This window comes from Balaenoptera musculus, chromosome 11 (assembly GCF_009873245.2).
Source record: "Balaenoptera musculus isolate JJ_BM4_2016_0621 chromosome 11, mBalMus1.pri.v3, whole genome shotgun sequence".
In the NCBI taxonomy this organism is placed as follows: domain Eukaryota; kingdom Metazoa; phylum Chordata; class Mammalia; order Artiodactyla; family Balaenopteridae; genus Balaenoptera; species Balaenoptera musculus.
This window is the reverse complement of record NC_045795.1, coordinates 56,733,532-56,862,130: the sequence shown is the minus strand read 5'-3', so window position 1 is coordinate 56,862,130 and position 128,599 is coordinate 56,733,532. Positions and strand designations below refer to the sequence as shown.

General features: G+C 41.0%; 4 protein-coding genes and 1 pseudogene across 7 annotated transcripts; 3 read left to right on the top strand and 2 right to left on the bottom strand.

Annotated features, from left to right (window-relative positions):
- The first annotated feature begins 10,429 nt into the window (after positions 1–10,429).
- ZNF502 (zinc finger protein 502) lies at positions 10,430–46,187 on the top strand. 4 transcript variants are annotated; one of them, XM_036870739.1, is made up of 4 exons: positions 10,461–10,504; positions 15,736–15,822; positions 16,068–16,425; positions 17,272–20,589. In XM_036870739.1, the coding sequence occupies exons 3-4, from the start codon at positions 16,371–16,373 to the stop codon at positions 18,834–18,836; spliced, it is 1,620 nt and encodes a 539-aa protein (XP_036726634.1). In that variant the 5' UTR covers positions 10,461–10,504; positions 15,736–15,822; positions 16,068–16,370; the 3' UTR covers positions 18,837–20,589. The 4 variants fall into 4 exon arrangements, 3 of the variants coding, with proteins under 3 accessions (XP_036726633.1, XP_036726634.1, XP_036726635.1); XM_036870738.1 differs by lacking the exon at positions 15,736–15,822 and having other exon boundaries at positions 10,430–10,504; positions 16,312–16,425; XR_005022008.1 differs by lacking the exons at positions 15,736–15,822; positions 16,068–16,425; positions 17,272–20,589 and adding exons at positions 29,938–30,165; positions 46,099–46,187 and having other exon boundaries at positions 10,435–10,504.
- Positions 30,202–31,348, top strand: ZNF501 (zinc finger protein 501). The gene has a single exon (XM_036870742.1). The coding sequence runs from the start codon at positions 30,244–30,246 to the stop codon at positions 31,099–31,101; it is 858 nt and encodes a 285-aa protein (XP_036726637.1). The 5' UTR covers positions 30,202–30,243; the 3' UTR covers positions 31,102–31,348.
- KIAA1143 (KIAA1143 ortholog) lies at positions 45,947–50,079 on the bottom strand. The gene is made up of 3 exons (XM_036870743.1): positions 49,916–50,079; positions 46,867–47,011; positions 45,947–46,189 (listed from the first exon to the last, which is right to left on the bottom strand). The coding sequence occupies exons 1-3, from the start codon at positions 50,021–50,023 to the stop codon at positions 45,972–45,974; spliced, it is 471 nt and encodes a 156-aa protein (XP_036726638.1). The 5' UTR covers positions 50,024–50,079; the 3' UTR covers positions 45,947–45,971.
- Positions 50,080–50,203: 124 nt separating this feature from the next.
- On the top strand, positions 50,204–127,550 carry KIF15 (kinesin family member 15). Its single transcript, XM_036870728.1, has 35 exons — positions 50,204–50,303; positions 56,251–56,293; positions 56,784–56,967; positions 59,816–59,892; positions 63,849–63,886; positions 74,803–74,900; positions 76,232–76,411; positions 86,940–87,149; positions 88,900–89,025; positions 89,514–89,636; positions 91,605–91,728; positions 92,266–92,342; positions 92,569–92,778; positions 93,685–93,862; positions 95,861–96,002; positions 96,820–96,961; positions 103,398–103,595; positions 104,344–104,451; positions 104,723–104,828; positions 105,727–105,892; positions 108,322–108,472; positions 108,634–108,719; positions 109,701–109,770; positions 110,159–110,245; positions 111,163–111,267; positions 112,550–112,672; positions 114,518–114,664; positions 115,519–115,620; positions 116,265–116,429; positions 117,957–118,066; positions 120,826–120,895; positions 121,940–121,977; positions 126,101–126,266; positions 126,505–126,636; positions 126,969–127,550. Exons 1-35 carry the CDS (start codon positions 50,285–50,287, stop codon positions 127,017–127,019), a joined length of 4,152 nt encoding a protein of 1,383 aa, XP_036726623.1. The 5' UTR covers positions 50,204–50,284; the 3' UTR covers positions 127,020–127,550.
- LOC118904522 lies at positions 101,732–102,145 on the bottom strand (annotated as a pseudogene).
- Positions 127,551–128,599: the final 1,049 nt, after the last annotated feature.

Sequence of the window (128,599 nt, the reverse complement as noted above, 5' to 3'; positions counted from 1 at the left end):
CTTCGTTTACACACTCATTTCACTGCAGCACGTCAAGTCACTTGCAAGAAAGAGTATGTGGAAGGCAAAATTGTTGGGTGCTTATATATCTAAAACAACTGTCTCTGCCCTCACAGTTGATTGGTAGTTTGGCTCTGGAATTCTAGATTGAAAAATTTCCCCCAAAGTTTGTAGGCATTGCTTCCCTGACATAACATCCAATGTTGCTAATGAGATGCCTGATTCCAGTCTGATTCTTATTTCTTTGACAATAAATAGAATTTACATTTTTGTGATCTGTTTCCCCACCCCTTTCAAGCTTTTAAAGTCTCCTGTTTATCCTTGATGTACTCAATTCCCTAATGTACTCTGAGATTTTTCAATCTAGCGACTCAGGTACTTCTACCTTTGTAAATTTTCTCATGTTATTTATGTGACAGTTCTCCGTTTCCATATATTTTTTTCTATTTTCACTCTTTCTGGAATTCCTGTCAATCAAATGTTGGACCTTCTGGATTGATCGTCAACTACTTTCTCTAGTATTTCCATTTCCTTGTGCCATTTTCTGGGAGAGTACCTTGATTATTTTTCAACCTTTCTAGTGAATTTTTTATTTTTGGCAGTAGTTAATTTCTTTTTTCTTTTTTTTTTTTCAGTAGTTAATTTCTAAGAGCCTTTTCTTGTTTTCAGTTTGTTCCTTTTTTTGTGGCGTACTTTTCTCATTTTAGAGATACCTCTCAAATCTGAGTATTCTAATTAGAAGGATTTTCGTAAAAGTCTCTTCTGTCACATGAATTGTCTCACCATCTTCGTTCGCGTGCTCTGGGTCCTTTTTTCTCTTTATTTCGTTGACTCTCTTTGGAGACTTTCCTCAAATATGTTGTGATTCTTAGTGATACACACACACACAAATAGATGCATATATCTGTGTGGTGGGAAGGTGGGTAGTGGGATCGGCTCAGTAAAAGGCTTCCCTCTAGAGTGGTTGGTAATGAGCAAGCTGTTTCCCTGGAGACCTCTAAATGCCAGAATGCAGAGATCTTTTGTTTGGGGCTCTTACATTTTCTTAGCAAAAAACCCTCTCTGATGTTTTTGTGTGGGGTTTGGATGATGTAAGTGCTTCTCTAGAGTGGGAGAGAAGGGGATCAAATGTTATTACATACTTTCAGTTAATGCCCTTATTTTTAGCCCCACTTCTCTCTCTCACCCTTCATTGCACCTGGGGTTTCCAAGTCCCAAGTCAGCTGGGGTTGGCAGGTACTTCAGCTGCATCCTTCCACTATATTGCCCTCAACAAGTGTTTCAAGCCGTCACTCCCTCCACCCAACTTTCTCAGTTACCATTTCATCCATTTTCCATTTTCTAGAAATTTGTTCCCCTTGTCCCATCATTGTTATTTATATATTTTAAACCATTTTAGTACATTATTGTTTTAGGGGAAGCTGAACGATTTAAAAAAGAATGTTGATATCCTTTGATACAGTAGTACCACTTTTAGAAAGCTATCCTAAAAATGAATATTTTGACAATGGTATATATACTTATCAATGTTCATATTTTACAAAAATGGAAACAACCCAAGTGACTAACAACAGTGGAATGATTAAATTACAATGTGATGGAATATTATGCAACCACTAAAAATCATAATTTAAAGAATAGTGATATGATAAAACATTCACAATAATATTAAATAAAAAAGGCAAAGTATAAAATTCAGTGGTGTGTACACACAGTTCAGTTTCCTTAAATGTACATGTATAGAAAAGATTGGAAGGAAATAAGTGCATCAGGTATTAACAGTGGTTGAATTTTCCTGCATTGTCTACATTTTCTACAATGAGCCTGAATTACTTTTATGATCAGAAGGGAAAAATTAATAAAAAGATCATGGCTTGTTTGGAGTGGTAAGGCATCCTTGTGGGGTATGGAATGGGTAGTGGGGAACAGCAGAATAAGGGTCTGGGGAAATAAAGTGGCCAGTTACCAAGGACCTAATGCCAGGTGAAGGGATTCAGCTGGGGCATATATGTAACCCCAGTGTTTGTGACATGCAGCTGTGGCTGGAGTGTGGAGGCTGGGCTGGTGAGGGGAGAAAGGATCCGGGAGACCATATAGACAGCTTTTGTCAGAGTCCGAGAGAGACCCTGAGATTCTGACCCAAGCAGCGGCAGGTGCCAGAGGAGAAGGGACAGAGGGGATGAGCAGGCAGCCTTTGGGGCATGGAAGATCAGCAAACTCCCAAGTCAGAAATCCAGCCCTCCACACCCTGTAAGACATGACCTGTGACAGATGGGGCCTGACCCAGGCCCGAGAGGTCCTGGTTTCTTTGTGGGGCTGCCCTGTGTCGCCATGGGTAGAAGGAGGCAACCCAAGTCCTAGCAGGCTACTTGGCTACCCAGGTCCCCCTGCTGGGCCAATAGCAAGGTTGTAAATGCTCTGTTAGTTGAGGGGTTCCTGTGTGCTAGGCACTGTGCTAAATGCCAAATGTTTCTTATCTCATTCCAGCCTCACCTGAGGAGGGAAGTTCTCTTATCTCCATTTTCAAAGTCAGTAGTCACAGGATTAGAATAACTGAGGCCAAAGCCCATTCTCCCTTTTCCCAAGCTACTTTCTCAGTGCGCCTCCATGAACCCCTCTCCTCATCTAAAAGTGCTTTGTTAAATTGGGAGAACAGGGCTTGCCTGGGGTGAAAAGTTGAGTGGTACAAGAGCAGACAATGAAAAAGTCGTCTCCCTCCCAGTCCAGAGTACCCTAGGTAGGAGCACCCCAGAGATAACCGTTGTCAGTTTCTTGGGGATCCTTCCAGACATGCATTTACAGTCTTTTGTATTCTCCCTTAAACACACACACACACACACACACACACACACAGGAGCTTAGGATTCACTAAGCTTAGTGTGTCTGGAGATGGTTCAGTGTTACCCTGTAAGATCTACCTCATTCTTTTTTTCACTGCCGTGTGATAGTCTGTTGTATGGATGTACCATGATTCATGAGCAAGTGTCCTATTGGTGGCCATGTAGCTTCTTTTCTATCTTTTGCTTTTGCAAACAATGCCATGCTGAATATTCCAGCACACTGTCCTTGGTATGTGCACGACTTTGTCCGCAGGATATATTGATAAAGGGTAGGTACTTTTGATATTTTGATAGAAATTGCAAATGCAGTTCCCAGTACAGTATGTGTATGAAAATGCCCACTTCCCTGAATCCTCTATAGAACTATTGTCTTTTCTGATCTGATAAATGAAAAATGCTCTCATGTTTTCATTTGCGTTCAATTATGAGTGAAACTGAATATCATGTCTTGTGTTTAAAAGCCAGGTGTATTTCTTTTTTGTGTGAATTGCTTGCTCATGTTCTCAGCAAGTTTTTCTGTTGGGTTGTTGATCCTCTTAGGAATTTATTTCTCCCAATTCTGTAGTAAAGAAGTTACTCTTCTCATCTGCCAGATGTGTTGCAAACATTTTCCGCAGTTTACAGTTAGTCCTTTTACTTTAGTTTTTGCTGTTCGGATATTTAGGATTTAATGTCAAATCAAAGACTTGCCCTCTTCAAGATTATACATTCTCCCATGATGTCGCCTAGTCTTTGAGATAGGTCCGTTTGAAATCCATTTTGTAGCAAGGACCGAGCTGGGTCCTGGCCCCGCAGCCCTCCCCTTTTCCTCGGAGTCCAGCGGGAGGAACTGAGCAGAAGCTCCACGAAGATGGAGACACCTCCCTGCTTCCTGGAGCTGCGGGGCAGCAGCCGGCAGCCGGGTGCTCCGACCCCGGCCGTTTCACTGGGCCGCTCTCAGGTCGCCGAGGGTCCGCGGTCTGGGAGAGGCAGGCTCGCGCCCGGGTGAGCCGGGGGTGGCGGCCCAGGGGAGGGGCAGCTGCCGGAGAAAGAGGGGATAGCCGGAAGGGGCGGGGTGGGCCAGGCTTGCTGGGGATGGAGGAGAGGGCGGGGTCCGCAGTCCCGGGCGAGGGAGAGAGAGGACGCGGCCGCAGTCCGGCGCTGAGACGGGGTGTGTTGGGAAAGCGGAGGAGGGGCTGCAGCCTGAGGTCAGCTTAAGGGGAGGAGGAAGGCTGCCACGGGGGTGGGGAGTGGGGGCAGTGGGCCTGGGGCCGCGGCCCGCGCGGGGAGAATATGCGGTGGGGATGGGGAAGAGCAGAGACGTGGAGGAGAGCGTGCCGGGGCGGGGAAAGGGGTCGGACAGGGTGGGAGGGCGAGGGGCAGGGCGTTGGAAGAGGAGGGGCTCATACCAGCTCAAGGGCGGCTTCCTCCAAGACCCTGGGATCCCGGTCCTGTTGAGCTCATTTCGCCGGCCTCGGGCTGGTGGACACAAAGCAGACGTGCCGCTGCGGACGGGATTATTTTCCCAAAGCTCTTGTTGGGGAAGAGAGCATTCTAGACTGGCCCTGCCCCTCACTTACCTCCAACCCAGGACAAATCCCTAACCTCTCCGAACGTAAGTCCTCTCTTCCACTCCAGGTAGGAGGCTGGGATGAAATGAGTTTGAAATGGGTCTGTAACCGTTAAAAAGCTGCCTGGTTGCAGAGACCTGCCATATTCCTGCTGGAGGACAGGGTAGGCATGGATAAAATAAGCCAAGCCTTACCTGACTGGGAAAACATTTTTACTTTCGCAGTTCAACATGGGGTGCAGTTCCTGCTGATTGCCTCACCCATAGACGTCAGTGGCAGAAGCCGCCGAGAAGCTGTTCCTTTTTGTCCCCTGGTGGTGGTGGGCCCTCACCTGGGCAGGGACTGGGGACAGCAAAGGCCTTAGCCAAGCTCAGTCCTGCCCCTGGAGCTGGGCTGGATTCCCCCATCACTGGTGCTGGAAGTTACACCAAATCTACCTGAAGCTTGAGACTAAGGAGCAGAGGCCTTGGCTGTTGAGAGGACAGGAAACAGGTCAGGGAGGGGAGATGTAAAGTCATAACTCAGGTCCCAAAAGGTAGAATCTGTTTAGATGAGAGTCCAAGGAACCACTGTGCTGAGGAAGGAGCCAGGTGGTTCTGTGACCCCTGGGGCCAGAAGAAGCCATGAGGGGATGTCTCAGGAAGTAAGAGTCTCTGGCAGGGTCTGGACTGAGGCAAGAGCAGGATGGATGACCCCTGGTCCCAGACAGCTGTGGGTGCTGGAGTGGCTTCCAGTGCCCGGGGTGGCCTGGAGCACCTGTCCTTCCTTCCAGCCTGCTGGGCACCACTGGGCCTTTGGAACAATGGGTGCCCACTGTCGTGAGCTGTGTTCACAGGAGGCCTGGTCCCAAAGCTGGCCCTGCCTCCTTCAAGAGCCAGTGACCCTCCGAGGATGGGCAGCTCTGTGTTGAACAGTGTTTACTGCCCCTTCAGGTGACACTCCCTGAGCCCGAGGAAGTCACAGTCAGGAACACATCAGGGTTTCTTCTTTGCCATCAGGGAGTTGAGTGAGAATGCGATGCACGCGAGTGAGGACAAGCCCCGTGAGCCTGACAGAGGAGGAGCCCCGGCCGTGGCTCTAGCCTTGGGAACACCACCGGCAGGGCTGAGCGGAGCTCCCATTTGGAGCCTGGTGGACCACCGCTGGCCGTGAGAGGTGGGGAGACAGGCTGGCCCTAGAAGAGGGTGAGAAAAGGACCAGGGGTTGCCAGGGCAGGGTTGGGACTCACCTTCTGGCCTTCTCATAAGCCATTCTTGGTTCCCCCGTGGGTCCTGGACCTTTAGGTGTATTAGCGCAGATGCACTGGGCTCATTTCTTTCTTATTAACCCAGTGTCAGAGTGGCCAGCTCGTACTGAGTGCTGAGTGCCAGGCAGCCCTGAGGGTCATCTGAGGACCTGCTCTGCCTCTGGCTTGCTGGGTCATCTCTGGGAAGCCACAGACTCCTCACCAGCCCAGCCAGCTTCCCAGTCAATTTCCTCACCTGCCCAGCCAGTGTCACAGGGTGGTGAGCTTCAAGGAGACGGGGCCAGGACGAGGCTGTGAACTGTCAGTCATGTCGCATTGCTGTGATCATTAGTCAGGCTGAGCTCCCTGTCCAAGAAGAGAAGGTGTGCTTTGGGAGGGATGCTTTTGTGACTGTGTGGGGCCCATATCCCCTCCTGGAGATGACTCTTCAGCATATGCCTCTTTTTTTTTTGGCTGCATTGGGTCTTCGTTGCTGCGCGCGGGCTTTCTCTAGTTGTGGCAAGCGGGGTCTACTCTTCGTTACGGTGAGCGAGCTTCTCATTGCGGTGGCTTCTCTTGTTGTGGAGCACGGGCTCTAGGCATGTGGGCTTCAGTAGTTGTGGCACGCAAGCTCAGTAGTTGTGGCTCGCGGGCTCTAGAGCGCAGGCTCAGTAGCAGTAGTTGTGGCACACGGGCTTAGTTGCTCCGTGGCATGTGGGATCTTCCTGGACCAGGGCTCAAACCTGTGTCCCCTGCACTGGCAGGTGGATTCTTAACCACTGCGCCACCAGGGAAGTCCCTCCGCTTGGTAGATTTGAGGGCAGGGATTATGCCTAGCCAGCACTGTGTCCTCACAGAGACCTGCACCAATGCACCAGGTTAGGAAGGCTGTAGGCATCATAGGATTCAGCTGTGGCCCTGCAAAAACTCATAGCCTCGTTGGGAAGATAAAATGGACAGATGGGAAAGAGAAACCTAATTCACAAAAAAATATGAAGTCATTTTGTCAAAGCAGTGGGGCTGGATAGCCGAGGTGGTTGAGGAGACAGGAGGGGGCCAATCACTGGGAGCTTGGGGAGGGGCAGACTAAGACTCCCTGAGGGAGGTGCGACCTGAGCCGGTCCCAGATGATGGATGGGTGGGTGGCTGGGTGGCTGGGCAGTTGTGGTGAGTAGAAGGACGCAGATTGACCGCTCCAGGCCATGAGGAAGACGAGAGAAAAGAAACAGGCAAGAAATCTTTTTTAGGGAGCATGAATATGACCAGAAAGTTCAGGGAAGCCGAGAAAGGGGTTAGGGGATGGGAGATAAGACCACAGTGAGGGCTCAGGCTGGACTGAGGTAGACCCTGGCCACCTCTACCCTCCAAACTGTTCTTTGCTCTTCGAGAATGTGCTCAAAAACAGTTTGACCAGGTATCACTGTTTCCAAGTGTTGGGCTTGAGTCTTGCCTCCCTGGCTCTCCCAGTCCCAAAGGGAGGAAACTGAACTGCTCAGCTAAGGAGCTGCCTTGGCGTTTTGACGCTCCCCTGCTTCTGCAGCCCTCCTGGAAGCAAAGGCCGAGTTCCCTCTCCTGGACCTCCTTGAGCGGGTCTCCTTTCCTCTTCTATTTCCTGTAGATGTAGGGTGAAAAGGGGCAGAGTGTGTCCATCCCCACCGATTTGGAGGGTCGGCCACTCTGTTCTCTCTTCCCACCTAGACTAAGCTTGTAGGCTGTGAGGCTGGGGATCCACACCTCTGTGCACTGCCTCCCTGCCCCACTGCCAATCCCAGGGCCTGGCTTTGCCCACAGCAGGCCCTTGGCCCTGCCTACCTCGTAGCTCCCTGCTCCCCTGCCCTACCTGATTGCATGGACCCCTCAGTTCCCTCTCAGGAGTTTTCATCCTGCCTCTCTCTCGCTGGCAAGGGGGATGCGCTCAAGCTCCTTGACTCCTAGGGACCCACAGTCCGCATCCAAGCCCTTCTCTGACCTTCACTTGCTGCTTTGGCCAGTTCCCAAGACATCCCGTGTGTCCCCTCCTGTTTTGGCAGTCTTTACATCTGCAGGCATGGCCCTCCCTGGGCACATTTCTGGTGACAGAGCCATCTCTGCCTCTTCCTCAGAATGCAAGCTTTCCTTTACTGCCCTTTCTTTTTCTTTTTCTTTTTTTTCTTTCTCTGCCCATACTCTGAAACCATGGTGCATGTATAGAAAAATTATGAATTTAAATACTCTACTCCCTCACTCCTGATGTTTCAGGAAGCTCACTGGTGTAACACTTGTATCCTCTCTCTGACCCCACACTCACTCTTGCCCTAGGACAAAAAGGGATTGGATTTGATTGATGACTTTGGAAAAGTCTGTGTGAAAGCCAGCCCTCCTCCTTCCTCACCCTTGGGGTCCAGTTTTTCCACAGAGACCATGTGTCCGTCCTGTTCCTCTTTGCTGCAGGTGTTACAGGGGCAAACCCATGGTAGCCCAGCACTGTGTCCCTGGGTGGTTAATGCTATCTAATCCTGGGATTCGGTGTTAGTAACCTCACTTGACTGCAACTATAAGCCACATTCAACAATATCAGCTTTTCAGTAATAAAGATAATATATTGGTCTTTGCATATCTTATTTGTCAATTGAGCAGAGAATTTTACTAATAGCTAACACTTACCTAGCTAACACTTTATGGACATTAAATTTTTAAATTCTAAGAACATCATGAGATAGGTACTAGCATTAGGTAGTTCTAATGTATTAGAACTATTATAATGAATAATGAAATTATAGTGAAATCATAATTTCATGATGTTCTAAAAACATCATGAAATAGGTACTAGCATTAATCCATTCTACAGATAGGAAAACTGAGGCACAGAGAGGTCAAGTAACTGCTTGTGACAGAGGCAGGATTTCACCTCAGCAGTCTGGCCCCAGAGACCACACTCTTGGCCCCAGTGCTATGTTGATTCTTTACTTTTATTTATTTATTTATTTTGGCCATGCCCCATGGCTTGCAGGATCTTAGTTCCCCAAACCCAGGCCCTCAACAGTGAAAGCACGGACTCCTAACCACTGGACCACCAGGGAATTTCCCCATGTTGCTTATTTAAAGAGAGAAGTCATTTATTGGGTTTCCTTAAATCCCAGTATAGTCTCTTTCCTGTCTAGAATATAAAGCTGATTCTCCTTTTCTTTTTGCTATATATTATTTGTTTTTATCTTCTATGCCTTGCTCAGATAGTGAGACCAAAGTTGAAACGGAGGATTTGATTCTAGAGCAAACTGAAAGGAGAATTCTTTGGAAGACTCCAGGGAGAGATTCCAGAGGTCTGTGCATTGGGGAAGCCAGAAAAGAGGGGAGCAGGACAGCAGGGCATTCTGAACAGCCTGCAGACAAGTAAGTGAGGAGAGACTTGTTAATGAGCTTTTTTCAATGGCAATTTTTAATTCAAAGGGAATTCAATTCAGGAATATATTGATTTAATGTATATAGAATCTTTATATGACTGATGCTACAGATAGACTTGTGGATAGATGGGTGCCTTTACTCTGTTCTTTTCACCTCTTTTCAAGTACCTCTCTTGTGAATGAGTGTGTGTTTTCATTTTATTCTGAAAAAGTAGAAGGCCCATGAAAGACCAATGATTGATATATCTTTATTCCAGAGGGAGTGTTATTCTACTTCCTTGCATGGTGCATTTCCAATCTTGTTCCCTTTTTATCAGGGGGTATATGAAAGTTAAAAAAAAACCAAAACACTTCTTGCCCCCAGCAAAAATCTCTCTACATGTACTGAGTATGGCAAGGCCTTCAGCCAGAGCTCCACTCTCATGGTCCACCAGAGAATGCACACGGGAGAAGTCGTGTGGGTGCGGGGAGGGTGGGAAGGCCTTCACGCGCAGCTCCCACCTGATCCTGCACCAGAGGGTGCACACTGGGGTGAAGCCCTACGTGTGCCCTGAGTGCCGCAAGGCCTTCAGCTGAAGCCCTCGCCTCCTGGTGCACCCGCAGAGCCACACGGGCAAGAAGACCTATTGCTGCACCCAGTGCAGGAAGGCCTTCAGCCAGAGCTCCCATCTCGTCTGCCACCAGACCACTCACACCCGGAAGAAACACCAGGCTGGCCTCCCTGGTCAGAGCCCAGTGTTGAGGTCAAGGTTCATAATCAGGAGCTATTTTTAGCAGATGGAATGTACTACTCCCTTGCTGAGATGGCCCATTCTTTTTTTTTTTTTTTTAAATAAATTTATTTATTTATTTTTGGCTGCCTTGGGTCTTTGTTGCTACGCACGGGCTTTTCTCTAGTTGCGGCGAGCGGGCTTCTCATTGGGTGGCTTCTCTTGTTGCAGAGCACAGGCTCTAGGCCTGTGGGCTTCAGTAGTTGTGGCACGTGGTCTCAGGAGTTGTGGCTCGCGGGCTCTAGAGCACAGGCCAGTAGTTGTGGCGCATGGGCTTAGTTGCGCAGTGGCATGTGGGATCTTCCCCGACCAGGGCTCGAACCCATGTCTCCTGCATTGGCAGGCGGATTCTTAACCACTGCGCCACCAGGGAAGTCCGAGATGGCCCGTTCTGACTCCCACTTAGCAATCTTTCCAACCCTAACGCCCCCATCTACAGTTTTCCCCAGGCATGAGGTGGTCACTGTGTTCCGGCTGAAGGCAGTCTTTCATGGGACATCAGGCACGCCACTGGGCTTGGAGGGAAACCAGCCCGCGATCGGCTTCTATGAGGCCCCTATCGAGAGGCTCCTCCCGATTCCTAGAGAGGCAAGCGAGGGCTGCGCTTCGGGGGTCGCTGATGACGCACTACCGGTCGCGCTACTGTTCTTCCGGTCCGGGCGGGTGAGCCTGCGCCCTGGGTTTCCGTGTACCTCCGGGACCGTGGTCGCCGCCCCGCTGGGAGCCGCCGGACATCACGGTGAGCGGGCGGGGCCCAAGGGAGGGGAAGGCAGCGGCTCCGGGTGCGTCTCAGCTGTGGCGGCGGCCCAGGTTTATGTAGCAAGCCCGCCCGGGCCTCGTTCTCCCCGGATTGCTGCCTGCACGGCGGCTCCGAACTCCCGGCGGCCCGGCCCGGCTTGCAGCTTCAACACTGCACTCACCAGGGCCTGGCACAGAGGACACGCCTAAGAAGATGGTGAAGTGAATAAATGAATGAATGATGATTGAGTGATGGATAAATGATCAAGATCTAGGACCCGTGTTCGGAAATGAAATCCTGGGGCCAGAGTTCTCGGTCTGGATACCAGCTACTTCCCCCAACCAGTCCTGCAGCTCACACTTTTTTAAGGGACCGACTTAAGAGGAGAAGGCAAATAGTGTAAAGCGCACTAGCTAGGGAGTCTCGAGACCTGGGTTATAATTACCCATGATAGAGCCGGTTTCCTGATCTCTATAAAGTTGGACTGTCACTGCCTTCTTTTCTCTCTAAAGCTCAGTTGATAGCATGTACGTGATAGCACGTATGGAAATGTTAACGTCTAACAACAAAAATTTACTATCCATTACTTGCCAAATATTACACAGGGTTTAGAGGCGGGGCTACAGGGTGAGTGACCTCGGAGCCCGCCAAATGGGAAGACGCTTCCTCCGTAGTGCTGGAAGATATATATGTGAGCAGATTTCTGTGGTAATGTTTTAAAACACATTTATTTGGCACTTAACGTGTACCAGCCACTGTTTTAAGCAGTTGTGCTAATTTATTTAGCCTTCACAGCAACGTATTGTCTAGTTTTTAGTGAGGAGATTGAGGTACGAGAGAATAGGTAACTTATCCGAGGACACATTGCTACTGAATGACCCAAGGCTGCAGAAGAGATAGATCCAGTGTGCTGCTGCAGCCTGGAAGAATACGTTACTTGGGGCCAACAGGCACATCAAGAAGGGCTTCAGAGAAGAGTACATTTAAGTGTGGTCTTATTGAAGGAATTGTAGTTTCAAATTCTTGGAAAACCCCACCTGGCTTCCCCAGAATCCTTCTAGAGGGGTAGGGAAGTGGCAGCAGGGAGAAAGCTTACAAGGCATGAGGAGGAAGCCAGATCCCTCTTAGTTTAGCAAGATGAGGATGGAGATATATATGTCCGTTCACCATAATACCCGTTTCCCCCAAATCTGGATTCAGATAGATCCTTTCAGCATCTTAAAATCACCAACAGATTATTCCACATTATGTATTTGTGGAAGCACCTGTACATCCTATTCTGGGCAACTTAGAGGCCAGGGGGACAGCAGACTGTGGCTCATGGGCTAAATTTTGGTCTACCACCTGTTTTCGTAAAAAAAAATTTATTGAAACACAACCAAGATCACTTGTTTACCTATTGTCTGGTTCTGTTTTCAAACTACAAAGGCAAGGTTTGCTAACTTTTGGCGTAGACAAACAGCGCAGATGATCCACGACTGGAGGGCAGTGGTTGTCACCAACGTGTCCTTCTCAAACATAATAATGCCTAACCCCTGTTGAGTGCCTGATATGTGGCAGATATCTTTATAAATGCTTTACGTGAATTAATTAACTCATTTAGGGAATTCTCTGGTGGTCCAGTGGTTAGGACTCCGAGTTTTCACTGCTGAGGGCCTGGGTTCAATCCCTGGGGTCGGGAAACTAAGATCTCACAAGCTGTGTGGCGCAGCCAAAAAAAAAAAAAAAAAAAATTTAGTCAGGGGTTTCACAGAACGTTGGAGCTGGAAGGGCTCGTGGATATTATCTAATTTGTCACCTTTTTCAGATAAATAGCCTGCTCATGTGGGCTATGGCAGAGCAAAGTTTCCTGAGTCCCAGTCCAGTCCACTTTGCCACTTTGATCTTATTTTGAAAGGGAAACCAATACCATATCCGTTAGGTGTGGCAGTGAAAAGAAAGGTATTTTCTGGGGGGGGGGGTGTTTAAACCCCTGAGTGAGATCTCTCATTTTTAAATGGTTTACTGACTATAAAAGTAATTCATGTTTATTGCAGGAAAAATGAAATATGTAGAAGGATATAAAGGACAAAATAAAGTAACCCATTAAATGACCTAGAGATCAGTTGTTGACATTTTAGTGGGTTTTCCTCTGTTCTTTCTTATGTGTGTGTTTTGTATATATCTGTGTAGTAATAATAGTTTCTGTTTATTGAATGCTTACTTTAGTACTGGTATATATGTGCATATTTTTTGTTTTAGTGTTTTGTAGTCTCCAGTTTTAACATTGTATTTTCTCATGGATATTCTTTGCAAACATGACTCTTAATAGTTTCATAATCTATCATACTGATATGCCATCAATGTTTACTTGCCTGTATTTTTTACAGTTATAGTAACAATGTGATCTTTGTACATAAATCTCTGTGCTTATCGCTGATTATATTTTTTTCACTTGTTTTCTCTGACTACAGAGTTATTTACTTATTTCTACAGGAAAACTTTCAAACATTGCAAAAAGAAAGGCCTTAAAACAAAAGTTTACCATAATCTTATTCCTCAAGATGATCATGGCTAACAAATTGATAGATATTCTGAGAGATTTAAGTTTTTTAAAAATAAGGCAAAATATAGATGATTGAGGAAATTTGGAAAATAGAAGAGAAAATCATTCATAATTTATATCAACATGGTGGTGATTACTTTTCCTTCTTGATCTTATTCATATGTATATTTTAACATACATATATGACGTTAGATTGTATTTGAAATTTTAATATCCTGTGGTTTTTTTTCACATTTGCCTATAAGTATTTTTCCACATTGTCACATATTTTCATTTTCAATTATCTGATGTCTGTATAATTTCCACCAAGTGGAAGTACCATACTTTGCTAAATTGCTAAGCCTCAGTGTCCATCAACAGAAAAATTGTGTTTTCCAACATTTCAGGGGATTTTTTTTTTTTTTTTACAGGTAGCAAAAGAGTTCAGTTTGGGTTTTTTTCTCCCACTCTGGAAGGTTCCTTCTCTATGAAAAAGTTCTAACAGTAGAATTACTAGGTTAAATAATATAGGCATTTTTATGACATACTGATGACTGAGGATCTTCTGAGATCCATTGCAGGTGTTGTATATAGTACAGATTGAGAATTTTGTTCTGACTTTCTGTACCTACAAAATGGTGATCGTGGTGTCCCAACTGCCACTCAGCCTACAACTTTAAGACCTAATATATTGGGTTGGCCAAAAAGTTCATTTGTGTTTTTCTGTAACATCTTACGAACGAACTTTTTGGCCAACCCAGTATATTGCCAGTTAGCTCTAGAAAGATGGTACCAGTTTACATTCCCACCAGTGGTGTATGAGAAGCTCTCTTTCCCTGCACCTTTGCCAGTTTTGAGTTTTAGCATTAAAGAGAGAGTTTCCAACTTGATATAAAAATTGATTCTTCATTCTTTCAGTTCCCATTTCTTTGATTACCAGTGAGGTGAAACTTTGTTTTGGTATGTCTATTGGCCTTTTTAAATTCTTGGTGTATTTGTTGTACTTTGCATTTTTCTATCGGTTCATCTTTTTTCTTTACTCGTTAATAGGAAGTCTTTTATCTATCAGGTCTATCTACTTCTTGATGTATAAATCAAAAATACATTTTTAAACCCTTTACGGGGTTTCGGTTTATTTTGGTATGTGGTGTGAGGTAGGAATCTCACTAAGTGTTTTTTCCAGATACTTAAGCAACAGTCCCAACATAAATTGTGAGTAATCAATTTTTTTATGATTAGAAATGCCAATTTTTATCATATATTAAATTAGTTTACTTATTTCTCTTAGGGATTAGGAATCTAAAATCAAAAGCCAGAGTTAAACCTCCTTATAAATGTGTAAACTCACTGTTGAGGTTTCCTAGCTACACTCTTTTGATGATTTTATCTGTTACCCCCAGAATTTCAATTACCTTCTTTATGACAAAAACTCTAAATACAAGTTTTCAGCCCACACCTCTGTCCTCTGTTCCATATATGTATGCCTGGTATTTCAAACTGAATGTATCTTTTTCCTCCTCAAACCAGTGTTACCCCTCTCACTAAAGGTCACTGTCATCTCTCAAGCCCCAAACCAGCAAATTATCATCAACTTCTCCTTCTCCCTCACATCTCCCTCCAATAGTCATCCTGTCCTGTTGTTTCTGTCTCTTAGTCATCCCAGTCCCCTTATTGGACTGCTGAAACAACCTCCCAAGGGGTCCTTCAGCCTTCACCTTGCCTCCTACCTTCCACCCCTTGTACACACTTTGCTCTATGGGCAAAAGGATAAGTTGTGTGTGTGTGTGTGTGTGTGTGTGTGTGTTTAATAGAAGATCTAATCATGTCACATATTTTTCAAACCTTTTCCAGTACTTTTTATGGCTTTCTGCTCACTTTAGGGTAAATTCCTTAAAGTGCTTTGCAGGGTTGTATTTGCTTGCCTTGGGCTTCATGTCTTATTTCTAGTGCCTAATACTTTGGCCTTACTAGATCTCTTTCATTCTTCCAAAGTATGGGGCTTGATTCCTTTTGTATATTCTGTTTCATCTCTCTGGTATCTTCTTTTCCCTCTTCACCTGTCTAATTCTTATTTATCTCTTCTTCAGGGAGGCTTTCTTTCCCAGATTAGATTAGGTCCCCTCTGCTCTGCATTCTACAGGACCCAGTATTTCTCCTATTATAATTCCCTTATTTGTAACTACTGGTGTTAATGTCTTTGTTGAGCTGTGACGTAAGCTCTGGGTAGGCGGGGGCATGTCTGACTTTTTCTCCACTGTCTAGCTCTGATTATAGCCAAACCCCACACTACTTCATGAGTCTCTGTAGGATTCTGCAGTGGGTCCCTGCTATGGAAGAGGATGTTCCTGCTATGGAAGAGGATCAGGAAATCCCAGATAGGATCCTCTTAAACCTCTAAAACTCAACACTGAGGCACAGACCTTGATGAGAAGTCCACAGGGCCAGCCTTATTATATACTTCACCAGACATCCTATTCTTCCATGCCTTCTGAGCTCTTGATTATGGTAAACCATCTCTCTGCCTTCTGTTTTTCTTGAGATAATGCTTCCAATTCTACTTCTCACTTCAGGGTTATATGGAGAGACATTTTTGGATGAACAGTTATGATTTTGACTTTCCAAAAACCAGAAACTCTCTATACTATTTTTGCAACTCTTTGTAAGTCAAAAATTATTTCACAAAGTGTTTTTGTTTTTTCAACTGCAGCCTACACTCTTATATTGAGCTATGCCTGAAGAAAAGATTTTGAATTGATAAGACATCTTGAAGAAAGGACAATCAGCATATCTCTAGGTTGTATCAAATAGAAATCCCTAACTACTGTCCAGCTCCTTGACATATAGGGGAGGTGGGTGGATCAGACTTAATGCATTAGCCTTGCTCTGAGGCCATTTCCCAACACAACGTTTGACTATATTAATTGACTTTTCATATAGATTATTGTATAGTGGAAAGAGTGCACTAATTGACATGGATATGCCTATTCACTTCATAGTTATTTTTATCTTTATAAATAACATTCTGCTTTATTTCTCAAGTACCTGAGTGTTTGCTAATATGTCAGTCTGTCTGGCTGCCACTTCTTGGACAGCTGACAAATGGAGTTTGTTAACCTAGAAAGCTGGACACCAACCCTGACTCTTGGTGATGCAGGCACGTTGCTGTCCTGACAGGTTTTGTGTGAGTTACCAGATAATATCCTTAGGCAACAGCTCTATCTCATTTTTCTGTTTACTGGGACAGTGATATCCCCTCCCCCACCTTTTTTTCCTCTATGAGCAGGGCTCCCAGTTTTTCAACCTTGAAGTCTTTTACAATCAAAGCAAAGAGAAGATTTGTGGATGTTGAATATGCAAGGAGCTGAAGAGAGAGAGATTGAAAGAGAGATTTGTCCAGGTGAGTAAGCAAGGGATCACCAGTGGAAGAAACAGGAGGGCTTTGAAAATTTTACAAGAGAAACTGAATGAAGCTCAGGAGAGCAAATTACCCTCTCTTTTAGGAATGCTGGGGTGAATGTGAGTGAGCATCTATTGAGGGAGCATCTCTTGAGGCCAGCTTTTCCCTGGTACTCATTTGATCTCATTTCCACTATTTTGCACTTTTACATTCTCTCACTCTCCACTCTTTGAATACAAACCATCCATGTTTCTTGTCTTGCCCTAATCTTAATCTGTTATTGTTTGTTTTTTCCTCTTTATCTCCCTGGTCTCTGATTCTGTCACTTCCTTGGTGTCTGCAGCTACTCATTTTTCATTAATGGTGATCACCTTACCCTGATGCAGATCTTTTCCACCAGTTAGTTGTAACTCTGAATTACTTGCCCCACTTGCTCTTTTTTGTGTGTGTGGCTGAGTTGGGTCTTTGTTGCACGCAGGCTTTCTCTAGTTGCAGCGAGCGGGGGCTACTCTCCGTTGCAGTGCATGGGCTCTAAGCGTGCGGGCTTCAGTAGTTGTGGCACAGGGGCTCAGTAGTTGTGGCTTGCAGGCTCAGTAGTTGTGGCACACGGGCTTAGTTGCTATGCGGCATGTGGGATCTTCCCGGACCAGGGCTTGAGCCCGTGTCCCCTGCATTGGCAGGCAGATTCTTAACCACTGCGCCACCGGGGAAGTCCTACCCCCACTTGCTCTTATTGGCCATTACTCATAGGCCATTACTGAGACCTGTCAAAGTTAGGTCCCTATAAGTCCAGGGGCTTGCACTCTGCCTTGCACAAGAGATACTCACTGTGGTGGTTTTTTTCAGGTTGGGTGAACAAGCCTGCTCCAGAGCAGGATGGCTCTGAAATTGATTTGCCAGGGATAGCATCAAAGAGATCCCAAGAGGATGAATACCAGGATTCTACATTTGCAGAAAAATATGTATGTGAGAGCATGAAGGAAAACCCTCCCAGAGAGGTTCCTGGACCATGCCTTGTCCAAGAAGGTTTTGGGGGAATAACTTTCATCCACAAGGAAGCACCTCCAGAAATGATTAGACAAGAATATAATTTTGAGAGAAGCGTGCTTTTGACCTCAAGCCTTGTTACACATCTCAGGGTTTCTACAGAAGAGAGCCTACATCAGTGGGAGACAAGTAGCATATACACCAATGAGATTTCAGACCAAAGTAATTGTCCGATCTTCTCTACACAGAAAAAATCTTGGAAATGTAGTGAATGTGGAAAAACTTTTAATCAGAGCTCATCCTTTACCCAGCATCAAAGAACTCATACGAGACCCTACACATGTGAGGAATGTGGGAAAACTTTTAGTCGTAGCTCATTCCTTGTTCGACATCAAAGAATTCACACCGGGGTGAAACCATATGGATGTGAGCAGTGTGGGAAAACATTTCGATGTCGATCATTTCTTACTCAGCATCAGAGAATCCACACTGGAGAGAAACCATATAAATGTAATGACTGTGGGAATTCCTTCCGCAATCATTCACATCTCACTGAACACCAGAGAATTCACACTGGAGAGAAACCTTATAAATGTAATAGATGTGGGAAGGCGTTCAGTCAGAACACACACCTCATTCATCATCAGAGAATTCACACTGGCGAGAAACCTTATTTATGCAATGAATGTGGCTCTTCTTTTCGCAAACACTCAAATCTTACACAACATCAGAGAATTCACACTGGAGAAAAACCCTATAAATGTGATGAATGTGGGAAGACTTTCCATACAAAGGCAAACCTCTCTCAGCATCAGAGAATTCATACTGGAGAGAAACCCTATAAATGTAAGGAATGTGGGAAAGCGTTTTGTCAGAGCCCATCCCTTATTAAGCACCAGCGAATTCATACTGGAGAAAAACCCTATAAGTGTAAGGAATGTGGCAAAGCTTTTGCTCAGAGCACCCCACTCACTAAACATCAGAGAATTCATACAGGGGAAAAACCCTACAAATGCAGTGAGTGTGGTAAAGCTTTCATTCAGAGCATTTGCCTTATTCGGCATCAGAGAAGCCACACCGGAGAAAAACCCTATAAATGCAATGAATGTGGGAAGGGCTTTAACCAGAATACCTGCCTCACTCAGCATATGAGAATTCATACTGGAGAGAAGCCCTATAAATGTCAGGAATGTGGGAAAGCCTTTGCTCACAACACGTCTCTTACTGAACATCATAGAACTCACACTGGTGAGAAGCTCTATAAGTGTAGTGAGTGTGAGAAAACCTTCCGCAAGTATGCACACCTTAGTGAACATTACAGGATTCACACTGGTGAGAAGCCTTATGAGTGCATTGAATGTGGAAAATTCTTCAGACATAGTTCAGTCCTTTTCAGACATCAGAAACTTCACAGTGGTGAATAAACCTGGCATTCAGGTTATGACAGTTTCTCTAGAGACAGTGACTAGGAATCTGGCTGGGGAAGAGGGACAGGAAGAGTTCCTAGAGGGGAGGATAAAGGAGCCTTGGATACTGCACTCAGGAGGGTATTTTGAGAAATGGAGGTGGGAGCTTGGAGAATGCAGGGCCTACTCCAGGTGGGCATCTGAGAATACAGGGTAGGAAAGAAGTTTCTACTTTTCAGAGAAATCCTTGCTCTTTCTTTGCCATTCCTTTGTCTCCATGGCATTCTCATACCTGGAGGTGCCATTTAAGTTAGCACTGTGTTTCCCTTATTACACCCCTGCTTCACCTTCCCAACTTGTCACCTGTGTTCACTGGTCATAGGCTGAGGTGCTTTTCCAAATTGATTGTCGGTGTGAAAGTGGCAGCAGCTCTGAGGTAGTGCTGAGTAGCCTGCAGATGCCTGAGGCCGCTCTGACCATGCCACCGTGGGGAGGCTGCCCATCTGTGGAAGTGTTCCCGTGAAGGGGAGATAGAAACAAGTGAAAACAGAATCCTTAGTCATTCATCTATTCAGCAAATAAGGGGATATGTGGCAAGAGCTGGGCTGATTGCTACAGAAAAGTTGGAGAAGAAGGCTTTTATCAGGGTGAGGGAGAGCTTCCTGATCCTTTCAAGCTGGAGGGTGACTTGGGGCTAAGAAGGAAATAAGAGATCAAGAGAGACTTCTCTTGAATGATGTCAGTTTGTGGGAAGGAAGTCAGATCTGCTCAGAGGGTCACAGAGAGGAAGACCTAACCTCTTTCCCAGAGGAATATTATCTTACCCAGAAAGAAAATGGTTTGTGCTAGGCTGCTAGTGCTAAGAAGCCTCAGAGCAGGAAGCCTGCCTGTGACTGAGCAAGCTACCCACATATCCCTGTCCTAGACTAGGCTGTACACCTGTCTCTTGTAAGTTTGGCTGGGGCACTAGTGCACAGGGACCAGGGGAGAGGGGCCCACTAGGATTAACAAAGTGGAACTTGGTTTGTTAGCCTTTAGAGAGGAGAAAGCATTAGTGATGAAATGGTCACCGTAGTGGGGATGGCTAGGTTTTGTGTAATCATGGCATTGGTGGCTCTAACCATGGATTCATTAGATCTCAGATATTTCTGTTTTTATTGGGCCTCTTATTCCAGGATATTTATCATTCCCTGTGGATTAGGAGTATCTAGGGAAACACCTCTCGTGGGATGAATTTGGAAAGAATTCTAGAGAGAATTACCTCTTTTTCAAATCCCTGAAAATTGAGATAACACGGTTTGCCATGACTGTGATGGTATTTTATTCTTTTGAGAGAAAGGAAGGGTATGTTTCCCCTTTATTTCCCCATTCTCTTTCATGTTCTTAACTGCTACCCAGAGATTCAGCTCTGGAAGATTAAGTGAGGATAGCCTTTGACTAGTATTTGAAATAGTTTCTATGCTCTGAAGCTTATATAGTTTTAAAAATATGACTATTAAAAAACTAAAGTAAGTTAATTCTGGAATGGTTATTTGGAACTCAGCATCGATTTTTTTTTTCCAGAGCAAGTGTCTTACAAGCATTGGTTTGAGCAATTAATTACCAATAATGGGAATGTGGCAGAAATAACATACTTTTCCCTCTCCAGCTATAAAGATTATGTTCTCAAACCTGCCATAGGACAATTCATAATTGAGTAAATTAATATCTTATGGGCAAAAATAACCCTATGAAAACTTTATATTATATGCTCATGGAAAAAAAATATAGTCTACTGAAAGCAAATGCCAATGTATTTTTTTCTAAATGAAAAAAAACCACTAAACTCATTGCTAGCATGTAGTAAATGTTCAATAAATATTTATTTGTTGAATTAATATATTTTAGTCAAACTTTGCCCACCAAAAACTTTAGGAACTTCCTGATATTTAGAGTAATATTTATATGCTACCATCTTTGGAGTCTCGAGTGGAGATTAGAGAGGAAAGGGAGAATTTTCTTGAGGAAGAAATGGGAAAACCTTAGGGGTGAAAGATGCCTAAGTTGCTGTTAGAAAGATTTTCTAAAATGGAATGGAGAAAATGGATTAAATGGAGCTTTTAATCCTCAGGTTAAGAGAGTCCGGTACCATTTTTACTTCCTGGGGAAGCAGGAAGGAAAGGAACATATCATCTTTACTCTCATCCTATATTCTCACCCTTGCAAATATTTGCTCCTGATTTTCTCTCAGTTGCTGGCCCACCATATACCTAGCCACTCCAGCTTGGCCCCAAGTCTAGGAATTGTCCTCTTCCTCAGCTTTCCCTCGTCATATCCAATCAACCACTATATCCTGTTGACATTATCTCCTAAGTCTGGAAGCCATCTCCACTGCTGCTGCTTTATTCCAGCTCCCTGGTTTATTTCCTAGGCTATTTTTATGTTTTCCCAACCAGTCTTGCAGTTTCTTGCCCCACTAGGCCATCTTTCACATTTCTTCTGGGTGGTCTTTGCAAGACACAACTGTGGCAGCTCTGTTGTTCTCTCTCTGAATAAAGTGCTAGCCTCAACGGGCATCTGAGGCTCCTCATCTGGCCCAGGCCTCCTTTGCCATTCTCGGAGGACATTCCTTGCATGTTCTGTTCCATAGTGCAAGTTACTGTGACGACTCATCATCTCTGGACTCTACTTTGGCAGCTTTGCACATACTGTTTCTATGGCCTATTTGCCTTCCTTGCTCCTGCTTGCCTGGGAGGCTCCCATTTGTCACTTACGAATGTGCTCAGGCAACATCTCTTCAAAGCTGTCTCTGACCTCACATATTTTTGTATTATTTCTGTGTTTTGTAACATCATCATTTCATGTATCATGTTAGGTTGTAATGGCTAGTTTACAAATCTTTCTCTATCCACTGAACTGTCAGCTCCATCAGGGCAGGAGCCAGTGAAATTTATTCATCTTTGTATCCTCAGTCTCTGGCATTTCGTAGGTAGTCAATAAATATTTGTTGAGCTCAACTAAAATCAAGTCAGACATTTCTCCATGCCCACCTGCAGGTCGTGACTTAGGTCCACAGTTACCAGCAGAAAGGAGGTATACATGAGTATACCTGAGCAGAAAGGTGAATACATAAATATGTCATGAAGCGTTTGCCAGAAGCAAGAATTCTGCACCTTCCTCCAAGGTGCAGAGTGTATGGTCCACTCTGATACTTTTTCTTATGAGATCCTACAGAGAGGATCTCATAAGAAAAAGTAATATGTAGCAAAGAATTTTTTGGTTTTGTTACAAGTTAGGCATTTAAATGTCCCATCATAGTTTAACAAAGTGCTTTCAGATATACTGATGTCAGGGTCAACAGGAAGAGGAAAATCCATGCAGCTGTAGAAGCACAGCTATGTCAACTGGAATATCCATGAAATAAGAGAGACAGGAACTGAGCAGTGATGCTGGCCTGGCAGGAGAGCAGTTGAGCTGGAAACCGCAACATGGAAGCTTATGGCTTTCCTTGGGCTCTGGAATGATAAAGAATTAGAATGTGTTGCTTATGTTCAGTGTGCCAAAATGTAATTTGTGACTTCAGAAGGACACGGGATGAGGCCACATTAGATCCTCAAAACGACAGAAGGGAAAACAGAAAGATGGTTGGACTTGCCCAAGGTCACACACCTAGTCTCAGGTAAAACTGAAACTCCAGTGTCCTTGCTTTCTCCTCAGATTTCTCTTTATTGGTTGTAACTCTGCTCCATGACACCTCTTTACTTGTGTCTAGTAGGCTCTACTCCTGAGAAAGGAAGAAGCTCACTTTAGATCAAGAAGCTTTTTGGCCCGCAGAATAAGACCTTACTGCATGTAAGTGAGGGTGAGAAATAAGTTGATTTTACATTTTGACCCCATCTTTCTTTCCACATAATGCAGAAGTCTAGTCTTGACCCCAGGTAGCTCTAGTTTCACTCTCTTGCAGCTGCTGTCTAGAGCAGGGCTAGGATCATTTTAGTTTTGTGGAATATTTTTGGTGTCCATTCCTCCAATCCATTTTCCACCTCTCATTGAAAAATCTCAACCCAAGTTGCAGTTAAGCCCCAGATTCCTGTTTCTAGTAACCTGCTCTGCCTAGGGTACCCCACTCCAGGGTTAGTTTCCACCCAGCAGAGCCTGCTGATTTAGGATTCTTTGAAGCCTAAAAGTTAGGGGGGAAATGAGTAGGCCTAGGCTCTGTGGCATGTGGGATGTTAGGGCTATGGAGGAAGAACCTGCCATCTGATTCAAAAGAAGTGCTGAGACTGTGACATTGGGGAAAAAGAAAGGCAAGCCCAACATTGTTCCCTGGCACGTCAGCTAACAGTTCTACAAAGGGTCCCCTTGTAGCTGAAAATGGTTAGTGATGGTTTCAGTCTGGCATCTCCACTCCTGTTTTCAGCATCCTAAATGGATTCCAGTTTGGGAAAACAGTCCATCTGGAAATTTGAGCAGGTAACTGCTGCATCTCATTCATTTATTAATTGTTTACTGAGAGCCTTCTCACACTAGGGATATGATGGTAAGCAGACAGCCCTATTTTCCTGAGCTTGCAGATCAGTGGGAATGCCTGGAAGTAGGTCAGGTGCCGTATTGCCCATGCCTTCATCCCTGGGGTACCTTTGTCAGGATGAGCCCTTATGCACAAATATTCCTTAATGAGGATCAGCAGGATCTAAAATTTCCCAAAAAGGGGGCAGGGGTGCTACCTGGAAGGCTTGAAATGTCCTGGAAGCCAATTCAGTCAATGGGGGACTGGAGCTGGGATTTGGGGAACATCATAGGACAAACATTTATTGAGCATTTTTCAAGTACCAGAAATTCTTGGTAATTTACACGAATTAGCCTCATTTAATCCTCACAACCCTATGAAATTTGGTATCATTAAGGAATGCGCACAGAGGGGTAAAGTAAGGCCCAAGTTCACACACTGAGAATCTGAGCTCTTGTCTTTTGGCTGATTGTTGAACAAAGATCCAGAAGGGTGTTTGCGGTTCCTCTGAGGAAGCCAATTATCTGGCAGGTGAGAATGTGTATAAGAGTGTTCTATAAGCTTTGGGAAAACCTTTAGAAGACCTCCAAAGGACCGTGACCTGGAAAAGAGTTTTTAGGAAGATCAGTGTGGTCGAATTGCTGGGTGAATTAACCTGTAGTAAGAGCTCCCTGTGGCGTCCCCCAGTCTCACTTGCGGTCAGCCTCCTTATTCTGGGAAGAGGTATACTGATGGATTTGCCACTGTTTCTGAGCCGGGGAGGAAGCCCCCTGCCCTCCTAGGGAGGAGACAGCTGCGGTTGCTGGCGTGGCGCAGACTGGTGACGTCATGGCGGCCCAAAGCGCCCAGGAAGAGCTGCGCGGGCGGCCCAGGAGCGCGCAGACGACAGAGGGTGGAGAGGTGTGACCGGCGGCGCCGCGGGGAGCGTGTGGTGAGCGGAGTCGGCCGTACCCGGCTGCGGCTGGTTCCAGAAAGAACCCAGCCGGCCGCAGCGCCTCTTCCTTCCGGCCGAGCAGGGCCCTTTGGAGCGGAGGCCCGCGGACCGGGGCCGGCTCCCCTGAAGAGGGAGGGGCGAAGGCTGTTCCAGAGCCCTGGTCTGGGAGTCGGGAGGCCGGGGTTGCATTTGCATGTACTTGAGCCAGCGAACCCATAAGTTCCGTTTTCTGTGTTCCAGAAGCGACTACTGTTCCTCGCTTTGCCACTTCACAGAGTTGTACGGGTTGAATAAGTATATGTGCAAGTTATCTCTTTCCTTTCATTAAGTTTATATTCCTCTCTAATAGCAACAGGATAGGTGGTGTACGAAGACATCAATAATAATTTAACAGCAGGTACTATTTATTGAATGCTTATCAGTCAGTATTCTTCTAAATACGTTCCATGTGTTAACTCATTTATGCATCATCACCCTGTGAAGTAGTTATTATCAGCTCCATTTAACATTTGTTAAAAATGGAGTACAGAAAGGTAGAGTAACTTACCCAATATCACTTAGTTAATAAATGGTGGAACAGGGATTCAAACCCAGAGACCACTAGCCCCGAGCCCATGCTATATTTGTTTTCAAGTTTGGTAGAGGAAAACGGGATGTAATCAGAGTATTAAACACAGAGTGGAAGGAGCTATAGTAGAGACGTGTGAAATTTTCCCAGAATGTTGAGGAAGTGCCTTGGAAACGTGAAGAAAACTTTTCCTCAAGGAAGAAATGTGGTGGTTCATACTTGACCTGAATACTAAAATTGTTTAGAAGAGTAACTTAATCTAATTAGAAGTTTGAAGATAATTAGTTGTTCAGTGTCAAGAGGTGCTAGTGGATTGGGATGGATTAGACTGGAAACCGGGTCACTGCCTTTTGATATGGTGGTCTTTCCTTTGTATTCAGAGGGGTTCTTAAAACCTTTCCTTTTAGGAGGGGTTCTTAACATCTTCCAACCGACACCCCCTGTCTTTTGTTGGAGTTTTTGCTTCACACGGAGGCAGTCTTATTTGCCTGAAATTCATAGGCCTCTGATTTTGCAAGACTAAGCGCTGGGGTGTTGCCCTGCTATTGACTCAGCCTATTCTTAACAAGAGGGCGTCGCACTGCTGGACACATAGTCGCTGCTCAGTTAGTACTTTTCACAGAAATGAATAACCAGCTTCAATCAAAGAGGGACTGGAAGGGCTTGATTTGAGGTTCTTGCTCTTTTCCATCTGTTTTTAGAGTCAAAGAATCGCAAAATGTTGGTACTAGAGGAAGCTTTAGATATCATCTAGTTTTTCATTTCACAGATTTAAAAAAGAAGTCACAGTTGAAATTGAGTGACTTGCTTCAGGTCATTAAGCAAGTTAGGGGCAGAGCAGAGACTAGAACCCAGACCTCTTGACTGAGTCCACTGCTTGTCTCACTGCCTTCTACTGTAGCCCCATAGTCTTTGATTTCTGAAGTCAGTGACTTCTCCATTAGGTTTGGGCGGGGGAGGTGCCTTTGGGCTCCAGACTTATCTCTGATGGAGGAATTTTTACCGCAGGATGCTTGGTCCTTAAGAGCACCTGCCCTCTTTCTTTGTGCATTGTCACATCTCACTGACTTTTTGTCATTGGTGATACATGCCTACGAGAACAAGGAGATTCATTCAGACTTAAAATAGTCATTTGGTTAGGGATGGGCTATTCCTGGATTCCCTTGAATCCAGAGTATGAAGGAAGTAGGCTGACAATTTATGGGTGCTTTTTCTCCTCCCTCTGCACCTCAATTCCTGCTCTTCCTCATGAGAAGAGTCCCCAGGAGACAAATCATAGTCACTTGTATTCCTAACAGCTTGTCTCTGGGTAAGTGAAATCTAACTAGAGAGCCCAGGATGGGGCTGCTCAGTAGGCAGACCTAAGGCGGGACCCAGCAGTGACCACTATACCTAGACCCTACAGACTGAAAACACAGAACCACCCAGAAATGGGACCATCTTACTCAAATCAGATTTAGAGTGGCTTATTGTGAAAGAAGACTACGGAGTAATTGGTTATAGGATAGATCAGAGTGTGCAGTAATTTTTTTAAATATAAATTTATTTATTTATTTATTTTTGTCTGCGTTGGGTCTTCGTTGCTGCACGTGGGCCTCTAGTTGCAGTGACTTCTCTTGTTGCAGAGCACCGGCTCTAGGCATGTGGGCTTCAGTAGTTGTGGCATGGGGGCTCAGTAGTTGTGGCTCGTGGGCTCTAGAGCGCAGGCTCAGAAGTGGCACACGGGCTTAGTTGTGGCATGTGGGATCTTCCTGGACCAGGGCTCGACTCCGTGTCCTCTGCATTGGCAGGCGGATTCTTAACCACTGCGCACCAGGGAAGTCTCAGTAATTACTTATCACGTGAACTTAAACTTCAGTCATCTGGTGGAACACCCTGAAACCACTTGCTGAACTGCTAAGTATGATGCTCTAATGGTGTAGCGGTCAGAAACTGATAGTAAATTATTGGAAGACCCATTGCAAAGGTGATTAAGTGTTTCCTCAGAGGGTATGCAATGGGCTTCTGGCCTCGTTTGGAACAAGAGCTTAAGTAATCACAACTGCCATTGTTACTGGCCATCAGAAGGCAGTGTGGAGCCTGGGTATCTGTTAAACTAAGTAAGAATAGTACTGGGTGAACTGGATTTTTAGGTAATGGGAACTTTTTGAATAGATATAATAGACTATTTATGTCCTGCAGAATTCAGTCTAGTCTAATATGTACACATAATACATGTACACATATGTGCCCATATGTGCACTGAGAGATCCTAGAAGAAAATTCATCAAAATACCAACTATTTCTTTTGGGTGGTAGGATTTCAAGTAATTTCATTTTTGGACTAACTGACTATTTTACAGAATGAGCTTTTTTTTTTTCCCCCCTTGTATGATTAAGAAAAGAAAACCTTTTTTATTTTGGACAATAAAAATAAAGGAAATAAAGGTGTAGTTAGAGTTTTGGTTTTATGTTTAGCTATTTAAACCACTTAGAGTTTATTTTTTGTATATATATGTCCATACTGGAAGTTTATACAGCAGATGAAGATAGATTTACACAAAATAGTCAATATATTAACAACCAGTGTGGTACAAGACTGCCCAATCAAATCAGTCTCTTGACTGTAAACCATTTTAAAAAAATTTTTATTGGATTATAGTTGATTTACAATGTTGTGTTAGTTTCAGGTGTACAGCAAAGTGATTCAATTATACATATACATGTATTCATTCTTTTTCAGATTCTTTTCTCATACAGGTTATCACAGAATATTGAGTAGAGTTCCCTGTGTTATACAGTTGGTCCTTGTTGGTTATCTATCTTATATATATATAGTAGTGTGTGTATGTAAATCCCAACATCCTGATTTATCCCTCCTCCCCATGTTACCCCTTCAGTAACCATAAGTTTGTTTTCGATATCTGTAAGTCTGTTTCTGTTTTTTAAATAAGTTCATTTGTATCATTTTAAAAAATTATATCCACATATGAGTGATATTATAAGATATTTGTCTTTCTCTGTCTGACTTCACTTAGTATGATCATCTCTAGGTCCATTCATGTTGCTGCAAATGGCATTATTTTGTCCTCTTTTATGGCTGAGTAATATTCCATTATATATATGTACCATATCTTCTTTATCCATTCCTCTGTTGATGGACACTTAGGTTGCTTCTTGGCTATTGTAAATAGTGCTACAATGAACACTGGGGTGCATGTATCTTTTCAAATTATAGTTTTCTCCGGATATATGCTCAGGAGTGGGATTGCTGGATCATATAGTAGTTCTATTTTTAGTTTTTTAAGGAACCTCCATACTGTTCTCCATAGTGGTTTTACCAATTTACATTCCCACCAACAGTGTAGGACGGTTCCCTTTTCTCCACACTCTCTCCAGCATTTATTGTTTGCAGACTTTTTGATGATGACCATTCTGACCTGTGTGACGTTATATCTCATTGTAGTTTTGATTTGCATTTCTCTGATAATTAGTGATGTTGAGCATCTTTTCATGTTCTTTTTGGCCGTCTGTATTCCTTCTTTGGAGAAATGTCTATTTAGATCTTCTGCCCGTTTTTTGATTGGGTTGTTTGTTTCTTTTGACATAGAACTGCATGAGCTGTTTGTGTATTTTGGAGATTCCAACTGTAAACCATTTGTGCAGATACCCCAGTGTGTACCAGTTGACTCTCAGCCCCAGTAGATCTGTATGTACCAACATGAAATGATCTCAAAGACACATTCCTTGGTGAAAAAAAATCAAATTGCATAGCAGCATCTGTACAACGATTTTATTTATGTAAAAAGAATCAAATGCTATATGTGTGTTAAAAATATGGAGAAAAAAGACTGAAGGAATATACTCCAAATTATCTCTGGGAAGGGGGTGGTTTCGTTTGGGTAGAGTGGGGTGGTGATGGTTATAAAAATTAACTGTCTTATCCTGTATACTTTCATATTATCTAAATATTTTAAGGTGAGGATATATCCATGTGTAACTTGTATAATTAGAAAACTAAAATAGAAGGAGGCCTCAGGGAATAAGAATGTGTTTGTGTCTCCAGACCATCCAGAGAAGAGGTTGCTCTGATGTGTGGTTCCTGAATATCCATTCTCTGATTCTGTGCACCTTTATTGAGGGCATCAGATTCAAAGTTTGATGCCGTTAAGATTGTCTAAGTAGTCCACTCTTTCTCCAGTTCTGTGCTTCCTAAGGAGTGTCCTGATGACAACAGTTTGGTTCCCATACAGTTTTTCTATACTGGAGAGAATATGTTAACCAACTGGACATTAAGCATATAAAATTTTCATTGTAAACTAGTGAAGTGACTTTCTGTTTTCTACATCATTCTCCTTGTGAATTTGATTAGTACACATCAGATTTTGAAACATTTTTTGGCTTCAAGGGTGAGGGCCAGATCCTGGATCATGATGCTATAGTGAAGTTACTGTCCTATGGGGGCTTCTTCCCTAAGGACCACCTCTGTCTTATTTTTATGTAAACAAGACAGTGATATCTTATTTTCTTTCATTAAGCAGAACTCTAGTTTTCAAACCTTGATCCTTCCCAGTTGTACCTAGGGGCTGAATGTTTTGGAGAGAAAGAGAGGTCCAAAGAGACACCTATCAAGGTGAGTGAATAGGGAAGGCTAGGTGAGATGGACCTAGCAAAAGTTACAGCCTGGATCACCTTTGAAATCTTGAAAGAGGAACTCTTCAATTATCACTGGTCTGCCAACGTACTGATTATAGGCAACCTAAGGAAATATAGTTACTTTTCACCCATTTTTGAGGACTAGAAACTGTAGGTGAGTGGTAATTTTCCCCAACACTTAACTTACCCAAGATTAATATACTTATCCCTTTCACATTCTCCTACTATTTATCACTCTGGATGATCCTAAATTACCTGGGTCAGTTTTTAGTATTTGAGCGTTTCAGAATCAATCACAATAGGGGAGTTTATATATTTACCAAAACCTGTCACTACTTAATCTCTTTCTCCCAGTCACCTATTCTAATGTTTTCCCCAGGTCATTGTGATCTTCTTTCTCTATTATTGAGAAGAGGATAAAAATCAGGACTTCACAATGCAGGTCCTCTCTTCTGCACGGAGGACATTTTCCTTTGTGAATTTTTTTTTTCAGGCAAGAAAACCAAGCCTGATGGCACAGTGTTAAATGACTTGAAGAGACATGGAGGGTCAGAGAGCCTGGTCATCAGGGGTTCACATTAGGAGAAGGTGAAGATGCATGCTGAATAAGGACTAGAAGGGGAAATCCTGCAGGAATGACTGGGAGGACACCATTTGCACACAGACCTTTCACAGGAGAACAGTGTTACTCTAAGGATAATCATCTTTGAGAAAGTACCTTGTAAGTATTCTGAATCTGAGAGACAGTTTCTTTTAAACTGGAACCTATTAGGTGCCCCTTCATCGTGTTACAAAAAGCATGAGTTCCAGCCAGATTTCACTGCAAGTGAAACATCAGAGACTTAAAAGACAGAAGAAACCTTCTAAGTGTAGTGAATGTGGAAAGATTTTTACTCAGAGATCATCTCTTACCCAGCATCAGAAGATTCACACGGGAGAGAAACCCTATGTATGTACTGAATGTGGAACTTGTTTCCGTAAACAGTCAAATCTTACTCAACATCTGAGGATTCATACGGGAGAGAAACCTTATAAATGTGATGAATGTGAGAAAGCCTTTCAAACAAAAGCAGTCCTTGTCCAGCATCTGAGAATTCATACTGGGGAGAAACCCTATAAATGCGATGAATGTGGCAAAGCCTTTTGTCAGAGTCCATCCCTTGTTAAACACCTGAGAATTCATACTGGAGAGAAGCCCTATAAATGCAGTGAGTGTGGCAAAGCCTTCAGTCAGAGCATATGCCTTACTCGTCATCAGAGAAGTCATTCTGGAGATAGACCTTATAAGTGTAATGACTGTGGGAAAGCCTTTAATCAGAGTGCATGCCTCAGGCAGCATCAGAGAATCCACTCAGGAGAGAAGCCCTACACATGTACCAGATGTGGTAAAGCCTTCACTCAGAACTCTTCCCTTGTTGAACATGAGAGAACTCACACTGGAGAGAAACTTTTTAAGTGTAGTGAGTGTGAAAAAACCTTCCGCAAGCAAGCACACCTTAGTGAACATTACAGAATTCACACTGGAGAGAAAGCTTATGAATGTGCTAACTGTGGGAAATCCTTCAGGCACAGCTCAGCGCTTGCTCGACATCAGAGGCTTCATGCTGGGGATAAAACTCGGGATATAACTAGGGTGGAAAGACTTGTATCAATATGAAAACACTTCTTTTTTTTTTCTAAATTCTTAGGAGATTAGGACTCAGATCTTCGCCTGGGATGAATGTTTTGTATGTTGAGCACAAGGCAATGTGTCCTAAAAATTAGAAAATAGACTCAGAACTACATAGTCTTAAATTTGATGGCTTCTCTGCCACCTAATGGGTGTCTGACCTTACCGCTCTGAGCCTCAGTTTTTCCCATCATCCCCAAAGAATACTGAGGATACTTACTAGAGTTGTCTTGAGAATAAAATGAGTGGTATATAATAACTAACTGCCAGTAATTGGTTTTGAGTGATAGATGTTGCAAAAGTTTATAAATCTGGTTATTGAAAACAAAGGTCAACTTTTTGTTTCTCATAATGTATTTTTTCTTAAGAATATTCTTGTAATTGGGCTGTGATTTCATTCTTTTTTTTTTTTTTTTTTTTATTTTTGGCTGTGTTGGGTCTTCGTTTCTGTGTTAGGGCTTTCTCTAGTTGCGGCAAGCGGGGCCACTCTTCATCGCGGTGCGCGGGCCTCTCACTATCGCGGCCTCTCTTGTTGCAGAGCACAGGCTCCAGACGCGCAGGCTCAGTAGTTGTGGCTCACGGGCCTAGTTGCTCCGCGGCATGTGGGATCTTCCCAGACCAGGGCTCGAACCCGTGTCCCCTGCATTAGCAGGCAGATTCTCAACCACTGCGCCACCAGGGAAGCCCTGTGATTTCATTCTTAATCTACAGAAGGCTATTTAAACTATAACATATAGATTTAAATAGGAGAACACATTTAAGACCAGTTTCTCCTTGAAAAAATTCAGATTTAATCAGAGAAAAAAGAAATGATTGGGATTTGAGTGGACATTTTGGGTACTCTGAAGAGTTTTATGTAGATTTTGATACCTTCCATTGTTGGATCTAGTTTCACTTCAAGCTCTGGACTTCTCGTTTCCATGAAAAGGGAAGCCTCACTAACACTAACTGAGTAAAAACTCGTGTTCAGGACTTTTGTGTGTGTTTTGAGGTGGAGTGGGATGAGGAGAAGACACAGGAGAATAGAGAGGGGGCATAAGATAGAGAATATAAGCCTGTTGATGAGGACGTGGCTTTACTTGTTTTGAAATCTAGGAGCACAACACTAAAGGGGAGCCTCTTAAGGGAAGTGGAGGGTAGGAGATGTTGGGTTCTTAGGCGGCAGTAGGTGGGGCCAACATGAGAATAGCGTCTTGGGGATAAGTGGGTGGGGATGCCTCACTTACAACAAAGAATGGCTTCTTAGAGCTCAAAAGAAGCAAAGAAATCAAAAGGATACTTTTTTAAAAAATTTATTTATTTTTGGCTGTGTTGGGTCTTTGTGACAGTGCGTGGGCTTCTCATTATGGTGGCTTCTTTTGTTGCAGAGCACGGGCTCTAGGCTCGTGGGCTTCCGTAGTTGTGGCACATGGGCTCAGTAGTTGTGGCTCACGGGCTCTAGAGCGCAGGCTCAGTAGTTGTGGTGCACGGGCTTAGTTGCTCCACAGCATGTGGGATCTTCCCAGAACAGGGCTTGAACCCGTGTCCCCTGCATTGGCAGGTGGATTCTTTTTTTTTTCTTTTTTTTTGGCTGCATTGGGTCTTTGTTGCTGCACGCGAGCTTTCTCTAGTTGTGGAGAGCGGGGGCTGCTCTTCATTGCAGTGTGCGGACTTCTCATTGCAGTGGCTTCTTATTGTGGAGCACGGGCTCTAGGCGCTCGGGCTTCAGTAGTTGCAGCATGCAGGGTCAGTAGTTGTGGCTCACGGGCTCTAGAGCGCAGGCTCAGTAGTTGTGGTGCACTGGCTTAGTTAGTTGCTACGCGGCATGTGGGATCTTCCCGGACCAGGGCTTGGACCTGTGTCCCCTGCATTGGCAGGCGGATTCTTAACCACTGCGCCACCAGAGAAGCCCTAAAGGATACTTTTAATGGTGCTTCATGCAATGCTAATAAGCTACTTAAGGTAAACAAGCACATCTAACACTAAAAGGTACCCTTGTAAGAAAAGTAGGAGATAGTTTCCACATTTCCAGAGTCAGGGATAAAGAAAGAGGAACTTGACTTCCCAAAGTCAAACAGCTAATGTCAGAGTTGAATCTCAGTCTAGATCCTGGTTTTTATAGTACCAAACTCACAGGTAATTTTCCATCACTGAACCTTTCCATTGTGTGAGATGCTAAAATTGTGAAAAACGGGGGGGAGGTATTTTTTTCAACTTAATGTGTGCTCATTGAAATACATTTATAAAATAAGAGTGGAAAAAATTAAAATTACATACTTTCACCAAGTACATATACTAAAGTACTTACTTTAGTATATTTATTCTAGCCTTTCTTCTCTGCTTAGCTTTTCTTTCTTCCATTAAAAAAAAAAAAAAGTAACTATGGGGAATTCCCTAGAGGGCCAGTGTTTAGGTCTCCGCGCTTCCACTGCAGTGGGCCCAGGTTCAATCCCTGTTCAGGGAACTAGGATCCCACAGCTATGTGGCCAAAAAAAAAAAAAAAGTAACTATGATTATTATGTTACATCTTGCTATTTGATTTAACATAAGGATTTAGCCATACTATTACAGACTTTCTATAAACCTCGTTTTAATGGTTGCCTAACATTTTATTGACCTGCTCGTAATTTATTGACTTGTTTCCCTTCTGTTTGTTGTTTAAATTAATGCCATTTTTTTCTTATAAATCAGCTAGTCCACTTAGTGCAATGCCTGACACATGGTATCTGCTCATGTTAGCTAGTAAAATTATTAACTCAGCAGTGAAACATGTTTGTATATAAAGCTTTTTCATCATTTTAAATTATTGCCTTAGGATTTTCAGAAGGTATGATCTTTAATTTTATTTTTAAAATTTCATTATTTTTTTTGACTAGACAATAGAAGCTTATGGTTTAAAATTCTAAAAGCACAAAAGTTAAACAGTGAAAAGCCTTCTTGCCAGCCACCCCAGATAAAAAATATTATCAGTTTCTTGTTTTCCTTCCAGAGATAGATGATTATAAACAAGGAAAGGTGTTTCCCTCCTTCTTCTAAAATAGACTTTTAAAGAATAGTTTTAGGGGGCTGGTCCTTGCAGCTGGCGAGGAGGCTCGCGCGGCACACCCCCGTCGGTCGGCGCCTCTCTTCAGCGCGCGCGGACATGGCCCAGGCAGCGGCGGGCTGCCCCAGCGCCCGCGGCTCCGGGGACGGCGAGACGGGCAAGCCCAGGAAGGTGGCGCTCATCACGGGCATCACGGGCCAGGACGGCTCCTACTTGGCCGAGTTCCTGCTGGAGAAGGGCTACGAGGTCCATGGAATTGTACGGCGATCCAGTTCATTCAATACTGGTCGAATTGAACATCTGTATAAGAACCCCCAGGCTCATATTGAAGGAAACATGAAACTGCACTATGGTGACCTCACCGACAGTACCTGCCTCGTAAAGATCATCAATGAAGTGAAGCCGACCGAGATCTACAACCTCGGAGCCCAGAGCCACGTCAAGGTTGCATCTTTATTTTTGGATTGAACACTTACGTTCATAATTGTATTGCCCATCGTTTGTATTCTTTGGGGAATGATTCCACATGGATTTGATGTCTCTAGTTCTCTGTCTCTCTCTGCCTGCTTCATTCTCTCGGTTCCCTCTTGAGGATTCTACTTCTCAAGCTGAACATCTTTTATGGTGATGAGTCTTGGTGGTGCAGCTTTATTGGCACAGGGTCCAGAGACTAATCCATAAAACACAGTTTAAAAAGTCTCTAAAGTGTGAAATATTAGCTTGTCATTTTTTCTCAAGTTTTCTCTTTTGACAAGCTTTGTTGAATTTTCTTTTTCTCTTTTTCATATGTGTTCTGCCATCCTAATTCTGAAAGAATTTATAGATATATCATTTGGGAAAAGATGTATTTTAACTGACAACATAAATATCCTGGTTTCGCAGTTATCTGGTCAAAGATTTTAAATCGCAAACCGTGAAAATTCGTTCCTTACAATATAGCATAAATTACATTTAGTGCTTTCAGTAAAAACATTTCAGTAAAATTTTGACACGAACAGTGTCACATTAAAAAAAAAAGAAATCTCAGTGTCAGCTCATATGCTCATGAAATATTTAATAGAAACATTGCAGGTTAATTTTATCTTCTTTAATAATAAAATACAAGTTTACAAAGAGTTTTGACTCAACTTACTCATTGTCTTGCAATTACTAATACAAATGAGAATTTTTAGTGAGATAAGAATTACATTTCTCCGTGTAAAACAACAGCAACGAAGTGCAGAGATTTAATGCTCACCTTTACTTTCAGGGGCACCTCATTTTCTCCACTGCAGTAGATCTTAATTCCAGATGTTAGCACACGACATTCGTGTAGTGTTCCAATCACATGTTTGTTTGTTTAATATTAGCTCTGTGACCTGACGCTCTCTGTAGTATCATGATTTCTCAGTTATGCAGATTTTGCTGCTGTTATTGACTTCTTATTTGCAGTCTTCCATCTGTGTTAAACTAAAGACATATGTTTTGTTGTCACCTGTCAAATCCCTTATGAATAATCTGTACTTTACTTAAATTGTATTGTGACTTTAGACCTTTATCAACAGAGCTTCATAAAATTAAGTAAGATAGTTTGTTGCGTATACAGATATGTTCATGAAACATCACTATAATGACGAAAATATTGATTGTTGGAACAATTAAGACATTAAGAAAACACATATTTAAATGTGGCTAATGTCTGAAAATTTGTAAGTTGTTTATCTCTTAGAAATTTGTGATAAATCTAAAAGATAACTAAGGATTTCACTATATTGAAAAATTTATAGATACGTATTTATTTAAACCAGTTTTAATTATATAATTATTCTGTGATTTAAGCCTCATTGATCTTATGTGTGTGATCAATATATTGAAATGTAAAGCATTCTGAATACTAGCACAGGGTATTTTTTCTTCATGAGAAGAAATAGAAGGAATTAGACTAGCCAGAGCATTTTTAGTCTTGAAAAGCAAAACTCATGAACCAAAAGTGCAACTTCTCTGGGCCTCAGTTTCCACATCTGTAAAATGGGGGGTGAGGCTTTGGGAAGGAAGGGTTAGGTCAGATGCTCTCTGAGATCTCTTCCACCCTAAAATTCAATGATGATATGATTTGTTTTTGCAGTAGTGTTATGCTTATCAATGTAAATTGTATGTCTTGTCTAATGTAAACATAAGTGTAATGAAAGCTAAGGATGAAAAGTTCAAACAATCTCTTTTCAAAACCATACTTTTGGGGAAGAATCAGTGGACAGATTTTAGTATAAATGGTTTTCTCAAGAAATATTTGAAATTCTAATCTAGAGTAGACTTCTACCTTTTAAAAAATGTAATGCAGAAGAGTGGAAACTAGATGTTTGAATTGTGGGATAATGAGTTTGTCACATCCGTATTGGCAACTCTACTAAATATACGCTAAGTGGGAGTTTATAATGAGAAATGTAGTGGTTAAATATAGACAATGATTTTACAAAACAAAAAGTGAAAGTTTAAAAAATATATCTTTAAAAGCCAACTTTATAATTTTACTAGCACAGCCTGAATTCATCATCTGGCAGAAAAAAAATAATTAAAAGTTTTAATTTCCAAGATTTTTTTGTTGTTCAATTTTTATTTGGAAAGGAACTGTCATTTATTCCTAGGGTTTATAAACGTCAGAGAAAGATACCTCATACTAATAAAAACACGTCTTTTCCTCTTAGCTGTGATTGTATTTATTGTATTCCCAAGTGAAAGATTCCAACATTATAACTAGCAGAGGTTCAGTTATTTTGAAGTCATCCAGATTCGTTTTCCATTTAGTGACGTTTCATGCGTTCGAGGTGGCAAACTTGTTTTTAGGTTGGTTTTTGAAGCTTACTATCTGTCTTATTAATAATTTAACCCCAATTAGGGCATTCCTAAAATAATTACTCTGAGCTTTTTATAAGTTTCCTTATATGACTTGTGGAAATCTTAAAAGTTTTGTGCAGGGATTGCTGTAAGTGTAACTCAAATAATCATGTAAATACTTTTCCCCACCTTTCTTCTGTGCAATTACTGTAAGTATTTAAGAATTTGTTTCTAGTTGAAGTTATAAATTACATACAAATTCTTAGATTGTTCCTTGTCTTTTGCTAGCTGCAATAAAGGCGTTAAAATTTTTAAATAAAAAAAAAAAAAAAAAAAAAAAAGAATAGTTTTAGGGGACTTCCCTGGTGGCGCAGTGGTTAAGAATCCACCTGCCAATGTAGGGGATGCGGGTTCGAGCCCTGGTCTGGGAAGATCCCACATGCCACAGAACAACAAAGCCCGTGCGCCACAACTACTGAGCCTGCGCTCTAGAGCCTACGAGCCACAACTACTGAGCCCACGCACCACGACTACTGAAGCCCGTGCGCCTAGAGCCCGTGCTCCGCAACAAGAAAAGCCACCGCAACGAGAAGCCCGTGCACCACACGAAGAGTAGCCCCTGCTCGCCGCAACTAGAGAAAGCCCGCACACAGCAACAGAGATCCAACTGCAGGCAAAAATAAATAAATTTTTTTTTAAAAAAGCAGTTTTAGGTTCACAGCAAGATTGAATGGAAAGTACATGGAGTTCCCACATATGTGCAGTCTCCCCATTATCAGTGTCCTGCACCAGGGTGATACATTTGTTACAGTCCATGAACCTACACACTATGAACTGAAAATTCATAGTTCAAGTTAGGGTTAACTCTTTTTTTTTTTTTAATTGAAGTATAGTTGATTTACAATGTTGTGTTAGTTTCTGGTGTACAGCAAGGTAATTCAGATATGTATGTATATATATATGTGTGTGTGTGTGTATATATATATATATATATATATATATATATTCATATTCTTTTCCATTATGGCTTATCACAGGATATTGAATATAGTTCCCTGTGCTATACAGTAGGACCTTGTCATTTATGCATTCTATATATAATAGTTTGCATCTGCTAGTCCCAAACTCCCAATCCATCCTTCCCCTGCACACCCCCCTGGCAACCACAAGTCTGTTCTCTACGTCTATGAGTGTTTCTGTTTCATAGATAAGTTCATTTGTGTCATATTTTAGATATCACGTATAAGTGATATCATATGGTATTTGTCTTTCTCTTTCTAACTTACTTCACTTACTGTGATAATCTCTAGGTCCATCCGTTAGCTGCAAATGGCGTTATTTCTTTTTTAATGGCTGAGTAATATTCCACTGTGTGTAAATACCACATCTTTTTTTAATATTTTATTTTATTTATTTATTTTTTATACAGCAGGTTCTTATTAGTGTTTTATACATATTAGTGTATATATGTCAATCCCAATCTCCCAGTTCATCCCACCAACACCACCTCCTCCCGCCACTTTCCCCACTTGGTGTCCATATGTTTGTTCTCTACATCTGTGTTAAATACCACATCATCTTTATTCATTCATCTGTCATTGGACATTTAGGTTGTTTCCATGTCTTGGCTATTATAAACAGTTTTTCTGTGAACACAGGGGTGCATGTATCTTTTTGAATTATAGTTTTCTCTGGAATGGGATTGCTGGATCACATGGCAACTCTATTTTTAGTTTTTTGAGAAACCGCCATGCTGTTCTCCATCGTGGCTGCACTAATTTACATTCCCACCAAAAGTGTAGGAGGGTTCCCTTTTCTCCAACACATTAGGGTTCTCTTAAGAGTCATGCATCCTATGGGTTTGGATAAATGTATAATGACATGTATCCACCATTACAGTATCATGCAGAATAGTTTCACTGCCCTAAAAATCCTCTGTGCTCCACCTATTCATCCCCACCTCTTCCCAACCCCTGACAACTACTTATCTTTTTATTGTCTCCATAGTTTTGCCTTTTCCAGAATGTCATGTAGTTGGAATTGTACAGTATGCAGCCTTTTTTTTAATTTTTATTTTATTTCTTTATTTTTTGGCTGTGTTGGGTCTTCGTTGCTGCACACAGGCTTTCTCTAGTTGTGGTGAGCCGGGGCTACTCTTCGTTGCGGCGTGTGGGCTTCTCATTGCAGTGGCTTCTCTTGTTGTGGAGCATGGGCTCTAGGCGTGTGGGCTTCAGTAGTTGTGGCTTACGGGCTCTAGAGCACAGGCTCAGTAGTTGTGGCGCATGGGCTTAGTTGCTCCACGGCATGTGGGGTCTTCCCGGACCAGGGATCAAACCCATGTCCCCTGCATTGGCAGGCAGATTCTTATCCACTGTGCCACCAGGGCTTCCCTATGCAGGCTTTTTGAGTTGGTTTTTTTCACTTAGTAATATGCATTTAATTTTCTCCATGTCTTTTCATGGCTTGATAGCTCATTTCTTTTTTTTTAATATTTTTAATTAATTAATTTATGGCTACGTTGGGTTTTCGTTGCTGCACACGGGCTTTCATTGCGGCGGCTTCTTTCTTCGCGGAGCACGGGCTCCAGGTGCACAGGCTTCAGTAGTTGTGGCTCACAGGCTTGGTAGTTGTGGCTTGCGGGCTCTAGAGCGCAGGCTCGGTAGTTGTGGCACACGGGCTCAGCCGCTCCGCGGCATGTGGGATCTTCCCTGACCAGGGCTTGAACCCGTGTCCTCTGCATTGGCAGGCGGATTCTTAACCACTTCGCCACCAGGGAAGCCCGATAGCTCGTTTCTTTTTAGCGCTAAATAACATTCCATTGTCTTGTTGTACCGCAGTTGATTTATCCATTCATCTACTGAGGGATACCTCGGTTGTTTCCAGACTTTGGCAATTATGGATATAGCTGCAATAAACATCTGTGTTCAGGTTTTTGTGTGGACCTAAGTTTACAAGTTCTTTGGGTACACACCAAGGGGCGCAGTTGCTGGATCACGTTTAGTTTTTTAAGAAAGTGCCAAACCGTCTTCCAAACTGGTGACCATTTTGCACTCCCACCAGTAATGAATGAGAGTTCCTGTTGCTCCACATTCTTGTTAACATTTGCTGTTGTCAGTGCTCTGGATTTTAGCCATTTTATTTTGTTTTATTTTATTTTTTTATTTTTTAATAAATTTATTTATTTATTTATTTATTTATGGCTGCATTGGGTCTTCGTTTTTGCGCGCGGGCTTTCTCTAGTTGTGGTGAGCAGGGGCTACTCTTTGTTGCAGTGCGCAGGCTTCTCTTGTTGCAGAGCACGGCCTTCAGTAGTTGTGGCACACGGGCTTAGTTGCTCCGCTTTAGCCATTTTAATACGTGTGTAGTGGTAGCTTATTGTTGTTTTTATTTGTGTTTCCCTGATGACATAGGAGGTGGGGCATCTTTTCTATGCGTATTTGCCATTTGTATATTTCTTTGGTGAGGTATCTGTTCAGGATGTTTCCCCATCTTTAATTGGGTGTCCAGCTTCGATTGCCTACAAGTTTACAGAGAATCTTCTCTGGGAGGTAGACAATACTGCCGCAGTTGCACCAGAGACCCAGCTTGACTTGTTGGCTCAGGGAGAGGCAAGGGCGATAGGAAAACTGACTCTGTGCTACCATCTCCTCAGGGGCCCAGGGTAGGAGGGGAAAAGTGTAGTGGTGCACAGCTGGATTGGTGTAGGGAGGAGAAGGCTGGGAAGGACTGCGAGTGTCAAGGCAGGACAGACGGTTTGTGTTCTAGGACCCCACACTGCAGATTCAGAGGATCCAGACTTTGGAGAGAATGGAGGCTGTGATGGGATGAGGAGCAAGAGAAGTTATGGCTAGACTTGGGAGAATCTGGGGAAACAGGTACACGAATACAAAGTTTGGGGTCCCATCCTGCAGCTGAGGAACTTGGTCAGCTCTCCCCCAGCAGCTCCTGGGACCAGGACTGTGCTAGCTGTTGCCAGTCTCTAAGGAAACGTTCAAATCAATGATGATAACTCAATGGTCCCTTCTGTCCCAGCTTCTAGGACCACATATGCCTAAATCACATTAAACTTGGGGCTGCCATTAGCCTAGAATGATTGTGCGGCAATGGAGGATTCCTAACCTCAGGCCTGGACAGACGCCTTCTGTCTAGCCTTTCTCCTGTCTGAAAGACTTCATGCATAACTTGGGAGAAGCAGTAGGTTGGTGAGAGTAGATGTCAGTCAAAACTGTTTCCATAACAGTGTGAGGCTCAGAAAGCAAGAACCTCTGGAGAGACAGGGCCCAGGACTGGGGAAAGGGCCACAGAAGTGGGAGCTTGAAAACTCAGAAGATATGTGTCTTGCTTCCTGATTTGACTGCATTGCCTTGGTTATCTTGAGCCATGCAGTCAGATATGATTGCATTTTGCACTGTTTTGTGTCAAATGTAAAAATACCTTTGACCCTTACAAAGTGGCAGAGACTTCCTCAGGAGTTGCAGGACTCCTAATGAATGAAAGAAAAAATCCCATTTACTCCAATAATACCTAAAACTGCACTGTCCAATGGAGTGGCCACTAATTACATGTGGCTATTTTGTTCTCTTTGTTTCTTTTGGCTGCACCGCGTGGCTTGTGGGATCTTAGTTCCCTGACCAGGGATTGAACCTGGGCCCTCAGCAGTGAAAGCACTGAGTCCTAACCACTGGACCGCCAGGGAATTTCCTACATGTGGCTATTTAAGCTAGTTAAAATTAACAGAAGGAAAAGTTCAGTTTCTCACTCACTCTAGCCACATTTCCAGTGCTCAATGACCACGTGTGGCTAGGGGCAGCAAAGCTGTAAAACATTTCCATTATTGCGGAATATTCTTTCTTTTTAACATCCTTATTGGAGTATAATTGCTTTACATTGTTGTGGTAGTTTCTGCTGTATAACAAAGTGAATCATATTGTGGAATATTCTATCAGACAGTGCTGGCCTTGATGTTTGGCTTTCCTAGGCAATAAACTTCAAAATATTTTTTGGACCCTGATATAGATTTGATGACCTTTTATTTTGACGAGTAAGCACATTAGATTAACCTGCTATTTGTTATAACCATTATTTCATAAAATAAAAACCAGAGATAAGAAACCTATAATCTCAGAATAAAGGACTTCTTCAGAAGAAAGTATAAATGGGCATCTTTGCACTGACACTGACAGAGAAGCCCTGGAGCCTGTATTGACATTCCTGTGCCATTGTCAGCTTCTAGGATTTGGGCCTCTTTAGTACTGCACTTGAGCCCTATCCTTGAAAAGGGCATCAGGAAGGCCCTAGGGGATCTTCTCAGCCTTTGGGAAGTGACGTGCCCTTCTCAATGCATCATGTAAGGAGGTCATGATGTCAGTATGACTTATTACTGGTAATGTTACTTTGATCATTTAGATAAGGTGGCATCTGCCTGGTTTTCCACTGTAAATGACTAGTTTTCCTTTTGTAATCTCTGGTGGAGATATACTTTGAGACTATGCAAATAGTGATTTTTCAGCATATTTCTGGCCACTAATTTTGACATCTTTTGATGAATCTTTCCAACACCACTTAGGTATTTGTTTACTATGGCCTCTGTAACAAACTATCACAAACTTGGTGGCTTAAAAGAACAGAAATGTATGCTCTCAGAGTTCTAAAAGTCAGAAGTTTGAAATCAGTTTCATTAGGCTGAAGTCAGGGTGTTGGCAGGTCTGCACTCCCTCTGAAGACTTTTGGGGAGAATCTTTTGTTTCTTCCAGCTTCTGGTGGCTGTGAGCATTCTCTGCCTCTCTTCACATTGTCTCGTCTGTGTCTAATCTCTGTCTGCCTTTCTCTTACAAGGAAATGTGTGATGGCTTTTAGAGCCTCCCCAGATTATCCAGGATTCTCTCTTTGAGAGCCTTAATCACACCTGCAAAAACTTTACCACATAAGGTAACATTCACAGGTTCCAGGGATTAGGACCTATCTCTTAGGAGGCTGCCATTCAGACCACTGCAACTTATTACTGTGGAATTTTCCAATGGTGATTTTTTTTCTTTTTTAAAAAAATTTATTTATTTTATTTATTTTTATTTTTGGCTGCACTGGGTCTTTGTTCCTGTGCATGGGCTTCTCATTCCAGTGCCTTCTCTTGTTGCAGAGCATGGGCTGTAGGCGTGCAGGCTTCAGTAGTTGTGGCACGCGGGCTCAGTAGTTGTGGCTCATAGGCTCTAGAGCACAGGCTCAGTAGTTGTGGCACACTGGCTTAGTTGCTCCGCGGCATGTGGGATCTCCTTGACCAGGGCTCGAACCCGTGTCCCCTGAATTGGCAGGCAGATTCTTAACCACTGCACCACCAGGGAAGTCCCCCAAATGGTGATTTTTTTTTTTTTCTATTTCCATCATTCCTCCTACATTTATTAATTGGGATTCTACTGCAAGGAAGACCTATCCCTTCTCCTCCACGTGTATCCTTTTGACATGCCCCCGTTATTCTTTGAGGACCGCCTTACTTTTGGGCACAAGATGTTCCAGGCTTGTCCTTTTACTATTCCTGCCTCAGCCCTGGGATCACATTACTGGCCTATTTGTCTAGCACTGCTCATATGGTCCATTCCTGAGAAGCAAGGGGATAGTTCGTGAGGAAAAAGGACTAGCCTCTCTTCTCTGGCCCCAAACTCATTCACCCTTCTCGGCAGTTAACAGGACCCACTGTTCTTAGAAAGTAGTTTACAGAGGTGAAGCAATTTTCTTAAGGCTGCTCAGCAGATGTCACCTGCCACCCTACCTTGGTCTTGGGCTTTCATCACGAGATATGCTTCCTGGCTGGTAACACTTAAACACTTTACATTGTTAGAAATATCACCTACAGTAAAGACTTCATCAATATGATAAGTTTCAAGATTTAAGATCTTTTAACCAGTCTTTCATGTTGTTTAAATTTTTTGTTTTATCTCCCTTATAATAGGCTTTATGAGTATTTCTCAAATTTGAGTGAGCATCAGCACCACCTGGCAGACTTGTTACCGAGAATGCTGGGCCCTACACCCAAAATTTCTGATTCTCGGGCAAGGCCTGCAAATTTGCATCCTTAGGTTTCCAGGGGTGCTGATGCTGCTTGTCCAGGATCCACACTTTGAGAACCACTGGCCTGTTAAAAAAAAAAAAAATTAAACACTCATTTATTCCAACTATATTTATTTTGCTCTTAATATGTTACGTACTGTTCTGGGTACTGAGGATACAGAGGTAAGACAAAGGCCCTGCCCTCAAGATTCCCACCTGTAAATGCTAAGACATACTAAAATTTACAGTCATTAAAGCAGTGGGGTGTTGGTACAAGAATAGATATAGCAATGATACAGATTAGAAAAAACGCTGGCTTGTTACAAGTGAGTATACATTGAAGATAGTACTAGGAATGGCTTCGGGACTAGTTTGTATAATTTAGAGAGCCTATTTCAGGACTCACACTAGCCCACTCACATGAATCACTTTTGAGGATTCTTTACACTAGGTCTGAAAATGGCTGAAAGATAGGTGTGGCACCAAATTCATAACATGGAATCTGAAATGCCTAATTTCTGGCTGGTGAAGAATGGGATCTTGACAAGTCTCCAGTTTCGGCTGACTTGCAGTAATGAGGAAAATTATTAGGTAACATGAAAAACAGTTTAGCTTCCCTGGTCAAAGAAAATGCCAGTTAAATATAACTATTAAACACCATTTTCAAAGCATCAAATTGAATGCATCATGGATGACGTGACGTGGGCTATTGTAGATGGTATGAATAAAATGGTAAAAACCACCTAGAAAGCAATTTGAAAGAAAGCACGAAAAGCTTTAGAAATATACAAATACTTTGATCTAGTAATTCCGCTTCCAGCAACTCATTCTAAGGAAATCATCAGAAATACACTTGGAGGTTTCTGTGCACACACATTCTACCACTGTATCATTAGGCTGCATGTAACAGAAACCTGACAGAGGATTAACTAAGAGGGTGTTTATCCTCATGCATCAGGAAGTCTAAGGCTAGTACAGCAGCTCCTCCAGGCATGCCATCACGATCCAAGCTCCTCGAGTCTTTCCACTGTACCACCCAGAACAAGTGGCTGTCTTCTTCATGCCCCAAAATGGCTCTGGTACTTCTTGGTTTCATGTTTGTGCTCCAGGCAGGATGGAGACAGGACAACGGTTCATGCTTGCCAAATCTGTCCTTTTGTATCAAAAAACCTAGTAAGCAGACTTCCACTTGTATCTTTTTTTTTTAACCATGTAATCAATAATAGTCACCATGTGATTCAGTAGATCCTAACTTGTATCATGGTCACCTGTATTAGATCCTTACTTGTTCAAGATCCACTTGTATCTCTTAACTTACCAGAGCTGTCACACGGCTACCCTTAGCAGGAGCTGGGGAAGTATTGGTAACTAGGCACGTGATCATCTCCCTCATCCAAAGTGAGGTTCTGCTGAAGAAGATAAAACACAGGATCTGTTTAATTACAAAATCCTCTGTAGCTATTAATGTCAGGATTTTGAATTTTACTGACCTAGAAAAATGCTCATGATACAATGTCAAGTGAGAAGCAGGACTGAGAACATACAGAATACAATCACAATTTTGTTTAGAAAAATATAATTTACATACACACACATCCCACACACAGGAAATAACAAAATGTTAGTGGTAGTTAATGTCTAGAGAGTTAGCAGTTCAGGTCAAAAGGGTATCGATGGATAGATATGTTTTATCTTACTGAATGTTTTCTGTATTTTCTAAATTTTCTCCAGTGAACGTGTATTATCTTTTTTTTTTCTTTTAATGTTTTATTTTTATTTTTTGGCCACACCGTGCAGCATATGGAATCTTAGTTCCCCAACCAGGGATCGAACCTATGCCCCCTGCAGGGGAAGCATGAGGTCTTAACCACTGGACAACCAGGGAAGTCCCTGAACTTGTATTATAATAGGAAAAAAAGATGTTATTTAAAAAAATACCCCGTATGTTCTTAAAGAAGACTAAGTCCAAAATATTTATTTATACTTATTCATTTTCATCTTCATTGTCAAAAGAAAGGAGGCTACTATTTTTGATTTGCTTTTGTGAGTTCTTTTTAACTGAATCCTGCTTATTTATTTCATCTTCTTCATTTGTCTTCTTCTTTTTTGAGCTTGCTGTTAAACCGGAATATTTTTCACCTGAGGAACGCTTGACTGGTTTTCGATACATAATTCTTCCATCAGCTGAAGCTGGTTCTTCATCTGTAGCAAAAAACAAAGTTAAAAAACTTTCTTTCTCTCGTTATTTTGACTTTATCGGAGAGTCAAACGGCAAGAAAATCTCATACGGTATTTATGGATGTCCTTGAGTCAATTCAGTCTGGTCTTCTTCACTGCCTCTAGCTGTATAGCCACAAGACATGCAGTCACTTAATAAAAACTCATGTACCGAACGAAGTATTGTGTAATATTGCCAGTCCCCAATTCATTACAATCAGGCTATATTTTTAAGTATTTCGAAAAGCGATTGTTTGGAACTCCAGCATTTCCTCCTAAAGCAATGTAATAAATACTTACAAATAATGAAAAAAATACTATATAGCATACCACACTTCAGGCACTAATTAAATACACCTCTGTTGACTAGTTTGTAAACCTAACTAGATATTTTTTTAAAAAACAGGATGTTTTTACTTAAATTTGCACTTAATCCTTATAACAGCCCAATAAAGTGGGCACAACTGTTGTCCCCATTTTACTGATGAGGTAACTGAGACTGAGAGGTGAAATAACTTGTTCAAGGTCACACATCTGGTAAGTGTTAAAGCCAAAGTCTGAACCTAGGACTGTCTCCTTCAAACATACCATACCACTGTATAAAATGACTTCATACCTAACTCATTAAGTTGGTAGAAAAACCAGCTTACTTTCAGACATACCTGCTTTGGCAGCCTTTATTTCTGTTTTAATTTTCATGACTTCTTCAACTGATAGGTCTCCCTTTTTTAAAACCACCACTTGGGGCTGTTCATCTTCTTTGTCACTGTGATCACCATCTTCACCTGGGAGCTGAAGCTGGATTCTCTAGGAAAAAACACATAACATTTAAGTTGCTGACCTTGAACTAAATACAACCACTGTCTCTGTGAGAAACTGTAATTACTAGAGTGAGAAGGGTAACTTTATTGACTAAATGTGTTTGGCAATGAATTTTCAAGTAACTCTTAAGAATCTGACCTCACCAGAGTAGGGAAGAGGTCCACCTGCCAGTTATCCTGGGGTGCCTGTTCAAGGGAACTGGTTTCCATTTCAGCAGGACCCCAGCTTGCAGTTCCTGATGTTAGGGGCCCTCTGCTTCATGTTCTGCCAGCATTCAGCCTACTCAGGGTAGTGCTGACTACAGCAGTTCTCTCTGCTCTTCATCAACCCCTTTCACTTACGTCTCTTCTCAAAGTGTGACAAAAAATAAACACCAGCAAAGTACAGAAAACGGCAAGTAAAAGGTCCTCCTTCACCTACTGCTCATCTTTACTCCCTTCCAGTAGCTTGTTTGGTGGGTGTCTTAAGTGTTATTCTAAGTGTATAAAAATATGGAGGTATAGAAGACATTTTGTATACAAACAAGACACAGAACATACTACTATATGACTCGCTTTCTTTTTTCTTTTTAAATTATGAAATTTACCAAACATAGAAAAGTACAGAAAATAACAGAAACCATGCAATGACTCTACAGGTGCAACAAATGGCAATATTTGGCCAGTTGACTGAGATTTTTTAAAAATGTCAGACATCATATAAGCCCCACTCGCCCAACTTTTTTACTCAAAAAAATCCTTGCACAATGCCTTGAGATACATATGGCATCATCTATTTTTAAAAATCACTGCCCAGTATTTAATTATACATATGGTTATCTCATGGTTTATTTGACCAATTCTTTGTAAGTAAAAATTTTGGTTGTTTCTAGTTTTTTTCTACTATAATAAAATTTTTGCACATGTTTTTGTTCACTTTTGCAAACTTATACATAGATAAATTCCTCGAATGGAAATGCTAGGTTGAAAGGCATGCACACCCACCACACATTATTCAAATAGCTTGTTAGTCCACCTCTCACAGAGCCTTCCTTGTCTCCCAAACAGGGCAGCAAAGCCCTGCAGGATTTGGCCTCAGTCAATAACCACAGCTATAATCTTAAACTGTAAACTATAATTATATAGTGACTTCCCATGAAACTCTTTTCTTTTTGTTAACAGATTCCTAGAATGATTATACTGCCAAAATGATTAAGAATGAAGTTGGTTTCGCAAACACAGGAACCTGGGACATCTGTCTACTGAAAAGTCTGTTGATCAAATGTGTTAGCCCGAATGACTGATATTAATTGGAAAGCTTCCCCCCCCCCCACCCCGAGTTCTCCTAAGATAGCATTCTAAGCTGCAATCTTCAAGGTGTTAACTAGGTACACACATGATCATCACTAGGACCTGAAGCAAACTATAAAATTAGGTCCATATTCTCCTCATTGCTGAAACCATGTCCCTTTTCTCAAACCTCATCCTCTTTGCCATCGTCACTGTTTTTGGTCCTGGGGACCAGTCACTCCCTGATCATGTTATCTCTATCCAAACATGCTCCTTGTTGCCTACTGAATAGTCCATATGGCCTCACCTCTATCAGTCCCTCAATCACTTCTAAACACAGTCAGTCCGTGACTCACTATCTCTACACCTTTACCCACGCTGTTCCTTCCATCTCTACCTGCTGACTTACCCATGCTCAAGATTCAATCTAAATGTCCCCTCCTCCATGAAGCCTTGCCTGACGATAACCACAGTCATCTAACCAATGTAACTTGTCACCCACTACTTGGTGCCACAGGCACTGTACTAGGAAAATACAGAGGGATTAAGATACTTAGAGTGTTCGACTTAGTGGTGGAGATACCCAAGAGAGCAAGTAGTTGCCATGCAGAATGACGAGTATTGCAGATAAGATGCGGATAGAGTGAAGAGAAGAACAGAGGAGGAGTTACTGTCTGGGGGAGGCTCAAAGGGCTTCACTGAGGTGGTGACCTGTGAAGGCTGAGATGAGGCAGGCAGGAAGGTGTTAAAGAACAGGGCATTTTGGAGATCCATCTCTTTGTCCTTTCAGAGCCTGGCCCAGTGCCTGGGTTTAGCACATACTCACTGGATTAACTGCACTTAAGTCAATTTTGTGTCCTACTAAGTGACTTGAGGGGTGGGTCTTTGTGCAAGTGCTAGACACAAAGTGCTAAATAAATTCTCTATTTCTCCACACATGCCCTAAGCATAATAGTCTCTTTCTATTAAAAAAGGTAGGGCAGATTTTGATGTGAATCAGTTCGGGTAGGAGCCTGGGGGGGCTTAGAAGTTGCCTCCCACCGATACCCGTTTCTAAACTATCCAGGTGTGGCTCCTTCCTGAAGCTCCTCTTCTTCTATTGAGATCCAAGATATTCAAGATTTTTGCTTTCCGTTTTTTTTTTTTTTTTTTTTTTGGTGACAACAAGCACAGAAGTAGATCTAGGGCATTCCTTAAGGATGTTCCAGACTCAAGGCTTAGGATATCAGGTCATTTGATCGAGTGGCCTCAGTTTCTTTACCTGGAAAATGGGACGACGCTACCACCCACACTGCTAACTACAGGTTATGGGATAAGCAAGTGAAAACGAAGAGAGAGGAAAATGATCTTTCTTAACCGTCTACCAAGGACGAGGCGCTTTACCTGCGTGAAGTCATTTTCAAGAACACAGCAGCACTGTGAAAACGACAAATAGCTTCCTGGGCGAAAGAGGCAGTAGTTGTTTGAAGATGACCAGCCTGGGGTCCGAGGACACTCGGACTAGGGGCCGGGCGCGGGTGCGAGGAGGGACCCATCAGTATCTGGCCTCCAAGTCAAGCCAGAAGCTGGAAGTGGCGGAGCGGGCCGCATTTCTGCGGTAACGGGACTGGCCCGGGCTCACCTTGGTTTCTACCGTGGGCCCTTCCTCGTAGCCGATCCGTTCCTTGAAGCGGGCCAGGAACGCCGGCTCGGCTGGCCGCACGTACGACACCTGGTTCCGCTTGCTCATAGCCGCGATAGGGAAAAACAGGATCCCCCCAGCCGCCTGCAGACTGTACAGAGGCGAAGGCGCCTACTCGTGACGTCACGTCGGCCCCGCCCCTGACTCAAGGCCTGGCAACATGGCAGCCTCCATGCTGGCGTCAACGTCCGACCTGAGCGCCAAATTTAAATTCGCGGCCATCTTGAGTGGGCGGAATCTCCGCGAGCGGCTGGGCTGGAAGTGAGGGCAGTCGCTCCGTCGGTCTCGGGATCGAGGGGTGAGGGCACCATGCCGTCCGGTTGCAAAAGTAAGTGAGAAGCCCAGGCTTCGTGAACCAGAACCCCGTCTCCGCCCCCAAATACGAGCTTTCCTGCTGGGCGGGAAGGGCAGGAGCGGACTGAGCGGCGGGGGATGTTTGGAATCTCCCTCTGTCTCTCCAAGATAATACACTAATGGAACAGCTCTCTTCCCTTCCGTCTATGTGTTGGGCGCACGCTACGAGCCTGGCGCAATTTTCAGCTCTGGGGCTGAGCAGAGAACCGGAACCGAGCCCTCATCCAGGCGCTTGGCGCCTAAGCGACCTGCTGGTTCTTCCCTCCTGTTCTCGGTCCTGCGGTTTCGTCGCTGGCCTCTTCCCGAGTCCGGACCCGGGCTGCCTCTCTAGGTATCTTCGCCTGAGGGTCAGCCCCAGCTCTCACTACCTTCTGTGTATTTCCACAATACTGACTTTCCTGAAGGGAAGAACTTATTCTTGTTCCAAGCATGTCTTTCTCTTTTGGAGGGTCCGCTGTGGACTCTCCTTAGGTAAGGGACTTTTAAAGCACAGAATTCAGTAGTGTCTTTATATTCTCACAGTCCCTTTTTTCTTCTCAAGGAGACCCCTTCAGTTTCTTCCTTTTTCTCATGGAAGGGAGCCTGTCATTTTTGCTTTTGATAAACCGTTCAGTTTTACTAATTTCTTGGTCCTTTGCTGTTCCTGTATACCTGCCTCTTACATTGCCTAACCCTTTAAGGAGTCTTGGTTTTTTAAAGCTGATTTTGAGCTGATTAGATGGATCTTTGTGAATGGTATGAATGGTAACGAGGCGATGGCTATGTTAGAAGATTGAAGAAATGGTGAATTTTTGGTGTTTGAACCTTTCAATAACGTTAATGCTTTTAGCTGTCAATTGCAATTCTTTTCTGATATGTTTGTTTACTTACTTACCATTTAGGTCCATCATACCATTAACACCTCATTATGCTCTCTTTTTCCATCTAAAATGTTCCTTTTCCTCCCCCATTTTCAGTATTCAGGGAATATTAGCGCACAAATTGGTACGTTATTGGAGCAAAATGTTGATCGCTCTTTCTGCACAATCACAGTGTTCAGTAAATCTGGACTCAAGTAAAAGAATTGGTGTTTGTGATATTAGAGCATCTGTTTATTTAATGGAAAGTGACATATGTATGTGACTGTGTTAAAAGACTCTGTCCTGTCTGTACACATCAAGAAGTGATGGGAGGGCTTCCCTGGTGGCGCAGTGGTTAAGAATCCGCCTGCCAGTGCAGGGGACACGGGTTTGATCCCTGGTCCAGAAAGATCCCACATGCTGCAGAGCAACTAAGCCCGTGCGCCACAATTACTGAGCCTGCTCTCTGGAGCCCGCGAACCACAACTACTGAGCCCATGTGCCACAACTACTGAAGCCCGCACGCCTAGAGCCCATGCTCCACAACAAGAGAAGCCACCGCAATGAGAAGCCCGCACACTGGAACGAAGACCCAACCCAGCCAAAAATTAATTAATTAATTATTTTAAAAAGTGATGGGAGCAAGGGTATTCACAGCTCCCCTTTATGATGGTGGTGATTTCCATGGGGAACTCTCCTGCTCCTTTAAGTTTGTTAGCAAAGTTGAGGTTGATGACATCCCAGGTAAGTGCATTCCCAGCAGTCTAGAGACAGGGAACATGAAGTGGGAACACAGGGAAGGAGAGAGCCCATGCAGTGCTCCCTGCAGCTCTTACTTTTGTGCTCATGAAGGTTATTTCTTGTGACAACACTGGCACCATGGGTTGCTGACTGAAATCAGAGAAATGAGAATGTGAAATAACCCTCATGAAATTGACTGAGTTTAAGAGTCCCTTTCTGAACTTAATCATATTTGGTTAGATGATCCATAGCTATCTGGACTGCAGAGTAAGCATCTAAGGTTTGTTTGTTTGTTTGTTTTTATTGAAGTATAGTTGACTTACGATGTTTCAGGTGTACAGCAAAGTGATTCAGTTACATATATATTTTTTTTATTTATTTTATTTTCTGATTGTGTCATCTGCCTGCTCTAAATTCTTCTTTTTTTTTTGTTTTAACTTTTAATTTTATATTGGAGTATAGCCAATTAACAATGTTGTGATAGTTTCAGGTGCAGGGCAAAGCGACTCAGCCATACATACATGTTTCCATTCTCCCCCAAACTCCCCTCCCATCCAGGCTGCCACATAACATTGAACAGAGTTCCCTGTGCTATACAGTAGGTCCTTGTTGGTTATCCATTTTAAATATAGTAGTGTGTACATGGCAATCCCAAACTCCCTAACTATCCCTTTGCCCCACCCTTCCCTCCTGGTAACCATAAACTCGTTCTCTAAGTTTGTGAGTCTGTTTCTGTTTTGTAAATGAGTTCATTTGTATCATTTCTTTTTAGATTCTGCATATAAGTGATATCATTCTCCTTCTCTGTCTGACTTAACTTCACTCAGTATGACAATCTCTAGGTCCATCCATGTTGCTGCAAATGGCATTATTTCATTCTTTTTAATGGCTAATATTCCATTGTATATATGTACCACATCTTCTTTATCCATCTAGTTGCTTCCATGTCTTTGCTATTGTAAACAGTACTGCAATGAACACTGGGGTGCATGTATCCTTTCAGACCATGTTTTTTTCTGGATATGTGCCCAGGAGTGGGATTGCAGGGTCATATGGTAGCTCTTATTGTTGAATTGTCTATTTCTCCCTTCATTTCTTGTCATGTATTTTGGTGCTTTGTTACTAGGTGAATATATGTTTGTTATTTTTTTTTAAGTAATTTTATTTTTGGCTGCGTTGGGTCTTCGTTGCTGCATGCGGGCTTCCTCTAGTTGAGGCGAGCGGGGCCTACTCTTCATTGCGGTGTGCGGGCTTCTCATTGCAGTGGCTTCTCTTGTTGTGGACAATGGGCTCTAAGTGCGTGGGCTTCAGTAGTTGTGGCTCGCAGGCTCTAGAGTGCAGGCTCAGTAGTTGTGGCGCACGGGCTTAGTTACTCTGCAGCATGTGGGATCTTCCTGGACCAGGGCTCGAACCCGTGTCCCCTGCGTTGGCAGGTGGATTCTTAACACTGCACCACCAGGGAAGTCCCTGAGTATATGTTTATATCTGTGTTATCTTCCTGGTAGTTTGACCCTTTTATCATTATAAAAAATGTTCTTCTTTATCTCTAGTAACTTTGTTTTAAAGTCTGTCTGAAACCTGTATAGCCACTCCTGCTTTCTTGTGATTGCTGTTTGCATGAGATAATCTTTTTTCATCCTTTTACTTTCTATATGTTTATATCTTTGAATCTAAAGTGTGTTTCCTTTAGATAGTATATAGTTGGAGCATGGTTTTTCATCTTAGTCTGACAGTCTCTGCCTTTTGATTGGGTTGTTTAATCCATTCACATGTTGTTATTGATTTGGTTGTATTCACATCTGGCATTTTACTTTTCATTTTCTATGTGTCACATGTCTTTTATGTTTCTCTGTTCCCCCTTTACTGCTTTTTTAAAAAAATTTTTATTGGATTATAGTTGATTTACAATGTTGTGTTAGTTTCAGGTGTACAGCAAAATGAATCAGTTATGCATATATATAATACATATATCCACTCTTTTTACAATTCTTTTCCCATGTAAGCCATTACAGAGTATTGAGTAGAGTTCCCTGTGCTACATAGTAGGTCCTTATTAGTTATTTATTTTATATATAGTAGTGTATATATGTCAATCCTAATCTCCCAATTTATCCCTCCCTACCTGTTACGTGCTGGTAACCATAAATAATTTGTTTTCTACATCTGTGACTCTATTTCCATTTTGTTACTGCCTTTTTTTTTTTGGAGGGGGGCCACGCCACATGCAGGATCTTAGTTCCCTGACCAGCGATCGAACTCATGCTCCCAGCAGTGGAAGTGTGGAGTCCTAACCACTGGACCACCAGGGAACTCCCTGCTTTCTTTTTTTGAAGTTTTTTTCTTTAATGATTGCTCTAGGGTTTAACATATACATCTTAACAGTGTCAGCTTTTATTTTTGGCTGTGTTGGGTCTTCGTTGCTGTGCGCTGGATTTCTCTAGTTGCAGCGAGCAGGGGCTATGTAGCTTTCTTCCCTTTCACCCCCTTCATTGGTATTGTTGTTAAACAAGTTACATCTATTGTTAAAAACCCAACAATACATTACATTACCATCTTTAGTCATTTCCTTAGGCTATTACAGCTTTGTTCCTACCCACCTTCTTTGTGCTATTATTGGCAAATATATATATGTTTCTATATGTTGTAGGCCCAACAATACATTATATACATATTATTTTATACAATTGTTTTTTAAATCAAGTAAGGGGAGGAGAAAATAGGCATTTCTATTGTTTCTTATAATTACATGATCACTGTTACCTGGTGCTCTTTGATTTTGTTCATGTAGATTTGAATTTTACTGTCTGTGGTCAGTACTTTCAGGCTGAAGAACTTCCTTTACTATTTCTTTTAAGGTGGGCCTTCTAGCAACAAACTCTCTCTCTAATTCCTCTGGCCTCTGTTGTTTCTGCTGAGAGTCAGCTGTTAATCTGATTGGGGTTCTCTCATAAGTGATGACTCTCAGCATTTTTACTGTGATGTATCTGTGGATCTGTTTGTGTTTATCCTTTTTGGAATTTGTTGAACTTCCTGGATGTGTAGATTGCTTTGTAATGAATTTGGGAAGTTTTTGGCCATTATTTCTTTGAATTTTTTCTGTTCTTTCTTTTTCTTTCTCTTCTGTTCTTTCTCCTGATACTCCGCATTTATGTATGTTGGTATGCTTAATGACGCCCCACATTTCTCTGAGGCTCACTTCACTTTTCTTCATCCTTTTTTCTCTCTGTTCTTTGACTTTTATAATCTCTATTGATCTATCTTAGAGCTTGCTTGTTCTTTTTTCTGCCAGTTCAAATCTACTTTGAGCCATTCAAGCGAATTTTTATTTCACTTGATACACTTTTCAACTCCAGAGTTTCCATTTGTTTCTTTTTTTATAATTTTTCTTTATTGATATTCTCTATTTGATGTGGACATTGTCCTCATACCTTCCTTTAATTCTTAATTTTGATTTCCTTTAGTTCTGTACATGTTTATAATGGCTACTTTGAAGTCTTTTCGTGACAAACCCAGCATGTAGGCACTCTCACAGGCAGTTTCTGATGCCTGCTTTTTTTCAGGTTTATGGGTCATACTTTCTTGTTTCTTTGAATTCCTTGTAATTTTTTTGTTAGAAACTTGACATCTTAGATAATATGTTGTAGCAACTCTGGGTACTGGTCTCCCCATCCTCTAGGATTTATTACTTACAGCAAGAGGAGAATACCAGGATCTTTCCCAAAGCAGTCTCTCCCTGAACAGCAAAATTGGGGAAGTTTTAAGCTAAGCGTACATACATATTCATGAAGGGACTTGATTGAACTGAGGAAATTTAGCATAGAGTTGGGGCAAAGGTCGACAGAGTCCAAGCCTTAGTCGATTGAAGTCTGGAGGGTCACCATCGTAATTCCATCCTCCACCTGACTATGGGCCTTAGTTCCTGCAGAACTCAAAGGTATATTATTATGTATATCCCTTGAGGAACCTGGACGCTGCCCCAAGGCTGCACCGTGGTTTCTCGACTGCTCCTCCTTGTTTCTGCATTTCCTCCCTTAAGGTCATTAATTACAGAGACATGTTTGAGGGCAAGCATTGTGCCAGGCTTAGACCACAAAATGGCTTACACCAAAATGGGTTCTCTTATGTCAAGAAAGCCATTCCTGGTTCTCTTTCTCCGGGGACCCCCTAACCTATCGGCTTACAGTTAGAAGGGAGAGGAAGATCTAGGCTTGTCCCCTGTCACGCCCAGGCCAGGGAGCCGGGAGCCTGAGGAGTGTCAGCAACTGAAGAATAGGCTAGAAGAATGGGGTTTTCATGTTGTACTTTTAAAAACCTTTAATGACTTCTTATCTTTTTTTCTAGCTGAGTTACGCAGTGTGACAAATTGTCAGTCTAACCAACCAAGGTAAGGAAAAAATCTTGTTGATGAGACCAAAAGAATTAGGGATGTAGTATTCCTAAAACGACCATTTAGCATAGTAAGTAAGGGTTCCTTGTTTCAGCATTAAGCTTTGTCCTCCGCTACCTGGAAATATGGAAAAAGCACATCTCCTCCCCAGCCCCTGTCCCCTCACCTTCCAGGCTAAAAGATGGAATCAGTAACATAATTCTCCCTTGGGATGACTTATTTTATTATTGCTATTAAAGGGAAGTCAGAGACAAGCAGAGCTTAGAGCTGCCTTTCAGTTGATTTCAAGTAAAGGCTTTTGAAGTTGGCTGATGTGAAGCAAATCAGTAAAGGGTGTGGGTTATGTGAGACTCTTGAAAAAAGGTAAACGTAAATGGGTAGATCTTGGACTTTGTTGGGGAAACTCAGAATAGAAACACTAGAGGCAATATGAGGCTTACATCCTTTGTCTCCAGTAAACTTAGCTGCTATATTTTTTTGTCTTTAGTAATGAAGGCGATGCTATCAAAGTTTTTGTGCGAATTCGCCCACCTACAGAGGGTTCTGGATCAGCTGATGGAGAGCAAAACTTATGCCTATCTGTGCTGTCCTCTACGACTGTCCGGCTGCACTCCAACCCTGAGCCCAAAACCTTCATATTTGATCATGTGGCAGAAATGGACACCACTCAGGTAATGATGATTTGGGGAACTCAACTTTTCATTTGGAACATATAAGATTCTGTTATTTGGGAGGATTTCACTTCTGGTCTCTTTAGTTTGACAGATCTCAGATAAGGAAGCTCAAACATTCCATAAATATTTTAAATTTAATATTATTAAATATTTTTCTTCCTTCATCAGACTTTGTACTAGACTGACAAGCCTGCTTTATTTTCCCTCTCCAACCTGTGATGGAGGTTGGTGAAGGTGTACTTTTCAGAGCCACTTGGATGATTGATAAGTAAAGTTGAACTGCCTAGTTTAAGAAGAGTGTCTTAGTTCTGGCTGCCATTACACAAATATCATAGACTGGGTGGTTTAAACAACAAACATTTATTTCTCACAGTTCTGGAGGTTGGGAATCCAAGATCAAGTGCAAGAAATCCAGTGTCTGGTGAGGACTCACTTCCTGGCTTGTAGACAGCTGCCTTCCACTGTGTCCTCACATGGTGGAGAGAGAGAATTCTCTGTGTCTCTTCTTATAAGGGCACTACAGGCATACCTCACTTTATTGCACTTTGCAGATACTGTGTTTATTTACAATTGAAGTTTTGTGGCAGCTCTGCATTGAACAACTCCATTAACATCATTTTTCCAACAGCACTGCTCACTTCATGTCTCTGTGTCACATTTTGGTCAATATTTCTTGAAATATTTTGTTCTTTTTTGTTATTATTATATTATGGTGATCTGTGATCAGTAATCTTTGATGTTACTATTGTAATTGTTTTGGCATTTTTTAGCAATAAAGTATTTTTAAATTAAGACATGTACATTGTTTTCTTAGAAATAATGCTATTGCACACTTAATAGACTACAACAGTATAGTACAAATATAACTTTTATATGCACTGAGAAACCAAAAAATTCATGTGACTTGCTTTATTGCTATATTCACTTTATTGAGCTCATCTGGAAACGAACCCACAATATCTCTGAGGTGTGCCTGTACTGCTATGCTGAGGGCTCCACTCTCACGACTAATTACCTCCCAAAGGCCCCATCTCCAAATACCGTCATGTTGGGGATTAGTGTTTCAACATATGAATTTTGGGGAGACATTCAATCCATAGCAGAGAGTGATTGATTTAAGATTACTATGGTGTTGGGACTCCCCTGGCGGTCCAGTGGTTAAGACTCCGCGCTTCCAATGCAGGGGGCACGGGTTTGATCCCTGGTTGGGGAACTAAGATTCCACATGCCACAAGGCGTGGCCAAAAAAAAAAAAGATTGCTATGGTGTCAATAACTTTTTCTAATTAAGGACAATTTAGTTAAAATCTAGTCAGCACTATTCAATAGAACTTTCTGCAGTGATGGAAATGTTCTGTAAATGTGCTGTCCATTACATTAGCCTCTAGATACACATGGCTATTTAAGTTTAAATTAATTAAGATTAATTAAAATTTCAAATTCACCTTTTCAGATTATTAATTTCTCAGATGCCCTAGCCACATGTGGCTGTTGAGCATTTGAAATATGACTAGTGCATCTGAGGACCTGACTTTTAATTTTTATTTAATTTTAATTAATTTAAGTAATAGCCACATATGGCTAATGGCTATTGCATTGGACATCACACATCTTGATTATTCCCTCATACACATGGATGTTTTTGGTGAGACATGTAGATCTTTAGATCTTTTTTCATCTAGGGCATGGCTGGACAATGGAAATAGAAAGTGAGCCATATATATAATTTAAAATTTTCTAGTAGCCACATTTTTGGTCACGCCGTGCAGCTTGCAGGATCTTAGTTCCCCAACCAGGGATTGACTCCGGGCCCTCAGCAGTGAGAGTGCAGAATCCTAACCACTGGATCACTAGGGATTTCCCTAGTAGCCACATTTTTTTTTTTTAATTTATTTATTTATGGCTGTGTTGGGTCTTCATTTCTGTGCGAGGGCTTTCTCTAGTTGTGGCAAGTGGGGGCCACTCTTCATCGCGGTGCGCAGGCCTTTCACTGTCGTGGCCTCTCTTATTGCGGAGCACAGGCTCCAGATGCGCAGGCTCAGTAGTTGTGGCTCACGGGCCTAGCTGCTCCGCGGCACGTGGGATCCTCCCAGACCGGGGCTCGAACCCGCGTCTCCTGCATTAGCAGGCAGATTCTCAACCACTGTGCCACCAGGGAAGCCCGCCACATTTTTAAAAAGTAAAAAAGAAACAAGTAAAATTAGTTTTAATTCTGTATCTCATTTAACCCAGTATACCTAAAATACCATTTCAACATGTAAGGAACATAAAGCAGGTTATTAATGAGATATTTTTCCATTCTTTTTTTTTTCATGTTCAGTCTTCCAAAACTGGTGTATGTTTTATACTTACAACGCATCTCAAGTTGGACTAGCCACATTTCAGGTGCTCTGTAGCCATATGTGTCTCATGGCTACTATACTAAACAATGCAGATCTACGAATTCTTGCATTGTTGATAAGGCTGCATCTATTTATATATAAAAATGAAAATAAAAATCAGATATTGATTATTTAGTATAAGCTTGTGGGAAAAGTACTGAAGAACATATAGGACTATGTATTTTATGCTAATACCAGTATAATATTGCGTGCAGTATGCTAAATTCTATATGAACTCTAGATGTGAGGTTTAAATCTATAATTGCATAGGAGATTAATGGATATAATTATGTTTACAGTTTTATCATCTTAGCTATTTTAGCCTTTTTCCTATAATAGATATAATTTTCATGTTATTGCAAATGAAAATTTGCACACAAATTTTATTATATTTTAGAATGTAGTTTAGGAAAAATGTTTTCATTTTTGTGAAATGTTAACATATTTGGTGCTTAACATTTGTAGGAGTCTGTGTTCTCAACTGTGGCCAAAGGCATTGTGGAGTCTTGCATGAGTGGCTATAATGGTACCATCTTTGCATAGTAAGTTGTTCACAGTTTCCTTATACAAGGGTACAATAGTAAGTGCTTCTATTTGTTTCCTATGGCTTCTGTAACAAATGACCACATACTTAGTGGCTTGAAACAACACAAATTTGTCTTACAGTTCTGTAAGTCAGGAGTTTGACGCCAGTCTCTGAGCTAAAATAAAGGTGTCAGCAGGGCTGTGTTCCTTTCTGAAAGCTCTAGAGGAGAATCTGTTTTCCGACTTCTAGAGGCCAACTACATTACTTGGCTTACAGCCCCCTTTCTCCATCTTCCAAGCCAATGACATGCAACTGGCTCTTCCTTAGTCATGTTGCTCTCTGACTGAGCTGGGCATGTTCTTTAATTTTAAGGACTCATGTGATCTGATTGGCCCCACCTGCGTAAGCAAGGTGGACGGGATTAAACTCTACCTCCTGGAGAGGAGAGGATCTACATGTTATCTGGGATTCTTCTGTAAGGAAGATTGGTCTTTTTGCCCCCATTAATTAATTCATTCATTTATATGGTATGGACTTACATATATTTATTTCATACTTTGGGTTATAATCTAATACTACATTATGTTTACCTTGTTGCTTACATTGTTCTAGCTTGGCCATTGGGAGCTTTTTGAGGTTGGTTTGTGTGTCCCTTTGACATGTCACATCCTTTTGTTTTTTGAACACTTCCTTTATGATGCTACAGTATGCTCCTGGCTCATCTTATATTTTCCCTGTCTGAGACCTAGAATCAGCCATTTTGGCAAGGAGCCCTGGTTCCTTTTATTGGAGAATGGTGTTTAGAAACTAAGGGCACTCGGTGTGTTTGTTGCTACTGGAGTGTCATTGCTTCTAGGCCTTTTCAGCAGACAGAGCTAGGTAATATATGTATGTATACTAAGTCATGTATACAGACATATCTATAATTGTTTCTGTTTCTATCCATTTCTATATACAGTAAGGTAAACTTGAGTTCATACTGATGTCTCTGACTCTAATCCAAGGGTTTAGAATCCACATGGGTTCATTCTAGCCTTCCTTTCTTGTTTATCTGTAACTTCCCTTGCTGACAGTGAGAAACCCGGGCTCCCACTGCTACCATCCGTTTATTTATTTGTTCATCCCCAGTACACATGTAAAGCAGTTTCAGAATTGTTAGCCTGTATCCCTGTGAAGAACAGATTTACTGCGTGCAGTGTTTATGTACAGATCCTTTTTTTTTTTCCTTAAGTCCTACAATTTCTAGTCAAAACCTCATTTTGTAAACTTACTTAGGCCAGCCCCTTTTCCACCTACACCTTTCAGTGCAGTATGTCATGAACTTGTAATTCAATTAGATACATTCCATCCTGGGGTCTCTGACATCCTAGTTGATGTGTTTTGTTTGTTTATTTAGTTTGCATACTTTAAAGTTCACCCTTTGTGATGTACAGTTGCATAGTGTTTTGACAAATGCAGAGACCCAAGCATTTAGCACCCCTATTGAAGAGAACAGTTCCTCCACCTTGAAAGTTCCTACTGTTTGTCCCATTAATAGTCAGCCACTCCTTCCCCGCCCCCCCACCACCCCGCAACCTCTGGATACACTAATAAATTTTCCATTCCTATAGCTTTGCCTTTCCCAGAGTGTCATATGATTGGAATCATACAATATGTAACCTTTTGGTTCTGGCTTTTTTCATTTAGGATTTGTCTATGTTGTTGCATGCATCAGTAGCTTTTGCTTTTTCTTTCTTTCCTTTTTTTTTTTTTTTTTTTTTTGCTGAGTAGTATTTTACTGTGTGGATTTACCACAGTTTTTTTATTCACTCCCCTGTTAAAGGATATCTTGGTTGCTTCCACTTTTTGGCAATTATGAATAAAGTTGCTACAAACATTCAAATATTGGGTTTTGTGTGAACATAAGTTTTCAAATCACTTGAGTAAATACATAGGAATACATTGCTGGGTCATATAGTATAAGAAACTGTCAATCTGTCTTCCATATATATATTGAAAGTGCATGATGATGGGAATTCCCTGGTGATCCAGTGGTTAGGACTTGGTGCTTTCACTGCCGTGGGCCTGGGTTCAATCCCTGGTCGGGGAACTGAGATCCTGCAAGGCTCACAGAACAGCCAAAAAAACAAAAAAAAGTGCATGATGATTCTGAATTTCTAAATTCTGGCAACCTTAAAATACTGCTCTAGGTTTAATGTTGGAATGTAAGCTGACAACCTTGGCAGTTCTACAAGGTCAGTTTTTTTTACAAGGTGAATCATTTCAGATTTATTTCATAAATAGGAATATAATTTGTAGTACAATTATTTTTTCCTTTTCTTCTAGCAGTAGACTTCCTAATTTTATTTAGAGCCAGAGGTTTTTAATAAGATGTAGTGAATTATGTAATTAATTTTGAGCAGCTGATGCTTTTTTTGTGTGTTCATCTTGTAATTGGCTCAAAATACAAGAAAATAAAAAATAAGAAGCTTAAAGCTTGGATTCATCTTGTGCACAAATTCTTCCTTGAAAATTTGCCTTTGCCTTTCATGCTTACTTTTCAGTTGTGTTCAGCAGAACTAAATATTCTCTCTTGACCAGTGAAGCAGATAACCATTTTCTCATGTCTTCTCAAGAAAAAAAAAGATTTTTTTTTCACAGAATATTTTGAGTGGTAAAGTTCAAAAATCAATTTGAAATAAGAGCCACAATTACCAGAGATTATATATCTTCAGAACTGTTTTCTTTGAAGATCCTTAGGCATACTAATTATAATATTTAATTTGAAAATTGTTTTTGGTAGTTGAGGGCAGAAATGAAAAACATACGGAGAGAAGTGAACATTGATTTATTGGTTGGGTGAGCATACTTTCCGGTTTACTGTAGACAGTTTCAGTTCTAGAGTTATTGTTAATAGTGTCCCCTTCACTTTCAAGTAGGACGCTCAACAATATCCATTTCTTATTCTGAGTTAACTGAAGAACTTTTTTTCCCCGACTTCTGAATGAAAGAAGTAAACAACTAGATGATACTGTTTTCTAGCTCTTGGGGCATTGAACCAAAAAGTAAACTCAAAATTTTATATTTCTGCCATGAATCCAATGTAAACACATTTAACATCCTAATTTACATCTATCTTCAACATAAATTTTTATTTTTTTAATATTTATTTATATTTATTTTGGCTGCACCAGGTCTTAGTTGCGGCACGTGGGATCTTTAGTTGCGGCATGTGGACTCTTAGTTGTGGCATGCATGCAGGATCTAGTTCCCTGACCAGGGATCAAACCTGGGCCCCCTGCATTGGGAGCATGGAGTCTTACCCACTGGACCCCCAAGGAAGTCCCTAAATTTTAATTGTTTTAGTTTTTTGTTTCTCTTGTTTCTGGTGTACCTGAGGAGATATGACACTACACACACACACAAAAAAAAATCAAGCCTATAGTATAAGGATGTTTTTAATTGCTTTGTTTTTAAATGAAGACATCTTAGTATCTTTTAAAGGCAGAATTTAGAAAGAGAATTGCTGCATTATTTAGAAGAGCAAAAATTGGGGGAAAAAAAGTCTAGTTGGTTCTGATTAAATAAATTATGATACATTCATGGAATACTATGTAGCCATTAAAAATAAAGAGGCAGATCTCTATTTACCAGCATAGAAAGATGTGTGAGATAAAAATTAAGGGAAAAAAACAGGTTGCAGAGAAGTGTGAATAGCATCATTCCAATTCTGTAAATAAAAATTAAATGAAAACTCTGATGGCCGTGTCTGTATAATCCAGAAGCATTTATTAGACAGTTAAGAGTGGTTAAGTCTTAGTGGTAGAATAGGAGAGAAAGAAAATGTATCATTCACTTTTTACCTGATATAATTTTAAAAAAGACAATTAGTTCTTTGTGGGGAAAATTTATATACTAGTAGACCATATTAAAATAGGGTAGTCTTCTAAATTTCATGTGTGAAAATAATATATGAAACATTCTTTTTTACAGTGGACAGACTGGTTCAGGGAAAACATTTACTATGATGGGTAAGTAAATTAGAGATTAACATTTACTGGCTTAGTCTACTCTTTTTGTGATGACAGAACTGAGTATATTTTTTGGAAAGGAATACTTTCTGGTATATGATGTTGACCTCATAAAATTAGGGTTATTTCCCAAGCTTCTGTCAGATTGCGACTTCCATTATAGCAAAGTCTGTGTTTTTAGCTATGTTCCCAGCTCAATGCTTAGCACAGAGTATGTGCTCAATGAACAATTTTTGAAGTGGGTTTAATGAATTTTTATATATTATGTACCTGTATAACCACTACCCAGACCAAGATTCCTAGTCAGTAACTACTCCCACTGCTGTCCCCTGACATATGTATTACTCTGACTTCTGTCATCACTAGTTTTGCTTGTTTTTTGCACTTCTACAAATGAAATTTTACTGTATTTACTCTTTTATGTATGGCTTCTTTCTCTCAGCCTGAGGTTTGTCAGATTCACTAATGTTATGGCATGTAGTAGTAGTTTATTTCCATTGCTGTATAATAGATTATTGTATGAATATACCACATTTTCTATTATTTTTTTAATAGATCTTTATGGGAGATAATTGCTTCACAATACTGTGTTAGTTTCTGTTGCACGGCAAAGCAAATCAGCCATATGCATACACATGTCCCCATATCTCCTCCCCCTTGAACCTCCCTCCCGTCCTCCCTATCCCACCCCTCTAGGTCATCACAAAGCACCGAGCCGATCTCCCTGCTATGCCGCTGCTTCCCACCAGCCAACTATTTTACATTCGGTAGTGTATATATGTCGATGCTACTCTCACTTCGCCCAGCTTCACCCTCCCACCCCATGTGATCAAGTCCATTCTCTATGTCTACCTCTTTATTCCTGCCCTGCAACTAGGTTCATCAGTACCATTTTTTTTTTTTTTTTTAGATTCCATATATATTCATTAGCACATGGTATTTGTTTTTCTCTTTCTGACTTACTTCACTCTGTGTGACAGACTCTATGTCCATCCACCTCACTACAAATAACTCAATTTCGTTTGTTTTTATGGCTGAGTAATATTCCATTGTATATATGTGCCACATCTTCTTTATCCATTCATCCATCGATGGACATTTAGGTTGGTTCCATGTCCTGGCTATTGTAAATAGTGCTGCAGTGAACATTGTGGTGCATATCTCTTTTTGAATTATGGTTTTCTCAGGGTATATGCCCAGTAGTAGGATTGTTGGGTAATATGGTAATTCTATTTTTAGTTTTTTGAGGAACCTCCGTACTGTTTTCCATAGTTGTATCAATTTACATTCCCACCAACAGTGCGGGAGGGTTCCCTTTTCACCACACCCTTTCCAGCAATTATTGTTTCCAGCTTTTTTGATAATGGCCATTCTGACCGGCATGAAGTGATACCTCATTGTAGTTTTGATTTGTATTTTTCTAATAATTAGTGATATTGAGCATCTTTTCATGTGCCTCTTGACCATCTGTATGTCTTCCTTGGTGAAATGTCTACTTAGGTCTTCCGCCCATTTTTTAACTGGATTGTTTGTTTTTTTCATATTGAGTTCCATGAGCTGTTTGTATATTTTGGAGATTAATCCTTTGTCTGTTGTTTCATTTGCAAATATTATCTCCCATTCTGAGGGTTGTCTTTTTGTCTTGTTTATGGTTTCCTTTGCTGTGCAAAAGCTTTTAAGTTTAATTAAGTCCCATTTGTTTATTTTTGTTTTTATTTCTGTTACTCTAGGAGGTGGGTCAAAAAAGATCTTGCTGTGGTTTATGTCAAAGTGTGTTTTTCCTCTAAAAGTTTTATAGTGTCTGGTCTTACATTTAAGTCTTTAATCTATTTGGAATTTATTTTTGTATATGATGTTAGGTAGTGTTCTAATTTCATTCTTTCACATGTAGCTGTCCAGTTTTCCCAGCATCACTTATTGAAGAGGTCGTCTTTTCTCCATTGTATATTCTTACCTCCTTTGTCGTAAATTAGGTGCCCATATGTGCGTGGGTTTATCTCTGGGCATTCTATCCTGTACCATTGATCTATATTTCTGTTTTTGTGCCAGTACCATACTGTCTTGATTACTGTAGCTTTGTGGTGTAGTTTGAAGTTGGGGAGCCTGATTTCTCCAGCTCCGTTTTTCTTTCTCAAGATTGCTTTGGCTATTAGGTGTCTTTTGTGTTTCCATACGAATTGTAAGATTTTTTTGTTCTAATTCTGTGAAAAATGCCATTGGTAATTTGATAGGGATTGCATTGAATCTGTAGATTGCTTTCAGTAGTATAGTCATTTTCACAATATTGATTCTTCCAATCCAAGTACATGGTATATTTCTCCATCTGTTTATGTCATCTTTGATTTCTTTCATCAGTGTTTTATAGTTTTCTGAGTACAAGTCTTTCGCCTCCTTAGGCAGGTTTATTCCTAGGTATTTTATTCTTTTTGTTGCAGTGGTAAATGGGAGTGTTTCCTTAATCTCTCTTTCTGATTTTTCGTTGTTGGTGTATAGAAATGCCAGAGATTTCTGTGCATTAATTTTGTATCTTGGAACCTTACCAAATTCATTGACTAGTTCTAGTAGTTTTCTGGTGGCATCTTTAGGATTTTCTATGTATAGTATCATGTCATCTGCAAACAGTGACAGTTTTACTTCTTCTTTTCCAATTTTTATTCCTTTATTTCTTTTTCTTCTCTCATTGCTGTGGCTAGGACTTCCAAAACTATGTTGAATAATAGTGGTGAGAGTGGACATCCTTGTCTTATTCCTGATCTTAGTGCACATGCTTCCAGTTTTTCACCACTGAGCATGATGCTTGCTGTGGGTTTGTCATATATGGCCTTTATTATGATGAGGTGGGTTCCCTCTATGCCCATTTTCTGGAGAATTTTTGTCATAAATGGTTGCTGAATTTTGTCGAAAGCTTTTTCTGCATCTATTGAGATGATCATATGGTTTTTATTCTTCAGTTTGTTAATATGGTGTATCACATTGATTGATTTGCGTATACTGAAGAATCCTTGCATCCCTGGGATAAATCCCACTTGATCATGGTGTATGATCCTTTTAATGTTCTGTTGGATTCTGTTTGCTAGTATTTTGTTGAGAATTTTTGCATCTATGTTCATCAGTGATATTGGTCTATAATTTTCTTTTTTTGTGATATCTTTTTCTGGTTTTGGTATCAGGATGATGGTGACTTTGTAGAATGAATTTGGGACTGTTTCTCCCTCTGCAATTTTTGGAAGAGTTTGAGAAGGATTGGTGTTAGCTCTTCTCTAAATGTTTGATAGAATTTGCTTGTGAAGCCATCTGGTCCTGGACTTTTGTTTGTTGGAAGATTTTTAATTCTGGTTTCAATTTCATTACTTGTGATAGGTCTGCTTATATTTTCTAATTCTTCCTGGTTCAGTCTTAGAAAATTGTACCTTTCCAAGAATTTGTCCATTTCTTCGTGGTTGTCCATTTTATTGGCATATGGTTGTTGTAGTAGTCTCTTATCATCCTTTGTATTTCTGCAGTGTCAGTTGTTATTTCCCCCTTTTCATTTCTAATTTTATTGATTTGTGTCCTCTCCCTTTTTTTCTTGATGAGTCTGACTAAGGATTTATCAATTTTGTTTATCTTCTCAAAGAACCAGCTTTTATTTTTATTGATCTTTGCTATTGTTTTCTTCGTTTCTATTTCATTTATTTCTTATTTCTGCTCTGATCTTTATGATTTCTTTCCTTCTACTGACTTTGGGTTTTCTTTGTTCTTCTTTCTCTAGTTGTTTTAAGTGTAGGGTTAATTGTTTATTTGAGATTTTTCTTGTTTCTTGAGGTGAGATTGAATTGCTATGAACTTCCCTCTTAGAACTGCTTTTTCTGCATCCCATAGGTTTTGGGTCATCGTGTTTTCATTGTCATTTGTTTCTATGTATTTTTAAATTTCTTCTTTGATTTCTTCAGTGATCTCTTGGTTATTTAGTAGCACACTGTTTAGCCTCCAGTGCTTTTTACACTTTTTTTCCTATAATTGATTTCCAGTCTCAGAGCGTTGTGGTCAGAAAAGATGCTTGATATGATTTCAGTTTCTTAAATTTTTCAAGGCTTGATTGGTGACCCAAGGTGTGATCTATCCTGGAGAATGTTCCATGTACACCTGAGAAGAAAGTGTATTCTGCCACTTTTGGGTGGAATGTTCTATAAATATCAATTAGATCTATCTAGTCTATTGTGTCATTTAAAGCTTGTGTTTCCTTATTTATTTTCTGTTTGGATGATCTGTCCATTGGTGTAAGTGAGGTGTTAGTCTCCTACTATTATTGTTTTACTGTCAATTTCTCCTTTCGTGGTTGTTAGCATTTGCCTTATGTATTGAGGTGCTTCTCTGCTGGGTGCATAAACATTTTTAATTGTTATATCTTCTTCTTGGATTGATCCTTTGATCATTATGTAGTGTCCCTCCTTATCTCTTGTAACAGTATTTTAAACTCTATTTGATCTGATACGAGTATTGCTATTCCAGCTTTCTTTTGATTTCCATTTGCATGGAATATCTTTTTCCATCCCTTCACTTTCAGTCTGTATGTGTCCCTAGGTCTGAAGTGGTTCTCTTGTAGACAGCATATATATGGGTCTTGTTTTTGTATCCATTCAGCCAGTCTGTGTCTTTTGGTTGGGGCATTTAATCCATTTACATTCAAGGTTATTATCGATAGGTATGTTCCTATTACCATTTTCTTAATTGTTTTGGGTTTATTTGTTTGTTTTTAACATCTTTATTGTAGTATAATTGCTTTACAATGGTGTGTGAGTTGGGTTTGTTTTTGTGGATCTTTTTCTTCTCTTGTGTTTCCCATTTAGAGAAGTTTCTTTAGCATTTGTTGTAAAGCTGGTTTGGTGGTGCTGAATTCTCTTAGTTTTTGTTTGTCTGAAAAACTTTTGACTTCTCCATCGAATCTGAATGAGATCCTTGCCGGGTAGAGTAATCTTGGTTGTAGGTTTTTCTCTTTCATCACTTTAAGTATATCCTGCCACTCCCTTCTGGCCTGCAGAGTTTCTGCTGAAAAATCAGCTGGTAACCTTATGGGGATTCCTTTGCATGTTATTTTTTGTTTTTCCCTTGCTGCTTTTAATATTTTTTCTTTGAACTTAATTTTTGTTAGTTTGATTAATATGTGTTTTGCTGTGTTTTTCCTAGGGTTTATCCTGTATGGGACTCTCTGTGCTTCCTGGACTTGGGTGACTATTTCCTTTCCCATGTTAGGGAAGTTTTCCATTATAATCTCTTCAAATATTTTCTCAGACCCTTTCTTTTTCTCTTCTTTTTCTGGGACCCCTATAATTCGAATGTTGGTGCATTTAGTGTTATCCCAGAGGTCTCTGAGATTGTCTTCAGTTCTTTTCATTCTTTTTTCTTTATTCTGCTCCTCGGCAGTTATTTCCACCATTTTGTCTTCTAGCTCACTTATTCCTTCTTTTGCCTCAGTTATTCTGTTATTGATTCCTTCTAGTGTATTTTTCATTTCAGTTATTGTGTTGTTCATCTCTGTTTGTTTGTTCTTTAGTTCTTCTAGATCTTTGTTAAACATTTCTTTTATTTTCTCAATCCGTGCTTCCATTCTATATCCAAGATTCTGGATCATCTTTACTATCATTACTCTGAATTCTTTTTCAGGTAGATTGCCTATTTCCTCTTCATTTATTTGGTCTTGTAGGTTTTTTTTACCTTGCTCCTTCATCTGTGACATATTTTTTTGCTGTCTCTTTTTTTTTTTAATGAGTGGGATTGTGTTCCTGCTTTACTGGTTGTTTGGCCTGAGGCTTCCAACACTGGAGTTTGTAGGCTCTTGGGTAGAGCTGGGTCTTGGTGCTGAGAGAGGAACTCTGTGAGACCTCACTCCGATGAATATTCCCTGGGGTCTGAGGTTCTCTGTTAGTCCAGTGGTTCAGATTCGGAGCTCCCACCGCAGGAGCTTCCGCCCAACCCTGTGCTCGCAAATCAAGATCCCGCAAGCCACGTGGGGTGGTAAAAAAAAGAGAACAATAACAAAGTAAAAAATAAAATTAGACTAGGAAACTAATAGATATATTAGAAAGAATGTAAAAATAAAAATATAGATGAATCAACAACCGGAAGGTACATCAGTACCACAATAGTAAAAAAGAGGAGGAGGGAGAAGAAAAAAAAAAAGGAGGGGGGGAAGGCCTTGGCTGTGGAGAGCGGGGCCTAAGCAAGTGTGAGGTTTGGGTGGTGGGTGGGGCCAATGCTCAGCACCCACAGGGCTAGAAAAGGCCCTGGAGGCTGTGGGGGGGGTGGGGCTTAGGCTCAAGGAACAGAAGGGGCCCAGGCGTGCCCCCCACCCCTGGTCTCAGAGGGCGGGGTACGTCACCTGGGAGCCCAGCAGGCTTCCTGGGCTTCAGTGGGCAGGGCAAACGCCTTCCTCTCCTCTCCTGCTCCTCCGGTCTGGGGTCTGGGAGGGCCCTTCCCACCTGCCAATCCTGATCTCCCTGTCCTCCCTCCTATACCCCCAGGACCAATGGGGGGTGGGCCTTGGAGGGCCGGGAACTGGTCTGGGAGCTCAGTAGGCTCCCTGGGCCTGAGTGGGTGGGGAAAACACCCTCTGCTCCTCCTCGACGGCCCCTCCCACCTGCCACTCCTGATCTCCCCGGCCTCCCTCCTGTGCCCCCAGGACCCATGCGGCCTGGATGGGGCTTTGATGGGGGGGAACTGGCTTAGGAGCTCAGCAGCCTCCCCAACACCAGTGTGCCAGGCGATTGCCCTCCGCTCCTCTCCCACTCTTCCCAGAGAGTCCCTCCCACCTGCCTCTCCTGATCCCCCCTGCCTCTCCTGATCTCCCCTGCCTCTCCTGATCTCCCCAGCCTCTCCTGATCTCCCCTGCCTCTCCTGATCTCCCCTGCCTCTCCTGATCTCCCCTGCATCTCCTGATCTCCCCAGCCTCTCCTGATCTCCCCTGCCTCTCCTGATCTCCCCAGCCTCTCCTGATCTCCCCTGCCTCTCCTGATCTCCCCTGCCTCTCCTGATCTCCCCTGCATCTCCTGATCTCCCCTGCCTCTCCTGATCTCCCCTGCCTCTCCTGATCTCCCCTGCCTCTCCTGATCTCCCCTGCCTCTCCTGATCTCCCCTGCATCTCCTGATCTCCCCAGCCTCTCCTGATCTCCCCTGCCTCTCCTGATCTCCCCAGCCTCTCCTGATCTCCCCTGCCTCTCCTGATCTCCCCTGCCTCTCCTGATCTCCCCTGCATCTCCTGATCTCCCCAGCCTCTCCTGATCTCCCCAGCCTCTCCTGATCTCCCCAGCCTCTCCTGATCTCCCCTGCCTCTCCTGATCTCCCCTGCCTCTCCTGATCTCCCCTGCCTCTCCTGATCTCCCCTGCCTCTCCTGATCTCCCCTGCCTCTCCTGATCTCCCCTGCCTCTCCTGATCTCCCCTGCCTCTCCTGATCCCCCCTGCCTCTCCTGATCCCCCCAGCCTCTCCTGATCCCCCCTGCCTCTCCTGATCCCCCCAGCCTCTCCTGATCCCCCCTGCCTCTCCTGATCTCCCCTGCCTCTCCTGATCTCCCCTGCCTCTCCTGATCTCCCCAGCCTCTCCTGATCTCCCCTGCATCTCCTGATCTCCCCAGCCTCTCCTGATCTCCCCTGCCTCTCCTGATCTCCCCAGCCTCAGGGGAGCTGATCCTGTCTGGCCTCCACTTCTCCTTCCTCCTTGGTCCCCCTACGTCCTACTGGTTCACTCTGTGGTTCCTTGCGTCTCTTTGGGGTCAGAGTCCCCCACCAGCGGCCAGCAGGCGCCCTAGTTGTGGGGAGATGCTAACTCTGTGTCTTCCCACACTGCCATCTTAAAGGAATTCCACATTTTCTATTCTGCTGTTTCTAGAGAGTTTTAGAGCACATGAATAGTACTGTTATGGACATTTTTTTCTTGTGTGTGTCTTTTATAGTTCATATCTATTGAACTTTAAACTTCTGGGCGTGGACTTGCTGGGTTATAATATATGTATGTTCAGCTTTAGTAAAAAAAGTCATGATGGAGACACGTACACGTGGAATTTCCCAGTGCTCCACATCCATGTCCACATTTGTTATTGTCTGTTTTAAAAATTTTAGTTGTTCTGGAGTATGTATAGTACTATCTCATTGTGTTTTTATTTGCACTTGTTTGATGTCCATTGACTACTAAGCACCTTTTATATGCTTATTGGACATTTGAATAGCCTCTCTGTAAAATGCCCATTCAAGCTTTTTTCTCTTTTTTAAAAATAAATTTATTTATTTATTTATTTATATTTGGCTGCATTGGGTCTTCTTTGCTGTGTGCAGGCTTTCTCTAGTTGCAGTGAGCGGAGGCTGCTGTTCGTTGTGGTGCGCAGGCCTCTCATTGCTGTGGCTTTTCTTGCTGCGGAGCACGGCCTCTAGGTGCACGGACTTCAGTAGTTGTGGCATGTGGGCTCAGTAGTTGTGGCTCACGGGCTCTAGAGCACAGGCTCAGTAGTTGTGGCGCATGGGCTTAGTTGCTCCACAGCATATGGGATCCTCCCAGACCAGGGCTTGAACCCATGTCCCCTGCACTGGCAGGTGGATTCTTAACCACTGCGACACCAGGGAAGTCCCTCAAGCTTTTTTCTTATTTAAAAATTATCTTGTCTTTTTCTTACTCATTTGTGGGGATTCTTCATAAAATAGATTAGCTCTTTGTCTATGATATAGATTACAGATTTTTCTGTAGGTTTTTTCTTTTGGCTTATTTAATTTTTTCTGATGCCAACGGTTTTTATTTTATGTGGTTGAATTTCAGGTTTTTTTGTTTTGTTTTGTTTTTTAATGGTTTCTGAATTGTAAGTTTTAGTAAGAAAGGTTTTCCCTTCTATGAGGTTATAACAACATATAAGTGAGTACTTAAAATATGCCAGGCACTCTTCAAGGCTCTGGTGGTCTATTCAAATACAAGGCAATGTCCAGACTCTCATGGAGCTTATATTCTCAGGGGGGATGTATAAGTAAAAGCAAATAAATGTCTAGTAATTATGCCAGAGGTAGTAAGTGCTATGAAGAAAAATAAGAGGATGGAAAAGAGCAGGGGGTGCTGTTTTAGTTAGGTGGGTCAGAGAGGCCTCTCAGCGTGACATTTGAAGAGAATTACTGAGTGAAATGAGAAGAAACCATAAGACTCTGGGAGAAGAATCTTCCAGGCAGAGGGACCATCCCTGCAAATGCACAGGCCCTGAGTTGGGAGCATGCTCAAGAGCATTCAAGAAACAGCAAGAAGACACATGGGGCTAGAGTGGAATTTTACAGGATAAGGGGCACGTTGAAATTGTAGCCTGAGGCCAGGTCATGGATTTTGGAATTTTGCATGAGGGTATGTGAAGTCATGGGAAGGTTTTTTTTGTTTGTTTTTTTAAAGAAGAATTACATGATCTGATGTATAATTAAAAGGACTACTCAGGCAGCTGAATGGAATAGAGACTATAGGGGGGGCTAGAGCTGAAGCAAGATTGGGAGCCAAGGCAGGAGACTAGGCAAGAGATGATAAGGTAACTATAATGAATATTTTGAGTATCTTTATATAGTATTTAGCAGGAAAATGTTATAAAATTATCCGCACATATTCTAATATCTGTCCTCTGTGTTCATTTACTTGCATTTCTCTGCCCTGTTTCCTTTTTTTTTTCTTTTTTTTTTAAGGTACAGTTTACAAGGGCCATTTAAAATATTTTAGGTATAGCACACCGAGATGACGATAATATTTTTAAATTTATTTTCTGTAACTTTCTTGCATACACCAGCATTTTGTTATTCCTTTGGTCTCTAAGGCATATATATATTTTTTAAGTAAATTTACTTTTTTTTTTTTAAATTTACTTATTGATTGATTGATTTTTGGCTGTGTTGGGTCTTCATTGCTGTGCGTGGGCTTTCTCTAGTTGCGGCGAGCAGGGGGCGACTCTTCATTGCAGTGTACTGGCTTCTCATTTCGGTGGCTTCTCGTTGTGGAGCACGGGCTCTATGCGCATGGGCTTCAGTAGTTGTGGCACGTGGGCTCAGTAGTTGTGGCGCACGGGCTTAGTTGCTTCTTGGCATGTGGGATCTTCCCGGACCAGGGCTTGAGCCCGTGTCCCCTGCATGGCAAGTGGATTTTTAACCGCTACACCACCAGGGAAGTCCCTCTAAGGCATGTTTAACTAATACATATAGTAACTTTTGGATCTTTTCTAGCTTTATAGTTTTTTTTCTGGCAGATATAGCTATAGCTTGAATTAGTATCCAAAAAATCCTGCTGTTTACATATCCACTCACATCTCCCCTTTTCCCCAATGTTAACAAAATAGAGATTGGATTGCTCTTCAGTTTTCTGTCTGTACAGAAATCTTGTGAAGAATTCCTATAGTATCTTTCTTATCAGCTTGGCTTTTATTGCCCAATTAAGAAAATACTAGCTAATGCTAATTTTTATACCCTGTGAGATAGTTATTACCATTATTATTTCCATTTTATAGTTGAAAACTCCAAGAGATTAAGGAATTAGCCTGTGGCCACACAGCCAGTGTATAAAGATCAGCCTAGGAGACAGAATGTCTTATGCAACAGTAAAGTACAATTATTTGTTATTTCTGCTAATTTTCATACCTGCAGAAGGAAAAATTTCAAGCTTGGGACTGAAATGGATATTTTAATTTATCAAACAACAACTACTTTTTAAAATTGCTTAGTGGCTATTGTGGTCCCTTCCCTTCAGTCCTATTGATAGGCAGGTTCTATTATGCCATCTCTTACAGACCACGATTTATCTTGTTTGGGGGCCTGAAAGAAACTGATTATACAATTTGTCTTTTCTATATGAATTGCCTTTCAGTGTTGCTGTTTTGAAAGACTCCTGTTAACAGAATAAAAATGAACAGCTATATATATATTTTTTTACGTTTTTCTTTAGGACCATCTGAATCTGATAATTTTTCTCATAACCTGAGAGGAGTAATTCCACGAAGTTTTGAATATTTGTTTTCCTTAATTGAACGTGAAAAAGAGAAGGTAAAACTTACTGTAAAAATAAAGCGATTCTATGAAATACCTAGTTCTGAGTAGCTAACTACTAATAATCAGCTCATGATACATGGAGGGGCATCACGGGTAGTCTACAGTGTGGATAGGCTAGAGTCATAAAAAAAATCTTTCAGTTCTTAAGATAAAATGAAGGATTCTGAGTTTTTTATTTTCTAAAAGTTTTTAGTCTATAATACATGCATCATCCATGAGCCCACATTGAAAGAAAGAAGAATGTAGTGCTTCTTAGGCTCTCAGATTTTACAAGAGAGAAAGTGTAAAGAAAATCTTAACTGAGGAAAACAAATTCATTAAGCTCTGTCACCTACCTGCGCCTAGGCTCACAGTTGACTGCAGCTCTCCCTACATCTTCATGACAGCCACTAGTAATGGGCCCATCTCTGCCTCCTTTGCAGCACCTGCTACCACCTGACCATGATCTCCTTGCTTCACACGTGGTGTGGCTCCATCGTCCTAGCAATGTGGCCTTCCGTTTTCCATTGGCTCCCAGATTGGGTCATTCTGTTGGTTGTGCGTGTTTAGCTTAGGGAATTCCAGGCTTAAGAGCCATTAGTGTTTTATGTTCTATTACCTATGTGCCAAGGAGTCTGATATATAGCATTGGTTTACCACTTACTCCTTTGCAGAAACTATGCCTGACCATTGCAGTTAGACACACATATTATGTGCCAGTGAAGTAAGTTTAGTGACGTGCACTTCTGTGGTTAAAAATCCTATAGCGAGGCTTTTTAAAGAAAACTTTTATTTGTTTATTTTTTTAAAGAGAGACTTTTAAAATACATTATTTTCAGTCGTTTGAGGAATATAACACTTGATTTATATGTAAAACAGGTGAAAATGGAATTGCTATTTTCATCACAAGGGAAAAAAATTATATAACTATGTATGACACTGGATGTTAACTAGACTTATTGTGATCATTTTGCAATATATACAAATATCAAATCATTATGTTATACGCCTGAAACTAGTATAATGCTGTATATCAATTATACCTCAAACAAAAAATGGAATTGCCTATTTGGAATGCTCAAGTCCCACCTCCCTGTCTTTGTTCTGAGGCACTGTTGGAAACTTTAGGGCTCCTGGGACCACAGTTCGATGCTGCTTTAAAATGTACTGATGTGCTGAAACTAGTAATCTACATTTTAAAACTGACTTTTAAGTGTCCTGTATTGTGTAAAGGATAATGTTGTAGGAAATTTATATGTTGTGAAGTGAGTGAAAGATGAATGCTCATGAAAGGTAGGGATGAACTCATGAAAAGAATATAGCTAAACCAGGCTTCTCTTTTACAGACTGGAGCTGGAAAGAGTTTTCTTTGTAAGTGTTCCTTTATTGAAATCTACAACGAGCAGATCTATGACCTCCTGGACTCTGCATCAGCTGGACTGTACTTAAGGGAGCATATTAAGAAGGGAGTCTTCGTTGTTGGTGCTGTGGAGCAGGTGGTGACCTCAGCTGCTGAAGCCTATCAGGTACCCTGCCTTGAGCAATTTGATTTGTAGGCAACATAGCATGCTGTGACAAGCACCTTGATCTCAAAAAAAAGACAGAGTTGGGCTTCCCTGGTGGCGCAGTGGTTGAGAGTCTGCCTGCCAATGCAGGGGACACGGGTTCGAGCCCTGGTCTGGGAGGATCCCACGTGCCGCAAAGCAACTGGGCCCGTGAGCCACAATTACTGAGCCTGCGCGTCTGGAGCCTGTGCTCTGCAACAAGAGAGGCCGCGATAGTGAGAGGCCCGCGCACCGCGATGAAGATTGACCCCCGCTTGCCACAACTAGAGAAAGCCCTAGCACAGAAACGAAGACCCAACACAGCCATAAATTAATTAATTAATTAATTTAAAAAAAAAAAAAAGAAAAAAGAAAGAGTTGAGTTACTAAAAATGTTTTGTAAAGCCATAACCAGAATGTTCATGAGAAGAAATGAAAGAAGGATATGACACTGTTTTATAAATTTCCCCTTCGTTAAAATAGAAGTTTGACCCCTTGATTTTGTGTTATTTTGGTGTTGTTCATTCCAGTCATAGACTCTTAAAAACCACCTTATATGTCACTGGAGGACAGTTTGTTAGTGACCATATCCCTTTAGTTGTTCTTCCTGGGAGCTGCCCTTTTGTTTTTTGGGTTTTTTTTAAAGGATATAGAGTTACAGTTTTATTTTATTATTATTTATTTATTTAATACATTTATTTATTTATTTAATTTTGGCTGTGTTGGGTTTTCGTTGCTGCGTGCTGGGTTTCTCTAGCTGTGGCGAGTGGGGCTACTCTTTGTTGCGGTGTGCGGGCTTCTCATTGCGGTGGCTTCTCTTGTTGCGGAGTATGGGCTCTAGGCGCGCGGGCTTCAGTAGTTGTGGCACACTGGCTCAGTAGTTGGGGCACGCAGGCTCAATAGTTGTGGCATGCGGGCTCAGTAGCTGTGGCGCATGGGCTTAGCTGCTCCGTGGCATGTGGGATCTTCCCGGACCAGGACTCAAACTTGTGTCCCCTGCATTGGCAGGCAGATTCTTAACCACTGCACCACCAGGGAAGCCCGGAGCTGCCCTTTTGAAGAGCTCCTGGGATCTCTGCCCTTCAAACCAGCTGGCTGTTCTCTCTATTTTCTACCCTTGTTTATTACTTGTTAGGTGTCAAAAGGCAACCTCTTTTGGCCATTCAGCTCAGGACAAACAAACCTTTTGACAGGAATTTGCAAAATATTCTATTCACATTTTTTTTTTGAATTTTTGAATTTTTTTGAATTTATTTTTTTATCCAGCAGGTTCTTATTAGTTATCCATTTTATACATATTAGTGTATATATGTCAATCCCAATCTCCCAATTCATCCCACCACCACACACACAAATGCACCCCGCCACTTCCCCCACCTTGATGTCCATACATTTGTTCTCTGCATTTGTGTCTCTATTTCTGCCCTGCAAACTGGTTCATCTGTACCATTTTTCTAGGTTCCACATATATGCATTAATATACGCTATTTGTTTTTCTCTTTCTCACTTACTTCACTCTGTATGACAGTCTCTAGATCGATCCATGTCTCTACAAATGACCCAATTTCATTCCTTTTTATGGCTGAGTAATATTCCATTGTATACATGTGTCACATCTTTTTTATCTGTTTGTCTGTCGATGGGCATTTAGGTTGCTTCCATGTCCTGGTAAATAGTGCTGCAATGAACATTGGGGTGCATGTGTCTTTTTGAACTATGGTTTTCTCAGGGTATATGCCCAGTAGTGGGATTGCTGGCTCATATGGTAATTCTATTTTTAGTTTTTTAAGGAACCTCCATACTGTTCTCCATAGTGGCTGTATCAATTTACATTCCTACCAACAGTGCAAGAGGGTTCCCTTTTCTCCACACCCTCTCCAGCATTTGCTGTTTGTAGAGTTTCTGATGATGCCCATTCTATCTGGTGTGAGGTGATACCTCATTGTAGTTTTGATTTGCATTTCTCTAATAATTAGTGATGTTGAGCAGGTTTTCATGTACTTCTTGGCCATCTGTATGTCTTCTTTGGAGAAATGTCTATTTAGGTCTTCTGCCCATTTTTGGATTGGGTTGTTTTTTTTTTAATATTGAGCTGCATGAGCTGTTTATATATTTTGGAGATTAATCCTTTGTCCATTGATTCGTTTGCAAATATTTTCTCCCATTCTGAGGGTTGTCTTTTTGTCTTACTTGTAGTTTCCTTTGCTTTGCAAAAGCTTTTAAGTTTCATTAGGTCCCATTTGTTTATTTTTGTTTTTATTTCCATTACTCTAAGAGGTGGATCAAAAAAGATCTTGCTGTGATTTATGTCAAAGAGTGTTCTTCCTATATTTTCCTCTAAGAGTTTTATAGTGTCCAGTCTTACATTTAGGTCTCTAATCCATTTTGAGTTTATTTTTATGTATGGTGTTAGGGAGTGTTCTAATTTCATTCTTTTACATGTAGCTGTCCAGTTTTCCCAGCACCACTTATTGAAGAGACTGTCTTTTCTCCATTGTATATCCTTGCCTCCTTTGCCATAGATTAGTTGACCATAGGTGTGTGGGTTTATCTCTGGGCTTTCTATCTTGTTCCATTGATCTGTATTTCTGTTTTTGTGCCAGTACCATATTGTCTTGATTAGCTTTGTAGTATAATCTGAAGTCAGGGAGTCTGATTTCTCCAGCTCCATTTTTTTCCCTCAAGACTGCTTTGGCTATTCAGGGTCTTTTGTGTCTCCATACAAATTTTAAGATTTTTTGTTCTAGTTCTGTAAAAAATACCATTGGTAATTTGGTAGGGATTGCATTGAATCTGTAGATTGCTTTGGGTAGTATAGTCATTTTCACAGTATTGATTCTTCCAATCCAAAAACATGGTATATCTCTCCATCTGTTTATATCATCTTTAATTTCTTTCATCAGTGTCTTTATAGTTTTCTGCATACAGGTGTTTTGTCTCCCTAGGTAGGTTTATTCCTAGGTATTTTATTCTTTTTGTTACAGTGGTAAATGGGAGTGTTTCCTTAATTTCTCTTTCAGATTTTTCATCATTAGTGTATAGGAATGCAAGAGATTTCTGTGCATTAATTTTGTATCCTGCAACTTTACCAAATTCATTGATTAGCTCTAGTAGTTTTCTGGTGGTATCTTTAGGATTCTCTATGTATAGTATCATGTCATCTGCAAGCAGTGAGAGTTATACTTCTTTTCCAATTTGTATTCCTTTTATTTCTTTTTCTTCTCTGATTGCCGTGGCTAGGACTTCCAAAACTATGTTGAATAATAGTGGCGAGAGTGGACATCCTTGTCTTGTTCCTGATCTTAGGGGAAATGCTTTCAGTTTTTCACCATTGAGAATGATGTTTGCTGTGGGTTTGTCATATATGGCCTTTATTATGTTGAGGTAAGTTCCCTCTATGCCTACTTTCTGGAGGGTTTTTATCATAAATGGGTGTTGAATTTTGTCGAAAGCTTTTTCTGCATCTATTGAGATGATCATATGGTTTTTATTCTTCTGTTAATATGGTGTATCACATTGATTGATTTGCGTATATTGAAGAATCCTTGCATCCCTGGGATAAATCCCACTTGATCATGGTGTATGATCCTTTTAATGTGTTGTTGGATTCTGTTTGCTAGTATTTTGTTGAGGATTTTTGCATCTATATTCATCAGTGATATTGGTCTGTAATTTTCTTTCTTTGTAGTATCTTTGTCTGGTTTTGGTATAAGGGTGCTGGTGGCCTCATAGAATGAGTTTGGGAGTGTTCCTTCCTCTGCAATTTTTTGGAAGAGTTTGAGAAGGATGGGTGTTAGCTCTTCTCTAAATGTTTGATAGAATTCACTTGTGAAGGCATCTGGTCCTGGACTTTTGTTTGTTGGAAGATTTTTAATCACAGTTTCAATTTCATTGCTTGTGATTGGTCTGTTCACATTTTCTTTTTCTTCCTCTATTCACATTTTATGGATTCTAACCTGGCCAGTTGATTTTAAATAATTTTTTGTATGTAATATTTGATACATACACAATATTGCCACATGCATATAACTTACTAAGCATAATGTTAAAATGAACTTGCAGGACCCCATTAGACAATTTAGACTTAAATATCACCAATATTATCATTCTACCCGTGTGCTTCTTTCTATCTCATATCCCTGGTTCCTCCCTGAACATAAGCACTGTGCTGAATGTCATTATCATTTTCTTCTACTTTTAAATCACGTATGTATGTATTTCTTAAAATGTTAGTATTGCCTGTTTTTGAGTTTTAAAAAGAGGTATGTATTTTGCCTTCTCTAACTTTTTTGAAGTCAACACAGTGTATGAAATTCATTTATGTTGCCTTTTTTTCACTGCTGTGTAATCCATTATGTGAATATTTATAAATAAATAAATATACATATATCAGGGTTCAGTAATTTATTCTTCAGTCTTCAGCAAATCTTATTCAAACTTCTTAAACTGTGACTCTCATTGTAAAAGATAGGTTTTACTTGTGATCCGGTGTATGTATATTTGCATATTCAAAAAATAATGTTGAGATTTTGATTGGAATTGCATTGCAGTTAGAGACCAGTTTGGAGGGATTGACATCTTTACAATAGAATTCATACATGAACATGGTATGTCTCTTCATTTAATTGGGAGTTTAATGTCTTACATTACAATAATTTTTACCATAAAAGTCTTAACTTTTTTTGTTACCTTTATTCCAATATACCTTATATTTTTTATTGCTCTGGTGGGGGATAACTTCTTTTTAAAATTACATGTTGTCTGTTATGTATAGAAATGCAGGTTTTTTAATAGAATGCTTTTATAATCAGCCACCCTGTTAACTATCTTATAAAATCAAGGATGTGTGTTAAATTTTGTCAGATGCTCTTTCTACCTCTACTGAGATGATCATGGGGTTTTTCTCATTTAACATGTTAACATGATAAAATATTGGATTAGCTTTGTCAGTATTTTGTTTATCATTTTTCATCAGGGCTTAAGATTGAGATAAACTTGTAATTCTCCTTTTTCCTACTTTCCTTGTCTTGCTTTATTACCACCTTTATGTGTTTTCTGGAAATATGTGTGATTAGAATGACCTGTTCTTAAAAAGCATGTAGCACTCATCCCCCAAATCATCCGGGCCTTGTGTTTAGTTAGATTGATTATTTGTTTATTTATTTATTTATTTAGTAAGAAGATTTTTAACAACAAATAAAAATTCTTTAATAGACCTATGCAGGCATTTTGGGTCAGAAGTCTTGATAGGTTGCGTATTCCTGGAAAAATTTCAGTTTCCTCTAAGTTTTCAAATATATTGGTATAAAGTTGTTCCTAGTGTTCTCATTTTAAAAATCTTTGCTGTAACTACAATTTTGTTCTCTTTTTGAATAGTTGTGATGGTTTATATGGCCTTACTCTTTAATGTTTTATTTTTATTTTCTTTGGGTTTATCCTACTGTCCTTCTTCTGACTTCTTAAGCTCGATGCTTAGCTCGTTTTGGCCTTTCTTTTGTATTTAATGCTATAAATTTACTTAATATTACTTAAAGTTTACAAAAGTTTTAATATCTTAACTGTCATATAGATCTAAGTATTATTCCATTATAATTTCTTTTTTGACCCATGATTTACTTAGAAATGTGGTTTTAAATTCCCCAATTTATGGGAAATTTAAATTTATTTTTCATGTTGATTGTTAATTGCATTGGGATCAGAGAATGTGGTCTTGTGTGATTCCTAGTCTTTGAGATTTATTGAGAAATTATTTATGGATTAATACAATGGCCAACTTTTATAAGTGTGTGCTTGAGAAGAATGTACATCCTTGGATATAGGGTTTTATATTTTTAGTAATATTTTTTTGTCTGTATAATCTATCAATACTTAAGATATATTAATCTCCAACTAAAGTGTTGGTTTTGTCTTGATTTTTGTCTATATACAAAAATATATATGTATACATATAGAGATAGACTTTTATTAGGGGCATATGCAAGTAGTAGAATTAATATATCTTCCTTTGATTTGAATTCGTAGTTTTGTATTTATATTAACACAGTTTTCTGGGTTTTTTTTTAATTTTTATTTTTGGCTGCATTGGGTCTTCATTGGTTTGTGCAGGCTTTCTCTAGTTGTGGAGAGCGGGGGCTACTCTTCGTTGCGGTGCGCAGGCATCTCATTGCAGTGGCTTTGCTTGTTGTGGAGCATGGGCTCAAGGCGCACAGGCTCAGTAGTTTGGCATGGGGGCTCTAGAGCGCAGGCTCAGTAGTTGTAGCACATGGGCTTAGTTGTTCTGTGGCATGTGGGATCTTCCCGGACCAGGGCTTGAACCCGTGTCCCCTGCATTGGCAGGCGGATTCTTATCCACTGCGCCACCAGGGAAGCCCCTAGTTTTCTATTATTAACACAGTTTTCTATTAACATATTTTGCCTTAAAAATTTATTTTGTCTGATATTGACATACCATTCAGCATTCTTTTGATTAGTTATTTGCCCAGTATATGTTTTCCCATCAGTCCTCTGTGTTTTAATGTTTTAAGTTTTTCTACAAGAAAAACCATGTAGTTATATCTTGCTTTAAAAAAAATTTTTTTTTGGACAGCCTCTTACCTAACTTTACATAAGTATGATTGTTGATATTGTTGGACTGTTTTCTACCATCTTTCTACCATCTTTCTTAGTGTTTTTTGTTCTGTTTTATTCAATGCTCTTTCCCCTTTCTTCCTTTCTTTTTTAAAAATATTTATTTATTTATTTGGCTGCGTCAGGTCTTAGTTGCAGCATGCAGGATCTTTAGTTGTGGCATGTGAACCCTTAGTTGCAGCATGTGGGATCTAGTTCCCCAACCAGGGATCGAACCTGGGCCCCCTGCATTGGGAGCGTGGAGTCTTCGCCACTGGACCACCAGGGAAGTCCCTCTTGCTTCTTTTTAAGATGAGCAATTTTAGGTTCACAGCATAAGTGAGGGGAATGTACAGTGATTTCTCATATATCCTGTGCTCCCCCAAATGGGTAGCCTTCCCCACTTTAAACATTCCCCACTAAAGTGGTACAATTGATGAACTTACATTGACATATCGTAATCACCCAAAGCCCATAGTTGACATGAGAGTTCACTCTTGGGTTGCCTTTTTGGTTTTGATCCCGTATGAAGCACCATTTGTTTAAAAAAATTTTCTCATTCGGTTGCCTTTGCACCTTTAAAGAAAATCAATTGACCGTACATGTATGGGTTTATATCTGACTGTATTCTGTTTCATTGATCTACGTGTCTGAATCAGTTACCAATACACAACTGTCTTGATATTGATATTGTTGCTCGATATTAGGCAAACCTGAGGATATCATAGGTTTGGTCCCCCACCACCACAATAAAGCAAATATTGCAGTAAAGTGAGTCACATGAATGTTGTGGTTTCTCAGTGCATATAAAAGTGCTGTTCTGTAGTTTATTAAGTGTGCAATAGCATTATGTCTAAAAAAACAATGTATATACCTTAATTTAAAAATATTTTATTGTTAAAAAATGCTAACCATCCTCTGAGCCTTCAGTGAATCATAATCTTTTTGCTGCTGGAAGGTCTTTCCTCAGTGGTGATGGCTGCTGACTGATAGGGATGGTGGTTGCTGAAGGTTGGAGTGGATGTTGCAATTTCTTAAAATAAGACAACAATGAAGCTTGCTGCATCAGGGGACTCTTACTGTCATGAATGATTTCTCTGCAGCTGTTTGGTACCATTTTACCCATCGTGGAACTTCTTTCAAAATTGGAGTCAGTTCTCTCAAACCTTGCCCTGCTTTATCAACCACATTTATATAATATTCTAAATCCTCTGTTGTCTTTTTAACAATCTTCACAGCATCTTCGCCAGGAGTAGATTCCATTTCAAGAAACCACTCTCTTTGCTCATCCATAAGAAGCAACCTCTCATCTGTTTTATCAGGAGATTGCAGCAGTTCAGTCACACCTTCAGGCTCCACTTCTAATTCTACTTCTCTTGCTATTCCTACCACATCTGTGTTATTTCCTCCACTGAAGTCTTGGACCCCTCAAAATCACCCATGAGGGTTGGAGTCAGCTTCTTCCAAAGTCCTGTTAATGTTGATATTTTGACCTCTTGCCACGAGTCGTGAATGTTCTTTATGGCATCTAGAGTGGTGAATCCTTTCTAGGAAGTTTTCAGTTGACCTTCCCCAGATCCATGAGAGGAATCACTGTCCATGGCAGCTTTAGTCTTATGAAGTATATTTCTTCGATAATAAGATTTGAAAGTCAAAATGACTCCTTGATCCATGGGCTGCCGAATGGATGTTGTATTAGCAGCCATGAAAACAACATTAACCTTGTTGTACATCTCCTCCAGAGCTCTTGGGTGACCAGGTGTATTGTCAATGAGCAATACTATTTGCAAAGGAATTTTTTTTCTGAGCAATAGGTCTCAACAGTGACCTTAAAATATTCAGTAAACCATGTTGTAAACAGATGTGCTGTCATCCAGGCTTTGTTGTTCCGGTTATAGAGCACAGGCAGAGGAGATTTAGCATAATTCTTAAGGCCCTAGGAATTTTAGAATGGTAAATGAGCATTGGCTTCAACTTAGTCACCAGCTACATTAGCCCCTAACAAGAGAGTCAGCCTTGCTTGACACAGGGTTGCCACAAACCTTCAATCTGTAAAAAACATAATATCTGCAAAGCACAATAAAATGAGTTAGATCTGTATTGTTATTGCTGAGAGGTACGTCTTGAGATCAGGTAGAGTAAGTTCTCTAATTTCTTAACAATTAGTTTGGTTATTCTTTAGTCCTTTGCATTTTCATATACTCAGATTTAGTTTGTTAGTTTCTACAGAAAAGACTGCTGGGATTTTTGAGTGGGATTGGGTTGAATCTGTCGATCAATTTGGGGAGAATTAATATCTTAACAATATTGAGTCTTCGAATCCATGAGTATTCACCAAATAGTTTTGTTTTTGACTTTTGTTTGTATTTGGCCTTTGCACAAGTATTTAAATAAGCAGACTTGTATTTGCTTTTTCACCTTATGTTGTACAAATGATAGCATATTGTGCTACTTTTGCACTTGCTTTTTTAAATTTTTATTTATTTTTATTTTTATAAATTTATAAATTTATTTATTTATTTTTGGCTGTGTTGGGTCTTCGTTGCTGTGCGCGGGCTTTCTCTAGTTGTGGCGAGCGGGGGCTACTCTTTGTTGAGGTGCAAAGCCTCCTCATTGCAGTGGCTTCTCTTGTTGCGGAGCACGGGCTCTAGGCACGCGGGCTTCAGTAGTTGTGGCACATGGGCTCAGTAGTTGTGGCTCACGGGCTCTAGAGCACAGGCTCAGTAGTTGTGGTGCACATGCTTAGTTGCTCCGCGGCATGTGGGATCTTCCCGGACCAGGGTTCGAACCCGTGTCCCCATCATTGGCAGGCGGATTCTTAACCACAGCACCACCAGGGAAGCCCTGCACTTGCTTTTTTAAGCTAATAGTATTTTGAAATTTGTCCCATGTTTGAGGATCTCGCTCTCTTTCTCTTTACAGCTGTATGAATGTATCATTATCTAATATTTAATATACAGTATTTAGTGTTATGAAACGGAAGCATGAACTACTAACCAAAAAAATAAAGATATAAACCATTTCATTTTTATGCTATGGCTGGTTAATAGAGAGGGTTATAACAGCTCCATTTATTGAGTGTATGTGCTAAGCCCTGTGCTAACTTCTTTTGTATATGTTATTTCATTTAATTTTTTTATCTACTTTTTGAGGTAAGCTACTAATTTCTTCATTTTATCCAATACATATTATGACCATGCCACTCAAGAATGTAGTTCTCAGACTATGGGTGTCACATAGGAGGTTGTTAGAAATGCAGGATCTCATTCTCTCCCTCACATCTGCTGAGTCAGAATCTGAATTTTAACCAGATCCTAGCTGATTAGCATTCATATTACAGTTTGAGATGTTCTGCCCTGTGAGGTAGGTACCCATATTCCCGTATTACAAATATGGGACTGAGCCTTGAAAAGGTCAACTGGCCCCCAGACCACACAACTGGTAGATAGTGGAGCCAAGAGTTGAACTCATGTTCATCCTGTTCTAGAGTCTGCGGTCTGAACCTTCATGTATCTGCTTGCCACAGGGAATAGGGAGGGAAAACAAATACTTTGTAGACCAAAAGAGCTAATAAAACTTAGGGCTTGAAGGTAATTTAAGATTTCTTTTATCTAACTTTCTCATAGTCTCGGTAAAGAAGAGGGTTCAGAGAGATTTTGCGATTTGCATTGAGTTAATACAAATAGAGAAATGGCAAAGCCCATTCTAGATCCTATGCCTTCTGATTTCCTGCTTGTTTTCTTTCATGACATGGAGAAGAATCAAAAAAGGAAAGGGAAAGGAAAATAACTTGAGTATATTCCTCATTAGATAGTCTCTCACCACTCTTTGCAAATTTCCTACTGATGTTCGTGGCTGTTGTGACCACTTGGAAGTCGTGATAACATATTTTCCTTTTGCCTAGGTGTTGTCTGGAGGATGGAGAAACAGACGTGTAGCATCGACATCAATGAATAGAGAATCCTCTAGGTCTCATGCAGTCTTTACAATTACAATAGAGTCGATGGAGAAAAGCCATGAAACTGTGAACATACGGACCTCCCTTCTCAATCTGGTGGATTTAGCAGGATCTGAAAGGCAAAAAGATACCCATGCAGAAGGGATGAGATTGAAGGTAAGAATGGAATTATGGTCTTCAATTCTTGACTGTGAATTATTACTAGAAGTCAATACCAAGCTAAGTGTTTTGAGGGCTACAAAGGATTAAGAAATTGCTTTCATCCAAAAGGTATAGACATTTTTGTTGTGGGGTAGGGACAGTAAACATACATGGGATATGACGAGTGTCAGTAGCAAGAGTATTTGAATTCATGCCAAAAGGGGTGATAATATGAGTGGTAGCAGGGGTCAGAGGAAGAAGGGTGTGACATGGCCTGCTTGGGGGAAGCATGGGAAAGTAGTTCTTGAGTTAAGGGTTAAGGACCTCGTTCTAGGCTAAGGTATTACCAGAAGTTCTTGGTAATATGTATTGCTAATGTGTATACATATATGTATTGTAATATGTACTGTCAATAAAATGTGTGTGGGGACTTCCCTGGCGGTCCAGTGGTTAGGATTCCACGCTTCCAATGCAAGGGACACGAGTTCAGTCCTTGGTCAGGGAACTAAAATCCCACATGCCCTGCGGACCAAAAAAAAAAAAAAAAAAGGTTCTTACATTATAAAACAACTATACTCCAATAAAAATTAATTAAAAAAAATAAAATGTGTGTGGATTCTACAGTTTAGGATATATAAGGACGGGAGAGAGAAGAGTCAGAAATGGTAGAGGAGAGGGTCTTGTTTGCCTTAAAAGTGAGGATTTGAGCCGCTTGAGCTCTCAGGCAGTTTCAGTCTGTCTCACATTTGTGTTTCTATAGGGACATGAAGTAAAGAAAAATAGCATAAGTTCAAAATAGGACATATGCTGGGCCCATTCTAAATGCTTTATATATATTAGCTATTTAACTGTCCCAACAACTCTGGGAAGTGATCCTATTATCCTTTCTATTTTGAAGAAACTGGAGGAAATTTTCCAGAGGCACATGGCTAAGAGTCGCTGAGATTCAACAGCTCCACAGACAGGGCTCTCAACTTAGGTGGTGACCCTAAACCACCTTTCTGAATGGTAACAGATAGTGGCAACTCCGAACTCATCACATCTTGCTTAATAATTTCTATTCCTCCTCCCTTTTTTCCTATTCTCCCACTTCTGCAGACCCAGTTATCGAAATATGCTCCCTACGGTAAAAATCCAGTGTAACATGTTTAACCCAAACATTTTTCTTTTCTCCTGAAACCACTCTTTTAAAGAGGTTTTATTATACATTACATTACAGAATTAGACTGAATGTTCTCTTGTAATATGTTCATTGGTGGCTTTGTGGGACATGGGAGTGGGTTATTAGTTACCATACCCTTATAATGTAGCAAACATTTTAACATAAAATGATTGAAAAATACGCCTATTAATGCACTCCAACTTTTTTTCCTCTCTTCTCTTCTAGATTTTATCCCTACCTATAGGTCAGTTTAAAACTATTACAATTATGAGGTGACATTGATATTTTTTTCCTTCACATGATTTTTGTGTTTGTATTTGAATAGTACTAAAATTGCAGTGTGTGCCTCGAATAGGAAAAGGTTAGTGGACAGTTGAGGACATCTTTTTGCTGAGAAGTTAGTTACCTTAACTTAATATTAATTAATAATTAATTATTAATAATTATTAATTAATAATAATAAGTTAATTATTATTAACTTAATATTGTCCCTGTCTTGCCTTTCCATTCAAAATTGCCACCCTGCTAGGTATATTTTAATTCAAAATACTAAAAAGACATCAGTGCACCTCAATTTTTTGTTCTTTTTCCCCAACGCCCTAGGAAGCAGGTAACATAAACCGATCGTTGAGCTGCCTGGGCCAGGTGATTACTGCACTTGTCGATGTGGGTAATGGAAAACAGAGACACGTTTGCTACAGAGACTCCAAACTTACCTTCTTACTCCGGGTAAAGTAGATAATTGAGTTCCTGGGCCCCTGTTTTGGTTATGCTCACTATGGTTGGCAGTCGGATAATCTTTCAGCCTTGGTGCTAATAGTATACATTTTGTTTGCTTAAAAAACATCTTGTGGGGCTTCCCTGGTGGCACAGCGGTTGAGAATCTGCCTGCCAATGCAGGGGACACGGGTTCCAGCTCTGGTCTGGGAAGATCCCACATGCCGCGGAGCAACTGGGCCCGTGAGCCACAACTACTGAGCCTGCGCATCTGGAGCTTGGAGCAACAAGAGAGGCCGCGATAGTGAGAGGCCCGCGCACCGTGATGAAGAGTGGCCCCCAGTCGCCGCAACTAGAGAAAGCCCTTGCACAGAAACGAAGACCCAACACAGCCAAAAATTAATTAATTAATTAATTAATTTTTTAAAAAAAATTTAAAAAAAAAAAAACATCTTGTGGTTTCTCCCCTGAAAATGTGTACCATTCATATCATTAAACAGGATTCCCTTGGAGGTAATGCCAAAACAGCCATAATTGCAAATGTTCATCCTGGATCTAGGTGTTTTGGGGAAACCCTATCAACGCTTAATTTTGCCCAAAGAGCCAAGCTGATTAAAAATAAGGTAAAATACTGAGTATAATTAAGTAAATTAGAAAAATATTTAAGCTTGCAGTATCTCACTTTTGTGATTGCCCTCATATTAACATTAGCTTTTAGTTACTGTATTTCTCTGTTGTGAAAGCCTAACTCTAAGCAAGGTTTCTATTTTATCTTTCCTAGCCTTCTATATAGCTCATGTAATTTGAGACTAGAGTAGGTCTTATGGTCATTATTGTTTGGCTAGCTTTTCCCTCAAGGGAAGGCAAAGTTTTTCCTTTGTAATTGGGCTGGAGACTAAATTTATTTACCTAAACTGTGCTATCAGAGCTGGGTGTTGGGAGCAGGAGGATCCACTATGAGCGCAGTTTAATGATATTGACAAACTTTGTCTTTCAAGTTGTCTATAACTCCAAGGATTCCTCATTTTTCTTTACATGCAAGAAGTTTCCTTGATATTTGTGTACACCAGTGGTCAGAAAACTTCCTGTAAAGGGCCCAAGAGGTAAATAATTTCGGCTTCTTGGACCATATGGTCTCTGTCCCAACTACTCAGCTCTGCCTTTGTAGTGAGAAAGCAGCTGTAGATGATATGTAAACATATGGGCATGGCTATGTTCAAGCAGCACTTTGCCAACCCCTGGTGCAGACTGTCGAAAGACCAAGGAGTTTCCCACTTGCTTTGGAGAGGTTGGAGGGCTCTTTGGTTCTAGACAAAAGAATCAAAGGGCGTAAACTGGCAAATTAATTTCTTCTCTCTTTCAAAGGAGAAAGTGGTCATTCTTACCTCCCAAAATAGACTCCCTAGTGATCTTATCATGGTAAAAGCAAAGAGGTACATGTTGCCTCTTCCCTTGGGTAAGTCAGAAGAGTATAGGTCTGGTTATTCATTCATTTTATTGGATTATGAACCCCCTGTGGGATATTTGTAATATGAGGAGGAAAATCATTAGAGCTTCCTGACCCTATCTCTTGGGACTTACTAGAAGATTTTGGAGAGTTGAGAACTGCAGGGATAATTAGAATTATGATGTCACCGATGTGACAGTGATGTCACAGTGTATAGGAGTGCCTTTTAATGAGGCTGTCCATAAGAATCAGAAGCAACTAGAAATGGCTTCTTAACACATGAAATGACAAAACCAGGAGCCTTATACTAGTCCCTGCCAATGGTGAGTCCTCTGCTGCAGCCTACCAAGGGAAAGTGGCTCGGATGTCTGGAATTTGTTTAAGGGTGAACAGTCCTTCCCAGTGGGCAGACCCAGCTACAGACAGGAACATGGGGACCTTGGGGCTGTCAGAGGTTTCTCCCTCACTCTGGAGTATTGGGTATTTGATTTGGTTGGTTCTCAGCTCTTGACTCTTGTTATCACCCTCTAGGTTTTGTGGGACTTTATGAACTTCTTAGAAGTCATCTCAAATAAGACATTTCTTTAAAAGAGCATTTAGTGTGATAATAAAACAGAAATGGAGTTGTCAAACCAACTCTCCCTTCCAGGAGACTGTTAGGAAATACAGGGTTGGATTTTTCTGGAGAGGGTGGTTTCTTCCAAGCCAGTGGAGCTCAGGTCAGCTCTGCAGTTCCTTACACCTCTTTAGTGAGCGAAGACAGGGGGAGGTGACACTCATGGAGGTGTTTGCTCTTCTTCACAGGGTGGGGTTATCTCAGGAAGAAGGCAGTGTTAGATGAATATACGTTGATCCCAGAGGCGACCCAGCCCAGCAGGGCCCAGGGCTAGTCAACAGAGCAGAGACCTAAGTGGGGGCTTGGGGAGGGGAGGAGAAAGAGTCTCTGGCTCTAGGTGTGAAGGCAGAGGGGAAGGAAGCTCCCTCCGCACTCCAGCGCACTGATTTTGGAGGCCTTTGGACTGTTTGTGAGATGCAAGCGCGGTTTTGTTTGGTCTTCGTCACTCCAAATCATACAAACAAATATAAACACGAGACTGTATGGCTCAGCATTCTTTTAATGCTTTTTAAAAAACTTCTTGAACAGGCAGTGGTAAATGAAGACACGCAAGGAAATGTGACCCAGCTCCAAGCTGAAGTGAAGAGGCTCAAAGAGCAGCTGGCCCAGCTTACTGCAGGGCAGATACCACCAGAAAGCTTTCGGACTGGAGGTACGACGGGCGCAGTGTCCTCTAACCGGAGGCAATCCAGGCATGGGTATTAGTATGAGAGCCCTCCAGTGACAGGAACAACACAGTAAGGCTACCCAGATTTCCCACGAGTGTCTGTTCCTGTTTATTTCACCTACATAGGAACATGGTACTTTGTAACCAGACACAGTTACCACAGGTACTGATTTCTGTGAGATGTGGTGGGAAAGGGGAGTAGAAATAATTTTGAGTAATTCATCCCTAATAAGTGCTAAAAAGAGATACTAGTAAATTTCATTTAGATCCACTTCCAAGATTCTGTCATATGTAATCTTTATATGTTTACTAAATTGGATATGAGAGACTTACTTTTCTTCAAAGAATAGGTAATTTGTAGACTGGGTTAATTTGAAATTCATGATCTGGTGATGAGAGTCTGATTCTTTAAGACGAATTGAGAGCAGTCAATCAAAGGCTATTTTAGCTCATTTCTTCTTAAAATTTGAGAGATAAAACATTTTTCCTCTTTCCTTTTCTTTCTTACTGGACCCGTTACAGACAAAGATGAGACTGACTACATGAAGTATTTCCGAGAGGCAATGTTATTCTTTAAGAAATCTGAACAGGAAAAGAAGGTAGGAAACTGAATTAGTAAAAGGGGATTCAAGATATTTTAGGCTTTCACTATGAGGAGCTTTTCCGAGTGAAATAAATGGCACAAGTAAATAAAACAAAGGAAGACTGAAAAACCTAATTTTGCCTTTGAGATTAAATGTGAAGTTAGTGTTTATTGCTTGTTTTGTGAAAATTTAGGGAAGCCCAATTATTTTTTATGTTTAACCAAATTATGAATTTCTTAAGTCTTTGGTAGAAAAAGTTAGCCAATTGGAAGACCTCACCCTCAAAAAAGAAAAATTTATTCAATCTAATAAAATGATCGTGAAATTCCGAGAGGATCAAATAATGCGCCTGGAGAAGCTCCACAAGGAATCCCGGGGAAGTTTTCTGCCCGAGGAGCAGGATCGTTTGCTGTTGGAATTGAGGGATGAGATTCAAACTCTGCGAGAACAAGTGAGTACATGACATTCGCAGTAATTGTAAAACTAAAAGAAGTTCAAGGCAAGTATGAATCAGTCACCAAATTGGTCAGGAAATTCTTGTAATTTAATGCAAGAGAAAGTGTTTTAAATGAATTCAACTGACAGTATGATTGCATAATGTGCCCCTCCCCCCTCCCCCCCCCCAATTTTCTAAAGTAGTAAAACCTGAAGGGAGAAGGGAAGACGTGGTGGTGGTTGTGGTGGTGTCGCTGCCGTGGCACTTAGCCCCAGCAGGCCAAGCACACTTCCTCCCAGTGGACACCTGGGGTTATTGGAGCCAGTAGTCTCTTTGCAGCTGAGCCCTTTGAAGTGTTGTTGTTTTTCCTTTTCCCTGAGAGGATGGATAGTTAACACAGGCAAGTAATTAAAAAACAAGGATAATCTCTTACCAGAGGGGATATCTTTTGAGAGGTTTTTCTGCATTTTCCAACTAATATTGATAGAAGTTTTTACTTTTATCCCTTTTGTGCACAGAAGACAGCATACACACTTTTCTGTACCTTGCCCTTTTCATTTAATGTGTCTTTTGGGGGCATTCCACCCTGGTCAGTAGAGTTTCCTAATTCTTTTCAGTGTGTTAATTCAAGCCGTCTCCTTTGCAGGAAGAGCCTGCCACAATGTGCACCCTGTGCTTATCACCGCAGGTGCCTGGGTGAACGTTTCAGGGGTAGACAGGGAAGTTTCGAGTTTCCTGACCCGAATGTAGAGTTCAGAGTTGTAGGATATGCACTTATTCAGTCTGATGGTAAAAGCTGAGGTGCTCCCCACCCCCGCAGTGCCTGCGGTGTCCACAGTGTTTGCTGTTGGCTTTCGGAAGGACTTGTTCACTAAGGTCATGTTTGTAAATACGTAAGTCTCTAATTCTTCCATGTGACAGGTAGAGCACCACCCCAGAGTTGCAAAATATGCTATGGAAAATCATTCCCTCAGGGAGGAGAACAGAAGACTGAGATTGTCACAGCCTGTGAAAAGAGCCCACGAAATGGATGCCCAGACCATCACAGTCCTGGAAAAAGCTTTCTTTGAAGTATCTGGCACAGAGAAAAATGACAAAAGTAAGACGTGATAGTTGTAAACATGCCTTCTAGGGGCGAGGGGACTGTTTAAAAGGGCATCGATATTGCCTTGCATTGAGGGTTTTCATTTTAGCCTCTAGACCTGGTGTACAAATTTCTTATATACATACTTATTCTTTATGAAGGCTAATAGATACCCATTATCAAAGGAATACTCAAAGAATATCTCTGTCTTACAGATAAAAGATTGATTCAGATATTACTTTACATTTTTATTAAGTGGAATTTTCCTATTTTAAGTATTTGAAATGAAAAGTACTTAACTAACGACAACATGAATGAGTGTAGAGTTGAGATATTTATTCACCGGACGAGCATCTGTACAGTGTGAGAGATGTCAGAGCGATCAGACTCACGGTCCAGCCAGCACAGTGACTGGTCCTGACGTCATGGTTGCGGGTCATGCTTGCCAGTGTACGTTCTGCTCTACGTTAGTTCTGTAAGTTTACTGTTACCCTCTGAAAAGTGGTTTAGTTACTGATCTGATTTACACGCTTGGCAGCTATTGGTGTTAATGCTCTGGGATTTGGTAACAAAGTCTATGTTTGCTCCATTCTTAGAGTGAATATCTTCATGGTCTTTTATCACACTCTGTGTCAGCCTGTGTTTCTCTTTAGGTTGAAATTGAGATAGTTCTAATCTTTTTATACTGCAGTGATAAAGGAAAAAAATATTTTTAAAATTTCCTTTTCCAAGCCTTCTTCCATCCTGTTATGAATTAACAAAAGAATAAAATTCACAGAATATGGGTTGTAGAGAGACCACAATTTTAGATGCAAAGTTAAAATCAGGTTTTCTGTATTAACTATTTTTTCCTACAATGCTCTGTATTTTGTTGGCCATTTTGCCCTCAGTAGTACCTTAACTTACTACCTTTGAAAGATACTAATGGTAATTTCTGGACCTCACCATCTTCTAAACATACATCATTCTCTAAACAATTTCTTTTTTAATAAGCAGTTTGGGGTATTTACTTCAATCTTCTTTTTTTAAAACATATTTATTTATTTTATTTATTTATTTTCCTTATTTTTTTTTGGCTGTGTCGGGTCTTACTTGCAGCACATGGGTTCTTTGTTGAGGCATCTCTGTTGAAGCATGCAGGATCTTTTCATTACAGTGCGCAGTCTGCTCAGGTTTCTGTCTAGCTGCAGCATGCGGGCTTCTCTCTAGTTGTGGCGTGCAGGTTTTCTCTCTCTAGCTGTGGTGCACAGACTCCAGGGCTTGTGGGCCCTGTAGTTGTGGCACGCGGGTTCCAGAGCGCATGGGCTCCTCTGTAGTTTGAGGCAGGTGGGCTCTCATTGAGGCGCACGAGCTCAATAGTTGTGGTGCACGGGCTTAGTTGCTCCACGGCATGTGAGATCTTAGTTCCCCAAACAGGGATCGAACCCACGTCCCCTGCACTGGAAAGCTGATTCTTTACCACTGGACCACCAGGGAAGTCCCTCTCTAAACATTTTTACATGTTATTTCCCATACTGAAACTCAGTGGCACTCTTTTCAACAAATTCAGCCTTCTAAGCAATCCCTGAAAATTATTATACTCTACCTGGTAGATGATACCAAGTTCTTTCAGTTGGCTGCCATTGCTATTTGTTTCTTTTGCTAAAAATTCATTGACCGTTGGCACTAATTCCTGGAAGATTCAATTGGTGATGTTTCTCTGTCCAGCAGTGTGGGTGTTATACTTCAGTCATTGTTTGCTCTTTTCTCTTAATGGAAAAGGTGTTGGCTTAAATATGCCCCTTCATCCTGTGGCTTCACAGCTTCTCAAAAACAACTTCTGATACTCTTTGATGCACTGGGTTGTGTCTTATGTCTCCTCTTGAGTTACAGGCCCTTGTATTTTAGGGTCCACTTTCCAATGATTTCTCTTTTTTCCTCCTTGTGCTTCAAAATTGATACCTGGCAGAGAACTTAGAATATGTATTCTGTTATTTTTCTCTTTCAAAGACCAGGTTGTTTCCTTATTATCAGGTGAGCAGAGATTCTCTCCTAAAGCTCTGAAAGAGCCATGTTCGTTAGCAAACACTGAGAAGTTAAAAGCACAACTCCTGCAAGTTCAGACAGAGCTGAATAATTCAAAGCAAGAATATGAAGAATTCAAAGAACTAACTAGGTAAAGCATAAATACACATTCATGCTTACTATTTCTGATCTTTTAGTGTTGGTTTGTTTTGGTGTTTAGCATTGATGATTTAATTGAGCATTTACCTTAAATATTCTAATATAGCAGCTAACTTGTTTTGACATGAAGGAAAAGGGCTTGCATCTAGCTCTTTTTCTTTACTCATTTTTAAAAATTGAGGTACAGTTGACATAAACTTCTAGTCTTTAATAATATATTCAGTGAACTAGATGATACAGATGTTTTAAGGGATATACCTATTGAGATGAGTATCTGTTAAAGTTACTTGTAAATTCTGTATCTGGCCAGCAAATTTAAATCACTGCTGTTATGAATTAGATCAGGATTTTTAGAAATTACAGGTTTGTTAATATTCTTTTTTTTTTTTGAGATTCAAGTTCTATGCAGTTATTTATTTTTTATTAAATTTTTCCTGTTAATATTCTCACTTGATATTCTGTGTAAAAGAAAACAAAGATAAACCACATTCATATTATAACTAAGATTAATCCTATTCTAAAATATATAGAAATGTTTGTTTTAAAAATAACGTGTTACATATGGAATCATTGTGGATTGTTTGGGCTTTTGAATTGGAACGCTACCATTTGCTAGTTGAATACCTTAAGCAGTCATCAATCTCTGAGCTGTATTTTACCCAATTGGAAAAATCCCAGTAATAATCTGAGAATATCTCTGATTTAAAGAGATAACTATAAAGTTGTGTGAGAATATAAACTGTAAAGTACTCTACAAATGTATGACATTACTTATTACCTGAAACACTCAATATTATAATATGTATTAGGAAAAGGCAGCTGGAATTAGAATCAGAGCTTCAGTCTTTGCAAAAAGCGAACCTTAATCTTGAAAACCTTTTGGAAGCAACAAAAGCCTGCAAGCGGCAAGAAGTTTCTCAGCTGAATAAAATTCATGCTGAAACACTTAAGGTAGGTAATCTGAAGCAATACTTCAACCTTAAATCAGTGGTGTCTCATTTTGTTAATAATGGAGAGTCTGCACAGATTATCTCCAGATACAGATAGAATCCCTTGCCAACAGTTAACCCCAGGGTAATACTAGTCCTAGGGTTCTGATGTATACCCCCAGTGGCAGGGTCATGTGGGGAAGAATACAGCATTTGGAATCAGACCTGGGTTCAAATTCTAATCTGTCAGTAACCTTAGGCAGGGTTTCCTAACTTCTGAGCCTCATTTATTGCCTCTGAATTGGAGACGAGGCCAACTTAATAACAGGGTTTTTAGAGCATTAAATGAGATAATAAAGTGCCTGGCACCTGATGGCTCTCAGTATATGGCAATTGTTGCTATAATGTGTTGTGTGCTCAAAGCTTGCAGTGGAAGAATAGAAATCCTAAAGATAAAGACCACTAAAGGATCAAGGGTAACACGGGGGATAATAGAAGGGATTGTTCCCCTAAATAACCATAGCCCTCATGAAAGAAGAAAACCGTGAACATCTGAGAATGAGGAGAGGGAAGGGGAATACATAAGGAAGGCAAAGGTTAAGAAGCTGATGCTGCTCATTCTGGTTATTTTAACTTTTGGACCAAATTCTCTGAAGGCTGAAAAAACCTTTCCTTATACATCTTAAAAATAATAGATGTTTCTCTCTAATGGTTATCTTTATCAGTGATGCTTTTTGTATCACTTAATGGGATACTGCTTTTTAAAGTAATTTTATTTGTTTGAATAGGTAATCACATGACTGGAATTTTTTTTTTAATATTATTTATTTGGTTGCACTGGGTCTTAGTTGCAGCAGGCGAGCTCCTTAGTTGCGGCTCGCAGGCTCCTTAGTTGCAGCTTGCCGGCTCCTTAGTTGCAGTACGTGGGCTCTTTAGTTGTGGCATGTGAACTTTTAGTTGCGGCATGGATGTGGGATCTAATTCCCTGGCTAGGGATCGAACCCGGGCCCCCTGCATTGGGAGCGTAGAGTCTTAACCGCTGCACCACCAGGGAAGTCCCATGACTGGAATTGTTAAAGGTACGAAGTGACAAGTCTCATTCTGTCTGCTGTCCTTTCAGCCAACCAAGACCCTCCTTGGAGGCAGTCAATGTCACAAAGTTCTTTTGTTTTTTCTTTCTTTTTCATATATTTTTTTTCCACAAACAGCATACACATACACATCATTCTACACCTCAATTTTTTGTTTAAACATAATGATATTTTAGAGTTTGTCCCATGTCTAAAGGGAGAAAAACAAACTTTCTCTCACTTTTTTTTTTTTTTTTTGGCTGCGTTGGGTCTTTGTTGCTGCACACAGGCTTTCTCTAGTTGCAGTGAGCGGAGGCTACTCTTTGTTGCAGTGCGCGGGCTTCTCATTGTGGTGGCTTCTCGTTGTGGAGCACGGGCTCTAGGTTCGTGGGCTTCAGTAGTTGCAGCACACAGGCTCAATAGTTGTGGCACACAGACTTAGTTGCTCCACGGCATATGGAATCTTCCCAGACCAGGGCTTGAACCCGTGTCCCCTGCATTGGCAGACAGATTCTTAACCACTGCACCACCAGGGAAGTCCCTCTCTCCTTTGTGTTTTTGTTTGTTTTTTGTTTTGTTTTGGCAGCTGCACAAGAACATACTGTATGGATATATCATGATTTAACTTGATACATATCAAGTTAAATACTATTATTTAACTTGAAAATACTATTTTCAAGTAAATACAAGAAAAATACTATTTTTTCTTATAAAGGTAGAATTTTTAAGATTGCTTTTTTAAAAAGGCGGCCTTTAAAATCTGTGCAGGAAATTATTTTAAAATACTTAGAGAATATCATCAAATGTTTCATAATTTGAGTTTGTAGCCCCTTAGCAATAGAATTATAGAGCTTGAAGCACTGTGGCATTCTAGTCTACTTCTTTTTATAGCTGAGCAAACAGGATGAAGGGGATTAAAAGGTTTGCCAAGAGTAGCATAGCAATTCAGGTCTTGTTGCTGTTGTTCATTTTTAATTATATGAGAACTTTATGGATACATTATCCTTGTTTAAAGAAAGTATACATATGTATACAAGTTTCGGTTAAAGTTCCTTTTGAGTACCACTGCCAGTCTGGGTCTAATCTGGTCCTTCATCCCCCATCCCCATCCCCAGGGGTAATTTATCATCAATTTGGGAATCCTTTTTCTTAGCAATTTTGTACAGTAAATATACATAGTCTGAGAAGATAGGTAGAGTTATTTCATAGATAGTTTTTTTTTTTTTGTCGTACTTTGTTTTTAAAAATAAATGGAATCATCCTACATATGTTATTCTGCAATGGGCTTTTGTTAACTCAGGAATATGCCTTGGGTCTTTCCACATGAACTAGTACTTAGAACTCTACCTCATTTTAAACCCAGGCTTCTGTGCTTTGGAATAATTACGTGGCTTATTTAGGTGGTTTCCAGTGCAAGCATTCTCCGGGGCGGGTTTTATGAAGGAGAAGTGGTAGTTTTAGGACGTTTCAGTATCCTGCTGAAGTGCCCTCCAAGTGGCTGCACCACATTCCTTCCCAGGAAGCCTGGGAGCACTCCTTCCATAGCACTGGCCCCAGAACTGGCATTGTTCTCCAGTCTGATGGGTGAAAATGGTTTTAATTCTACTTTCCCTCATTTCTAGTGAGGTCAGACCACATCTTTTCCTATGTTCATTGCCATTGGTTGGAACACAGGAAAAGATGTTTGACCTATGAAAAAGTGCCTATTTTCCTACTAGTTATTTATCTTTTTCTTGTGATTTGTAGGTGTTTTATGTGTTAATCTTTTGTTTGTTATGTATACTGCCAGTATATTCTGCCATCATGTTCCTTGTCTTTCATCTTTGTATGTGATACTTTTGTTATACAGAAGTTTTAAAATTGTGATATAGCCAGGTTTACCGATCTTTTATCTTTGCGACTTTCTTTTTTTGGCCGTGCCGAGTGGCTTGCTGGATCTTAGTTCCCTGACCAGAGATCGAACCCGGGCCCCAGCAGTGAAAGTGCCAAGTCCTGACCACTGGCCTGCCAGGGAATTCCCTCTTTGTGACTTTTTAAATACATTTTTAAAGGCCTAGACAATCTCAAGAGCATCAGTATATTCTACTTTCTTTTACTACTTTTATTTTTTACTTTTTATTTTTTTTGCTTTAAAATATGCTGTTTATTTTTTTCTCCAATTATAAAAATAATACATTATCTAAACAGATAGTTTAGGAAACACAAAAATCCACCCAGGAAAACAACAACAAAAGCCCCTCCATTCCACCAGTCAGAGATAAGCGCTGCTGGTGTCTGTGACGAAGGCACATCTGAGGCCGTGTGCCCAGCCCCGGCCTCTGCAGAACTGAGGTGGGGCTGCAGGCCAGGAACAAACAGCGAGACACACGTAAGACAGCCGAGCAGGATAAAGCCGGAGTCTTGTCCTCCAACAGCTAGAAGCTGTTTCTCCCTCCTTGGCACACGGTGAGGGCCAGCGTCCCAGGCCCCGCAGGGACGCCCCCAGCAGCTGCCAGGGGAGCACGGTTTACCCAGATGCTCTGGAATGATTTTAAAATCTGGAGCGGATTCACGGCTATCCCTGTGCTAATCTCACTCATGGCTTCCAGATCTGCTCCCTGGGCCAGGAGCGGGTGGGGAGAGGCCTCGGGCCGGGGTGCCCGAGGGGCCTGGACACGGGCCGTCATGTGCAGAGAAATGCCTGGGAGCCACGCATCTCAGGGGGGACTGGCCTGCCTGGACCTCACCGCATACAGACGGTGCCTTTTAAGTCTGGGCAGAAGACAGAACTCACAATAAAAGGAAGGCTGCAGTAAGGCTCCAAAGTTTCTGCATATAGAACGGTGACCATTTTTGATGCTGCAGAGCCCCAGCTACCAGGGGACACAGGAAGAGCACGTCCCGGCTCCCTGGGGACAGGGCTGGCCTCTCCTCCTCTCCGCCAAACACCCACGTCCATGGCCACAGGAGATGACCCAGGGCTCCCCGGGGCACAGCGGGGACCTGCGGGCAGGGACCCTGAGCCTGTGGGTGTGACCGCACGTTCCAGAGCGGGCACCAGGAGACGGGGCAGAGAGCCGGGTGCCGGGGTTGGAGTCCCAGCTCTACCGCCCACTGCCCTTGGACCAGGCAGTCTGTTGGGCCTTGGTTTCCTCGTCTGTAAAGTGGGAATAATGCCCACCTCGTGGGCTCCTGAAGGGACTAAATAAAACATGAGAAGCAGGTCATGGCACTGGCACATCTCAAGGGTCAATAAATGTCACAGTACCCATCACTCCTTCCCATTAACCTGCTTCGTGTCAACCCTGTAGCTCTCATTTTTTTAAAAACTGTCCCTGTGAGCGCTGACCGAAGCCTGGCGGGTAAAGGGGAGGTTTATCCTATCCAGAGCCAACCCGAATCTAGATCCAGCCAGGCCTGCCAGGTGACGAGAACCCCTGAGCCAGCGGCCTGGACCCTGGACCAGAGAAGAGCAGCCCCGCGAGGGCTCTGCCAGGGCCGCGTTCAGACAGCAGAGCAGACAGGGCCCAACAAAGGACGGGCTTGTGTGGAGGGGCCCCGTGGGGGGCACCGAGGCGATGCAGGCAGACCTCGGGGGAAGGAAGCCCTTTCACCGGCCAAGCTGGAGCTCTCCCTGCAAAACAGTGAATCCCTCATCATTGTTTTGCCTTTAATCGCATTTTTAAACACTTAACATACAAACATCTGTTCCTTGATGTTTCGTCTTTGTTCCTCTGTCATCCTCAAAATGAAAGTCCGGAACCTTCTGCACTAATTTTAAAGTCGGGCTGAATGTTTAGTAATGAACAAGGCTGCTTAAATTTCCCTCTAATTTTGTCTGAGTCTTCATGAAGTTTATCATAAGTAGGGTCATCATAAGGGAGTTTCTGAATCATTCCAATCAACGATTCTAAGACCTTCATCCTTCTGCTGTCTTTCTCAGTGGTGGAACCATGCAGGAGACATCTCCACGCAGAAGCAAAACCTTGGTAGCACCTGATCTCAGATCTGATTTTAGCTCCATGTAACGTGTTATACTGTCTTCCTTCAATCATACCCAAACTACTTCCTTATTCATAGCCTTCCTGATACCCTTCCCCGTGAAACCTCTCATCCGCCATCACGATGGCATCGAACATGTCCTGACTCCCGGCCATGGCGGCAGCCGCCCCGACCCCAACCCCCGCCCCTCCCGGCCACAGACCCGCAAAGCCTCGGGCACGGACACCTCTTTTACTACTTTCATAATTTTCTTTTTGCATTGAGATGTTTAATGCGTCTACTATTTTATTTTTAAATGGCATGACACAGGTTTACCTTTTTTTAAAAATAGACCATGTTTTATATATGGAATCTGAAAAAAAAAAATGGTTCTGAAGAACCTAGGGAGGGGCAGCACAGGAATAAAGACGCAGATGTAGAGAATGGACTTGAGGACACAGGGAGGGGGAAGGGTAAGCTGGGACGAAATGAGAGAGTGGCATGGACTCATACACTACCAAATGTAAAATAGATAGCTAGTGGGAAACAACCGCATGGCACAGGGAGATCAGCTCGGTGCTTTGTGACCACCTAGAGGGGTGGGATAGGGAGGGTGGGAGGAAGGCGCAAGAGGGAAGAGATATGGGGATATATGTATATGTATAGCTGATTCACTTTGTTATAAAGCAGAAACTAACACACCATTGTAAAGCAATTATACTCCAATAAAAATGTTTAAAAAAATAATAAAATAAAATAGTGTTTTTCTCATGTTTTTCTCATTAATTTGAACTTTCCACATATAAATTATTCTATTTCTGGACTTTTTATTTTCTTCCAGTGTTCTATTTGATTATACATATGCTAATAATGCATTGTTTTAGTGACCATACACTTACATTTTTATATTGACCAGGGAAGTCTTCCTAATTTGTTGTCTTTTTAATTGTCTCTTCTTGCACTTTTTTTTTTTTTTTTTTACAGTTTGGAGTTGACTTATCAAGTTTCATTTTTAAAAATCTTACAACAATTTTTGCTTGAGACTGCTTTGAACTGATAGATTTGTTTCCACAAGGGCATTTCTATGCTGCGTCTCAAGGATATCTTTTGTTTTCTTTTTTTTCTTAAATATTTGTTTATTTGACTGCTCCAGGTCTTAGTTGCAGCATGTGGGATCTTTAGTTGCGGCATGTGAACTCTTAGTTGTGGCATGTGGGATCTAGTTCTCTGACCAGGAATTGAACCTGGGCCCCCTGCAGTGGGAGAACAGAGTCTTAGCCACTGGACCACCAGGGAAGTCTCAAGGATACCTTTTCTTTTCTCTTGATGAATAGAATTATAATTTTATCCTCTCTGTTCACACAATTATAAATATGCTGTTGTTTTCATGTGTGCTAATGTTGTTTTCCTAATAATTTTTTGCTGTAGATCATAACGACACCAACCAAGGCTTATCAACTTTGGTCTCGACCAGTACCAAAATTAAGCCCTGAACTGGAGAGTTTTGGCTCTGCACACACTCAGAATTCTAGCAGATTGGATAAGGATATCTTAAATGAGCCAGTGCCACCTGAGATTAATGAACAAGCTTTTGAAGCCATTTCTGAAGAGCACAGAATGGTGCAGGTACCTGTTTAGTATTAAAATCGTATCTTTTTAAGGATGAGTGTGTAAAAATCCCTGGGTTAGAAATCAGCCTGCTCTTGTTCTTTCAATCTGCTTTGCAGTATTTAGCAAGTCAGTTTCCACTCTCCTTGAGCTTTGGTTCTCGTGTGTAAAAAGACCAGTTTGCCACTAGCTTCTAGTTCCAGAACTGGTTTACATGGCACAGTGTTGTATCTGCTAAAGAAGATTAAATAGCTGAAAGAATCTTGTGATAGATCAAATTTTAGACAGCTTTTGGTATATTTGAAATAACATGTGAAGTTTATCTCAGAATTCAGTGATTTGTTTTTTCTTTTAAGAAGTTTATCTACTGTCTAGTAAAAGTTATAGGGAGCCACGTCACCCCAAATTCCAAAATTTTGCCCTTCCACAGGTATGGAGCCCTTTCTGGTGAAGTCACTTCATATAGGCCTGAGAAAGCTTCTTAGAAGTCTCAAGATGGCTCTACGATTTAATCTATGATTTTAATTTTAATCACTTCTTTCCTTTGTGTTTCAAATTATCCACTTTGATGGGCCACAAGTGTAATTCTGAAACATGAGAGATCATTAGTGTAGTCTTCTGAAATGGTTTTCTGGCTCCAAACTGGCCTTTGATACCTTTGTCCATATGAGGTTTTGAGTTTTGTATTTTTAATGCAGAAGAAATGATGGACTGTTTAAGATGTCCATTAAAAGAATTTTTGACCACTGAAGTTCTTGTGTTGCAGGAACAAATGTGTGCCCTTCAAGTCAAGTTGGATGAAGAAGAGCATAAAAACCTAAAGCTTCAGCAGCACATTGACAAACTGGAACATCATTCTACTCAAATGCAGGAGGTGAGACCGCGAGCATTGCCTCAGAAAATGTATGAAACAGATCCTCAAAGTAAGAGCGTCCCAGGAAGGAAATGACTTTGTGAAGCCTTGGTCAAGGTTTATTTGAGTTGTATTCTCTATTTTGTTACTTCACCTACTATTCTGATAATGAGACACACACCCCTAGTCTGAATTTAAGACTAGATTTTAAAAACAGAAACAAGGTGATGATTTGGAGTGTGTCTTAGCATGCCAGTATTTTTTTTCCAGTAAATTTATCTCTTTCCCAAAGCTTTTCTCATCTGAAAGAACTGATTGGACCGAACAGCAGCAAGGGTATCTCTCTCAGTTGAATGTCCTTGAAAAGCAGCTTCAAGACACTCAGACCAAGAATGACTGTGAGTCTGAACACTGGAAGCTTCCTAATCTGAATACTGTAACTCAGTATCTTTTTACTTGTATGGATAAAATGTTGTCCCTGTGTTTTTGGTTGGTTGTTTCTGTTTGTTTGTTTTAAATTAGACCAGACGAGTAATAGCAATATATTATAAAGGGTAATTTTCTCCAGGACTGCTCTCAAACAAATGATACAAATGTTTGCTTAAAGTTTTAATACTGCTTTGAAAACAAAGTGTCTTGAATTCATAAGATGAAGGTTTTACTAGTGACAGAAAAGCATAAAATATATTTGTACATATTCATAGATGTGGGAATATCATTTAATTCCCAGTTTTTTTAGTTTTTTCTTTCATCAGAGTATTTGCAATAGCTTATGATAAAGCTAAGGCAAAAAAGACAACCGTTTCCTTTTCTTTGATCTAAAAAGTTACCTAATTTTAATTCCGGTTGGAGTTTCCTTAGAAGACCAGAGTGTTTAACCTATTTTGGAAAGTTCTGGTACATCTCCAAAGGGTTTTCAATAAGTAAGATTAGGTCACTTAAAATATGTTAAATATCTTGGCTTTTTTTCTTATTTGAAGAGTTTTGATGCACATTCTGCAGGAGAAATGTAGAAAAATCAAATGACCTACATGTGAGGGACAGGTGTTAACTTTTTTTTTTTGGTAGACATATACCAAAAACCATGAGCAAGGGAGAGGAAGAAAATAGAAATCTCAGTGCTCCTAGATACCTCCCATTTAGTTGTTCAAAATTTTTACTCTTAAAATGGTCTCTTCAACTTGTTTTTGCTGATTGTGTGAAGGGTACCTATCAAATTTATTTGCCTCCTTTGTAAAAAATACATGTAAAGAAAAGTCTGTTAAGAGTTATTATGTGTTTGTTTGTTTGTTTTAGTTTTGAAAAGTGAGGTACATGACCTGCGAGTAGTTCTTCATTCTGCAGACAAGGAGCTGTCTTCGGTGAAACTGGAGTATAGTTCATTCAGAGAGAGTCAGGAGAAAGAACTCAACAGCCTTTCCGAAAGACACATGCATGTACAGCTTCAACTACATAATGTCAGGTAGAGTTGTTCTGTTATTGTTTCAAGTTGCCTGATGGCCTGTAACCCAGGACTACTTGAAGTACAAGTGCTGTAAACCCAACTCAAGCTAGTTTAAAAAACTAAAAGATAATTTATTGGGAATGCCCTGGCTGTCCAGTGGTTAGGACGCTGCGCTTTCACTGTCGAGGGTCTGGGTTCAATCCCTGGTCAGGGAACTAAAATCCTGCAAGCTGCACTGTGCCTCCGTTTAAAAAAAAAAAAAAAAAAAATGTAGTTTATTGGCTCACGACATTGGGAAGCCCCAGAGGTGATTTTGGTTTCACAGACAAACTAGATTGAATCTCAAACAATATTGTCAGTGTGCATTCCCATCCCCCCACCCCCCCTCCAGCTTCTCTCCCTCACTTCCTCTTTCAGTCCCTCCCTCCCTTTCTCTCTGTTCTTCTTCCCTCTGTGTATTGCCCTTATTCTCTTCTACTGTTGAGGACCTTCCTCTATGTGACGGGGAACAGATTGCCTCAGACAGCTCCATCTTCTGTCTCCTGGCATAACAACCCTTGCGAAGAAATTCTCTCTCCCCATCGCCATATATCAATCCCAGAGAAAATTGGTATTGTTCTGGCTTGAGTCATCTGCTTACTTTTGGGTCAATCACTTACCAAGGGTTGGCGCAACAGAGGTGACGTGTCTGTTCCCTCTCCAGCGGGAAAGGTGTGCTCTTGCTAGAAGGGACAGTACAAGGTAGACCAAACCAGTAGTTGCCACCGTTGTCCACAGTAACTCCAGAGGCTGGCTAGTTAGTCAAGTGCTGGTAATCTTGAAACAAAGTAATCTAAGCTGTAAGTTGTTTGTTTTTACTGTTTTTTTTTCTCACCAATTTCAACCTTTTGTAAAACGTAACTTAAAACCATCTCGTGGTTTTGATGCTATTTCCCAAGTCTATGGCAATAATTTAATAATGGACATTGATTGTGATACTGTGAGTGTGATATGAGTGTGACTGCTCACTCTAGAAAAGCTGCTAATAGACAACCTTGAATTTAGTTTTTATAGACATTGCAAAGACTAAAACCTGTAATGCTTGAGTGTTTTTTGAATAGGCAACAAGGAATTGAAAATAGAGGAAGAAAACTTGAGGTCTGCATGTCTCCATAGACGTGTTTTTGTTGGGCCTGCCCAGTATGGTTTTTGAAAAAAATTTAGCATAACATTTTTAAAATTGAGAACTTTCTTATAAAGATCCGTATTTCAGCATCCTCTTAAAAATCCGACAAGTTGCTGGCACTGGGCCCACATTCTTGCATGGCAGCCATCCTTTAGAGAGGGGCCTGTGCTAAGTCAGCACAGCCTCCACTCCCCGGCGCCATTTCCCCAGCACCAAGGCTGCTGGTCAGTGGCTGTTTATCATCACAGGTGCACTGTTGTTTTTTCTTACACCTGGTATTAGTTTTTAACATCCGAATCACTAAATCTTATCTTGGCTCTGTCAAACTAATTTTGTGTGATTTTTTTTGCACTCGATGTGATGTACATTGAGTGTATCACTTACTGGGCTGCTTAAACTGTCATGGCTCTCAAAGTTTGTTAAGACCTCTAAGTGAAACCACCCAACCGCCGTGTATTTCTTGAATTATTTTACCTGCTTTATATATACAGTTTGTATCATAAATCATATGCTCTTGCTCCCTACCATGTATTGTCTGTATATCTGTCTTTAGCAACTGATTTATCCCACTTCGTAATTTGCCACTTCTACTCTGCATGGAGTTAGTGAAGCCAGATAGATCCAGGTCTCACAGCCCTCTGTGTACAAGCTGGGACATCTGTTTTGGGTGGTCCAGAGGTCATGTTTACCAGTTTTTGGATGAAGTCTGTTTGGGCATGTCACAGTATGTTGCGAAGTAGAATAAGAGGGTGAAAACCTAAAAAGCAATAAGTAATAATCATGTGACTTAAAAGATATTTATCCTAAAGGAGTTTATTCTCTTGCTCAGATCAAAGCCATATTTGCCATCTTGAAAAACCTTCCTATAGTCGGGAGAATAGGTGCTGAGTCTATAGAGTTCAGCTATCAACAAAATTAAATCAATGGGCAGTCTTTAGTTTACATGAAGGTTAGGTCTGGAACCCCCTAAATGAGTCTCATCACCCGAAATTGCCAATCAATTAAGCATGTCTGGTTGAAACCACGGGAGAAAGAATGAAGAAGTAAATAGCTGCAGGCTAACACGCCCAACCTGTCTTTTCCATCCCCATCACACTAATGTTCGTGCATCACATCATAATGACCATTTCACAGAAGTCCGTGAGGAGCTTTACATCAGTCAAGCCTTCTGTAAGTTGGGAATGGTCTGTAGATGGGATAAAGTGAACTACAGATAAATCTGACTAGCAGAACTACATTTAATGTCTATATTTACTTTTGTAAAAATGTTTTCCTGATAAAGATTAGAAAATGAAAAGCTTCTTGAGAGCAAAACCTGCCTACAGGATTCCTATGACAACTTACAAGAAGTAATGAAGTTTGAAATTGACCAACTTTCAAAAAACCTCCAAAACTGCAAAAAAGAAAATGAAACTCTGAAATCTGATCTGAATGTAAGTTAAGAAGGATATTGGTTATTGATGAACTTGTTCTGGATGTGTGACTGTTTGACCTCTTCCTAACTTCTGTACTGGCCCATTGTGCCTGCCACATAGAAGGTACTCCATGTGTTTGTTGACTACACCTTAAAATCTAATATAACATTGTCTTTTAGAATTTGATGGAGCTTTTTGAGGCAGAAAAAGAACGCAATAACAAATTATTATTACAATTTGAAGAAGATAAAGAAAACAGTTCTAAGTGAGTGCTATTTATCTTTTCCATAGTTGACTAGAATATCATTTACTACCACATTCTTTATCTTGCGAGTTTTCTTTTTTTTTTTTCATTGCTAATAGCCTGTTAAGTTTTTTTTTGAAGCATTCCAAAACGAATATCAGATTTTTTTTGTATAAATGGCTATGTAGAGAAACTTAATTTTTCGAAACATTTAATAACTAGCTACAGTACTTTTTAAATGAATAGCAATTGGTGGTGATCAGAACTCGGGACCTTCTGTAAATAAATCACAGTATTTATTATTGAAAGGTGGGGACTGATTTATTTCTGTCTCTACTATTTGATTCCTCTCTGCTCTTTTTTTCTTCTGGTCCCTTATATGAACACCATTGTCTTTCTTTCCTCTCTCCAAATTCTTTTCCTTGGTGATCTCTCTCAGTCTCTTCGTTCCAGCCAACAGGAGGATTATTACTCTAATAAGAAGAATTTGTATTAGTGTATTCAGCAGATCCTTGTAGAGTTCTTACTATGAGACAGATTCTCTTCTAGTCCCTGCTATATACTGGTGACTCCATATAATTGGGAAAGACAGTTAACATTTAGTCATTCATTCAAACGTTTAGTGATATCCAGCAAGCCAGGCACTGTTCTGGTAAATGCCAGGACGTTTAGAGGTAAGACAGTGAACAAAATAGCCCCGCCCTTTTGAGGTTCACATTGTAGCACAGAGAGGTGGGTAATAAGTAAATACTATATATTATGTTAGGGAGTCCTAAGTACTCTGGAGAAAAATAAACTGTCCTGGCACAAAACTGGGTTCTTGTTAAATAACTGTTGAAGAAACTGGTTCAAATTTCTGATCCTACTAGAATACAATTCCTAACACCAAGTATGTGTCTAATAAAGTTCAGTTGCATTGCATTGAATCTCTTCTGTACGAATGGACTCAGTTCCTGTTTCCATTGAATGAGTCATGAGTAAAAGATAGTTCTTCTTTTCCAGAGAAATCTTAGAAGTTCTTGAAGCTGTACGTCAGGAGAAACAGAAAGAGATGGCCAAGTGTGAGCAGCAGGTAAATGTCCTATTCTCTAACTCTGAAATTTGAGGTTTATAACTTTTTTTCCTGATGTCCAAAGAGATTTGTTATAAAAACTGTTTCAGCTTTCAGATGTTGAAAATTTATAATAAAATGATGGAATTTTTGGTTGGTTGTATTATTTTCAACTCTTGTTTTTCTAACTCCCAGATGGCTATAATCATAATTTGTTGGTGGTTTCCTGATAGAGATCACAAAATCATTATCTTTTAACCCAACTTTTTATTTTCAGATATTACTCCTTAGTATACACTGTTTAATATGAAAAGCAGATTTCAACTCCTTTTATGCTTTTTAAAATACATGTGTGTGGTTAACTTTGTGATTTAATTCTCTTTCTAAAAATATTAATTTTTCCCTATAGATGGCAAAAGTACAGAAACTAGAAGAGAGTTTGTGTGCTACCGAAAAAGTAATCAGTTCTCTGGAGAAGTCTAGAGATGCTGACAAGGTAGGTAGAGGTTGAGGATATAGGCCCCTGCATTTTCCTTATAAACGCTGCCTTCGCATTCCAGTCTCCTGCTTCCAGGGTTAGCTAGCATTTCTGTATGCACTTAGGCCTTGCTCATCTTCCAAGGTTGCTAGAGAATGAAGTCTTTAATTTTCCTCATAACTTCAAGCGCAAACTGTTCTATCACTCTTTTTTTTTAAATAAATTTATTTATTTATTTATTTATTTTTGGCTGTGTTGGGTCTTCGTTTCTGTGAGAGGGCTTTCTCTTGTCGTGGCGAGCGGGGGCCACTCTTCATTGCGGTGCGCGGGCCTCTCACTGTCGCGGCCTCTCTTGTTGCGGAGCACAAGTTCCAGACGCGCAGGCTCAGTAGTTGTGGCTCACGGGCCTAGTTGCTCCGCGGCATGTGGGATCTTCCCAGACCAGGGCTCGAACCCGTGTCCCCTGCATTAGCAGGCAGATTCTCAACCACTGCGCCACCAGGGAAGCCCTCTATCTCTCTTGATGGCAGTGTTTCTAAAACACATCCCTGCCGCCTTTAACTAGGATGCTTTAAGGTCAGTGCGACCTTTTCTCATTGATTGTGAGTGCCATGATACAAATTCTCAAATCCCTGGTGTTGGCTTTAACTAGAATAATAAACATTAATATGTATGTCTGAACATAAAATTAGTTGTACATTCCTTATACGTCTAGCTCTTATTCATTCATAAAACCAAAGCAAACAATTAACTAAAATATTAGAAAACCAATAAAATATAAATTGGTAATATTAATAATGTAATGTGACATATGATATTTTGCTAAAATAAAATTGACTTCTCCTATTGTCATTTGGAAAGATAAATGATTTATCATTAAAAAAAGATCTCCTTGCTGTCATTGGGTATGAAGATATTGTTTCTTTCCTTGTCAGGAAGTTGTAGCTGACCTCATGAGCCAGATCCAGGAGCTAAGAACCTCAGTCTCTGAGAAAACAGAAACCATAGACACCCTGAGACAAGAACTGAAGGACATCAATGTAAGTTCTGTCGCCAACAAGATATTAAATTTGAGCGCGAGGCACAGCTCACAGACTCAAGTGGTTAACAAATGCCCCACAGAAAAAAGGGTTCTGTGGTCACCCAGGTTTGAAAATATGTACTAGTGAAAGCTCAGCAGGCTTGGGTATCTGCAGAACCCGCAGGGCCTTCAATATGCTGACGTGTGTGCTGTGTGCATCTCGGGAAGGCAAAGTCGGCTGCAGCATTTCTCAGATCTCACTGACCTGGGAACAGTGCTCTCTGTGCACATTTGGGAATTGCTGATCCAAACCACATCAGAAACAGACTGACTGTTGCCTCTGATGGTTAAGGGTATGTGGTGTTCCTTAATTGCTTCAAGAAAAAAAATAGCACATTTTAGTTAAGTTCAGAGACATCAGTGATTTAGAAAGTGAGTTTGTTTCCCCATTATTGGATTTTATCATTTCCTAAAGTAACTGCTTACTCTTCCTGCATATAAATGGTGAATGCTTCCTCCGTCCCTTGGGTCAGGGTAGTTTTTTTTTTGTTTGTTTGTTTGTTTGTTTGTTTTTTATAGTGGGTAATGTGAAGACTTCAGATGAAATAGATTGAGAAACTGATTGGAAATTGAATGCAAACTAAGACCACTTGACTGTTACTGAAATGAATAGCCCAGTTTGCTTTTTTTTTTTTTTTTAAAGAAATTCACGTTCTTTTATTTATTTATTTATGACTGTGTTGAGTCTTCGTTTCTGTGTGAGGGCTTTCTCTAGTTGCGGCAAGTGGGGACCACTCTTCATCGCGGTGCGCGGGCCTCTCACCATCGCGGCCTCTCTTGTTGCGGAGCACAGGCTCCAGACGCGCAGGCTCAGTAATTGTGGCTCACGGGCCCAGTTGCTCCGTGGCATGTGGGATCTTCCCAGACCAGGGCTCGAACCCGTGTCCCCTGCATTGGCAGGCAGATTCTCAACCACTGCGCCACCAGGGAAGCCCCAGGGTAGTTTTTTGTTAATGTTCCTCACTCCTGTGCTCCAAAGGGAGCTTGCTGCACTCCACTGATTTCTGATAAAGATGACAAAAGCGGATGTTTTTTCACTGATACCTGTGGGACTTTTCCACTTCTTCTTGCCATTCATCCATTAACTCTTCCACTCCTTCATTCAACAAGTAGTTATTGAATTTATTTGTGTTAATCTGGTCATCACCTTGGAACTCAGACTCATTCTTCAGTTATTTTAATCTAAAAATAAACTGATAATAAAGCAGACAGATCTTGTATCATCATTTTCTTTTCTGCAGGGCAAATACAATTCTGCTTTGGTTGACAAAGAAGAGAGCAAAGCATTGATTAAGAGACAGGAAGTGGACATTCTGGATCTGAAAGAATCCCTTAGACTGAGAATACTCTCCGAGGACATAGAGGTAGATGTTAACACATCATCACCCTTTTTGGTTTATTACTTGTCAGTATGTTTCTATGTGTTATTAATGAATAAATAGAAGACTTTTAAAAAGGAGTAAGTCATAATTTGAGCCACTTTCCCTAAGGTAGTTAGGCAATTGATAGATAATACTAAGATTGTTATATTTTGTTTAGTTGATTTATTTCCATTCATTTGTGCTAACACCATGCTAAGTTCCTGTAACTCACCCTCTTCTGAAAAGGAAGCAGAGTGGAAACTGCATTTACTTGGATGTAGTGGTAGCAGCAGGGAGCAAAGAAAGGGCTGGTTAACCACAAAATTGCTTCTTGTGTTTTAGCTAAAATAAGTTTTAATTATCTTGTTGTTGATGTAAATGTATCTTTTAAAAAATTAAGCAGTACTGTCGTGTGGTTCAATATTCAAAATATATAAAGCAATATACATTCCCTCTTGTATATCCTTCCAGAGATATTTTTGGCTAATCCTATATACCTTGAGTTTTCCTTTTTTCACACAGATGGTAACCCACTATGTATACTGCTCTGAACCTGCTTTAGAAATAGTTTTCTTACTATCCATGAAACAAATTCAACAAATATTTATTGAACCCACCTGCCATACAACCTGTACCTGTTTGTCATTTGGGAATGGAAGAATGATTGAAACACAGATACTTACCTTGAGGCATGCAATCTAGCTTAAGAGGTAGATGTATTGTGATGTAATAAATGACTTGGGAGCACAGAAAAGGGAGGGAGAGGAGCAGTTATGCCTGGAGAATTCCAAAGAGCTTCCGGAGAAGATAGTATTAGTACAAGACTTTGCTAGGGAGGGAAGCTGGCACCTGTGAATGTTTGTGGAGCATCCTCATAAAGGGGGACAGTTGGGTGTGACTGGCTTGAGGTGGTTGGCTTTTTGGCCAACCCAATAATAATCTAGATATGAGAATTAGATGCATATAATAGTGAAAAATTCAAATCAACTGAAATATTTAGTGAAGGGTTAAATGGTGGTGCATCCATAAGATGAAATAGAGCCCACTCAGTGAAAATGATATAATAAAAGAGTAAGTATACGTGGAGATGTTTGTGATCTATCAGGTATGTGTGTGCAATACATGTATCTATGACGTATATGTAATACTGTATGTTTAATGTATATGTAATATACACTATTATATATATCTGTGCACATATACATGCACATCTGGAAAGTTAGGGGGAATAGATTCTGCTCTAATTTGGTAGAGATTACATACACTGTGTACATAGGAATTATGTATGCAACCTATAGGACTTCTAATTCTCTCTGCCACTTTCCATCAAGCTACTTCCCTGAAAATTTGGTGGCCTATGACACTGTATCACAGTCTGGTGGCCTGTGACACTGTATCACAGTCTGGTGAACTGGCCAGCCCCTCCCCAATTAGCTGAGGGGTACTCATCTTTACAACTGTTTACCCTCCCGTGTATAATGGACTAGAATCTATTGGTGAGACAACAGGTAAACTAGAGACCCATGCCTGGAGTCCTCCCAGGGAAGGAGAGATCAGCATTAAGAGATTACCTGGGGTTGAGGGGAGAGAGGAGCAGAGGGCGGTTAGACCTCAACTGGGATACTTACATGAATTTACCGTAGTATTTATCTCTCAACCTCATGACTTAAGTATTAACTGCTTGGTTTGTCTCGGAATGGATTAGCATACAAGCAAAAAAAAAAAAAAAGATTCTCACTTAAAACTTTCTTAACGTTTTAAAAATCATACATAGTAATGATTTGCAAATCGATACTGGAACACCACAGTTAAAGAGAGTCTTCCCCTTGGGGGATTGTCCCCTAACAGAGGGACATGCTCTGTGAGGACCTGGCTCACGCCACTGAGCAGCTGAACACGCTCACCGAGGCCTCGAGAAAGCACGCGGGGCTTCTGCAGTCGGCCCAGGAGGAGCTGACCAGGAAGGACGCCCTCATCCAGGAGCTTCAGCATGAGGTGAGATGCAGGGTGAGCGTCGCTCAGGATGGGCTTTGGGGGTTGCGGGAGCAGGACTGTGTGGCGGTTGAGCTCATGGCATCCCTGCCTTGGCTAGTTCTCTACATTCAGAAAGGTGGGCTAGCAGGGCGAGCAGGTAGTGGGGCAGCAGCGCTGTGGGCTCTTAACAACCTGGTTGCTTCTGTGTGTTCAGACTTGGTGGCTGTCCTCCTACCCACGCTCTGCCCTTGATACGTGCCAGCAAGTTCTAACCACTGTGGCAAAGGTTATGCCTGACTTTGTTTTTTTTTTTTTTATTTTAATATTTATCTTTGGCTGCGTTGGGTCTTTGTTGCTGCACATGGGCTTCTCTAGTTGCGGCGAGTGGGGGCTACTCTTCGTTGCGCAGCACAGGCTCTAAGCACGCGGGCTTCAGTAGTTACGGCACGTGGGCTCTAGGGCATGGGGGCTCAGTAGTTGTGGCGCACAGGCTTAGTTGCTCCGTGGCCCGTGGGATCTTCCTGGACCAGGGCTTGAACCCATGTCCCTTGCATTGGCAGGCGGATTCTTAACCACTGCACCACCAGGGAAGTCCCGTGGCTGACTTTTGTCCTCTTTTTTGGCTAGTGTAGTTTTATAATATATTTTGTAACTTTCCTCAAATGACCCTTTGATTATTTGTGAAGCTTAAAAAAGAAGTTTCTTTTAAAGTGTAAATAAATTTGTGAGAGAAATGTCAAATTATCAATCAGGCCCTGAAAAAATAATGCAAGAAGTCCATTTCCGCCTGCCTTGGGAGGATTGTCTGTTCTAATTGGACCATGTACCTGTATTATTTTCTAACCTGTAATCTTACATCTGTTCAATTTTCCCAGCTAAACCAAAAGAAAGAGGAAGTAGAACAGAAGAAGAATGAATATAACTTCAAAATGAGGCAACTAGAACATGTGATGGATTCTGCTGCCAAGTATCCCCAGGTACTTTTCATAAGAAAGAGTGCATTTCAGGAGGAATAAGCAATTTTGTGAGTGATGCAAGTTGGAAATTGCTAAGACTAGCTTTGTCTTTACAGAAAAAGATTTTCACTAACAGCTTTTCTGCTTTTTTTTTTTTTTAAATATGAAGTAATCTATTCTTTTTTTTTTTAATTAATAGCTACTTTATTTATTTATTTATTTTTGGCTGTGTTGGGTCTTCGTTTCTGTGCGAAGGCTTTCTCTAGTTGTGGCAAGCGGAGGCCACTCTTCATCGCGGTGCGCGGGCCTTTCACTATTGCGGCCTCTCCTGTTGCGGAGCACAGGCTCCAGACGCGCAGGCTCAGCAGTTGTGGCTCACGGGCCCAGTTGCTCCGCGGCATGTGGGATCTTCCCAGACCAGGGCTCGAACCCGTGTCCCCTGCATTAGCAGGCAGACTCTCAACCACTGCGCCACCAGGGAAGCCCTTTTCTGCTTTTTTTGATAAAAAGGTACCAGTGTTTTATTTGTTTTACTTGGACAAGAATTAGAATAGCAAGCTATATACATAGCCTGTGTATTTTCTACGTGCTTGGCATGTATATTTACAATGAAATCTTTATAACCACTTCATTAGGTATTTGGATGAAATTTGATTTTATTTTAGAGCCCTAAAACACCACCACACTTTCAAACACATTTGGCGAAACTCCTGGAAACGCAAGAACAAGAGATAGAAGATGGGAGAGCCTCCAAGATTTCTTTGCAACACCTTATAACAAAGCTAAATGAAGACAGGGAAGGCAAAAATGCTGAAATCCTCAGAATAAAGGTAACTGGGTAATTTTTTTCAATGAATTTAATGTTTCAAAATAAGCAGTACCTTTCATGGTGACTGAGGATCCAAAATTCAAAAGGGACAGAACTCCAGGGTAGATGGAGAAAAGTCTTCCTCTCACCCCTGACTCCAAGCTGCCTAGTTTGCTGTCCCTGTAGGCTCCAGGTGTAGCTAGTTTCTTATTTATCTTCTGAGAGCTTTCCAGCGCATCTATAACCAGGCGCAAAAGCATTGTCTCCCTGCCCCATTTGTTTTTCATGCGATGGTGTCATATCATACAGGCTGCACTAACTACTCTCATGACAGTGCTGTCCAACTTTTAGATTTTTGCCAATTTAATAGCTGAAGCACGTTATCTCATTGTATTTTTAAATTTGTATTTTTCTTATTAGGAGTCAGATTGAGCATCTTTTGGTTTTTTGTTTCTATGAACTATATCCTTCACCCATTTTTCTATTGTTGGACTTTTTCTTAATGAGGTGCATTCTTTATATGTTAGAGAGATTTGCTTTTGTCTGTTTCTCTTGTTTGCCATTTCTTTAAACTTCCTTCTAGTGTTTTTCACCCCGGTACTTGGGGGGTATGGCTTTTGTGTGTGGGAGAGTATATTTAGGGTGGTGTTAGGGGTGGGAAGTGCGTGGAGGAGTGCCTGGGTAGGTGTAGTGTGGGTGCAGAGGGGTGTGTAGGGACGATGCGATGCCCCATAGAAGATAGTCTGTGACCTCATGGCTCTGCAGTGAGTTTTTGTTTAGGAACAAAATTAGCCTACTGTATAGGAAGACAGTATCACTCTTAAGCTTTGTTTCTCATAGAGGGGATCATTCCTGGCTTTTTTATTCGGGGCGGCTCTCAGTATGCTGCTATCTCAGGAATGTGGCATGATCTTGGTACTTGGAAGAAATTGGATCAGGTTAAAAGAAATCAAACAATAGATAAGCAGAAGTAAATCAAAAAGGACACTCCTTGCAGATGAGTATTTATTTCTTCTGGGTGGTTATGCTCATGATTTTCAAGTCAGAATCCAATTAAGTATTTTGAGGCTGTGGCACATCAATTTTTAAAAATTAGAATCTAATAAATAGAATCAAATAAACATTTACCAAAGTAGTAGATGCTTTTGTTCATCTTTTCTCATAAAGGAATTTTTAATTAATTATGGTTTGTTTGGAGGTTTTTTTGGCTGTGCTGCCTGGCATATGGGATCCTAGTTCCCCAACCAGGGCTCGAACCCGTGCCCCCTGCAGTGGAAGCGCAGAGTCTTAACCACTGGACTGCCAGGGAAGTCCGAATTATGTGATATTGATAAGAGACTATGTTTAAGACAATGAGGGTATGAAAATTAATCACATTCAGAGCCCCTGAGAGCTTCTCATAGTCTACTTTTTCTCCAGTGATACCCAGAGCAGTGTTCAGTGTGTAAAGGGAGCTTAAAAGAGGAATACCTGTCTCATCATGGCCTGGGGAGCAAAATAATGCCTACTGTAAGGTGTTTTCTGAAAAGACCTGGTTTGACGTTATTAGGAGCAGTTGTGTGAAATGGAAAACCTACGCCTGGAAGCCGAGCAGTTAAGAGAGAAAAACTGGCTCCTGCAAGGTCAGCTGGATGATATTAAAAGACAAAAGGACAACAGGTGAGAAAGAGCCACGAGCAGTCTGTGAGCTAAATCTTGGCCTGCCTGGGTATAGTTGAGTGAATGAGGTCAGAAGAGGTTTCACAGCGTGTGTGATGTTTCTTGCTGCTCCAGGAGCTGCTCCAAGGGTTGCTTCTCAGTCAGGTCTGATGAGGGGGTTGTTCTACCAGAGAGGGAAAATAAGGTCATCACCATCTTGCCCACTCTGTTAACTTTTGTACTGCTATAGAGCTATTGAAATGAATTTCAAACATGTGAAATACTTGAACCAAACTGTCTACTTGTATTTGAAAGGGGTGAGGCGGGGAGCAAATATGTCAACAAGACAAGGCTCAAGGTTCTGCCTGCAGAAAAAGGGAGAATTTCCTTGGTTTTGCTTCTTGGCTTCTGGTGAGGGGCAAGTTCCTAGGAGAAGCTGTACAGGGGAGTGTTCTGTTAGGTCTGGGTGTGTGTGTGTGTGTGTGTGTGTGTGGCGTGTGTTTTGGCCTCAACTCAGACAGTCTTCTAGTTGTATCTGATAATGGCACAGCATCTTGTCAAGGGCAACCGCACCCAGGTTATATCCTGTCTCTGACACTTGAACGTTGTGTGACTTTGGACACATCTTTAAACCTCTTAGTGCCTCAGTTTCCTTAGCAATAAAGTGAGGGAGATGATAACTCTTATACAAGGTGTTTTAAAGACCAAACGTAACGTGTGTAAAGTGCTGGCTACAGTGCTTAGGAGAGGGGAGTCACTCAATAAATGGTAGCTCTTAAGTAGACACGGTAGATTTATGATCCCACCCCTGAGTGAGGGATGGAGATGAGGGTGGTCTGTGAGATTATGCAGGAAGTTGAGGTCTGTCAAAGGGGGTCTGTATTTGGGATGGAAGCCCTCTGTGAATTCAGCATCCCAGATTAGGGTTGTCTGCTTTTCCTGCTGTTGTCAGAAGGTCTGTAACAGGCGCTTTCCCACTCCCGCTGCTCCCCACCCCTGTCCAGAAGCAGCCCTGACACGCACTGTCCAAACCTAAGTGAGACAGTGGATATTTGAGGACGGTGATGGTGGCTGTGCTAACAACCTATTCCTAAATGGTTCTTTGTTGGGTGGCGGGGTGCAGGGGGATCCTAGTTCCCTGACCAAGGACTGAACTCGAGCGCTCGGCAGTGAAAGCTCAGAGTCCTAACGACTGGACTGCCGGGGATTCCCCTAAATGGTTCTTCTCAAGTTTAGTGAGGTAGGAGGTGCTCATTTTATTAAGCCTCCTCGTGTAGGGATTTCTCTTCCCCTTCTGGGTGATTTTGCTGCAGGTAGTCCACAGGCTGCTCACCTAGTTTCCATATGCTCCGCCCCCATGTCCAGGCATATTAAAGAAAAGCATTGTACCTGGTGTACTGTCTTTTATCAAGAGTTAGTTTGAGCATGGAACTTAGAACGTTTCCAGATCATTTATAAAACCACAATTTAAAATACTTTATTTCATAGCCTTGTGTCCCATTTGTGAGGAGCCATACAGAACCTTCTTCATGAAAGATTAGAGTAGAAGAAAATTATAGCCCAGGGGTCAGCCTGTTTGGTAACTGAAGTTTCTATTGGAGCAGTCCGGTTCTTTCATATAAATATCATGGTGGCTGCCTTTGCATTACAGCAGCCCAGTTGCATAGCTGTGCCGGAGACCTTATGGCTCCCAAAACCTATGTCTGGTTCTTGACAGAAAAAGTTACCCACCCCGCCCCGGATTAGACAACAGAAAACACATCTACCCTAATGATTTGGGGTGTTTTCCTCACTACCATTTTAATCTAGGCTGTCAGATTCATTAAGTGGAAGAAACTAATGTAGCTTCTGTTTTCCTTCAAGGAACGATCCTTTACTCACCAGTGAGAGAGATTTCTAGAGAAGCCAGTGGCGTTCAGGCAGGTTCTGCTAGGGCGGGTGGTCTCCTGATCCAGGGGCTGCCCACAGAAACTCAATTTATTATCCAACCTGGTCAGGCTCACAGAGATGGCCTCACATTAATCAAATTCACATGATACTGATGTATAGTCCAGAATGTAATTTTCTTTGTACAGAGGAGTGTTTCTTTTCCATGACGGGATTTATGTCTGGTGCTCAGAGAATCCCCTTCTTGGTGTCAGCATGTATGCGAAGCCCGAGTGGCATCAGAAAATTGCCAGCTGACTATGATATCCAATGCAGGGAATTCCCTGGTGGCCGGGGGCACGGGTTTGATCCCTGGTTGGGGAACTAAGATTCTGCACGCCGCGTATCGCGGCCAAAAATAATAAATAAAAAGTGCTACAGCAGTCCCAGACCTGAAATCCAAAGCAAAGAGGGGGCATCAGAGGCTCCACGGGACAGGCCAGCATGAGGGGCCCTCCCTGCCCCCATGTGTGTCCTGTGTTTCCCCCACCATCCCGACCCAGCCAGTCACATTCATGCCAGGCACCTGGACTGTCCTTTCAGCCCCATTTTGTTCACATATGATCTTCAGATGGTACTGCTCTAAGTTAATACTTTATTCTCAACCAAACCCTGTAATTAGATTTCCCAGCTTTGCTCATCTCACTTTTGTATGGAAGGAATCCCAAATGCTGGGGAGGTACCTTATTTCATCCTCATGTGTTGATCACGCTTATTGACTGTGCTAACTTGACCTAATCACCACAGAATTAGCTCTTCTTTGCACATCTTGGTATTGCTGTATGTAATAGATACGAAATCGATACTTGAATATATTTGACACTTTTCCCATCCTCCCTTCCTAATCTACGCAGTGAACAGAATCATTCAGACACGCAGCAGCTGAAGAATGAACAAGAGGAAATCAAAGAAAGACTTGCTAAAGTATGATTTTTTTTTTTACATAATAGTTGTTTTTTTCTTGTGTGAAAAATGTTTTTATAGTTAGCATTTATGGTTATATATTTTAGAAACCATTTTATTATTGAAATTTTGTCTTTTTTGTATTCCTGTTAAGTTTGATATTTACCATCAGTATTTAGCTATAGCTGAGAATTAAGAGTGAATTAGTCTTCATGCCTAGACGGTAAGCCTACTGCTCACACAGAATTCTCCATTTAGAAGCAAGTATCGAGTGCCTCTTTGAGGCCTTAAAGGGCACAATACATGAACGGTTGTAAATAGGTACCCCCTTTATGTGTGTGTAGCTGGGATTGTAGAAAAGGATGTCCCTTTTTTTTTTTAATTGGGGTATAGTTGATTTACAATATTGTGTTAGTTTCTGATGTACAGCAAAGTGATTGTTATACCTATATGTGTATTCTTTTTCATATTCTTTTCCATTATGTTTTATTATAGGATATTGAATATAGTTCCCTGTACTATACAGTAGGACCTTGTTGTTTATCTACTTTACATATAGTAGTTTGTATCTGCTAATCCCAAAGTCCAAATTTATCCCTCTCCCCCTTTCCCCTTTGGTAACTGTAAGTTTGTTTTCTATGTCTGTGAGTCTGTTTCTGTTTTGTAAATAAGCTCATTTGTATCTGTTTTTAGATTCTACCTATAAGTGATACCATATGATATTTCTCTGACTTACTTCACTTAACATGATAATCTCTAGGTCCATCCATGTTGCTGCAAATGGCATTATTTCATACTTTTTTATGGCTGAGTAATACTCCATTGTCCATATGTACCACATCTTCTTTATCCATTCATCTGTTGATAGACATTTAGGTTGCTTCCATGTCTTGGCTGTTGTAAATAGTGCCATTATGAACATTAAGATGCATGTATTGTAAAGGAATTTGCTTTAATTGGTTATATTACCATTAGGGAGAGCGGACTGATTACTTTCAGTCTTTTGTTTAGCAATGTTAAGAACTTAAGTCATTTTTTCTTTCTCTTTCTTTAATCTTCTTATAGAATAAATTGGTTGAAGAAATGCTAAAAATGAAAGCAGAGTAAGTACACTCTTTTGAATTCAAGTTCTTGTTGATCGTTTATTAATACCAACCAGTATTCCTCTAAAGGAAGAAATGCTTATAATATCCAGAAGGTAAGTAAATTCTTTCCTTTCTGCAGTAGTATTTGAACATAATAGATATTTACAGAATTCTTTTCTTAAATACCACTTGCTAAAGGGGTTCCTCATATGAAGCCATTCCAAAAAAAAAACTTAAAGAAATAAGTGCCAGGAAAACCTTAGCTTCCCTGGGGGAATTGATGGGTTTTCTCCTCATGGACAATGAGAACTATATAACTGACCAGGTTTCCTTCTCGCTTCTGGTTTCCTCTGCTTTAAAACCTTGAGGCCCTCTCAGACCCATAGATCAATACTATGAATTCTTCTGGTCTTGACCTTGTGTCTCTTTATATGTTTTCTATGGACATGATTTTATTTTATTCATATAGTTCTTGTATTTTAATTTATGTAATCTTATAAACTGCCTCATTCTTTGATAAACAAGATACACTGTATTTTCTATCAAGTTCAAAATAAGTAAACTGGTTGGTATTAACAAAGTGATAAAACATTAGAAAGATATTGTACTCTCTGAATAGAATAGATCTCATCAGGAACAGCGATTCTCAAACATTTTCACTTTTTTCACCTCCTAAAAGAATTTTGAAACACCATATACCCTCTTGCACATTTTTGGACTTGACTATGTCTAAAATTTTTCATTGTAAGTTTAAATTATTGCAAAGGATAGAAGTTTTGACATACTGAAAATAGTGACATTTAGAAATAAAGCTTTTGTGGTGTTCTTTTAAAAGTTATCCAACTGATCTGGTACTTTCTACCCATTTAAAAAATACCTGAAGAAATTCGTAAGTCTAAAATTTTACATTGTTCCTTTTTCCTTTGAAATTAAGTTTCCATTCTATACCCATGCAGAATTATATCCTAATTTAATATATTGTTTGGAAAATTTTTTGTTGACTGCCCTATCGTATAACTTAGCAATGAAAATATGTATGCAAATTACAAGTAATTTGTAAAAATTTATTATATTCATATGGCTCTAAGTGTTATATTTTTTCTGGATTGAGTTTTCATTACAATTATTAAAGTATCCTGAATTTATTGTAAATTTTTTTTTTAAATTATTTATTTGTTTATTTATTTATTTATGGATGTGTTGGGTCTTTGTTTCTGCGCCAGGGCTTTCTCTAGTTGCGGCAAGTGGGGGCCACTCTTCATCGCGGTGCGCGGGCCTCTCACTATCGCGGCCTCTCTTGTTGCGGAGCACAGGCTCCAGACGCGCAGGCTCAGTAATTGTGGCTCACGGGCCTAGTTGCTCCGCGGCATGTGGGATCTTCCCAGACCAGGGCTCGAACCCGTGTCCCCTGCATTGGCAGGCAGATTCTCAACCACTGCGCCACCAGGGAAGCCCTATTGTAAATTTTTATGAATAATTATTATACAAGTAAAATTTTATTGGAAATGCATCTCTCAATGCATTTTATCTTAATGCTTTTTCTTTAATTAGCTCATTCTGTTGCACTTAATTCTGGAATCAGACAGTATTCACTATCAATTCTGTTCCTACTTTTTTGTTTTTATAGATATAAAGGCTGAGAAATCTTATTCACATACTAAGTAAATAACAATGGAAGGAGTTTTGTTAGAATGTTGTCCTTCAATTATTTGAACTCCATCCAAGTTAATATGCCAGAAATTACATAGTGACATGTCATCAAAAATTCTTTTTAGGGACTTCCCTGGTGGTCCAGTGGTTAAGACTCTGCGCTTCCACTGCAGGGGACATGGGTTCGATCCGTGGTCAGGGAACTAAGATCCCACATGCCGCATGGTGCGGCCAAAAAAAAAAAAAAATCTTTTTAATGATCAGCTGACAAAGACCACCCAACTTGTGAAAGATTTGTTACTCATTTATTGAGTCATTTGCATCATAGACTCATATACTCAATAGAGTATAGGTGTGGAACAGAACTTTGTTCAACACTTTCATCTGCATTTGAGCAGTTTGGGGACCGGTTCCTTGCCAGTTAGCTGTAGGGCTAGGATAGAAATCTGGATCACTTACAGTATCTATGAGAATCCACCAGAAGTATAGATAATACCCATTTGAGACTTTCTAGCAAAAAGAATAAAAGCTATCCAAGCTGATATGTAATTTATTTCATGATCTAGTAACCAGTGCTACAGTGTCCCTGGGACTACAGGAGCCCACACTGTGGCAAGTGAAGCAACCTCCAGAAAATGGCACACACGGTTTTATCAGTCCCAGCCTACGGCAGCAATTTTAAACATTGCATTATCCACACATGTATGTGACGATGCTTTTAAAAAGCTACAAAGAACTGAATACCAAGCCAACAGTGGTGTAGGCAGATGTTTAATTTCATATAACAAGAGGTCTGGAGGTGCATTGACTGAGTGATGCCATCACTGACCCAGACCCTTCCCATTCTTCTGCTTTTGGTACTCTTGCTTGTGACCTATTGGCTACAAGACGGCTGCTGCAGCTCCAAACAACATAAACAGGAGGATCAGAGCTTGCAGTGTTGTGGGTTCAAAAGGACTTTCTTTTGTCAGGGAAAAAAACTCCCAGAAACCCTCAAGATTCATTGTGTCTCCTTATCCAGAATTAGCATGCCTGCAGGGCAAGCTGAGAAAACTAGTATCTGGCAGTGGGGTAGAGATAACCATGGTTTTAGCTCAGACCAGTTATTATTTACTAATCTTTGGGAACTGGGTGTGCTTCTCCTCTCCCTTTCTTGTCCTCTGAATAAACTGAGTTTCTATAAAAAGCAAGGGATTGGCTGTTGGGTAGGCAGCTGCAGTGTCTGCCATGCCACAAAGCCTTTTCATGAAACGAAAGCAAAACACATAAGGCAAATGCAGAACAGCTCCAGATGAATTGGGAGAACATCAGTGCCCTCACTCCCACACTGTCCTCCTGAGGTTCCACAGAATGTAGTCTGAAAACACCACCCTAGAAATTGTTGGCCTTAAGTGGTATCTTTAATTCTGTGTATTACATCACTTAAATCATCAGCTTTCTATTCCATATGCATTGTAAAATAAATAAAAAGCATTTGTTTCTTTGGGAAGCTTATAGAATTCAGTTAGTTTTGTGAAATTCTGTATAATTGTTTGGTAACCCTTCTTTTTTTTTTCCCCCCTTTTGAACACAATTTTATTCTTTTTTTTTTAACACTTTATATTGGAGTATAGCTGATTAACAATGTTGTCTTAGTTTCAGGTGTACAGCAAAGTGATTAAGTTATACATATACATGTATCTATTCTTTTTCAAATTCTTTTCCCATTTAGGTTGTTACATAGTATTGAGCAGAGTTCCCTGTGCTATACAGTAGGTCCTTGTTGGTTATCCAACACTGTTTTAAATATAGCAGTGTGTACATGTCAATCCCAAACTCCCTAACTATCCTTCCCTGCCTCCCTTCCCCCCTGGTAACCATAAATTCATAATATAAGTCTATGAGTCTGTTTCTGTTTTGTAAATAAGTTCATTTGTATCATTTTTTTTTTAGATTCTGCATATAAGCGATACCATATGATATTTGTCTTTCTCTGTCTGACTTAACTTTACTCAGTATGACAATCGCTAGGTCCATCCATGGGTAACCCTTCTTTTTAATGTTTATTTTCAATTGATAGTTACATGAAGTGTATAAATTCTAAATAGCACATCTTTGAAGAAATGACTAGTGTCCCACCATCTGAGAAACAGTTTTTGAAACCAGAAATGATTACTCTAAGATATGGGGCACTGAATAAACCATGCAGACTATAACAATACTTAAGTAACAGTTTGCTCTGAGGGCTAGATCTAAAAGTTTCCATTCTAAATTTTTGTTGTGTAAAAAACGGTTTGTGGAGCTTTCCAAAATGAAAGTTTTGGGTAAAACAACCATAAAAAAGTGTATCTGCAACTCTTGCTATCTTCCTGTGCTGTCAGAAAGGGGAGGGCTGAATATTAGTGATACTTTCAAATAAAAATTCTGGGCGTGGGTGACAAGTGTCTGTTTTGAGTACTGTTTTATAATTACGTCCCTTTGGGAGACCATAACACGATAGTTACTGTTACAGCCTAGAACAGCTCCAGAGTGCCCTTCAGAACAAAGAGACTGACTACCTTACAATGACTGAGGAAGTTGAACGAGTCAGAATGTTGGAGTCTAAAGCGTTCCAAGAAAAGGAACAACTAAGATCAAAGCTGGAAGAATTGTATGAAGAAAAGGAGAGAACATGCCAGGTGCATTTGTGTGTTGGTTTTTATTAACAGAGCCGATCAGCATAAGTCTCCTGGCTGTGATGGGGCATCCTGTGGTTTACAGCTGCTCCAGTGCATGCAAAGATGTGTGGTCACGAAAGCTGGGAACCTGGGCTCTGTCTCTTCCTCCCTGTGCCCTTGGAAGGCATGAAATAATGTTACTTTAAAAGAAAAATTAAAAGCAGCTCATTTTCCCTTCCCTGGATTGATTTACCTGCAGGAGATGGAAATGTTAAGGAAGCAGGTGGAGTGTCTTGCCGAGGAAAATGGGAAGTTGGTAGGTCACCAAAACCTACATCAGAAGATCCAGTACGTAGTGCGGCTGAAGAAGGAAAACATCAGGCTTGCTGAGGTAAACTCCTGAAAATTGTGCCGCATAAACTCTTTCTGGTTTTTAAATGATGATTTAGTTAAGATTTAATTTAATTATTGAATCACGTAACTGCTTTCTTCAGGGAACCTCCTGAATTTAAAAAAAAAAAAATTCAGCCATTGCTATTGTAAGCATAATTCAGTCAGTTATCATACACATGAGATTCTTGTTTACTGTTAAAGTAGTTTACAAACGGAAAATTATAGTCGTAGTTTGAAATTTAAACTTAATGAATGCCAAGAATAACTCTTCCTGCAAGAATTAGAGCCTTAATTTTTTTTCTTTTCCTTTCCTTAAAAATTACTGACCAGGAGTCAGAAAAGTTGCGTGCTGAAAATTTACTTTTAAAAGAAAAGAAATGAATGAATCATAAGGATCCCGATCAACTACCTACCTTGTTTGGAGACTTTTTTCCCTCTTATAGAAGTAAGACCTGCCCTTGCGCACTTAGTAGAGCTGAATTAAGAGCCACGACTATTACCTGTGTATGTGGGGGTTGGGGGGCTGACCCTCAAGTTTCTTATGAACTCTCTGCACCTGTGCACACCTGTGGCAGCTGGCAGCCTGAAGTTAGAGGTTACTGTTTCAAAGCTGTAAATATTGGGAAAACCTTTTATCTTTTTAAAATAGAAGCCTGTAGCTGAGGTTTTACAGTTGATGTCGGCCAGATTATTTTTTTCCTTCAGTACTGCCATAATCTCCTTTGAGTCTTGCATCAGAAGCTCCAACAATACACAGGTTCCAAAACTTACAGTGAGGTTAGTGATGGTGCAGTGTGCATGAATAGCAAATTTGTTAATATAGATTATTTTTGTATTCCTACTTGAAGTGTTCTCATGGGCCTTTTTTATGACTGTCAATATGGCCATTTTTCAAAATGTAATAAAATCTTTTAAAAATAAATTGTTTAATAAGGTAATTTATATTGTTCATTCACCATATGCTTATTGAGCAACTATTATATGCCAGGCACTGGTCATCAGTGAACAAAGCAAACAGAAACCATGCCCTCAAGGAACTTCTGTGTATCAGCACTTCATTCCTTTTTATTGAGAGTAATATTCCGTTGTATGGACATGCCACATTTTGTTTACTTATCATTCGATGGACAGCGTTACCAAACCAAACTTGGGTCCGTTCACCCTCGTGCAGCCAATCTACTGACACCGCGTTTGTGTTTTTTGGGGGGGTTTTTTGTTTTTGGCTGTGCCATGTGTCTTGTGGGATCTTAGTTCCCCGACCCAGGCCACCGCAGTGAAAGAGCCAAGTCCTAACTACTGGACGGCCAGGGAAGTCCCTCAGCAAAGCATTTTTTTTAATTAATTAATTAATTTATGTATTTATTTATTTTTGGCTGTGTTGGGTCTTCATTGCTGCGTGCGGGCTTTCTCTAGTTGCAGCAAGCGGGGGCTACTCTTCATTGTGGTGCGTGGGCTTCTCATTGCGGTGGCTTCTCTTGTTGAGGAGCACAGGCTCTAGGTGCGCGGGCTTCAGTAGTTGTGGCTCATGGGCTCAGTAGTTGTGGCTCTCGGGCTCTAGAGTGCAGGCTCAGTAGTTGTGGCACACGGGCTTAGTTGCTCCGCGGCATGTGGGATCTTCCCACACCAGGGCTCGAACCCGTGTCCCCTGCATTTGCAGGCAGATTCTTAACCACTGTGCCACCAGAGAAGTCCAGCAAAGCATTTTTAAAGGCAAGATGGTACTTCCCTGGTGGTCCAGTGGTAAAGAATCTGCCTTACAATGCAGGGGACCTGGGTTCGATCCCTGGTCAGGGAACTAAGATACCACATGCCGTGGGGCAACTAAGCCTGCGCACCACAACTACTGAGCTCGCGCACCTCAACTAGAGCCTGCATGCTGAAAACTACAGAGCCCACGTGCTCTGGAGCCTGCATGCCACAAGTAGAGAGAGAAAAACTGGCATGCCACAACTAGAGAGAAG

Bases quoted from the DNA above. Each gene is read 5' to 3' on its own strand.
- ZNF502 (XM_036870738.1), top strand. From the start codon at position 16,371: ATGTTGAATATGCAAGGAGCTGAAGAGAGAGAGATTGAAAGAGAGATT. The intron at 16,426-17,271 runs GTGAGTAAGCAA...GGTTTTTTTCAG, and splicing joins TGAAAGAGAGATTTGTCCAG to GTTGGGTGAACAAGCCTGCT.
- ZNF501 (XM_036870742.1), top strand. From the start codon at position 30,244: ATGAGTTCCAGCCAGATTTCACTGCAAGTGAAACATCAGAGACTTAAA.
- KIAA1143 (XM_036870743.1), bottom strand. From the start codon at position 50,023: ATGAGCAAGCGGAACCAGGTGTCGTACGTGCGGCCAGCCGAGCCGGCG. The intron at 47,012-49,915 runs GTGAGCCCGGGC...GTTTTTTCCTAG, and splicing joins GGCCCACGGTAGAAACCAAG to AGAATCCAGCTTCAGCTCCC. The intron at 46,190-46,866 runs GTATGTCTGAAA...TTTTTGCTACAG, and splicing joins AATAAAGGCTGCCAAAGCAG to ATGAAGAACCAGCTTCAGCT.
- KIF15 (XM_036870728.1), top strand. The intron at 89,637-91,604 runs GTAAAATACTGA...CTTCTTGAACAG, and splicing joins CCAAGCTGATTAAAAATAAG to GCAGTGGTAAATGAAGACAC. The intron at 111,268-112,549 runs GTAAGTTCTGTC...TCTTTTCTGCAG, and splicing joins AAGAACTGAAGGACATCAAT to GGCAAATACAATTCTGCTTT.